Source organism: Antechinus flavipes, chromosome 1 (genome assembly GCF_016432865.1).
Source record: "Antechinus flavipes isolate AdamAnt ecotype Samford, QLD, Australia chromosome 1, AdamAnt_v2, whole genome shotgun sequence".
Lineage (NCBI taxonomy): Eukaryota > Metazoa > Chordata > Mammalia > Dasyuromorphia > Dasyuridae > Antechinus > Antechinus flavipes.
This window is the reverse complement of record NC_067398.1, coordinates 468,020,602-468,164,780: the sequence shown is the minus strand read 5'-3', so window position 1 is coordinate 468,164,780 and position 144,179 is coordinate 468,020,602. Positions and strand designations below refer to the sequence as shown.

General features: G+C 35.0%; 3 protein-coding genes across 3 annotated transcripts; all 3 read right to left on the bottom strand.

The window, feature by feature from the left end:
• Window positions 1-46,739: 46,739 nt before the first annotated feature.
• On the bottom strand, window positions 46,740-71,292 carry LOC127543850 (epidermal retinol dehydrogenase 2-like). Its single transcript, XM_051970171.1, has 7 exons — window positions 71,209-71,292; window positions 63,025-63,371; window positions 59,922-60,053; window positions 58,086-58,185; window positions 55,522-55,666; window positions 51,326-51,451; window positions 46,740-48,265 (listed from the first exon to the last, which is right to left on the bottom strand). Exons 2-7 carry the CDS (start codon window positions 63,343-63,345, stop codon window positions 48,172-48,174), a joined length of 918 nt encoding a protein of 305 aa, XP_051826131.1. The 5' UTR covers window positions 63,346-63,371; window positions 71,209-71,292; the 3' UTR covers window positions 46,740-48,171.
• Window positions 71,293-76,336: 5,044 nt separating this feature from the next.
• On the bottom strand, window positions 76,337-107,113 carry LOC127543848 (short-chain dehydrogenase/reductase family 16C member 6-like). The gene is made up of 7 exons (XM_051970170.1): window positions 107,015-107,113; window positions 103,329-103,675; window positions 85,641-85,772; window positions 84,474-84,573; window positions 82,278-82,422; window positions 79,020-79,145; window positions 76,337-76,706 (listed from the first exon to the last, which is right to left on the bottom strand). The coding sequence occupies exons 2-7, from the start codon at window positions 103,647-103,649 to the stop codon at window positions 76,547-76,549; spliced, it is 984 nt and encodes a 327-aa protein (XP_051826130.1). The 5' UTR covers window positions 103,650-103,675; window positions 107,015-107,113; the 3' UTR covers window positions 76,337-76,546.
• A 23,371-nt stretch (window positions 107,114-130,484) lies between these two features.
• On the bottom strand, window positions 130,485-136,786 carry PENK (proenkephalin). The gene is made up of 4 exons (XM_051970172.1): window positions 136,566-136,786; window positions 136,298-136,399; window positions 135,555-135,695; window positions 130,485-131,465 (listed from the first exon to the last, which is right to left on the bottom strand). The coding sequence occupies exons 3-4, from the start codon at window positions 135,690-135,692 to the stop codon at window positions 130,803-130,805; spliced, it is 801 nt and encodes a 266-aa protein (XP_051826132.1). The 5' UTR covers window positions 135,693-135,695; window positions 136,298-136,399; window positions 136,566-136,786; the 3' UTR covers window positions 130,485-130,802.
• Between the last annotated feature and the right edge of the window lie 7,393 nt (window positions 136,787-144,179).

Below are 144,179 nucleotides of genomic sequence, written 5' to 3'. Positions count from 1 at the left end.
AGCTGTTTATACTTCACTAAGACCTTAAGTAAGTGATTTAGGATGCTGTTTTCTAAATGGTGCTTAGGATGTTCAGCAAAATATATTACCTGTCCCCCTACTCTATTCCCACCATATTTGTAATCTCTTTGCTGATATTTTATTTAAGATTTTGGCATTAATATTGTTCTATAATTTTCTTTATCTGTTTTGATCCTATAGAGTTTAGATAGCAACACCATATTTAAGTCATCAAAGGAATTTGGTAGGATTTCTTTCCCTATTTTTACAAATAGTTTAAATAGTATTGGAACTAATTATTCTTTAAATGTTTGGTAGAATTCATATGTAAATCCATCTGGTCCTAAAGGTTTTTTCTTAGGGAGTTGAAATAGTTTGTTCAATTTCTTTTTCTAAAATAGGACTATTTAAATAGTTTATTTCCTCTTCTGTTAATTTGGGTAATCTATAGTTTTGTAGGTATTGCTCCATTTCATTTAGATTATCAAATTTATTGGCATATAGTTGGGCAAAATAACTCTTAATTATTGCTCTTATTTTAATAGGATTTTGTAAGAAATCAAAATGTATGGTATACTAATGTTGGAATGTCTTAGGACCAATAATTCTAAATCTTTGGCAAATGTAGTTATCCTGAGGTACAAGCAGAATCAAGAGTTTAGCACATCCTAGGTTGTGCTTATTCAGGTCAATTCAATTAACATCAATTAAGCTCCTACAGTATGCATGTTGTAAGTCATTCTGCTGGATGCTGAAGAGAAACAACTAGAGCAGGGAGTTAGGGACAGAAGGTGGGGCTGATTTAATTTATGGTTCTGTATTTGTTTCAAACTTGCTACAGGGCACTTTTTAGTCACTGATCTGTTTTCCACCTGGTTTCCTAGAACTATAATGACTAGAATAGCTAGCATTAATATAGAATTTTTAAGACTGGTGAAGCATTTTACATGTGTCATCTCATTTCATCTTCACAACTATTCTGTGACGTGGTTTCTATTATTCTCCTCATTTATCAGATGAGGAAACAGATTGGGAAAGATTAAGGGACTTTGCCTAGAGTCACACAGCTAATAAATGTCTGAGGCAGGATTTGAATTCAGGGTTTTCCAACTCCTGGTCTAGTTCTCTATCCACTCTGACCCCTTGTCATCTATGAATGAAATAAAACCCAAATAAGTTGAATATTGTCAGTTGCTAGAAAGAATGGAAATTTCTTGATTTTGATTATTTTTTAGTATCATTTATTCTATTCTTTTTTTTTTTAAACCAATTTGTACTTCTCTTAAATTCTTGACCAGGAGTTTTCAGATTCGGTGTTAAGACAGTTTTTAGGGAAAATAGGATGGAATAAAATTGACTGACTAGTGAATATTATTCATGGAAGTAGCTTGGTTTGCTTGTTTGTTTGTTTTTTGCCTGTGAGTAGAACTTGGAGTCATGGTTCTCAGATTGTACCACTTCTACAAAACATTTAGATGAGAAAAAGAACATGGAAGTCATCTATCCTACCTTCTCCCACATATTAAGAAAAAACAAACCATAAATTAAACTTTTGGGTATTGTTTTTGAAGAGATAACAATGGGATCAATCAAGAAAATTTCTCTATAATCTCCTTCATTTTTAGGGGCTAAGATTGCAGTAAAACCTACAGTTGCGCAAAACATCTGCCTAATACTGGGTCTGCCCAATTTTTATTACATAGAGCTCCAGTGAGGAACCCTGGGAAATTCAGTGAGGTGAAGAGAGCTCTGGATTGGAGAAGATTTGTGTCTGAATCTGAACACACACTCAGAGTGATCCAAAAGTTAGTGACATTTTAAACTTGAATAATCTCAGAAATGTGAATGCTACAAACTTGCAAAAGATTTCATTTGAAAATCTAATTATTTAAATTTATTTTCTACTTATATGACTGTGAAACAGTACACTTTTTCATTATGTTTTGTAGTTATAGCATTTCTTGTCTGACATTTTCTCAGACTTCTCAGTAGAAAAATCCTCTTGCTTGACCATCTCAATCACATGGTCTATTTTTTTTATTATAGCTTTTTATTTATAAGACACATGCATGATTTATTTTTCAGCATTGACCCTTGCAAAACCTTCAGTTCCAACTTTTCCCTTCCTTCCCCCCACTCCCTTCCCTAAATGGCAGGTAGACCAATACATGTTAAATATGTTAAAGTATATGTTAACTGCAATATATGTATACATATTTATACAGTTATCTTGCTGCACAAAAAAATTGGATTTAGACATAAGTTAAAAATAACCTGAGAAGGAAAACAAAAATGCAAGCAGACAATAACAGAAGGAGTGGAAATGCTATGTTGTGGTTCACACTCATTTCCCATACATGATCTATTTTCTTATGAGGTTACATCAATACTCTCCTGTTTATGGCAAGACCTCATTCTTTGAATGATCTTAAAGCGAGGATTACAAATTCTTTCCTTTCAATCACTGAAAAGCAGTTGATGAAATTTTATAACATCTCAAAATCAACTAGAGCTCTGCACAGCAGAGGATAGTGATTATGTTGAATTTTTAATAAGAAGTCAATATTTTAAATACTGTAAATAATTAACCTTTCAAATGTTGCTTTGTTAAGTTAGTAGCTTTTGTATTTCTGAAGTTATTCAAGTTTTAAATTGCACTAAGATTTTTGGGTCATACTATATTTCTGTAAAAAAAAAAAAAACCCTTATGTATACAGCTTCACAGTTTTTTCCTTAATACTACTCTCTTTCTTTCTCTCCCTTGTATACTGAAATGTGTGTATTTATTAATGACTAAGTTGACTGTGAAAAAGAAAGGCTTAAAAAAGAAGAAAGTCAATCAGCTGCTTTTTGGTTTCAGTTTCCAAATCTGTAAAATGAGGGATAACTGAATTAGATCATCTTTATGGTCCTCTCCAACTTTAAATTCAGTTTCTCTTAATTTACTGAACTATATTCATTGAAATACTTGAAAGGATTTTATTCTATGATAGTCTTACCAATAAAGCAGCTCCATGGCATGAGCAGGGATTCAGGCTCATTGCAAGGGTATTAATTCATGGCAGAAACAAAAATAAAACTATGGGTAAAAACATGAATACTATAAAAACAAGATCATCAGCCACCTGGAGAATTCTCACATACCACTCTTGGTCTACAGACCACAATTTGAAAAGGAGGCCCTAGTAATCTAAACCAATTATAATGCTTTTGTAACACTTAAAATATGGCTAAAAAGTTACTCACCATGTAGAATCAAGTCCAATTTGAACAATTATTCCTGCTAGAACTCAGTTTCTGGGAATTTTAATTATAGTATTTTGAGATGCTTCATTTATTGCTCCTAGAGGTAATAGAAATGCTCAACTATTTTATTAAGTCATTTACTATCCTATTTTGCAACTGTTAGTCTCTAATTACCTTTGATTTGCTTAGCTGTTCATATTTTCTTCTACTAGTTTAGAATGACAGTTTCTAAAAGAAAAAAAAAAGCTTTCCTGTATCTCACTGTTTTTCTAATATCCTAAATCCCAATATAAATGGTGGTAGAGTGGATAAAATACTGGGCTTAGAGTCCAGAAAACCCTCTGTCAAAATATAGCCTCAGAAATTTTATTACCTGTGTGAGCAAGTCACTAAACCTCTGTTTCTGTGAAACTCAAATCAGATAATATTTGTAATCATTACTTAGTCCTGTATCTGGCACACAGTTGATATTAAATAAAAATATTTATTACCTTCTCAGTTACCTTTATTACATTTTTTTCTTTTTAAGGAAATCTTTGTGTTTTTATTTTTGATTTATTTGTATTCTGCTCCCTTTTGCTCCAAAATTATGTTGCAACAATCATCTTTCTCTTTTCTCTACTAGATATTACAAGTAGTAGGACTGGTTAGAAGGTCTTAGATAGTACCCCAAACCATGCCCACCACTCCTCTTCTATGGTGTCTTAAGTATACATGTAGATGATTTATGGAAATATTTTGCATAACTTCACAAGTGCTTTCTTAATGGGGGTTGGAGGTGGGAATAAGAGAGAGAATCTGAAACTCAAAGTTTTAAAAACAAATGTAAAAAGTTATTTTAAATATAACTAGGGAAAATATTTTTTTAAAAAGAATATATGTAGAATAAGAATTATAAACAGGATACAGTGGTGAGCATTTCATCCAGGTGATGGATTTCAAGGACACAGAGAGTTCTTGCAATCCTTCAGCAGTTTAAAAGCAGAGCTAAGAACCTAGTTTGTAAGAATAATTCAAAATAGGAAGCTACCAGAGTCCAGGCTACTGTGAAGTAATATCCACCTCAACTAAGACGCTATATGTTACTGCCCCGAAACAGTCTATACTACTTCCCTCCAGCACAAAAATTCATAGTTAAGACTCTTGGCGTAGTGTTATAGAGTGGATGAAGTGGGGAGCTAAAAGGAAAGGCACAAGGATTTTTGTGAAGGACCTTTGCCCACTTTAGTTTTGCCTTAAGCAGTCCTGGAGATGAGCTTTGTTGAAAGGGGATTTGCTTGTCATACAACATTTTTTAGATGTTTTCAAAATCCCCTAAATATTCAAATGCTCCACAGGGGCAATTTGATCATGTATTGAACCAGACCCTCCTCCATCTAAATGACTAACTTAACTAAAAAGTTTCCAGTGGTGCTTTAAGCATATTTCTCATTAAAAGTAGTTTTCCCATCACCTGATCTTAGAGTGGTTAGTCTTTTTTAGTAGTGGGCTTTTTGTTGTTGTTTGTTTTCCTCAACTTGAAGTAATTGTGTAATTACTTTTTAAAAAAGTGATTTGGGGAATATTTGTTTTTAATTAACATAGATTCACATGTAATACATATTTGGATTGGGCAACTCTCCAAAAAAAGGGGTGTGATCATAACTACAATACCATGCCATGTTATATCATCATAAAAATGCAGATCAGAGGAAATTTGAAGTATAAGTGAATGCTGACCTTAGCTGGAATAACTTGTTGTTTTCAGCTTCTTCATATGCATAGTTTCTAGGAAGTTATTTGGATACATATGTTTTTCACATCTGTTGACTAAATCTAAGAGCCAAGCTTAAATTATAGCATTTGGGGACATTATGTAAATTTGTGACCCCCTCCTTGAAGGACGTAGGCCCCCATTAAACAATGAATAGATTCATGGAGACTTAGCTACAGTATTTTAATCTATGACAGATTGTTTCAATGTTATTCCTATTAAGAGCTACAAAAGAAGAAGGCTGACTTCTTCAGATCAACAATTAATTATTGTGAAGCCCCTTGGGCTACTCAGATGAGATTTGTCACCATACTGAATCCATTATTAAATGATATTGAAAGGTACTGAGGATGCATACAGCTCTCTGTTGATCTGGAAAACACTATTGTATTTCAGCAGCATAAATGTTTTTTGTTTTTGAATAGGTTACCAGTGCCTTTTCTCCATTCTCCATGTGGCTGAGAATAGCCTTGTCAATAATTTTATGTAGTCATCTAGACTTCTTTGGTTATTGACAACCATAACTATGTGTAGCTACATAACCAATATGAGCTATAATGTTATTAGAGAACTCCTCCTAGACAGCTAAAGATATTAGTCTTCGTTTAATTTTTGTTGTTTGTTTGATTTTAACTATTGTGGATGGGAACATAACTTAGTCATTGACTTTCTTCATCAGTACATAATGTGTTTAACTGATAAGTCTATGGTTGGAGTCCTTTAGAGATTCCTATGAACCCAACTGTTTCTACCTTTATGGGGGTAGGTTTTTTTTTTGTGTGTGTATTGTTCAGTGATAGTCAAATTGAAATTCTCTCTCTCTATGCAAGGCAATAATTCAACTCCATGCTGCCTTCTGGTGGTGTTCTACTTAGCTGCAGTCTTCCTGAATCCAACAACCATACCCATTCTAATGACTCACAGAAATATAGAATGTATTGGAGCTGGGAGCGACCTCTAAAAAACATCTGGTTCAACTACTGCCTTCAGGCATGTAAGGTATTTTTAATCCCTGTTTTGTAGTTTGGGCAACTGAAAGTCAAGGAGGTTAATTGTCCTTAAAGTCACACAATGAGTTAGTAGCAGTCCAAGTTTTTAATAGCATCTTTGGTTCTTCCATGGGATCTTGCTGGGTCTGTTTGTCAAGAGGGATTTGTCCCAGGCAAAACTAAGAGGTGGGTGGATTGCTTTTATTGTCTTCCTTTCAACCTCCCATTCCTTTTAACCCTTCATCCCTTTCTTGTTTCCTACCCTGTCAATACCTGGACTAAGGAGGAAAATAACATCATTCTTTGCATCTCTCTAAAATATTTTCCTTTTAAGCCTGAGATGAAATGTTCCTGTACAAAACAGATGAGCAGATTATGGTATATGAATACATTCAATACTATTGTTTGATAAGAAATGACACAGACATGGGGAGACTTGAATAAATTGACGCAGAGTGAAATGAGTGAATGAGATAGTCATAAGCATTTAAGTATATCAGGTGCTATCTAAATGGGGATATGAAAACAAACAAAGAAAAAAAAACACTAGCCATTGCTCGCACTAAAATTGAAGATTAGAAAAGACTTCTTGAAGTTGAGGATTGATCTGAGACTTGAAGGAAGCCAGAAAGTATAGATGAGGAGAGAGAAATTTCTAGTCATAGAGGAAAGCCAAAGAAAAGTTGGGAGATGAAGCATTATTTATATTTGATCTTGGAGGTATTAGGAAACCACAGGAAAATTTATACAATAGCAATAATATGATAAAGACAAATAAAAATGTAAAGAGTTGCGAATTCTGACCAATGCAATAATGAAGATTCTACCTAGAAAATAGATCATGCTGTATGGCACCCACCTCCTGATAGAGAGGTGATAGACTTGGGGTGCAGAATGAGATGTGTAGTTTTTGGATGTGGTTGATGCATTAATCTGTTTTGCTTGAGTCTGAATAATTGTTTCAAAAGTTTTACTTTTCTTGTTTCTTTTAATCCCTACACCCCTGTGGTAAGGGCAGAGTTGGTGGGAAGGATATAAAATCAATATTTATTTATTGAAAAAAATAATTAAAAGAAATCAATAAAAAGAGACAAATCTTTCCAATTATGGGGGAAGAATATCAATAATATCTTGACATTTTGATGTGCTTATAAATTCTTATTGCAATAGCAATGTGTAATGTGAATCAGATACCCCTAAGAAAATAAGCATAAATAAGCCAAAACAATGAATTTTGGATCAATGACTGGATATTCAACTAAGGATTAGGAGATATCTATTCTCTGTTGCCCTTTAGGTACATCATCTATCAATTTAGTTAAATCATTAGTTAGGTATACATAAATCTGAGAGTTTGGAAAAAACTCATAGGGACAGCTAGGTGATTAATTGAATAGAATACCACTAATCCTGAAGTCAGAAGGATCTGAGTTCAAATTGGGCCTTAGACATTTACTAGTTCTATGATCCTGGGCAGTCACTTACCCTGTTTGCCTCAGTTTCCTCATCTATAAAATGAGTGGGGGAAGGAAATCGCAACCCATTCCAGTATATGTGCCAAGAGAACTCCAGATGTGTCATGAAGTCTCAGACACAACTGAACATCAATGACAAATGGAAGAATATCATAATTAAGCTGAATGATTCCTCTTCCTCCCTATCCTTTGTGCCCCAGTGAAATGCCTCACAATGAATCTCTTTGAAATATCTAAAAGGCTGATATGCAGTTAGGGGAGAAAGACATGGTGAAATAAAAGGAGAAAAGCAAAGGAAAACAAATTAGATAAACTAATTCTTAGTCTTTTCTCTGAGACAAGAGAAATTGGTGGCATCGGGATACCTAAAGGAGGCACCATTTGCTGAGACCTCGGCTTGCTAGGACGGGAAAAAAATAGTGAAGGTCAAATATATAAGCATCCTATTGCATCACTCCATGACATCATGATGTTTATATTTCATTGTAAAGTTGTTTAATTGAAGATTTAAAGTTTAAAAGATTTCAAATAATCAGATAGCAGATTCTGAGAATCATTGATTATAAGACTCTGTTTTGATGGAATCTCAAAAAGTTATATACCTTGATCTTTTCTAGGGGCAGCACATCTAATAGTTGTTTTTTTCCTTAAACTGAGTCAAAATATATTTCTTTTAAATTCTACTCATTGAACATAGTTCTTCCCTTTGAAGCCTTGGAACACAAATCTAATTACTTTTCCACTAGACAATTGTATTTGGAGGGCAACATTTTGTTATTTCAGAATGTTCTTCAGGCTAAATATTTCTAGCTTCTTTAGCCAATCCAGACTTGGAAAGATTTTAGCTTATAAAGGCCAAGGTCTCCCACTACATCTGGGGCCATCGCAGTCATCCTGACCTGTGTCTTGCCACTGGACTCCAATAACTCTGGAGGAGAGAGTGAGGCTGATGACTTTGCACAGGTCTGACTCAATTCACTTGTAAGTCACGACATCATTGATGTCATTGGTACTGTTTGAGAACAAAGGACAAATAACAATCAACTTATTTATGAGATGGCTTCAAGTCACTTCTACTATACTTTTTATTTCTTCTGAACTTAACCAAAGATGAATATAAAAGAATTATATGACCTTTGTAAGATTTTCTGGAAGGCAAAGCCCACACAAAAGCAAGGGCTTGACAAAAAAAAGGTTAATGACAACAACAAAAAGGCTTTTTAGTTATATGAGATAGAAAAAGAATGTCAAAGTTTAGGTTCACTGATTAGTATGGATGGTAGGACAAAGACAGTTAACAGAAAGAATATAAAATTACTTCGTTTTGCTTTTCTTCCTAATTTTTTTTCAATTAAGGAGAACGATTGTTAGATTGTAAAGGATTAAACAAAAATTATTAAAAGGCAATTGGATAAACTTTGGATGGAAAATGCCATTCACACCCAGAGAACTATGGAAACTGAATAAAGAATGCTATTTTTACTTTTTCTTTTCTTCTTTCTTGTGGTTTTTCCTTTTTGTTTTAATTTTTTTATCCCCATATGACTCACATGGAAATATGTTAAAAATGATACACATAACCTAAAAAAAAAGGGAATTGGAATACTACAACTTTTTCCCCTTATCTTCTCAATGGGTAGGGAAAGAGAAAGAAAGAAAGAATTCAGACTAAAAACAAAATTTTAAAGAAGAATTGAAATGCTAGCTAAGTGAATAAATAGTAAAAGTACCTTGCTACATTGAATAAATTTAAGTCACCTGCATTGGATGAATTATATCCTAGGACATTGATATAGATGTGATTATTGAACAATTGTAAATTTTTGAGGATATTTCATCCTAATTATAACTAATGAAAATATTATTCTAGTGTCACCTGTGGAAAGAATACTAAAATTGGAGTCAGGAAGGCTTGAATTCAAATCCTGACACTGACACTCATTTAGTTTTACATTCTTGGGTAAATCACTTAACTTCTGGGCCTCAGTTTTACTATTTGTAAAATGAAGTTGAACTTAGTGACTTTGAGTTCCTTCCAACTTTAAATATATGATCCTATGAACTCTCAATTGCAGATCTACAGTGGTAGAAGTTCTTGCCTTTCAGGAAGCTTCTTATCCCTAGAAGTCATGGGAATGGTGAAAAACAAACAAAATAATTTAATGAACTTGTCAGGCAAAAACAAAAGCAAAACAACTAGGCTAATATATGATCACTTCAGACAGTCAGTCAATTAGCATTTATTGAGTGCCTACTCTGTGCTAGAAACTGTTTAAGTATTGAGGATATAAAGAAAGGCAAGAAGAGCAGACCTTGTCCTCAAGATCTCACACTTTAATGAGTGAGACAACATGCAAAAAACTATATACAAACAAAAATATGCAGTATAAAAGGGAATTTTCAGAGGGAAGGCCCTGAGATTGAGGATTGGGGAAGATTTCTTGTAGAAGGAAAAGTTTTAGCTGAGAGTTATAGAAAGCCAGGAGATAAGGAAGGAGAGAATTCCAGTTATAGAGAACAACCAGTGAAAATGTTTGGGGTTAGGAGATGGAATAGTATGTGTGAGGAACAGCAGGAAAATTTGGATTCATTTCTCTGTCTTTTAATTTAAAGTCTCTTTAAGGCCAGTGGTCAGAGACACAGCCACCTTTATGCAGATATCACTGGATCACAGAGTACATGTAAGGGGATTAAGGAATAAGAAGACTGAAAAGGTAGGATCTGGTCAGGTTATAAAGGATTTTTAAGCCAAACAAAATTGAATTAGAATTGGGAAGTACTCACAAGCTTCCTTACAGCAATCTGTTCAAAATGTTTATCAGGAATCAACATTATATTTATCATTGTACAGTTTAAAAGCTACCTTTTTTTGGTTTGAAAACAGGACATATCCAATTCTGTAATGCCTATTCTGTTTGCTACTGTTCCTTGAGGATCACGAAGAAGATCAACAATGCCATTTGAAGCTATTTGTGAACTCTGGGCATAGGGTTTTATTGCTGTGTCATTTTAGTCATGTCCTTTTTTATGACCCCATTTGAGGTTTTCTTGACAAAGACAATGGATTGGTTTGTTATTTCCTTCTGCAGATCATTTTATAGATGAGGAAACTGAGGCAAGCAGGATTAAATTATTGGCCCAAGGTCACACAGCTAATAAGTATCTGTTGTCAGATTTGAATTTATGAGGATGAATCTTCTTGAGTGGAGATATCATTCCTGACCAGGGTGATTGCCCTCAATATTCTATCCATAGGCTACCTAGCTGCCTACAGGACAAATAATTGTTAAGTTTTGTGTTAGATCACTTTAGATAAAATATGGCCCTTCCTTTTGTGGAATTTACAATCTAGTAGACAGAGACATAAGCAGCTATGAATATACAACATTAGATGATGATCAGTGTCTTAATGAATTGCAAAACAATACTTGGCAAGATTTGAGTGGGGATGTCATTCCTGACCAAGGTAATCAGGTAGGGATTTCTGGGGAAAGTTCCTCTGGAGAAGGGATTTAAAGGATGGGCAATAATTCCACAAGTAACAAAGAGAGAGGAATACATTCCAGGAAGAATATATCTTTTAAATCTACAATATTAGTTTGACTTACCTTCTACATAATCTGTTCTTGAATGGTGTGTACCTTTCAATTATTACATTTGTCATCAATCACAACCTACTGAGTTTGGTAATATCTCTCAGGTCATGTTTGCCACCCTACATTAAAATCTTTAGTTCATCTTGTTTATTACCTTTTCTGGTTGCATTGATGCATAAGCATCTGCATGTCATGCATATCATAATGTAGGAAATCCTAGTGTGGAATCCCAGTGAATCTCAGGCATGCCTTTGGGTCAATTTATATACAGAAAACTTTGGAATGTGCTCCCGGAAACATTAGGAAGATTGGTCATCTTCTAGGTGCCTTAATTAATGAATATTCTTTATGGTAAGCCTGTGTTTACCCCAGAAACCTGGCCAACTCCTGGAGTAAACATAATCTCCCTAAAGGAATAAATGAATATTCTCTTTGATGATTTTCTTGTGATAGAACATCTCTGTACCTATGAGGTAATGTTCTGCCTCTAGGATCATGTGTCAAGTGAGAATATTTAGTGGAATGCCCTCTTTGTTCTCAGCTAGAAAAACCCCTTAGTGGAGAGAGACTTTGAGAACTGTCAAGAGGTCTAAAACTTGCCTTGAGACTGTGGATAGCTGTGACATGGGTTCTTCCAGATATTGGCATTCTAATGTTGGTGATTCCTTGGTAGTGATGGTGTATGTTGTCTGTTTTCTGTTGTCTGTTTATTTCTTATATTGTCTTGGTGATAACCGTATTTATTAATTGTGTATTACTTTTATGCTATAAGTTTCCTCTTTTCTTATATCTTATTTAAATCAAGGTTCTAAGCACTAATAAATTTGTATCTAACCGCTTTAAGACTATGCCTGTTGAATATGAATTCTGAACCTAGATTAATCTTACACATGTATATCACAAATGTAATTTCTGTCTTTCTTTTCATTATTGTCTCAGGAATTACTGAGTTTTTCTGAGGCTATTTGTTGTAAATCATATCGTTTGCCTTCAGCAGTGAAGAAGTTTAGCAGGAAAATTTGGATTCATTTCTCTCTGTCTTTTAATTTAAAGTCCCTTTAATGCCAGTGGTCAAAGACACTACCACCTTTATGCAGATGATGCCCAAATCTCTGGCATGTCAGACCTATAGCTTCAATTTAATTTGATTTAATTCATAAATCATAGGTTTAATTTTAAAGGAACCTTAGAGATTATCTAGCTTAATATCTTTGTTTTTAAAATATTGTAGTTTTTGGTCTTTAAATCACAATAATTTCCTATTCTTTTACATATTGAATCCTTTCTTGTGGAAAAGAAAAACAAGTAAAATGTTAAAAACAGTGACAGTATTTGAAAATATACTATTTTTTTTTCTAGAAGTCTCCTATTTCTGTGACAAAGTAGCTGAACTGTTTTTCATCTATTCCATGGTACCATCATCAGTTTTTTGGTTACTCAAATTTTGCTTTCCGTTTATTGATCTTTTAAATTACATTTTTGTAGTCATTGAAAATATTACTCTCTTGGTTTTGCTTATTTAATTCTGCTTAATACAAATCTGAATTGAAATTCTGCATATCTTTCACTTGATTGTAATGTTTCATTACATCCACATATTACAGTTTCCTGCAGCCATTCTTCAGGCAATGAGCAAGAATTTATTTTCAGTTTTTTGTTGCCATTCAGTTTTGTTTTGCCATGAATATTTTAGCACACTTAGTACATTTGCTTTTGCTTCTGTCTTTAACTTTGGAGTGTATAGTAGCAGGATGATTGGATTAAAAAATATGGACAACTTAGTCATTTTTCTTACATAATTCCAAATTGAAATGCAAAGTAGTTAGGCCTTTTCAAAGCCCCACTGAAATACATTAGTATCTGATACTTAGTATTGTCTTTTTATAACTATTCCAACATTCACTCTCCTCATTTTTTTTTTTTTGGTGAGGCAATTGGGATTAAATGATTTATATAAAATCACACAGATCATAAGTATTAAGTGTTTGAGGCTGAATTTGAACTCAGGTTCTTCTGGGCCAGGGTTAGTGCTCTTATCCACTGTACCATCTAGCTGCCCCAGATTCTTTCAATTTTTTTGTCAGTATTATCAAGTGATAGAGTATGAGGTAAAACCTCAGAGTTATTTCAATTTTTCTTATTAATACTGATTTGGATCATGTTTTCGTATAATTATTTATGATCTGCGGTTCTTTTCTTAATATTTTTTGACCACTCATCTACTAGGAATTCTTCATTTTACTGATAAGCAATCTGAGGTATGAAGAGGTGAAATTATTTGGCTAAAGTTTAACATACACTATGTATAAGAGTTTAGGATAAATCCAGCTTCTTGAATTACAAATCTAATACTTTCTCTACCATATCACTTTGTCTCTCAATTCAACATATAGTATTTGTATTACGTATTTCTTTATACTGGGCACTGGGGGTATGGATGAAAAAATGATATAAGCTTTCTTTAAATAGTTTCAGCTATATTGAGTTATGTAGTATATACAGTTAAGTATAGTACAATGCATAGTGTGCTAAGATCAATGAAAGATGGTCCAGACAAAGAGTTCTAGGAAAAATTTTGTAGCAAAAGAATGTTTTTAATTAGTGGCGATTAAGAAAAATTTCATAAAGTAGGTAACACCTTACCTAAACCTTGAAAGAAGAAAATCATTCAAACCAATTCCAATTGTTTAATGATGAAGAGAGTGATGAAGAGAGCCATCTACATCCAGAGAGAGGACTGTGGGAACTGAATGTGGTTCACAACATAGCATTTTCACTCTTTTTGTTGTTGCTTGCTTGCATTTTATTCTGCTTCTTTTTTTACTGGTTTGATTTGATTTTTAATGTGCAGCATAATAATTGTATAAATATGTAGGCATATATTGGATTTAACATATATTTCTACCATGTTTAAGATATATTGCACTTCTTGCCATTTAAAGGAGGGTGTGGGGGAAGGGAGGAAAAATTGGAACACAATGTTTTGCAAAGGCAAATGCTGAAGAATTGTCCATGCATATGTTTTGAAAAATAGAAAGCTTTAATAAAAAAATAAAAAAGAAACAAGAAAATCATTTCGACAAAAAGAGATAAAAAGAAGGGTTCATTCTAGACAGAGGAGATAGCCTACAGATGGAGGAGGGAAACAGCATATCAAAGTTTAGCGAATAACTAATAATTCAATCTGCCTATAATATATGATACATGAAAGAGACTGATGAGAAGTAAGGCTAAAGCTGTCTAGACCTTACTGTGCTGAGGGATTAATGGGAGGAATAAGAAAAATAATTGTGTTCTCTCTGGATGATTTTCTCTCCATCTTTAGCAATTATGGTTATAGTTATGGCCAGAGCCTTCAGTTTCTTGAATGGGGATGATGGTGGTATTAAGAAATATCAGTAAGTAGCCTCAAAACCAACATTGGTTGGTAGTTTGGGAGGTGTGAGAATTGGTAACATGAATAAAATGGGCAGGCAAGTAGTTATTCTAAGATTAATATACTCAATGTAAGTTCACTTGAGATCAGGATGAACCAATGCATATGGACATTGAGCTCTATAGTAGAACCAGTATATTTGAGACTTGGTTTCAGAGACACTTAAGAGTTGATTTCACAGCATCAAAGAGTTTCAGAGTTGAAAAAGTCCTCAGTGGCCATCCAATCCAACTCATACTTTAAAAAAATAATTTCTTCTACAGAATACTTGACAAGTAGTAATTTTTACTACTGAGGAAATTTCTTCTGATAAAAAGCTTGCATACTTTGTTTCCTCCATGATATTTTTTTCATCATTTCTCTTCTTTCTTTTCCTACTATGGATTCTTGTAATCCACCTGAACTGTAACCATAGCCTCATAATAAACTTTTCTACAATCTCTCCTTTCTTGAATTTATCCTCACACAGAAGTCTAACCTTGTTTTCTATATGCTTGAATGCGGTCACTTATTCCTCTACTCAAAACTTTTCAATAGGTCATAAAAAGGGGGAAAAGACCTATGTGTATGAAAATATTTATAGCAGCTCTTTTTGGGGTGAGAAAAATTAGAACTGAGGGACTATCCATCAAGTAGGAAATGACTGAATAAGCTGTGATATATGAATATAACGGAATTTTAATGTACAATAAGAAATGATCAGGTAGATTTCAGAAAAACCTGCAAAGACATATGAACTGATGCAAAACAAATGAGAAGAATAAGGAGGATATTGTATATAATAACATCAACATTGTGTAATGCTCCACTATGAATGACTTCTCTTGCCTCAGCAGTGCAATGATATAAAAGAATTACAAAAGGCTCATGATAGAAAAAGCTAATGCTATTCAAATAACCAGTAGACTCTGAATATAAATTGAAGCATACAATTTTGAGTGTGAGTGTGTGTGTGTGTGTGTGTGTGTGTGTGTGTGTGTATGTTTTCCCTTTGGTCTATTTTTTTCTGTCACAGTTATATGGAAATTTGTTTTATATGATTGCACATATGTAACTTATACCAAACTATTTACCATCTTAGGAAGAGGGGAGGGAGAAAATTTTGAACTCAAAATTTGTAAAAAATATCTACATATATAATTGGAAAAAAATACTAGTTAAAAAAAAAGACCCTTTCAGTAAAATCTTGTTACTTAGTGAATAAAATTCAAGACATTCAAAAGTGCCCACAATCAGATACCACTTTACCTTTCCAACCTCATTTCATACTACTCTTTGTACACTGTGTTCTTACCAAACTATGCTAATTCAAGTAGTTCGATGGATGAACAACAACAGCAACTTTTATTTGATTAATGCTTCAAGGTATGTTTCCAAGCATTTGCTTAATAACCACCTCAGGAGGCAGATACTTCAATTATCATAATCCTCATTTTAGGAATGATCAAAATGAAACTTCAAGAGATTAAGAGACTTGCTTCACACCTCTTGTAAAGCATCAGAGTTATTTTAGAACCCAGAAAAGCTTCTTTGTTGTCTGCTATACATGGCTTGTTTTCAGTTTTATTTTCTTTCTCATTTTTTTCTTTTTGATCTGATTTTTCTTGTATAGCAAGGTAATTGTATAAAGATGTATACATATATTGTATTTAACCTATATTTTACCATGTTTAATTTAGATTACTTGCCATCTAGGGGAGGGAGTAGGGGGAAGGAGGAGAAAATATGAAACACAAGGCTATGCAAGGGTCATCATTGTCAAATTATCCGTGCATATGTTTTGAAAATAAAAAGCTTTAATTAAAAAAAAAAAAGAATAGAGTTGTCTGTCCCATCCCCAGTTTAAATCAAAACCTAAGCAGAGAATATTCTTTCATTTATGTAGAACTGCAAATGCTTGATAAAGGTTATGCATTTTCAAGGCTATTTTAGGCATTGTAACTGATTGAGACCTCCTTCATCAAGAAAGGAAAAGGGATGTTTTCTAAGCAACAGGGATTTCCTCATCCCTTGTAATGCACTTATCAATCATTCCTTGGCTGGTCTCAGAGTAACAGTAGCCATCCCATAAATCATCCCATGTCTAGAAATAAGCTTGTGTCCTGAGCACTGAAACATATGCTCTGATGGAACAGAAATAAGTGGAATCATGGAATAGGAATGAATCCTTCACAAACTGCTAGAAATGCTTTCCTAATGCATGTCTCAAAACTCTAAATAATTTCTCAAGATTGTATTGAGAGTTGTTAGCATCTACTGAATGGAATTTATCATTATCTTTCTGAATAAATAATTGATATTTATTTTTTAATATTGCACTCAGGATATCTACAATTTTAGGTACCTATTTCTATAAAGATATTAATCCTCTATATTAAAGAAAAAATAATTAAAAGAGCTGCCTTAAGAAAGGGAAAAAAATCCTTTCCATGAAGTTTTGAGTAAGAACCATGGTCACTTTTTCAATACATTTCTTTGGATTCTTGATAAAGACATATATGAAAAGAGACTTCTGGTTGTTCCTTATGTGCCACTAAACCCTATCCATGATACTGTTCTTTGAGCCCTGAGAACTGCCAGTTCAGTAGAGCTTAAAGGGAGAGAAAAATTCTGTTCTCCTCTTTTTCTTCTCTTCTGGGTATGTGGCTTGACCACCAGATAACTGTCCCTTGGAATTATAGGGTGGAGGGAAGGGCTTTGTTCTTCTTTTCTCCATTCTGACAGATGTGATAGTGACTTGTCCATTGCAATGAGAGCGTATACTGATCTTCACAAGAATGACGCAAAACTCTGGTCTCTTCTGCTTTGTGTTTCTTTTTTTTTTTTTTTTTTTTTTTTGATCACAGGTAACCAACAATCTGGAAATGGACCTTTCAGTTTTTGATAACTACAATCAGTATTCAAAAGCCCTGGAATCAATCAAAAGTCTGAGTGATTAGCAGCAAGAGTTTTTTATTTCATTTTTCTTATCAGTTCCATATTTTTCAGACAAAATAATTGCTTACAAGAAAATAAGCTCAATCCATGCCAGGAGATATGAATCTAGAACAAGTTGTCAGGACACAACAGAGCTGAGATAAAAGTAAAACACCTGCTCCGCAATCCCATGAAGTGTTTCCTATTTTAATGTATCAGGTATCAACCTCTTGGAAGGGAATAAAGTTATGGGATAGGTCATACTTCATATTCTAAATATTTGTCAGTAGTTAAGAATACTTTGTGTTTTAAGTATTTATTTTGTGGCAGAGGATATAAATAGCCACTTAACCTGTTCCACTTTGAACAGTCAATACATTTCTAGCAGGAATGCTATTTTTAATAATCCCTTTTGGAGAGAGCCTAGACATGAGACCAATTCAAATTTTTAGTGATTGTAAATAATTAATTTCTAAAACATTTAAGTTATCTAAAACATCAAAAAAATCCATATATGTAGTAATGAAAATAATTGTCTCTAATAACTTCAAATGCATTAGTAATGGGAAAATATGTAATTCCCTTTAAAGAATCTTGTCACTTTGTAGGGGGAGAGAATAGAATACCTCTCAGGAATCTCATTGGTCCTTGGAAGATATCTTTGCTCATGTAGAACTGATGGGACCATTCTGTTTTCTGTGTTAGAGTCTAGAAGTCCAATAATGCTGGATCAAAGTGAACTTACCTCTAATTGAGGAAATAAGACAGATGCAGATTAAAAAAAAATTAGGTAGTCAATGAGTATTTAAAATTATACAAAGATTTTAAGCTATTTTTTTCAGTTAAGAAGCATTTATTTTCTTTTCCTTCTCCACTGAAAAGATAAAAATAAAATTCTTTTTAACTTACAGGTGGTTATGCGAAATGAATTACCATTTTGACCATATGCAAAAATGTATCATTTACTCTGCATATTTGATCTATTGTCTCTATAAAATTTAAAGGTGATTTAAATTCAATTCAAGGATATTCCTGAGAATTAAATTCCTGAGGAAAAATATTTAGCAGTCAGTTTCACATGGTAGCTGAGAGAGAGGAGTCAAGGATGTCACCTAAGTAGTTAGTCTGGGTAACTGGGAGAATGGTTATGCCGTCAACATTAATAGGAAAGTTGAAAAGAAAAAGACAGAGTTTTATTTTTTTTGGTGGGGGAAAGAAAGCAAGTTCATTTTTAGCCATGTTGAATTTAAGATGTATATGAGGTATTTAATTCAAGATCTCAACTAGACAATTGGAAATGTGAGACTGGAGGTCAGAAAAATAGTAGGGCTAAATGACGACTGAAGATTATCTGCATAGAAATAATAATTGAATCCATGGGAGTTGCTGTGGAGAGAGGGGAATAAGAAGCCAACAAGGAAGCTGTAAAAAGATTGCCTTGCTGCAGTGATTACCCAGTTAAGACTATATAGCAGAAATAAATAGTGGATCTAATAAGTATGGTTTTATGATTTTCTCCATCTTTGTTCAATAGCTGGTGAGTTGAGGAGAAGGTAGCAGAAACAGGAAATAATTCAAGGCTAAAGCTTGGCAGGGCAAAAATCTTTGATAAAATTAAAGATTAAGCTACTTACAAGAACAGGACAGTGTAGAGCTGAGCTTAAACACTTAAAGATCAAAGTAGGGAAGGGAGGGCAGTATAACTAATACAGGGATGATAACCTCATAAAGAAATGAGGGATTGAGGGTTTGGAAGTCATGAAAAAGACAAAAAAAGACTTTGGGGTTGCAAGTCAGAGGGAGAGTTGGAATAAGAATAGACTGTTATTAGTCAAAGGAATTCTTATTATTAGATAATTATTATCCAATTGTAAGAATTGTTATTAGATAAAGGCTTCTGAGTTAGTGGGACTTCTAAGCAGGTACAGATAATGTGTTGAATATGATGTAAAATTTCTTTCTCACTTTGAAATTATCCATATTTAGTTGATAAAAACATGAAAAGTTAGAAACTTTGAGAAAACATTTAGAATCTTTGTACTTATAGTGGTGTTCTCTTGGAAGGAGGGAGAGCAAAGGAAACCTTTATCCCAGAACACTTTGATCTGGAGCCTCTGAGGTGTACTTGACTGCTTTGCCTATGGGCTTATATCAGTGACAGAGTTGGAAAGACTGAGTTTGAATATTGCATGTATCATTTAATATTTGTAACCTTTAGGTAGTTCACAATCTCTCAGAATGTTTTCTTATTTAAAGAATGAAAAAATATTTATGTATGTCTCTCAAGTTAGATACTCTAGACATGAGAATAACCACAAATAAGAAATAAAAATGGTAGCTGAGATAGCCATGAATCCACAGGAGACAAAATTCAAGAAAGGAGGCAGCCTATGTCCTCAAATGTTTGTACATCAATACAAAAAAATTAGGCAATAAATTAGAATTACAAGATGTCTTTATGCTGAGAGGAAATTTTGACCTCCTAGATATCACTGACACTTGATGGGGTGAAATATGTTTTGTAATTGTAATATGGTTTGGGATGGATAGATCTTATTCAAAAGAAATGAGAAGTAAGGAGAGGATGAGGTAGGAAGCTACGTATCTTTTTTTTTTTAACTTTTTATTTACAAGATACATGCATGGGTAATTTTTCAGCATTGACAGTTGCAAATCCTTTTGTTCCAATTTTTCCCTCCTTCCCCCCACTCCTTCCCCTAGATGCCAGATTGACCAATACATGTTAAATATGTTAAAGTATAAATTAAATACAATATATGTATACATGTCCAAACAGTTATTTTGCTGTATAAAAAGAGTCGGACTTTGAAATAGTGTACAATTAGCCTGTGAAGGAAATAAAAAATGCAGGCGGACAAAAATAGAGGGATTGGGAATTCTATATAGTGGTTCATAGTCATCTCCCAGAATTCTTTCCCTGAATATAGCTGGTTCAGTTCATTACTGCTCCATTGGAACTGATTTGGTTCATCTCATTGCTGAAGATGGCCACCTCCATCAGAATTGATCATCATATAGTATTGTTGTTGAAGTAAATAATGATCTCCTGGTGTTGGAATCTTTACAAACTGTTACGTCATTAGAATTGATAGAAACAATAATTATCTAATTTAGCATGGTTCAGTATCACTGATCTGATCTTACAAGGAGATGTTTTGGGCCAGAACCTGAAACAAGGTATTAAGTAGAACTAATTGACACAATGCTTGTGTTCACACCAGTACTCATTGGAGTTCACAAGTATGGGAGATTCACAAAGCAAACTTTGTAACTTTGTGAATTCACACCTCCCTTAAGTGTGCCTCCAGAAGGAGGAGTCAACCTTTGGGAGATGATATATAAGAAGCGGACTCAGTGGAGAGTTCAGCTGAATTTAGATTGAGAGGGGAGCATCCAGTGAGTTCTGCACCCTCTCTGAGTGAGGCGTTTTACTTCAGAACATTGACTAGGATCAGAGAGGAGCATGCTGAGAGATTGAGAGCCAGAAGCCCTCTCTCAGAGGCAAAACAGATTCACCTTTGTGCTGGCTGGGCTGAAGGACAAACCTTTGGATTTGGAGACATTCGGAGGGAGCTCTTGGAACCAAGCAGAGCGGTCTCTAAGCTAACTGGACTGTATTGGAGGCAATAAAAGATCTGAACTTTTTTCACCTGGCTGTGTTTTGAGGTGATTATTACTTTCAACTGCAACTAAGGCTGCCTCCAGAAAACCTCCCCAAGAAACCTGCTTTTTCCCAGAGAAAACCATCATTTTTATATTTTAAAAGAAGAAAAACACCACATTCTGGTCCTGCTCATTTCACTCAGCATCAGTTCATGTAAGTCTCTGCAGGCCTTTCTGAAATCATCCTGCTGGTCATTTCTTACAGAACAATAATATTCCATAACATTCATATATCACAATTTATTCAGCCATTCTCCACTTGATGGGCATCCACTCAGTTTCCAGTTTCTGGCCACTACAAAGAGAGCTGCCACAAACATTCTTGCACATTCAGGTTCCTTTCCCTTCTTTAAGATCTCTTTGGGGGGAAGCCACATATCTTAAGAAAGTATACACATGAGTAAATTAAAGAATCAGAGCAAGGAAACACAACAGAGAATATTTTGTTGAAGGTTAAATGAGAGAGAAATGATTTTTTTTATTGAGCCATATTAGGCAGGAACTATTGCTCATTAACAGGAAGCAGCTGAGAAAGATAAGGTGGTCTTGGGCTGCATTAAGAAGTATATTAATTTCCAAAAACAAGACAGCAGATAAAGTATTGTGTTCAGTTCTGCATGATAAAGTAAGGATATAGATAAACAGAAGAATGTCCAGAAGAGGGCGACTAGGGTATTGATGGGCCCTGAATCCTTCACATTGAAGATAAATCCATAAACATCGAGGAAGGAACTCTGTATGTTTAACTGAGGGAAGTCTCAGAGATGACACGATAGTTGTCTTCAAGTTTTTGAAGAATTGTCCTGAGGAGGCAGATTTAGACTCATTCAGTTTGATCTCAGAAGACAGACCAGGAATAAGGGCTGAAAGTTTCAAGAAGACAAACTTAGACTTGTTTTTTGGAAAATCTTTCTAATAATTAACATTGTCCAAAAATTGGATTGGTTCCTCCCAAGGGTTGAGGCCTACAAGCAGAGGCTTCTACATATATACATACATATGCATCGGTACAGCACAGACTTGTAGGTAAAACATATTCCTCTTGTTGGGTATGTTATAGTGGGGGAAAGTTTCATGTATACACCTAGTTATTTAAATATAGTCTCTCATTAGAACGTAAGCCCCTTGAGGGCAGGGACTATTTTTGCCTTTTTTTGGTATCCTCCAGGTTTAGCACAGCGACTAGAACATTGTAAGCATTTAAATATTTATTGACTACTTGAATGGATGGATTGGATTAGTTGGCCTTTGAGATTCCTCTCAACTCTTGAATCCTGTAATTCTGTGAATAATAGTACTTATTTTATTTATGTGACACTACTGTCAGGAAGATTAAATCAGATTTTTATATATATGCATTTTATAAAAATCTGATTTTTCTATTCATAAACATTAATATAATATGTATCGTATATAAACATACATATATTCATAAATGTGTATATATTTATATATACATATATAATACATATTTGCATATATACATATGCATATATGTATAAACATACATGCATACATGTATATGTGTGTATATATATCTCTCTATATATTCACACACAAATTTTGTTGTTCTGTCATTTTTGTCATCTTCAACTCTTTGTGACCCCATTTATTTTTTTCTTTTTGGCAAAGATACTATAATGGTTTGCCATTTTCTTTTCTAGCTCATTTTACAGATGAGGAAACTGAGGTAAACAGGATTAAATGCGCTGGGTCTCACAGCTAGTAAGAATCTGAAACTAGATTTGAATTCAGGAAGATGAATTTTCCTGATTCTGGGCTCAGTGCTATATCTACAGTGTCATGTACCTGTTATTTTTGTAGATGTTTTGTGATTTGCAGATGTTATTTTTTTTTGCAATTTTTGCAGATCTTAAAAATTTATATAAATGTAAGTTATTATGTTTTGAATATGTCCTTAGGGGAGTCATGTGCTGGACTATGCTACAAGCAGAGGTCTTGATCATAAAAAAACAATGCAGGGCTTGAGTATGAAACTGTCAGAAGATCAGAGAAAACTGTGTTCTTGACATCTTCTGTGCACTTTTCTATACCTATATGCAGCATAGATATTTCTGCTCATATCAGAAGTCAAAAATGGTAATAAGCATATGAATTTCAGATCTGCAGGACAGAACTAATGATGAAAGGGGCAAAGTAGGGGGTGTATATTGTATAAAAATAAGAAGTTGTACAAGAAATGCTTTGTAAGCTTTAGAGGGCTACCTATTATTATCTATTAATTATTAAATTTTAAATTATTAAAATAATAATAAACTTCTTTTTATTTCACTAATGAATAACAATAACAGAAGAACAATGAAGTGCTCTAGTAATGTTATATGAAATGGGAATATATACTTCTAGGGAAATCCAGAAACTGGAACAGAGCAGAGGATGAGAGGAGAAACATGATGGAGAAGTTTTGGGTAAAAAATAAAAAGGAAAAAGAAATATAAATGATTTTGGGTTGCTGTTGTTCAATGGTTTCATTCATGTCCTATTTTTTGAGCCAGTTTGGGATTTTCTTGGCAAAGATAATGGAGTAGTTTATCATTTCCTTCTCCAGCTCATTTTACAGAAAGGAGACCGAGGCAAACAAGATTAAATCATAAGTCTTGTTATCAGGTGATCAAAGTGACATCCCAAATTGTGGCCCTCTATGTTGCTTCTTGGATATGATTGAACCCTTATCAGAAATATCCGATGCAAAAAATTTTCTCAATTGATTACTTCCTAGTTGCATTGATTTTGTCTCCACAAGTTTTCCATTTCATATGATTGAAATGAATTCTGTTATCTTTTATTATCACTTCTATTCCTAATTAACTATATTTTCATTTTCCCTTTTCTCTTTACTTCTCTACACAGGCAACAACTTTGTTAAATGCTTTGTTGAAATCTTGAGATAGTGTACATACATGTTGTTTCTGTGAATTTCAAATATAGTACTTCAATGTCTCCAGAACTGGTAATACATAGATGTAATTATATGTAACTCCTCTGTAATTTAATGGATAGTCTTCAAGAGTTTCAGTGGCTGAAAATTCACAATCTTATGACTTCCCTGAGGGAAAGGCTGTAAAGAGATTTACATGGTTATGGAAAGCTCTGTGATGAGCTCATATTTGAAAGGGCCAGGATCAAATGATGCAAGGGCATTTACAGTAGAAGAAAAAGAGTTGCAGTAGGTGTGAGTCAGTTAACTTTGAAAAAAAAAAAACAAACAAAAAAAAAAAAAACAAGGGGAATAGGAGGTGGAGATGATGCAACCTTGCAGGAGAGCTCTAGAATGCAAGATATTATTTGCCTCTCTGGAGTCCATGTTGTGGGAGTAGTTTCAGATGGGGAATTAATACATACAAAAATATGGGAATGGATATATGTTGGTGTCCCTGCCTCAGATCTTTTTCCACCAATTCTCCAATCTCCAATTCATTCATTCTGCAATCTCCAATTAATTCATTCTCCAAACAATTGTCAAATTGAGCTTTCTAAACTACAGATTTTATCCCCTTCAATAGATCCTAGTCTAGTGATTCTCTATTGCCCCAGGACAAAACAAAACTCCCTATTTGACATTAGAAATTCTTCTTAACCTGACCTCTTCCTAACTTTCCTGTCTTGTCACCCTTATTTCTCTTTACTTGCTCTGTAGCCCAGTGACACTAACTTCCTATATTCCTCCTATAAATCACTCCATCCTCTCTATAATTCACTCCATTTTCATTGGCTGATCCCTATATCTCAAATGCTCTCCCTTCCTTGTGTTTTTCTTCTGGCTTCTCTAGATTCCTTCAAGTTCCAGCTAAAGTCTCACTTTTTATGAGAATTATATTATGAGATCTTGAGAGCAGGGACTGATTATTTTTCTTGGAATCCCCAAGAGCTCAGTGCCTGAAACATAGTAATAATTTTAAATGTTTATTGACTCTATGTTTGTATGTTTATGTGTGTGTGTGTGTGTGTGTGTGTGTGTTCACAAATCTTAGTTCTATATAAATTACCTTTTACCAGGACAACAAAGAACATAAAAAGGCTAATGAGAGTTATTCGCTTGATAAGTAGAAAAATCAAATATCTTGGTTTCCAAAAGGATAAGAATGTAAGTTCTGCAAATTGCAAAAAGAATGTAGATTCTTCAAGCAGGTGAGTTTGAAGGAAATTTCAGAAAAAAATTTTCTTTAGAAAGGATTATCAAAGAGATGGTTGTGGAAACCTAAGAAAGAGCAGTAATAATCACTCTGAGTCAGCATGGATTTTTTAAGAACAAGTCATGCTCGTTTCCTGTTTTGACAGGGATGCAAGACTATCAGATTAGGAGATATTAGATACAGTATATCTGGATCTCAATGAAGCATTTGATAAGCATTGCAATGGCATCTTTGTGACACAATACAGAAATGTGTTCTTCCAGATGATAGATTTGGAACTGATTGAATGACTAGATTGATATTTCCCTGATGCCATTTGAAAGATCTCCCTTTTTATTTACCCCCATTCCATTTAACTTTTTTATCCATTATTTCTATGAAAAAATCCATAAAAGAATAGGTGGCAAACTTAACAAAATTGTAGGTGATAGGAAAGTGGGATTTGGAGGAATAGTTAATGAACTGATTTGCATAAATGAGATTCAGAAAGTTTTTGACAGGCTAAAATGATGGGTTAAATATAATAAGATGAAAATTAATAAAAATACATTACATTTAGGTTCAAAAATAAAAATGTGGAAGGATAAGTAGAGAACATGTTATAAGAGCAGTTTATATAAAAAAAGAATTAAGGATTTTGTAGGATTGCAAATTTGTTATGAATTAATATTTCGACTAAGCCAAGAGTGAATCAATCTTGGACAGCATTAAGAAAAGTATAGTATCTAAATAATCTTTCTGTTGTACTAGACCCTGGTCAGACCACATCTGGACTATTCCATTCAATTTTGCATGCCACATTTTAAAGAAAGATATTGACAAAAAAGAAATGTGTTTAAAAGTGAGTGACTAGTTTGGTAAAATAACATGAAATTATAATGTCTGAAGAACTGTTGAAAGACAGGAGGAATTTTTCTTTAGAAGAAAAAGGACATGGGATATCTTCTCCATGTTTAAATATTTGAAGGGCTATCAGGTAGATGAGTGATTAGATTTGCTTCACTTAACTCCACAGAGAAGTAGGATTAGATTTCTGCTCAACAAGAATCACTTTTTAACAATCCAGAAATGAAATGAGCTGCCTAAGAATCATGTGATACTAATAGCCATCAGGTGGAGGCTTGATGACCATGAGTCAGGTATATAGTAGAGAGTTTCTTTCCTTCTTTTTTCTTTTGGTCATTTTGTTTCATTTTCCATTTTTAAAAGCTTTTTATCTTACCAAATACATGCAAAGATAGTTTTCAACATTCACCTTTGCAAAACCTTGTGTTCCAACTTTTTCTCCTTCTCTTCCCTCATCCCCTCCCAAGTAATCCAATATAGGTTAAACATGTGCAATTCTTCTAAACATATTTCCATATTTGTTATGCTGCCAAAGAAAAATCAGATAAAAGGGTAAAAAAAAAAGTACAACAACAACAAAAAATATGAAAATACTATGCTTTGATTCATATTCAGTCTCTATAGTGAGAGATTCTTTTTAAAGGTATAAATTGGGCTAAATGACTTCTGAGTTTACTGTAACCCAGAAGTTCTGTGATTCTAGATTATTCCTGGGCATATTCAAGTGGTACATATAAAGTATGTTTTATATATAATGTATAAAGTATATATATCATATATAGTCTATATTACATAAAGTATACTTTCATATGGCAGAGCTATAGAAGTTAAAGAATTTAAAATTTCTTCTACCTCTTCTAGCCACACAGAAAAACAACAGTCTTTTTTTAAAAAATAAGTTTTATTGATGCCTTTCATTTCTACATTATAGTTACTTTGGGAAATATTCTCCATCCCCGTTCTCTTCAGATTATAGCTTAAAGTTTCCCATTCAACAAAGAAAATCATCTAAGTACAAATATCTAATATGGTGATTTTATTTGACACTGTATACAACATTGTGCCTCTATAATTCAATCCATCTTTCATTCCCTCCCAGAAAGAGGAAGATATATTACATTATCTGTTCTAGGTTTTCTTTTCTTTTTTTTCTTGCATCCCCAGCCTTTAGCATAGTTCCCGCATTTAAGAATAGGAGATAAATATGAGGAATGTTTCTTTCAGATTGCTTGCAATATTATCTCCTTGACTTGGAAGGGCTGGAATTTGGCTATAATATTTCTGGGAGTTTTAATTTTGTTATCACTTTTAGGAGGTGATTGATGGATTCTTTCAATTTCTATTTTATCTCATAGTTCTGGAATATCAAGTTGGTTTTTCCTTGATAGTTTCTTTCTTTCTTTTTTTAATAGTATGTTTTTCCACTCACATTTAAAGATAATTTTTAACATTCATTAAAAAAAATTGAGCTCCAAAGTTTTTTTTTCCTTTCCTTCTTTCCCTCCCCCTTTCCTAAAAAAAGTAAAAATATTAAATAGGTTATACATGTGTTATCATGTAAAACATATTTTCATGTTAATCATGTTGTGAAAGAAGAAAAAGTCAAAAGAAAAAAAGAGGAAAGTGAAAATAGTATGCTTTGATTTGCATTCAGATTTTATCAAGTCTTTCTTTAGATGTGAATAGCATTTTACATAATGAGTTCTTTGTAATTATCTTGGATCATAATATTGTTGAAAAGACTAAACTATTCATAGTTGATCCTTTCACAATGTTGCCATTACTGTATATAAAGTTCTCTTGGTTCCACTCAGTTCAGTTCATCATCATGATGATGTTCCAAGACAGTTCCAATTCATGTAATTATTACTAGATTTTTCTGAAATCTGCCAGATCAACATTTCTTAAAGCACAATAGTATTCCAATCCATTCACATATCACAATTTGTCCAGCCATTCCTCAATGGATGAGTATCCCCTCAGTTTCTAATTCTTTGCCACCATAAAGAGAGTTGATATAAATATTTTCTTACATATGTGATACAGAACTAGTAGAGGTATTACTGGATCAAAGGTATGCATGGTTTGCTCTTCAAATTGCCCTCTCTTATTTTTAAAAATCTCTTTGGGATAAAAACCCAGTATTTCTGAGTCAAATATTATATATGTTTTTATAATTCTCTAGACATAGTTCCAGAATGGTTGAATCAGTTCATAATTCCACTGACAATGGTTGAATCAATTCATATTCATCAATAGTGAATTAATGTTTAAATTTTTTCCACATTTCTCCAAGATTTATCATTTAATTCTTCTGTTATATTAAAAATTTGACAGATGAGTTGGTACCTCAGAGTTATTTTAATTTGCATTTCTCTAACTTAATAATTTCTCAAAAAATAATGTCTAGGTTACATTTTTTCCATCACAGTTTTCAGGTAGTCCAATAATTTTAAAATTATCCTTGATTTATTTTCCATTTGTTTTTCCAATGAGATATTTCACATTTTATTCTATTTTAAATTTTGTTTTATGTCTCATAGAGTCATTAGCTTCCATTTTTCCAATTCTAATTTTAAAGAAATCATTTTTTAAATGAACTTTTATACCTCATTTTCCATTTGACCAATTCTACATTTTAAGGAGTTTATTTTCTAGTGAATTTTTGTGAATCTTTTTCTGTGTGTGTGGTCAATTTTGTTTTTTAGACTTCTTTTCTTCCATTGATTTTTGTACCTCTTACCATTTGGTCTATTTGGCTTTTAAAAATTTTCTTCAATATTCTTTCTGCTTCCTTTCCCAGGTTGTTGACTCTTTCTCCCAGATGATTTTTTTTATAGGGTGAGAAAAAATTTTATATCAAACTAAGTATGTATGATATTCCTTCTTTGAGCCAAATCTGATGGCATTAAGATTCAAACAATGTTCATGACTGTATTAGGCCTTTTGTGCCTCTTCCTGTGATGCAATTTATCCCATTTTACCTTCTTCTTCTTCTTCTTCCAGTACAATTATTTTTTTCACACCCAGTTTCTTTTTTATATTTTCACATCAAAGTGACACCCTCTAAATATACCTCTGATGAAGATACAGTTCTCAAGAGTTACAAGTATCATCTTCCCATATAGGGATATAATAATTTTAACTTTAAAAATTTGTTTTTTCTTCCTTGCTTACATTTTTATGCTTTTCTTGAGTCATATTTGAAGATCAACTTTTCTGTTCAACTCTACTCTTTTTCTTTAGAAATGATGGAAAATCCCTTATTTCGTTGAATGGCCATCTTTTCCCCGAGATATAGAGCTTAATTTTGCAGGATGGTTGATTCTTGATTGTAGACCAAACTCCTTTGCATATCTAGAATGTCATATTCCAGACCCTTCCATCTTTTAATGTAGAAGCTGCAGAGTCCTGGGTAATTCTGAATGTGGTTCCTCGATATTTGAATTATTTCTTTTTAGCTGCTTGCAGTATTTTCTCATTGGTCTGATAATTCTGAAATTTAACTACAATATTCCTTGGAGTTTTCATTTTGCGGTCTCAGTTCAAGAGGTAATTGGTGGATTCTTTCTTTCTTTTTCTTTTTTTGCTGAGGCAGTTGGGGTTAAGTGACTTACTCAGGGTCACACAGGAAGTGTTAAGTGTCTGAGGCCAGATTTGAACTCAGGTCCATCCTGACTTCAGGGCTGGTGCTCTATTCACTGTCCCACCAACCTCTCCCAGTGGGTGGATTCTTTCAATGACCATTTTACCTTCTGGTTCTAAAGACATCAGGGCAGTTTTGCTTAATGATTTAAAGATGTTGTTAGGCTCTTTTTTTTTTTTTTTTTCTTTTGATCATGGCTTTCAGATTATCCAATAATTCTTAGATTGTCTCTCCTAGATCTATTTTCTAGGTCAGTTTTTTCCCAGTAAGGTATTTTGCATTTTCTTCTCTTTTTTTCATTTTAAAAAATTTTTTATTTCACTAATTCCTGATGTCTTATTAAATCATTTGCTTATATTAGTCCAATTCTAATTTTTGCAAATGATTTTCTTCAGCCAGCTTTTTTTACTTCCTTTTGTATTTGGCCAGTTGTACTTTTAAAAATGTTGTTTTGTTCAGTGGATTTTTTTTTCCATTTCACCAGTTCTATTCTTTAAGGAGTTGTTTTCTTTTTCCCATTTTACAAAATTTATTTTTAAGAAGTTGTTTTCTTATATTTTTTCATTTTGTCAAATTTGTTTTTTTATTAGGAGTTGCTTTCTTCAGTCAATTGCTGTACTTCCTTTTCTAAACTGTTGGCTTTCCCCAAAAAACTTTCATAATTCTCCTGCATAGCTCTCATTTCTTTTCCTTATTTTTTTATATGTCTCTTTAAAGATTCTTTTTAAGTTCTTCCAAGATAGCTTTTGGTGCTAATTCATATTCACCTTTGAAACTTCATCTGTAAGGCATTTTGCCATTGTTGTCCTCTTCTGGGTTTGTATTCTATTCTTCCCTGTCTCTTTAGTAGCTCTCTATGGTCAGAGCTTTTTTTTTTTTTGCTCATTTTAAAAAGTTGAGCTCTGCTCCTAGGGCATAGGGGAGATTGTCCCAAACTTTTTTTTCAGGGAGACAGGGACCTTTCACTGAATGTGCTGTGGCTGGTGGTGCGTCAGGATTTTCCACTGCAGCTGGGTGAGCCTGGAGAAATCTCACTTGTTATGCTGTTACCCTGGAGTTCCGAGGCTCACAATTTTTCTTTTGTGGTTGACCGGGGAGTTATCTCACAGTTGATTTACTGGCCTTCTGAACCAAAACCTAATATCTAACACTGCAGTACTTTGACTGAAAGCCTTTTTGCTAGATTCCCCTTGCTAGGCTTCCCTGAGCTGGGTCTGTGCTAGGCCATATTTCCCTTGCCCAATAAGTCCTACCAAAAAATCTTAAGTTGGAAAATTATCACACTCTGAATGTGTGGGTTCTGTCACTCCAAAATTCATTCAGTCTTGATCTAGCACTAATTCTAAGGGAAACTGGGAGAGTTCAAGTGATATCCTGTTTACTCTCCAGCATCTTGGCCCTGCTGATCTTTCCACCCCCCACTATTTCTTTGCATCACTCATTTCTTGTCCCAATCTTTCTTCTATCTTTCTCATTTGATTTTTAAAATTATTTTTAAGCTATTCCATGAGTTCTTTTTGAGGCTGAGACCAATTCACATTTTTCTTTGAAGCTTTGGATATAGCAATATTGACTATGTGATCTTCTTCTGAGTTTGTTTTGATCTTCCTTGTCATCAGAATAACTTTCTATTGGCAGGATTTAAAAAAAAAATTATTATTATTATCCTGTTGTTTGCTAAATTTCCAACCTATTTCGTGATTTTTATTTTTATGTTAAAGTTGGGTTCTGCTTTGGGGTTGGAGGGGCACCATGCCAAGGTTCAGATTTTTTGTGCATTTCTTTTCAGAGCTAGTTCTGGAGTTATATATACATATATCCACCTTCTAAATTGTCTTGGGCTGGGAAATTGTTTCACCCCATCCTTTTGTGGGTTTTGTCGCTCTATGATTTGCTGTGAATCATTATTTAAAGGTATTTGGATAGGAATTTGGGAAAGTTCGAGAGGGTTCTTGCCTTTTCTTCTCCAATTTGGTTCTGGCTTGGCAATTTAAAGTTTTAGAGGATTATCCAGAAACCAAGAGATTAAATGGCTTGCCAGGATGGTACAGCCAGTATGTGTCAAGAGCAGGATTTGAACCTAAGTCTTCCTGGTTCTCAGACCACTTCTCTACTTGCTATACCAGACTGCCTAGAACATACTAGACACTTAATAAATGTATGATGATTGATTGGTTATTCTCTGGGACCATTTCAAGTTCTTTATTCATTCAATGTTTGACTTTATTTTAATGATCTTTTATTTACAATATATCTGTAGTAATTAAGTATATGTTTCTTTTGGTTATTATTCCCTCTGAAGCAGTTCATGCACTTTCCCCCATGTTTCTGTTTGGTTGTGTTGACATGCCAGTGCTGCCCTAGAATCCATCAGAACTGATGTGGCAGGACTGGTGAATATAGGACTGTTTTGAAGAGAATTCAGGAAGAAAGATGCTAGAAAAAGTAAATAAACAGGTTTACAATTCATTTGGCATCTTGTTTTGCTGTGCTGATAAAAATGTACTAAATAATGACTAGTAATAACTAGTAATAACTCTTAACCATTACCCATCTCCTCTAACTCTAAGAAACACTACTTCTCTAACTTTTGAAGTATCTCTCTTCTTTCTCAACATTAAAGAGGAGGGAATCTAATTAGATAGTCATGTTTTACTCCTGTAGTCATAACTATTTGGAGCTGGAATATATCTATATCTATATAGCTATATCTATATGTGTAATAAACTGTACCCACCTACTTTTTTGTTTTCCTCTCTGTTATCATGCTATCTTCTTCCCATTATCTACAAGAAAATGAGTGGCCATTAACCGCTATGTAATTAATGTTATCATTGTGGATAAAATTGATGAAAATGGGTTAGTCCTGGAAAAGTAGGAGATGCATCTATCCCCAAACCAAGATATTTATGAGGAGGTGGCAAATTAATGATTCCCCTCTCCTCTCCTCCCATATCCTCCTCTTCCCTTTTTTTTTTTTATCTCTTCTTCCCTCTTTTCCTTTCCTCCTTTCTCTTCTCTACCTCTCCTCTCTCCTCCCTTCCTCTCTTTTCCTCCTCTCTTACCCCTTCTCTCCTCTTCTCTTCTCCCCTCTTCTCTCCTGTTCCTCTCCTCTCCTCTCTTGTCCTTTCCTTCTGCTGCCCCCCTCCTCTCTTCCTTCCTTTCTTTCTCATCTCCCTTCTCTTCCCCTTCCCTTCTCCTCTTCTCTGCTCTCCTCTTTTTTCTTCTTCATCTTCTCACTTTTTTCTCCTTTTTTCTCCCTCTCCTCTCCTCTCTCTTCCTGCCTCTCCCTGTCTCTGTACCTCTATCTTTCTTTCCCCTTTTCTCTTCCTCCTCTATCCTCCCAATTCATGAATTTATAAACCTTAGTCACTGGATGATTGTATTCATTAGCCATCTGGAAGTTGATTTATAGGAGAGAGTAAAAACAGAGACATTAATAACCTGAAGTGAATTTTAAAATCCTCTGGACTAGATAAATCCCTTGGGGTAGATGGAAGTCTTCACAGAAAGAAATGGGTAATGAGTGGTAGCCTTTCAAGTGAATCACATGACTATTCTTTTGTATTCCTTTATTAGTGTATATATACATATTTTCTCCCTTATACCTACATCTACTCTTTCAGCAGCTTACCAGTGGGTGAGGTTATTTACTGAGTGAGATTCCCCTCAGCACCCACACCCATCATTGGTATTTACATTACAAGTGAAGGCCACCTCCCAAGGAATTTCATTACCCTCCCAAGAGGAGAAAGATCTTAAAGCTCTTTACACATTGGGGGCACCTTAAATCTCTTTTTTAAAAGATGTATTCCTTAATCATAACAGCAAGGCAGCTATTTGCCACAGTGACTTAAATGTTGGATCTGGAATTAGGAAGACCAAAATTCAGATATTGGGTCAGATATTTACTAGCCCTTATTCAATGAACTTTACATCTCTAAGTCTGTTTTCTCATTAGTAAAGTGAAGATAATAATTGTGCCTACTTCACAAGGTTGTCATGATGATCAAATGAGATCCCATGTAAAACACAATTCTATGCTTATAAATACTAGTTATTGTTATATTCCCAATTTCATTCCCAATTCATATGACATGATATTCTATCACATTTATGAAATACAGTCTTTTCTATCATTCCCCAATGGAATGTACACATTTTTTTGATCCCATTTTTAGCTCCCATAAAGAGTGGTAAATAGCGGCTGTTTTGAAAACAGATCACACCAGAAAATAGATTCATTCTTTCTCTATAGCATATGTCTATGCTTTTCCTGGATTTTCTTCTGATGGAACCTATTTCTCAGTTTAAAATCTGAGCATGCAAATCACTGTTTTGTAACACACTTAGCATATAATTAGTCTGCAAGTTATTTATTTTTTTCCTCAATAATATTTTATTTTTCTAATTACATGTAAAAATAATTTTCAGCATTCATTTTGGTAAGATTTTGAGTTCCAAATTTTTTCTCCCTCTCTCCCTCCCTTATTTCACTCATGACAGAAATCAATCTGATATAGGTTACACTGTTGTGCCACAGTTCCCTTTTATTGTCCTGCTTCAGTCCCTGAATAGTTTGATCTCAGTTCCTAATTGTTCTGCTCAATCCTGCAACACCATGCCTCCCTCCTAATCATCATGATTCAGATAAGGAGAAAGACCTTTTATCTTAGACATCATGACCCCAGCCCTTCCCTACTTATCAGAATGTCTGCTACCTCCCCCAACCCCGTCAGAACTGGATTGATAGTCAGTTCCCACTCTCAAGGCTTTGACTTCACACCTGCCTCAGTCTACCCCCTAGTACCTTAGAGTCTTATGTATATATATATACTTCATGGGAAGCACACATTAGTGGCTGGATGCTTTGGATATCAGCCCTGAAGGCAACATGCCCCCAGCACAATCTCTCCCTTTCCAATAAAAGATTAAAAACTCCCTAATCTCGATCTTGCCTCAGTTTCTCTGGCATTACATTTTGGAGGCTTTCCAGTAAGATATGAGAGCAGGATTAGAGATCAGAGACCTTTGGGTCTCCGCCTTGCGCCTTGGGGCAGCTGGGGATCTGGGTTCTTGGTTTGGAGAGCTGGGCCCCTGGATTTTTTTCCAGAGTCTCCAGGAAAGAGCAGTTTTCAGCTACAACCAGGTCCAATGGTGCACACTCCATTTTGGCCATAGGAGAGAGTAAGTCTGGATGTCTTAGGACATAATCTGATCTGTTTATCTATCTGTGGTAGCATCTGTATTCTCAGAATAATAAAAGCCAACGGGCATTAAATTCTGAGAAGGTTATCATTCCAGGATGCTGGATGATCCCCTCTGGTTTGGGTGTCTGATCTTATTCTGAACACCTTTTTGGGCACTCTCTGGTTCTATTTGTTCCATTTGAAAATGTTTCTATTATGGACAATATGCAATTCTTGGACTTACAGTTAATGCTATTTGGGAATTTTAAAGTTCCACCCTCTGACAGTTAGTGGGACAATTAACTGGAATAAAACTGGGTTAATGCTATTTTATCCTGTATGTGCTCAAGGTTGAGTTTTAACTGCTCATGTTATATTGGAGTTATGTCCCTGCATTTTTTCCTCCTGTAACTGATTTCTATGATCAGAACAATGGTCAATAGAAACTATTAAAGCAATTCAATTATGTCATACCTGCTGTTTCCAATCTGGTTATATGTAACCATTATATCCTAAATACTTGGGCATATAATTAAAATTCCCAAATAGCATTAACTATAAGTCCAAGAAATGTCACCTCCAATAACAAATCCTATTAACCAAAGTTTCAGATAAATCCTAAACAGGTATTTATCATGACCTTATATTGATAACAGTAAGAAATTTGTCCCAGTAAGTTCAAGTCTTTCCTATCCAAATAGATATGTTGAACATCTATACAAATCATTTTACTTTAAAAATACCCGATACATAGAAAAAATTTCAAATTGCATATTGTCCATAACAGAAACATTTTCAAAAGGACAAAGGAAAAAAAAAAACAAAACTATTTTCAGAGGCCCTTTAAATAACCTCAGAATGACCCAATACAATGAATTAAAACTTATATAGAATATCCAAATATCACATAAAAGAATCTGAGAGAGTCTTATAAATGTTAAACTTTTAGAAATTGCCCTACCCTAGAAGCTGGAAAATGAATGGATACCCATCAATTGGAGAATAGCTGAGTAAATTGTGGTATATGAATGTTATGGAATATTATTGTTCTGTAAGGAATGACCAGCAGGATGAATACAAAGAGGACTGGAGAGACTTACATGAACTGATGCTAAGTGAAATGAGCAGAACCAGGAGATCATTATATACCTCAACAATGATACTGTTTGAGGATATATTCTGATGGAAGTGGATCTCTTCGAAAAAGAGAGTTAATTCAGATCAAAGATGGACAGAAGCAGCTCCACCCAAAGAAAGAACACTGGGAAATGAATATAAACTGCTTGCATTTTTGTTTTTCTTCCTGGGTTATTTCTACCTTCTGAATCCAATTCTCCCTGTGCAACAAGAAAACTGTTCAGTTCTGAACACGTATATTGTATCCAGGATATACTGTAACCTATTCAACATGTAAAGGACTGCTTGCCATCTAGGGGAGGGGGTGGAGGGAGGGAGGGGAAAAATCGGAACAGAAGTGAATGCAAGGGATAATGCTGTAAAAAAAAAATTACCCTGGCATGGGTTCTATCAATAAAAAGTTATTTAAAAAAAATAGAAATTGCTCTACCAAATTATAGATCACATTTATAGCCATATTCCTTAACCAAGGCAATTATGTATCTAAAGAAACAAATATTCAGCCAATTAATTTAACATCAGGCCTATTTCTTAAAATCATTTGCCAAAGCCAAGCCACTAAAGAAAGTGACTGGAACACACTTAATGGAGGTAGGGGGAAGAGAGAGAAGGGAGGATTCCACATGGCCACCCTTCTATATCAAACTTAATTGGGGGAAGGGGATTTCACGTGGCCTCTCTTCCGCCCTTCCCCTATTCCACATGGCCTTTCTCCTAACTCCTGACCCCTACTCAACATTTTTCCATCTTTCCATTAAAAACTTTCCTCTTTCTTTTCCTACTTAACTCTTCTCTTTCGCTCAGCTACATGCCTTAAACAATCTCCAACAACCTTTCTAACTAGATGTTCCATTGCTAAAGTAGCAGAGAGCAGTAGGGGGGAGAAGGGAGTTTAATCTTCACCTTTGAAGACAAAAGATCCTTTCCTGTTTCTCTCTCCCCTACCTCTTCTTTTTTCCTTCCAAATACCTTCCCAAAACTTTCTTTCTAAAATCAGCCAAATTTCTTAATTATTGTTCTTAAAACTTAACAGAGCTCTTAAATGAACAAACAGACAAGTCACACAGAACACAAATCACACAGATATGGACTGCACAGTTACAACATTAAACAAAGCATTTAACACAGAGAACCAGAGAGTGCCCAAAAAGGAGCTCAGAATAAGATGAGACACCCAAACCAGAGGGGATCAGCCAGCATCCTGGAATTTAATTCCTTCTCAGAATTTAATGCCCATTGGCATTTTATTATTCTGAGAATCCAGATGCTAGCACAGACAGACAGATAAACAGATCAGATTATGTCTGATAGATTATTCTATGATCAGAACAGAGGTCAATAGAAACTATTAAAGCATTTCAATTATGTCATACCTGCTGTTTCCAATCTGGTTATATACCCATAATGAGAGGATGATTAGCACAATGGTCTGTGAGACCTAATTGCTGTTTTTTTATTGGGACTATAGCTGACAGCTGTTTGCCTGTCCTGTGAGATAAGCATCTCTTCACATAGGAAGCTGCTGGCCAATCTATTTTGGCCTCCCCATATCTTGTAGCAGTCCTTGTGGACCAGTCTTTCTATCTCAAACTGTTCTAACCTTTATTTGTTAGATTTGTGTTTTTTTCTAGGTTTTGGTCAAATTAAAGCCATATCTGGGACTTAGATCAGCTTTGATTGTCAGCATGCCATCCTCCTCCCTGGATTGAGCATCTCCACTCATCCTCAGCCTGAAGCAGTTTTTGAATAAGAGACCATTGCCCCTGCTCCTAGTGTACTTTGTTATGTTTGTAGGATTTTTAGAAAACCTTACTGTACTAGTCTCATGTATAGTAATTTTGATTCACTCTTGGGATTTATATGTAGGATGGTTATTTGATAATTCCTTTCCATGAGAAAAAAAGGGAGGAAGAGATAGGAAATTAGGGAAATCGGTGGATTTTTTTCAATACCTGAAAGAATAGGAACCCCTCATTCCTAAAGCCTTCTAGCAGTCTTTTTTTCATTTTTAACTATGCTTTAACTTTGAAACCCCTTATTTTGTTGGAATTGCCCTGGCAGACTCAGTTTTTGGGCCTATTTTTAAGGAAATCTTCAAAATATAGGCACCTTGTGACTGGAAATCTCTCTGATCTATTTCTCCAGATCTGTAAATCCCAGTTCATTAATTAGTATTTCAGCATTCTCAAAGGACATTGCAATTTGGTATCAAGCCTCTAAAAGTTTGGATTTTGCCTGCCTTGATGGTCTAATTGTGCATTCTCTGATAACTCTGCTCAGAAATCTGGATCCTTTATGTTTCCCAGTAGCAGCTCCTCTTCTTCTGAGTGGGGACAGGTGGAGCTACTTCAGGCCCCACTTTTTCCCCCCTTTGAGTCCCTGACAGATTTGGGGTGCTCCTCTTAGGATGGGCAGCAGGACTGTCTTGAGCCCTGCTGCTCTATAAGCAGAGGCTGAGTCAAGTGCACAAATGACTGTAGACCATCTAACTCACAGTGAACTTTCCATCTCAAACTGGATTCTCTGGCTGAGATGCTCCAGAACTGCAGAGGACCTGACATGCTAGCAACAGGGAGCCTTTTTGTCCTTGCCATAAGTCCTTGCATTTTTCTAGTTTTATTTTGGTTTATTTGCTTCAAATAGGATTGGTCAAAATTATGGTGCTAAAACCTTCCAAGTATCTAGAGGAAGGTAATTCAATGATTTGAAAGTTCAGAAGAGGGGGTGTAAAATGTTGTGCCACACTTCCCTTTTAGTGTCCTGACTCAGTGTCCCTAAATTGCCCTGCCTCGGTTTCCCTGAATTGTTTGGCCTCGATTCCTAGTTTGTTCTACTCAATTCTGCAACATCACCTCTCCCTCCTAATCATCATGATCCAGATAAGGAGAAAAACCTTCTATCTTAGACATCAGAACCCCAGCCTTTCCCTACTTATCAGAATGTCCAGTGCCTCCCCTCATCCTGTCATTGTTCTTCTTGATCCCAAATTATCAGAATGTCCTGTGTCTCTTTCCCCCCAGACATCACCCCCCATCAGAACTGGATTGATAGTCCATTCGTGCTCTCAGTGTTCTGACTCTGCCCCTGCCTTGGTTTACTCCCTGGTAGCTTGGAGCCACATGTATATATTCTTCATAGGAAGCACATATTAGTGGCTGGGTGCTTTGAACATCAGCCCTGGGGGCAACATGCCCCCAGCACAATCTCTCCCTTTCCAATAAAAGATTAAAAACTCCCTAATCTCTATTTTGTCTCAGGTTTTTCCACATTACAATACATGTACAATAAAGTATATTTCCATAGCAGTTATGTTGTGAAAGAAAAATCAGAACAAAAGGAAAAAATGAGAAAAGAAATGAGAAAAAAGAAAAAAATATACTTCAATTCACATTTGGTCTCCATAGTTCTTTCTCTGTCTGCAGATAGCATTTTTTATCCCAAGTTTATTGGAATTGTCTTGGATCACTGTGGTGCTGAGAAGAGCTAAATCTATCATAGTTGATTATACAGTGTTATTGTATACAGTGTTCTCTTGGTTCTGCTAACTTTACTTAAGTAAAGATCACAAACAGATGATATCTGATAATATCAGTTCACATAAGCCTTATCAGGCTTTTCTGAAATCAGCTTGATCATCATTTTTTATTGAACGATAATATTCTTTTACTTTCATAAACCACTACTTATTCAGCCATTCCCCAATTAAAGGGCATCTACTCATTTTTCACTTTTTTGGTACCACAAAAAGAACTGCTATAAACATTTTTGCACATGTGGGTCCTTTTCCTTCTTTTATGATCTCTTTGGGATACAGATCCAGTAGAGCCACTGCTGGATCAAAGAATATTCACAGTTTTATAACACTTTGAGAATAGTTACAAATTGCTTATCATAATGGATAAAACAGTTCTCAACTCCACCACCAATGCATTAGTTTCCTAGTTTTCCTACATCCTCTTCAACATTTATCATTATCTTGTCCGGTCATTTTAGCCAATCTGAGGTGGTACCTCAGTTATTTTAATTTTTCATTTCTCTAATCAATAGTGAATTGGAACATTTTTTATATGACTATAGCGTAGTTTTAATTTTTTCATCTGAAAACTGCCTGTCATGAACTTTAAAAAAATATTTTGATAACTATATTTCAATAACTTTCCTTTGTAATCTTGTAATCTTAAAACATTCAGGTAGACAAGGTATTGTCTATAGGCTTCAGTAGAAAAACTAAGGGAGTCCAGGGCATAAATAAGATACAGAATTCCTGAAGCTTCAAGTTTAGGGTCTTCTTGCCCTAGAGAGGAGTAACTTAACAGAATCATTGGAGTTTACTGTGGGTAAGTATCCTCGATCTCCATCTGGCACACCTGGGGCTACAGCGCCTTTCTGGTTTGTGCCTTTGTGCCTTCTAGAAATAGGTACTTGGCAAATGTTTTGGATGACTCAGGCATATGTAGGGCAAAATATGGCTTCATGTATCCCTGAGAAAGAGGAAGGAAGAAGGTAATGTTTTCCTTGTAGATGTGGCTCAAGGCACTGCTGTTTCTATCAATTGTAGCACACTTCCTTAGGGCATAGGGAGACCCTATACTAAACAAAATGAGGAGACACCAAGGGTGTCACTATATAAGGAAGCAGGATACAGTAAACTTAATTCAAGCTCAGGAAAAGCAGAATAGATGAAAAAGGTGACCCTCTAGCTGCAAAAAAAAAAAAAAAAAAAAAAAAAAAAAAAGTTTGTGATTTATTTAGAAATGAAGTTCTCTCTCTTAAGAATTATTAAAACAGGGGTTTTTGCCCCAGGGCTCTATGAACTTGCTTGGGTTTTTTTTTTTTTTAACTTTTTGGGAATAATTGTGTATCAATATGATTGGTTTCCCTTATAACTCCATATATTTTTGTTTTATACATTTGAAATTATTATTCTGAGAAGGCATCACCAAAAATGTCTATGCCACAAAAAAGGGTTAAAACATTTTGTATTAAAACATCATCCTTTCAGCAATACATTTCTTTTTATTTTATTTTATTTTATTTTTTTAAAATAATTTTTTATTGATAGAATGCATGCCAGGGTAATTTTTTACAGCATTATCCCTTGCATTCATTTCTGTTCTGATTTTTCCCCTCCCTTCCTCCACCGCTTCCCCCAGATGGCAAGAGTCCTTTACATGTTGAATGGGTTGCAGTATATCCTAGATACAATATATGTGTGCAGAACTGAACAGTTTTCTTGTCAGCAATACATTTCTTAAGGAAAGAGGTCCATGTGTATTAAAAAAAGGGAGAATCTTATTTTTTGGTCCTTAATTTGTTTCTTCCTTTTTAAAATTTAAATGATAGTCTTATTCTGGGGCTAAAGAAAAAAAGAACACTTTTTTTTCTCTTATGGGTAAAAATTAATAATCTTACAACTGACTTTTCTGTACTAGTTCCATGGTTCCTAAATTTGAAACAAAAGTTTTCTGTTTCACAACTTAAGAGTGGAGCTTTTGTTCTCTTTAAGAACCAGAAGTCTGATTGGATTAAATCTTTATTGAAATGATTGCCTGGGGAAGCTGGAATACCTCTCCTCAAAACAGGTTTCACAATATTAAACAACATTCATGGAAGGAGAAGGCACACACCCCGAACTCACCCACACTGTACATGTCCCTGCAAACTCATTTGTGTTTATTTAGCAAAGTTTCTCAAAAGAATTCAGCCTCTGCATTAAGGTTAATGAATTAGTCATCCTCATTACTGGCCAGAGCATTTCACTGTGCAAGATCTTATGAGTAACATACAGTAGTATGTAAAACATCCAGTAAGTATAACAAAATGTGGCCATTTAATGCACATTGTAGGATATGACTCAGGTTTGGCGATTCCCCATATTCACTAGGCCTTTCCCCAATTACACTATGTTAAACAAACAAAATCCAGAAAAAACACAGAAACTGTATTTTAAGAGCTCTGTTTTTACTTCTAAACAACATAATGAAACAGCACCTTCTAACAAGGACTTAATAACTTTATTAGTTTAAAATGAATATCACAGGATCATAGGTCTAAAGCTGGAAAGGACCTTTGGGGTCATTTTACAGATGAGGAAAATGGAGGATCAGAGAGATTTTTAAAAATTGCCTAAGTGAACTCAGGTGGCAAAAGTGACATTAAATTAGGGGCTCCTAGATCCCAAATCCACTGTCAGAGCACATTTTTCTTTCTACTATACTTCTCTCTCCCCAGTCTCTCTCCCTCTCCCTACCTCTCTCTCTAATCATCATTTACTCTTTCTGTCCCTTTTCATGAGAAAATAACTTCAATAATCATAATCACAACCATCACCACCATTACCCTAACAAAACAACAACAAACTAGTACAACAATAAATATTCCTTCTTCCCATTCATCCTCTTTTTTCCCCCTTCCTCTTTCTCCTTCTTCCAACTCCAAAATACCTGGGATTGTAACAAGGGTGAATTTAATTTTAATTCAATGGTTGGCAATTAAATCAGTAATAAAATACTAATCTCCTCACCAATTAATCATCACTCACAGACATTCTTTCTTTTAGATCATTAATAATGAAAAATAATGTTGTACAAATTTAAAAATGTATAAGCTCTTTGAGGGACTGACTGCCTTTGCTTTTATATTTGTATCTCAAGGATTTAGCTTAGTGCTTGGCACATAGGAGGCCAGTATGGTATGGTAACTTTTATTATTCTTTATGAGAACAATTAGTTAGTTATATGTTGTATTCCTCTAGAAGAATGTAAGATACCTGAAGAGGCTCTCTTTTGTATATTTTGTTTCCTTGTGCCTAGAACAGTGTTTGGCACAAAACGAGCTAAATAAATCCTCACTGATTGAGTAATGGGTGACTAGAAGGATGTGACCTCAATAGAAATAGGAAAGTTTGGAAAAGGAATTTTAGGGAGGGAATAATAAATTTCCTTTATGCAAACATAAATGTTGTGTTTGCAATCTATGGAGTGTCCATTTGGACATGTCCAGCTGGTTTCTAGCTGGTAATGTAGGACTGCATTATCCTGGGCAAGTCACTTGATGTCTAATCACCTGTTTTTTTCAACTGTAAAACAAGGATAATAATAGCTTCTACTTTTCAAAGTTGTTGAAAAGGTCAAATGATATATTTGCAAGGAGCTTAGCACAGTGCCTAGAATATAATGGGTGCTTAATAAATGTGTGCTTCCTCTTAAGCCAGTGGTAGTTGATGAAATTACCAAAATAGGGGACATATAGAAAGATCCATGATTTAATTTTTGAGGATATGCCCAACTATGGGGTAGGACATAGGTGTTCCTCTTTAGAATGTGTTGAAAGGGACCATGGAAATTTTCCAATTCAATTTCCAACCTGATGCAGGCTCTCTGCCTACAAAAATCTATCTGACCACTTTTCCGGTACCTCCAGTTATGAAGAACTCAATATCTTTTTCCCTCTCAATAGTATTTTATTTTTCCAATTATATGTAAAGATAGTTTTCAACATTCTTTTTGTAAAATTTTGTGTCCCAAATCTTTTTCTCCCTCCTTTCCTTACCTCTATCTTCCCTAAGACATCAAGCAATCTGATATAGGTTATACATTTCCATATTTGTCATGTTGTGAAAGAAAAATCAGAACAAAAGATAAAAATCACAACAAAGAAAAGCAAAACCAAACAAAAGGTAAAAATAGTATGCGTTGATCTGCCTTCAATCTCTGTAATTTTCCCTCTTGATGTGGATGGCATTTTTTTATCCCAAGTCTATTGGAATTATTTGGGATGCCACTTTTACTACCCAAGTAACAAATAACAATCTCTTTGATCTTCCATTTTCCTCATTGCTGAGAACTAAGGCTCTCATAGTTGACAATCCCATAATCTTGCTGTTTTATCTTAAAAGACAGGACATTCCTTTTTATTTTTTAATAAAATTCTTTCTATGGATTCCATAGAATCTACAGATTCTATGGAATATGCCACCTGTCTCCTTCAATCTCCATCCATTTGTCTTCATTCTGTCCTCTGTAGCTGCCCAAAGGTTATTAGCCTTTGCCTCCTAAATCTGCGCTTCTCCTGGTTCAACATAATAACTGCCTTTGAATATTCCCCATATGACTTTTTTTTTTCAGATATCTCAACATTCTTGTCATCATTCTCTGTCTTTTCTTCAATTGGCTAATTTCCCTCTTAAATTGTACATAATTCTTCAAGCAAAATCTGAAGTTATTGGTTCTTTCACTCTGAAAATATTGGAAGGGCAGGAAGGGACTTCAAAAATTAGGGACTTTCAGCTACAGAGGCTAAAACAACTTAATAGACCCAATGACACCCTGATTTAGAACTGGAAGGGATTTTAGAGACCATAAAGTTCAAATGCTTACTTTTGTTGATAAGGAAACTGAGGCATGGAGCATTTTAGTGACTTACTGAGGGTGACAAAACTATTGTCTAAGGTAAGATCTAAACCTAGTCTTCAAGTACAATTCCCTATATACTCTATTAGCCATTAGAGAATCTGATAGATAGGAACTGGTCTCCTAGAAGTGATTCTCACAGCAGTGACATCACAGAACCATTTAGATATTATCAGTAAGACCCGGTCCAATACTTAGCACAATGTTTTGAAGAACCATGAAGAATTGTTGTCATCATTTCAGTCATGTCCAACTTTTTGTGATCCCATTTGGGAGTGATTTGCCATTTCCTTCTCCAGCAAATTTTAGACTAAAAGGAAACTGAGGCAAACAGGGTTAAATGACTTGCCCAGAGTCATGTGGCTAGTGTTTGAAACTAGATTTTAATTCAGGAACATGACTCACCCACTTAGCTGTGCATGATAGATCATAATCTTCCACAAAATATTCCTCCAGAATATTCTGTCAAAAACAGAATAGTAGACTGGAAGGATCACTTCTTTTACCCAGGATGGCAGCATTTATGAGCCAAGAAATAAGGCTAAATTATCTTTCATATGCAATTATTATTCACTCCCCCCTCCCTGCTACTAATTTTTTAAAGAGGACTACTTTTTTTTTTTTTTTTTAAAGAATGCAAGTTTGGGAATAAATATCCATCTTCTTTTCCTTCTCTAATGATTGGGACAAATTAGCTCAGCTTAGGGAAATCCTTTTCTATTATTTGGCTGGAAATGCCCAGAAAATGCTGGAAAAGACTTAAACTGCCTGTCTATTTGCTGTACTCAGATTTATCTACAGCATGTATGCTTATAGAATTCCCATTCTGTGGGAAAGGAAATTATCATTTTCAAAGAACTTTTTGCTGTCCCTTATCATTCCTCTGCTTTTCTGTCCTTCTGATACATGGTCTTCACTCTCTCAGGCTCTAACTCTCTGCAACTTTTGTCCATCCACACTCTCTCCAATTTTCAGAATGAGGTCCTCTCAGTGCCAGATAGCATGCTGGTGCTAGACTCTGGGGAAATGAAAAGCGGATTGCTGACAAGTTTTCCATGTGGTTTTTTTGGGGGCCTGTCTTTGACGTGGAAAAAATAAAAAACCAAACCAAACATATCATTTCTCTTCAGTTTCTCACCTACAATCAATAATACTATATCAGGAAGAAAGTATCTTGCTTTTTCTGTCACCACTGGATGGTGTGGTCCTGGAAGGAAAGGACAATGTCTGCTGATGATACATACTTAGGAACTAGAAAAGGTGTTACTTAAGTAGGAAGTTTTACTCTTGACTCCCATTGCCTTATTCCCTTCTGGGAAGTGTGGTGTATGTGTATAAGTGTTATCCCTTCTCATTTTGAATGAGCCCGTGGATGGAAAATGCAAAACATAAGCCAAGTTCATTTGATAGTCAGTGGCACTAAATTACCTCAATATTTATGATTTGGTCAATCTTTCTATGTGACATGTGGTCTTTCACTTTTGAATATGAGCTTTCTAAAGTAGGATCTGAATTTGTTTAGACAATTTTATAGGCACTGTGAAGCTGCAATTGAATTGTGCGATTTTGTTACAGCAATTCTAATTAGAAATAATTGTTGTAAGCTGTGCTATGATGTAGTGGATGCCTACTATGTTCCCTAGCCTTTTGTTAGCTTCCATTTCTTTAGTTTCTGCCTTCATTCCTTAACTAAATAAATAGGTCCTAAGAGTAGCATAATAAATGACTGTAATATAGGAGTGATATTATGGTTTGTTTTTAATTAAGTTTGCAACTGAAGAAATTGGAACATTAGTCAGCCCACCCCCACATTATTTTTTGGAAAGGGCAACTGATTTTTGTTGTTGTTGTTGTTTTACACTATAATATTGTTTGTTCTGGGCAGCTGGATGGTGCAGTAGACAGAATCATGGTGGTCCATGGAGTCAGGAAGACTCATATTCCTGACTTTAAATCTATCTTCAGACTCTTATTAGCAGTGTGATCCTGGGCAAGTCACTTAATTCTATTTGCCTGTTTCCTCTTTTACAAAATGAGTTGGAGAAGGAAATGGCAAATCACTCCAGTATCTTTGCCAAGAAAATCCCAATGGAGTCTTGAAGAGTTAGACATGATTGAAAATGACCTTGTCTCTCTAGCATCTAGCTTAATACTTGGCAAAAATAAGGCACTTAGAAAACGTTTCTTGAGTGAATGACTGAAGGTTTCTTATGAAATAAAACACTTTTTTATGTTTTTGGCACAAAAGAGACCCCTCCCTATTTTGTATTGTATATTACCTTTATTTTCTCAGATTCTCAACAGTTATTAATCAAGATCTCAAGTTACACAATGAACACAATGAAGAGGAGATGATAGACAGAGAAAAATACAAGTAAATGAAGATAAAGGTTAGTTATACAAGTTGCAAAAGACTAAGGCTTAACAAATCACAGGCAGGGAACAATTTACTTCCTAATCATCCAAATACTTCCATACCACTGATGGAGGACCATTGATTTTCAAATCTTAGCATTTTACTAAGGATCTTCTAGGATATTCTTTATTTCTTTCTACCAAAAATATCAGGGCAGGGGAAAGGAATGGAAGGAACTTAAAATAGGTCTTCCATAGTTTGTCTTGAAGATGCCATCAATAAATAGCTGAGTTGTAAAGTTTTCCTAATGGTAAAGAGTTTTGTAGAGATGAAGAGCAGTTTCAAACTGGCATAAAAATACAATCAATTGGATAGCATAACACTATTGAAGATTATGTATACAAATTTTTTTATTATCTGTAAAAATTTTAGTAAATTTTAAATTACAAACACTAGATTGATCTAGTAGCTTAAATACTAAACTAAATGCCACAGAATAATTTGGGATCATTTTAAAATAGTAAAAAAGAAACTATTCTGAAACTGCCCTATAGAAAGGCCTGAAACTTATTGTGAGGTCTATTTCTGGGGTGGGAGGTAGTTTCTCTAAACGAATGAAAGGTATTTTTGCCTAAGAGACCTTTCTAAAATTATGCAAATGTATATAATGTGAGGTAGCTTTGAATAGGTTGGACATATCTGAAATTTAGCTGTCCCATTTGGTACCTCAGGTGACTAGGTTATAGTGATGAGCAAATAGATGGTATCCTTGTGTTACTGTTTTAGGAGGAGAAAATGAAAGACCATCTTTCTCTGTTTCAAAAAGTACTAGGTTAAGCATGCTGAAAAAGAAAAAGTGGTTAGGGGAGCAAGCATGGTGTCACTTATATAAATACATTTTGGATCTTAGCTAACCCCACTGTAGCCAGATGCAGCCTGGTTCATATGGAATCCTCCTTCAAGTCACTCAAACATTGGGGTGAGGGAAAGAATCACTAAGAATAGACTATCTGATATCTATCTGATATCCTCTTTCTCTCCTTCCTCCCCAAAACAGAGTACAAGTGGCATATCAAGATTGGGCTTAGATCTTTGAAAAGAAGAATATCAACCCATTCCTAGAATAGAAAAAAATCTCATATAGCATACACATATATTTCAGGATGGGTAGGGAGTAGAATGATTAGGTAAAATTAAGTATTAGCCTAAGTAGTACATGTGTATTTCATAAGTGTTCAGAAATTGTGTCAAATAGCATTAGTCATTTATTCATTGAAATAATAAATATTTGGCAGCACTGGATTTGAATTACTTATATCTTCTTTAGAGTTTGGTTTTCAGTCCTTCTTTACTCGTCCTTGGAACTTATTCATTACATCAAAGATTTTCATGTATTCACACACAGCCAATCCTGACTTGGTTGGTAAAAAGCTAAAAGGGATATATAAAGAAAAAATTTCTTGTTATACCTCAACATGATACTTTTAATCAAATCAGATGAATATAAATGCCATTTTCTGAACTCCTACTTTGCTTTAATTCAGGCACATACATATTGTGAAATTTCTCTCTGGGGAGCTTCTTAGAACTGGTCTTCTCACATATCTCAGATCTACCAGGGATTTCTGGATTAGTAGGTCAGGCCATCAGGCAGATAATGGTACAGTAGATAGAGTGCTGGACTTGAAATGAATCAAAATCCATCCTCAGACACTTATTAGTTTTATGACCCTGGGCAAGTCACTTATCTCTGTTTGCCTCAGTTTCCTTGTCTGTAAAAACATGTTGGAAAAGGAAATGGCAAAACATTCCAGTATCTTTGCCAAGACAACACTAAATGGGGCCATGAAGAGTTGGGCATGATTGAAACTACTCAACAAGAACAAAAATAACAAGCCAAGCCAGTCATTGTGTTATAAGTCAGAGGCTGTATTACAATATAGTTCATAGAGTTCTACACTTGAAGTCAGGAGTCCCACCTTTGACACTCATTAAAGATGTGATCATGCACAAGATGTAAAGATCTCTCAGAAATTCATTTTCCTTCTCTGTAAGATGAGGCAATAATATGAGTAAATATTTACTTCATAAGGCCGTGTGCTTCTTAGGAGTTTCAAATGAATTAATGCATGTGAAACACTTTGTGAAATTAAAAGCAACTATTACTAATTCTAATATTATTATTACAAAATCTCAGTATACCACACCATTCATTAAGCTGTTTTAATGAGACCTGTATCTTTATGTTTGTGCCTTGAATCCCTCTTTTCACTCTCACTATGCATGACTACACCATCTGGTGGTCACAGGGAATGGAGCTACAGGTTATTTTTTCAAAGCACAACTTGCTTTAAGGTCAATAGATATATTTTAAATATACTCACAGAGAGGTACATCTAAAAGGAAAAGAAAAAAAAAGACACCAATTCTATTTTCCTTATACAACTTTTAAAGAAAAATTTGGTTTATCTAAATTATTACCAATAAAAATTCTTCTAAATTCTAAGAAGGCAAGAAAAATCATTGAACTACTTGGTCAGTATAAATAACTCCTTTCACAAACACAAATAGAAAGGAAACTAATTAAGGAAAGAGTGCAGGGCAGAAAGACTCCTTTCTTTTCCTCTCACTTCCCTCTTTCCCTCCATGTTTCCATTCTCTCCTTTCCTTTCGCCCCCTTTTTCTTTTAGTTTTTTTTTTGTATAAAATGACTAATATGGAAATGTGTTACATGATTATACACATATAATTTATATTAAATTGCTTACCATGTCAGTGAGGAGGAAGGAGAGAGAGAGGACAGAATTTGGAACTCAAAACTTTAAAAAAAGTGTTAAAATTGTCTTTATAAGTATTTGGGGCAAACAAATTAAAAAGAAGAATAGGTCAAACCAAGAATGGATGTTTCATATGGTAGAAAGAACAATGACTTAGAGAAAGTTTCAGGTCTACTAGTCACAAGCTGTATAACCATTGGCAAGCCATAATAGCTCAAAAATTCAGTTTTAGCATCTCTAAAATGGAGATGGATAAAACTGATCTATCCAGTGTAAGTCATTGTTTTTGGGAACAAAGGGAAATGCTTATAAGATGTTTTATGAACCAAAATACTTCAGATAGGATATATTACTACTATCATTATTATTATGGTAGCTGGCTTTCTCAGCAATATGTAACATTTGAAGGTACAGAGACAGAAACAATCAATTGTAATTCCCTTCAAAAAGAACTCCAAAGATGGTAGTTGTTCAACTTCTACATGTTTGTAGAACAACTGTTTAGACTATTGCTACTGTGTATTTGATGGTTCTACAAAAACAAAAATTGAGGGCAAAAAATTAAGGAAACAGTAATATAGGAAAACTTCTGAATTTGAAATTATAAAAGCTGAGTTTGAATCCCCACTATACTACTTACAACCTGGCTGACTTTGGCCAAGTTAATTAAACTATATGGCCTCAGTTTCCTCATTATGAAATAGGTATATTGAAAAAAGATGACTTATTAAATCCCTTCTATGCTTCAGTCTATGATCTTATGTACTTTTATTCTTAATACTAGAAATAATAAAAATAATAAAATTCATTTCATTAATAGACTTTATTGACATCCTTTAAGGTTCAGCTTTTTAAACTGTGGTTTGCAATCCCATATGGAATCTCATAACTGAATGTGGTTACAAAATTCAGTAAATATGTGACTTGTATACTTATTTTATATGCCTATATACCTGGGGTCATGTAAAGATTTCTTAGGCAAAAAGAGGTCATGAGTGAAAAAAGTTTAAGAAGCCCTAGGTTTAAGGAAAGTGCCAAACTGTAGTTGTTAGTCCTTCAATAGACAAATCTAAGGAGGAAAGGAATGAGTACAAGTCTTTTAGCTTTCTAGATGCCTTAAAAGGTAATTATATTTGAAGAAGAGAAACTTATCTGTTTAGAATTTCAAGTTCTTAATCATTTTTTCCTTTACATGTCATTCTCTAAGTATCTATGCTATTATTTATCTCAGAAATCCTAGAGAACATAGCTCCTTTTAAGGCAGATGCTCTTGAGAAAATTTAAGGGATACTTAATAATTTACTCAGGACCCAATATCTAATTTGCATTTTAACTTGTCTGTCGTCATTGTTTGACAGAAAATGACTCCTTTGGAAACTTCATTGCTGTGTGTCAATGGATCAATCACCTTTTATCATTTAACCCTTAGTCTACCTCCATGATACTGAAACACTGAGCAGCTATGGAAGAGAAAGTTCCAGCTACCATCCTGGAGGAAATGGATTGTTATTGCACAAACCCCTTGCCCATAGGCAAAACCTCTTGTGCTTAATACAAAAAATATTAATAATAAAAAGCATTGCATTAGTGGATCTTATTGACAAGCCCTAATATTTGGTAACTCTTATTACCAGTACAATGCAAACATGAAGTGGGCAAGTGATATATTAGCAGAATTAAAGATATAAAAAGAGGAAAACAGAGATAGGCTTACCTTTTTAAAAATAATATAAAGTATAAAAATCGTGGTAAAAACAGGTAAACTTGTTCTTCTAGAATTGCATTAATTATCTTATTGACTACATAGTCTGGCTCTAGAATTGGCAACAGTAAAGGATTTCTGGAAAACAGAAACAACAATTTAGTCTAACACAAGAATCACTAATGATAGTTTAGAGACAAACTGCTTTTTATGTTAGATTAAGAAAAGAATCCTTGTTAATAAACTAACAATAACAACAGCAATAATAAAAACTAGCATTTATATAGTGCTTGCTATGTTCCAGGTACTGTGCTAAGTGCTTTACAAATATTATCTCATTTGATTCTTAGAACAACAATAGTTAAGTGATTTAGCCAACATCACTTAATATTTGCTCCAAGTCTCTCCCCTTTTAAATTTATCTTTTATACAGTTGCCACGGTGATATCCCTAAAACTCTGATCTGACCATATCACTCCCCTATTCGTTAATGTCAAGTAGTTCTCTATTGCTCCTAGGATCAAATATAAACTTCTGTTTGGTATTTAAAGAGTTCAATTTAATTTTAAATGACCATTTAAAGATTATAATCTCACTCCAAATTACATTCCTAAGCTTATAATATATAACTTCTTTCTATAGCTGTTAAAGTCTAGTCAAAATGATCTTTTCATTCTCACAACTTGACACTCAGTATTTATTGTTGCTATTTAATTGTTTTTAGTTGTGTTTAAATCTTCATGATTCCATTTAGGATTTGTCACTTCATTCTCCAGATCGTTTTACAGATGAAGAATGAAGACAAACAGGATTAAATGACTTTCCCGGGATCACACAGCTGTGTACCTTAGGCCAGATTTGAACTCAGGAAGATGAGTCTTTCTCCATACCTATTACTTAGTCCTTTCCCCTGCCTAGAACCTATTTTCTTCTTATTGCTATTTTTTAGAATCCCTAATTACTTTCAAATTTCAGATTAAGTGCTATCTCCTAAAAGATGCCTTGCTAGATACCACTCCTCCAGCTGCTAGAAACTTTCCCCCAAATTAACTTGCATTTATTTTGTATATGTATATATTATCTTCCTGATAAAGTATAAACCTCTTGAGAGAAGGCACTTGGAATAATATTTGGCATATAGTAAATACTTTGTAAATGTTTGTTAGTAAATGGATGTCCCCATTTCTTCCATTTCTTTGTTTATTCTCAACAAAAAATATGATAAAGCAGAATTTGAAATGGAAAAATAAAAATTCTAGGTCAATAGCCAGATCTTGGGAAATTAGAAAATAAAAACAGAATTAAGTCAGTAAACCAGATTCTTTAACTCAGAGATGGCTAAAATTATTAACTGAAAGAGGTGCCTAGTACTTTTATGGACCTGACAATTGAATATTTATGTTATTCTTATCAAGTTCATTTAATAAGCATTTACGAACACAAATTATACATGCCAACAACTGGCTAAATGCTGGATATGCAGGGACAAAATAAAAGAGTTTAATTCTATTGGGGGAGGGAGGAAATAACATGTACAAAGACGAGCAAATGCAAAATATTATCAATAGTTATTGTTGTCAGGCCTATACTTTAGAAATATCACTGCAGCAGCTATCTGGAGGATGGGTTAGAGAAAGCAGAGACCAGAAAGGGAAACCAATTAAGGAGTGACTGTAATCATCTCAGGGATCATCAATGAAAATCTGAAGTAAAGTGGTAGCTTTAAATTAAGGAGATAGTGATGGAAGATGTGAAAATGGAACTGCAAAGACTTGGTAAGTGGCTTGATGATCTATAGAAACAGAGGAAATGAGTAATTAGGGATCATTCTGAGTTTGTAGGCTAAGGTAACAGGAAGAATGGTGGTGTACTTGACTGAAATAGAAATGGTATAAATTAGAGGAAGAATGAAGGAATAAAAAATAGTGATTTATGTTGAGTTTGAGATGCCTTTAAGGTATCTAGTTCAAAATAGGCAGTTAGTGATATAAGACTAGACTTTGGGACAGATATTCACACTGAATATATAGACCTGGAAACATCTGCAGAAAGATGATAATTGAACTACATAGGAGAGAATGGCATCTCTAAGTGAGAGGGTGAAGAGAGAGAAAAGTATTCTTGTGGGTGGGAGTAAAAAGTAAAAGGTAGGGTGGAATACTGAGATGGAAATAAGGGGATGGAATTCTATGAAAGTTCAATGAAAATATGAACTGAAATATTTGTAACAGGTCTTTCTGCAGTGGCAAAGAACTAGAAACTAAGGACATGTCTCTAAATTGGGAAATGTCTGAACAAATTATGGCATATGAGTGTTATGGAATATTATTGTGCCACAAGACATGATGAAAAGAATGGTTTCAGACAAATCTGGGAATTGTAGAAGAATGAAGTGAGCAGAACCAGTAGAACAATTTATATAGCAACAGTAATAGTAAAGAAAAAAACAAAACCTTTAAAGCAATTGGGAACTGATCAATGATTCCAGAAGATAGATTATGAAACATGCTAACGACCTCCTGATAGAGATGTGATAGTACAGAAGAAGATTTTTTTTCTCCATGGACAATATAAGAATTTGTTTTGCTTGGCTATATATACTGTTCTAAATGTTTTTCTTTTTTTTTTCGTGTGTGTGTGTGTGTGTGTGTGTGTGTGTGTGTGTGTGTGTGTGTCTGTGTATTGGGACACTGTTGGAGTGGGAAGTAGAAAAAAGAAATAAAAAAAATAAAGTACATTAAAAATTTTTTTTTGAGTACAGAAAAAAAAGAAAGTAAATGAAGTTACAAGAATTACAGAAGTCCCAATGGATAGTTGATAGTTGAAAGCTTCTTCTCTAAGGTTTAAACATTAAATTTCATAGATAGTCATAATCTTAGAGATGGAAGGAACTGATAGGTCCATTGTAGCTTCTTACTCTATGCATGAGTCATTTCTGTAATATCCTCGACAGATCTTCCTCTAGTTGTAATATCCTCGACAGATCTTCCTCTAGTTGCCCTTTGAAAACTTGCAGTGAGGGAATTCACAATCTCACAGGGCAGCCATTTCCATTATTGGAAAGTTTTAATAGCTAGAGAATTCTTTTTCATATTGAGCTTAAATCACTTTATGACTTCCACACATTCACTAGTATTGCCCTCTGGAACTTTGCAGAATATGTAATTTGTTTTATTTTGATATGACAGTACTTCAAAGATAGATGTCATGTCTCCTTTGACATTGTTTCAAGGCTAATCTTCTCTAGTGCCTTCAATGGATCTTCATCTCTAGAGGAGAAAAAGCTCTCTGGCTTTGGATTCAGAGGATCTGGGTTCCAAACTCATTTCCTTTGCTTATTACTTGTATGATACTGGGCAAGTCACCTCTCTTTGTGCTTTATTTTCCTCATCTACAAAATAAGAAAGTTGGACTAGATGACTTTGAAGGTCTCTTTCTGCTCTAGATCCATGATATTATGATCCTAATTATAGTATATAGATTAATTCCAATTTATTGAAGTCCATCATAAAATATAGCACCTAGAATTTTGCACAATAACTAGTGCACAGAGAGGCAGCCTTAAAGTCAGGAAGACCTAAATTCAAAACATTGATTTCTGAAATATACTTGTTTTATGGCTCTGTGTATGTCCCTTGATGGCTTAATGTCTCAATGTACTTTTTAAGACCATAACTTGTAAAAACCATTGTCAATTGGCATTAACAGAGGGACTTTCCTGCTTGGAACCTCCTATATTAATGACATTCAGGACAAAATAAAAATACAAATAGAAGTCAGTGCAGAGTATCATAGAAATACTGCCTTTCTTTTTCTAGAAGTTAACACATTAGTTTTTTTTTGGCAGGCTACTTGACTCATAGTGAACATTAAGATTAAAAGGAAGGAAAGAAAGAAGGAAGGGAGGGAGGAAGGAAGGAAGGAAAGGAAGAAGGAAAATGGAAGGAAGGAGGAAAGGAAAGAAGGGAGAAAGGGAGGGAGAAAAGAAAATGGGACAAAAGTCAAATTCCCTTCAGGTTTTTCCATGCCATTAAGTATCTCAAAGCATCTCTAAGCCATCACTAAACATATATAAAACCAGAATTAGTAAAGGAGAAAAGAGAGGCTAAGAATGAAGGAGAAACATTTCTAGGCCAATGCTCCTCATTCATAAAATTAAGAACTGATAACATTTTATTACACATTTCCTTTAAAATGAAAATACTTACCCAGTAGAACAACCTTCAAACATTCCAGTTTTTATAAAAAATGGGCAAACAATGGTTGTTTTAATCCCAGTGTTTCCTTGGGCAAATGTTTCTAAAAACATGGATTCAGCAAATCCAAAGGCTGCAAATTTACTTGCACAATATTCTGTGAAAAGAAAACCCAACACAAATGTACTTAGAAGAACATTTTAAATGTATAAAATAAAAGCTCACTTTAAATGTTAAATACTCTTGGCTTGACTTGGCTTGATGACCTTCTAAAATGTTTTGTAAGAGATAGAAATTGGACCTGTGATTTCATAGATATAAAGAACTTCCAGGTGAATGAAGTCCTTCTACCACTGTTGTCAAGCATCTCCTCTACAATACATAAACTTAGAGTTACCTAGAGCTGCTGCTGTTGTTTGATCTTAATTTGTGAAGAGCAACAATGACATCATGAGGTAGCTGCCTTGAACATGAATTGGATTTAAGTGAGGCAGAGTTGAACAAAGTCTTCAACTTTATTCTCTCTTCCAGAGTCATTGAAGTATAGTGGCAAGACAAAAGTCAAGATGCAATAGATGACCATGATGTATTCACATGGTTGGGGATAGACATTCCCCTAACTCACTGATGGGTTTGAGGCCTGTCAGTTACCCTCAACGTAGTTCAACCTGTCTGCCAAGAGGATTTTACTCTTGCACATTTAATAGTTTCTTGGGACTACAAGTGAGAGTTGAGTGAAGGTGGCTACCAAAAGTGGATGAACAATCCCCAAAAGGGGCCTTACACCAGAAAAGTCACTTCCCCAGAGTAGCAAAGGCAGTCTCTAGTAGGGGCAAGATTTAAACCTTCCTGGCTCTTAGTCACCTTGTTGTTTACAAGCCATAGCATCTCTCATTTCTTTTGCAGAATGGATTATCCACGATGCTCCAACATTCTTTCCTATTGTCATGTTTCCCTTTGTTATAAATATGTGAAATATCAATTCAATTGATGGGACAGATTACAAAGAGAACAGCTAAGGTAGTTTTCATAGCTTTTCAAAATGCTGCACTTCTAGAGTGACAAGGGAATGGTTTTGCTTATAGAATATAGCAGAAGAGATGTGAATAGATGGATTGGTGCAAAAGGATTATCAGCAACTGGAGTTTAGCCAGAGAAGAGATATGTGATAAGAGAGAGGATGAAGAGCAGCTAGCAGGAAAGTAGTGGGAGATGGTCATTGAATGCTTGTTTAAAATAGTGACATTTTTGGTAGTGTGGAAGAGTTGAAAAAATCTCATTATGACTGTACTAGAATAAAACAATACAGGAATGCATTATAGGTGATGGAATTATAGTTCTACAGGTATTAAGTTATTTGATAATTTATCATTGGTATAGCTACAGAATCAATAATAGTTTACTGAAACTTGTGCACAATGATATGGTATATTTGGAAGGGTGCCTTAGTGATAGGAGGGATCCTTTCTCCTTTATTCTTCTTCCTCTTACGTCAGAGGATCAGGCCCATGGACCTGTATGTAGATTTTAAGGAATCACTTAACTTGGTTGATAACTCCATTTTAATATAATTGCTTTCTTTTGTAATCCCATGCATATTATTTCATGCATTTAAAAACATTTTTATGAGAAGGGATCCACAGGATTTACCAGATGGCTAATGGGGTCTATGGCACACACAAGGCTAAGAACCTCTGCTTTTTCAGGTAGGCCTGAAGCAGAGACATACTTCTTTGAGGCTCCTGGAAGATTTGGTACACATTCATAATAGAGCAGTGATTATTAGGCTACTCGAGATAGGGGATTCCTGTCATCCTTATTACAATAAGGGACCACTGAAATTTTAGATTAATATTTATTCTATGATATAAATACAGTTTAATATTCAAGAGCTCATTTGTTTATTTCTTGTGAGGTTATGTGTTAATTTATTTAAGGGAAGGGAGAAAGGAAGATATTATGGTTCCGATAAACTTATATAGCTCATTAAACAAACAAAACAAAACATATTTCCCAACAGATCTTCACATATACAGTCTGTTAATAGTTATAAACAGATCTCTGGAGACTGATAAGAAACTGACAGAATCTCAGTCTGAAAGGCCACCCTAAAGCTTTGTAATTCAAGCTGTTCTTGAACAAGATTCACTTTTGCCATACATTTGACAAGTAGTTATCTGGCTTTTGCTTGAAAACCTTTAGTGAAGAGTACTCAGTGCCATTTTTGGATGGTTATAATCATTAGGAAATTTCACATTGGGAAAACAAAAGCAGTGTAGATTATATATTGGTTTCTTGTCAAGGGAATCATGTGAGAGGATAAAGATTAATCTAAGTTATACATTTCAATTTTGTACAAACATATCTAATGGTATTTGCCAGTTGAAAGCTTGAAGAACTAGGAATAGATTTCTAATTCCCATTTTGCCATTAATTACATTTCTTAATTTGCTTTCCTTGTGAAATTAGGTCAATATTTACACAAGGCTATTATGCAACTAAGTTAAAGTTTGTAAAAGACACTGCAAGACAAAATATTACTTAATATTGGTTGTTTAAATCTATATAATACTTACCTGATAACCTACTTACACCAACTAATCCAGCTGAACTTGAAATGCACACCAAGTGCCCATGGTTATTAGCAATCATACTAGGAAGGAAGGCTTTGTAAGTCTGTGAGGCAAGATAAAATAAAATATCATAAATGTTTAAACATAGTATTCCTTTTCCTTTAGTTGGTTATATTTCTATTATGCTAAAAATGAAAAAAAGTATCAAAAGATGTTCCTGAATTTACAAAGTATAGATCAAATTACAGTCTTTTCCATAGAAGAATTTATCATTAAGAACAACTAGAAAACAAGTATGCTTATGGATTCACATAAGCATGTATTAAAAATACATAATATATGTACATATGTATAAACACACAAATGGATCACCCCATTAGCAAACTGAGAAAAGAGAATTTAACAAAAGTACAGAGAAAAAAATTTGTTTAAGACCTAAAAATGAGAAATGCTACCTATTTTTAAATCAAATTGAAGATATCATATCCAGAAATAATTGAGCTAATGATATAGATATATGAACTTTAACAATAAGTTTTCATTTTTAGTTCAGCAAGTTAATGCACTGAAAAAAAATTAATCTGTTCTCTATACTTGGGCAGGCTCAGTCTGCAAATAAGTTAGTTTCCCTCATAAAGCTATCACACAAATAATTTGGATGTTTAAATTATAATAAAGTGACATTTCAAACTGGTTACATAGTGAGAGGGTTTTCTGGCAGGGATTGCCTGAATTGAGTCTTAACGACAATAAGATGATATGGTTTAGGAAATGATATAAAGAGGGCAACTTTAAAATGAAATCTTAGAAGAGAAGGAATCTTAAAAAAGGAATCTTAGAGATCATTTAGTCTAAACTTCTTATTGTTATAGATGAGGAAACTGAGGTTGAAAAAGGTTATATAATTTGCCTAAAATCATGGTATATTTTATGATTGTTTCTTGACTCCAGAGTTCTTTCTATGATACTTATCTGTTGTACTATAGTATTATCCAGATGAACAGAGACTTGAAAGATGGGAAGAAGTGGGGGAACCAGAAAAAAAATCTCAGATAATATGGGAAAACCCTGTGAAAACTATAAAGTGCCATGCAGATATGATTTATTATTCTTATTGGTTAAGGGTTTATAAAATACTAGATTCATATTCTCTCTCTGTCTCTGTGTCTCTTTCTGTCACTCTGTCTTTGTCTCTCTGTCTCACTCCCCCTTTTCTCTTTAATCTCATTTGAGCTTTAGAACAATCTTGTAAAGTAAGCAGTGTTATTATTTTACTGATGAGAAAATTGAGGATGAATGTGGTTAAATAAGTTGTCCAGAGTCATGCAGTTAAGAAGAGTCTGAGGTCATCCTGATCTAAGACCAAAGCTATCACCCAGCTTTATAAAGGATAGGACAATTACCTTTGACTGGATCCAAGTCCTACCTCTGACACACTCTGATTATATAGCCCCAATTAAATGACTTACTCTCCCACTGCCCCAGTGGGTTTTACAAATTGTAAAACATAGGTTAGTAAAGCATTTGGAGTAACAGAATAATATTTTGTCACTACAAGTTCTCTATACCAGTGAAATCATAGTTCTGGTTAAAAAAAAAAAAACATTAAAAAAAAAAACTCAAAGAGGTTTAAATGGTACCTGAGATGAGGTAATTCTATAGTTTAGAACCAATCCTTAATTTGAAAAGTTATGCCATCTTCAAAAAGTTTTGAAGCTATTTCCAAATGCCAGAAAACAAATCATTATTTGTTTAAAAGAGCCTGACTAATCTAATTTACAAAAGGGAGCTTGAATACTAAGATAATTTTGTAAAAAGTGAGAACATGAAGAAAATCACCCAGATATGTGCTTTAGAGTTCACGTCAAATGATCTTTCCACACATTCATCTGGAATCTCAAGAAAATCTTTTCCTGTTACAACTCCAGCATTATTAATAAGAATGGTGACATCACCAACTTCTTTTTTAACCTGGAGAGGAGAAAACAGAAAGAAGCAATTTGTTATAAAATGAGTTTCATTTTCTTAGTCTTTTATGATTTCATTATCTAGTGAAGTAGAATAGAATTGAATGCCCTCCACTCAATTCTTATTTTGATGTTTTATCATGGATTTGAGGTGACTCTGGTTTTTAAAGGTTATTATCTGGAGCATGAACTCTCTGGCAGATCCTTCTAAACCTGAAAAGTCCTGAGTATAGGCCCCATAGTGGATAAGAGACATGCTGTCTAAGAACTAGTTTAGTTGAATCCAGAGTCTCAGTATCAAGAGAGTGGCTACTAGCAGATGAATTTTTCTGTTTATAGTAACTCATGAAAACATTTACTATGGCATTGGAGATGGAATTCATAGTTTCACAAGGTCTTAGAACTTGATCTGGGAGGATTCTCAGAAGCTATCTAATCTAATCCCTTCATTTTAGAGCAAATTGAAGCCTAAGATGTCTTAAGGTCACATGTAGTAATCATCAGAAACTGAATATGAACTCATCTTCTGATTCCATAACTACTTTTCTCTTCACTGAACCATGCTAGAAGCCTACATTGGTAGAAGGAGTAATCATATAGGTAAAATCATAGATCTTTGAAATATTACTTAGAAAAGAGTCTGTTTAAAAAAAAAACCGTGAAAGATCTCTCTCTACTTTTGTGCTGCAGGAATTTTGTAGTACTCAAATACAAGAGGTAGCAACCCAGGACAAAAAAGGAATCCATTGAAGAGATATTTTAAGTAATCTTTGAGGAATTGGTGGGGAATGGTTAAAATTTTAGAAAATGGGACAAGGGAAAATATTCTTACTTTCCAGAAAGAAATAAATGATCAATTCTAAAAAGTAGATCAATGCACAACCTTCACAATCATCTCGATAAAAATTTTAGACTTGAAAATCAGATTTATGATTCATAAGCACACAGAAAGGGAATCAATCATCACTAACTATATTGGCTTCTCTATGAAGAAATCGTTCCAAACTAACCTAAATTCCTTTTTGGTATATTAACTATATTGAGAGAAGAGGGAAAAGCTTATGGATATAAAATAATTGGATTTTAGAAAGGAACATAATTATAAAATTCTTCTAGATAATAGTTTAGGTAAATTTGTAACTAGTTAAACGATCATTTTAAAAGAGTTTTGATTAATGAACTGATGTTAGCCTGGAGGCAAATCTCTAGTGCTTGGTCACAGGGCTTTATTGTGTTCACCATTTTTATGAATAACTTGGATGAAGAAAAAGAAGACATGATTATCAAATGAGCATGATAAAGATGGCAGAGAAATTTATGTTAGAATGTAAAAAGCTCTCAACTGGCTAAAATTATAAGGTCCTATATATAGGACAACATAATCAATTGCCCAGGGAGAGCATGGCGATGGGAGGAAGAGACATGTTTAAATAGACAATTGATGTAAAAATATAGCTGATTTTTTCCTAGGTTCCAAAGAAGAAACGAATGTGTGTTTAAAAAAAATAAAAAGAACTGTGTTATATTTAATCTAAGCAAAGCATCAATATAATTTTGAATACATAAAGTAAAATAAGAAATATTACAAAAACCCCAAACCTTACAACTTATGCCAGGTCTGTAATACATCTGAATAGTGGTAGTATTTATATGTGAATCAAGAATATATAGGTTATCATCAATAGTGTCATACATCCATTGTTCAAACCTCTGATTTCCAGTATGACCAAAAGTCTAGGAGACACACAAAGCAGAAACAGCTAAATTTTTAAGGACAGTTGGAAAAAATGTTGCCGATAAAATTCAAGTGCCTTGCAGATAGATGTTTAATCCTGATCTATATTTAGTTAGTCAAAGAACCTGCATTAAGCACTATATATGTGTTAGGTACTGTACTGAGCTCTATAGTTAAATTTGACTATATATAATATAAAACTAACCATTTGAATTAAAGACAAAACTTAAATAGCAATGGGACCAATTAGCTACTTGGTTTCTTCTCACTGGAAATGGAAGTAGCAAAAAAGTCCAGCATAGGATTGGAAAGAAGAGATCTTGCACAGCTGGAATTATGTCCTGTTAGCTTCTTTTCTTTTCACTATAACTGAGCACCCATGTGATTAGTAAAATAACATTTCACCCAGCTTTGCTCTTTGAATTATAACTGGGTATACAGGAGGAAGGTATAGGGTGATGATAAATGGAACTATGAGAAAGGAAGAGAGCAAAGTGCTTTCCTAATTATGGCCCTGGTCTACAGGGATATTCTCCTTTCCTGTAAATGACTTGTCTAGAAATAAAATTGGTTTAGGAGATTTTTGACTAAAAGAATTATTCAGATTTGATGAAAGATATTAACACCCATGTGGTAACAAAACAATTTAAATAATTTTAGAAACTAAAGGCAGAAGGATAATAAATATGAATTAGCTATAAGTTGAGGACATCGCTTGTATCATTCGTTATCTAACTGTATACCCATCACCTCATACAATTATCCTTTCTACATATTCAGGGTTAGAGGTGTAACACCCCCATAATCTGAAAAATCCTAGTAAATTTTTTGTTATTTCTTTCATACCAGAGAAGTCTGAATTATTATGCTATTAAAAGATAAAAGATGTTTATATTATATAATACTCTACATATATTTTATGCATTTCTGAATTTCTAAATCTTTTCCATGTTGTCTGCTGGCTTTTGCATGTTGTTTGCAACTTCTGCAAAATTCCCCAAAACTTCCCATTTAATTTCTTATGCTGACCTGAGATATAACATGATGGAGGAAAGTCTTATGTGGAAGGGATGACTATATAAGTGCCTCACATATAATAAACACTTAATGTTTGCCAAAATAGATGACTACATTATAGAGAACTATCTAAATGCAAATTTTGAGTAAATCATTAACTCAAAGGCTGGGTGGTTGATAGAATTTTATTAGATAAAGAAACTGATCAATATACGGTACTTACCTGATCTGCCACTCGGTAGATATCTTGCCTTTCACCACAATTACAGGTATATGTATACACTTTTGATGCACCAGTTTTTTTGGCCAATTCACAAGTTTCTTGGTTGCTTTCTGAGTTGATATCCCAGAGAACGAGGATAACTTTAAGACGGGCAAATCTTAAGGCTAATAATCGTCCAATTCCACTTCCAGCTCCTGTTATAAGGACTATTTCACCTTCAACATTTTTCTTTGGCCTTGGAACTATGAAGTAAAACAAAGCCTCCAAAAAGCCACATGTAAATTTGCCACAAAAAGTGAGCAGATCCACCATGGCTTTCATTTTAGAAGAGATATTTCAGCAAATACCTACAAAGAGAGATGAATTTACTGGGCATCATATTTTAGGAAAGCCATTGATTGATAAACTGGAACTGAGTGTGACATTTTGGAAAAGACATTGACAGAGTGGGCACATTGTAAAGTTTCCAAAGGAGAGTGGCCAGAATGATGAAGGATTAGGAAATTATGCTATTTATATAGTCGGTGAAGTAACTAGTGATATTTATCTAGAAGAAGAGAAGCCCTGAGGTAACCTGTAATTATTAATGCTGGGCCTGGAGTTAGGAAGAGGCATCTTCCTGAGCTCAAATCTGGCCTCAGCCATTAGCTGTGTCATCTTGAGAAGTCATTTAACTCTATGTGCCCCTCTTTCCTCATGTGTAGGCTGGATAAGTAAATGGCAAACCATTTCAGTATCTATCCCAAGAAAACCCCAAATTGGGTCACAGAATTGGATATGACTGAACAACATCAGGAGGGATTCTTACTTAGGTATTGAAAAACTGCTGAGGTCCTTTTCCAAATCAGAAATTTGAGGATTCATGATGGAAATGAAGAGCAGAAGCACATGAACCACTGAGAAATTAATTAAGTTTAATTGGTCAACCTCTCTGAACAAAATTATGTCTGACTTTTACCCTCTTTGTAGCTAATGACAATAACTAAGTCTTTAGTTTTAGTCTTTCTTGGAGAATATGGTCCAATAGAAATATATTAAAAAGTACTCTTGGAGATGGGGTAGGAACAATTGAGGTTTAGAATTGTTGCAGGGCTGGGGCTAGGCATAGGTTAAGGGGAGAAACGGTCATTATGTATCATTAAAGCATTGAGAGTGCTTTAATATTGTCCCAACTTTCTTTGGAGTTGGGCATATTATTATAAAGTGGCAAATTTGAGGAATAAGGAAAGTAGCTCAAAGGGAAAACAATGTCATGTAACAAAAATTTACATAAAACTTATTTAACACCATACATTTAATATTTATAAATGAGCATAGTAAATTTGTTTCAGAATGGAGCAGGTTATTCAGAAAAAAAGTTGATAGATATTTTTGCTGAAGTCAAAAGGACTGAGCTGGTATGCTTCACTAAGTTGTACATTCTCCTTTCTTCTGTCCCCTTTTAAAAGCAGAGCTGAAATAGATTTTCAAGATCTCTATAGCTTTTTGCATTAATTTTATACATACAATGAGGCTACTAATTCACAGTATAAACTTTATAAAGGGACTTCACTTCAATGATGCACTATATCTATAACCTACTCATATCTCCAGAAAAGTGTGGAATGTAGAAATTTGTAATCTCCAGAAAATATGTGAAAATTCCCAAGCTTAAAAAAAATTTTCTCTTTGAGTTTGAGTTGGATCAGTCAGATTTGAGTAAGGCATTCCTATGTTCTAGGTGAGAAAGTTGCTCACTCTAGGGAGAATTATAGGAGGCACTTAATCTTCTGTGTACACAGATGACTTGATTTAGCACAAACTAATGACCTATATGCCATGGTGTAAAATTATTTTGGTATTAAAATATGTAAAATTATTTTCTTAAAGAATTAAAAAGTGTTACTCATTAGTTTCCCCCAACTCACATAGAATATACTTTTGGAGATTGCTTTCTTTTTCTTTCTTTAGTCCTGAGTATGGTCACTACCCATTTAAAATTAACCTTTATCTAGCACATGATTGTTTACTCAAGTGCTGATTTCCATATATACCATATGAGCTATTTTCATCCACATAAATATAGTTTGTTACTAGGTTTTAAACTATCTTTTTTATTTTTCAGTGCCTAATACAATACTTTGTACATAGTTCTTGCTAAAGGGGAGTTGAATGAATCATCAAATATTCCTTTCAATATTAGCAAAAATTTTAAATAATCAGAAACTTAATATTTTGCCTTTCAGGATGTTTCAGGCTTACTTATTTTTTGTGCTTCCACTCACTCAATCAATAAACATTTAATAAATGTCTATTATGTGCCAGGCACTGTGCTAAACACTTTTAAGGAGACTGAGGTTCAGAGACTTTAAGTAAGTTTCACAGTGTCACACCAATGTATCTGAACTCAAGTGTCTGCACTCAGGCCATACTGACTCCAAATCTCTATCCACTACTCCATGGCTTCTAGGTAGGACATTCACAAGAGGTTATTACCAGTTATCAGGAAACATAAGTAGTTTTGATTTTTTGTCAAAACTTTAGCCCAACATTTCCGGATGATTTCTTTACAATATATTCAGCTTGGGTTAACTATCAAAATTTCTGTCTGACCTTAGATATTCTATCACCTTTCTAATATTTATGCCTTTATGGGGATTTACTTTTCTATCCTTTAAACTTAGCATCCTCTCTTCCTTTATCTCCAGTGCTATACCTTTCTTCTACTTTTGTTTTTTACTTGTTTATTGTTTCATTGTTCATTTCTGTTTCTTTCTTAGATTATTTTCTAATAAAAAGGACCTCATTATGAAGTCTTATAAATACCTGCCCCTGTCAACAGGAATTTAATTTCTCAAACTCTATTTTTCAGCCACAATCTTTTCTTCAGTAATTTGAGGGATCTTCCATTCTTTCCTTCTTTTCTTTTTCCCACTCTAAAAGAGCACAGAAAGAATTTGCCAATGAAATTTGAGAGAAATTTCAATTACCTGGGACCCAACTAATTGGGATCCACAAATAACACATTTGTCATAGGATAGTCTTGAGAATGAGTGAAAAAAAAATCAAGTTCAGAGTATGAATCTTCCATTTCCTCCATTTAGAACTTACATGTGACTAGTGATTTACAGGTTGTCTCACCCATAAGAATGTAGAATCTTTGATAGATGGGACTTTCTGTCTTTGCATTTCTAGCCATAGTGTCTAGTTCATGCTAAGTGCTTAGTGATCATTTGCTTCCTGATTGAATATTTTTGGCAAGGAGAGGAAAGAAGAAGAAAGGAAAGGACAGGAGAAAAAGGAGAGTATGGAAATAGTGGAAGAACAGCACATAGAAATCAAGGGAGAAAAGAAGATAAGAGACAAAAGAGGAGTCACCTAACTAATATACTTATTCATAATAACAGACGGTAATGACTTGCCTAAAGTCAAATAGCCAGGCAATGCTGAGGTTTGAAGCAAATGTTGACTCTAAGAGTAGATACATTCTACTAACGCAGGAATGTGTGCTATTACCAATTGGGGAATGTATTGCCAATAAGAACTAATATGAAATAATTTCAATAAAAGAATAAGTTTCAATGAGGAAGAAAATTAAATTGATAAGAATACTATATTGCTTCAGGATTCTGGATGTAGAATGAATAATGTCTAAGTGTGTAGGTGTATATTCCAAAGAGGCAAATTTAGGTTTTCAAAATTATTTTTAAAATTCCTAACAATTGAAGATACTCAAAAGTATAATAGACTCCCTCTAAAAGTCCCTCTAGATGGACCATCTATCAAAAGTGATATAGAAAGAATGCCTGTAGTAGCCTTCTGAAATTCCTTCAGATCCTGTGATAGACAAACAAAATTCCAAGGAACATCTTCTACCAACATAAGGGAAAAACAACTTATTTAAAGAATTTTGGTATCTTAGAGCCTATAGGAATGCTGCTGCTAATGACATTAAACTTCTTTCCCTCCCCCTTTAACACCAAACAAGAACAGGTTCAGGTATACTTTTTAGAATTTCCCTTATTTGTACGTGCCTGAAAGTAACATAATTGCATTTCTTAAAATTAAAAACAAAACAATTCCTTTACATTGAATTGAGTGGTTTTTACTGTATATGAAATATGTTTTCTGTATAAACTAAAATAAAATGTGAAAATGTAATAATTCAATAAAGAATGTCTCTCGAGTGAGGTATGCTCAAAAATGTATTTTAAGATGAGAAAAAGTCAATTATTGAAAGAATCACAGAATAATCAAGATTTAATGCAAGTACATTATCAAGTCATATTTTCCTTTTTTTTTTTTCTGAAGGGGTATCACATTTTCTTAGGAGCAGGGTAATGGTAAATTACTGAATAGTAATTTAAGTTTTTACAAATGTTTTTTGACAAGGCTATACACCTATAATTAATGCAAGTCAAATTAACATGAAATTGTAGGGGCTAATTTGGACAGGTAAATGACTCAAAAATAGGAAACCCAAAACTATAGAGAATGATACTTTTGAGAATGAGTAAATGTAAAACAATAGAGGTTCTTTATAGATCTTTTGGTATTAGTAATATTAATCACTCTATAAATCATCTAGAAGAAACAAAAGTATAGGCTATAATTGCTTTTTTCCCCTAAAGAACTAGTCTTTGGGAATAAATTTCAGGAAGATTTCACAAGACAGCATGAAACAAGTCAGAGAACCTTCTGTGAAAGTAATAAAATTGATTTAGACTAAAATAATCTATCATTGAATTTGCATATTATATGGCAGGCTTTGAGAATTAAATCAGATATAATGCAAGAAAGGGATTTAACTACTATTAATAATGATTAATTGTTGCTTCAAAAGAGGGCAAAATGGTGGAATGGATAAAGGGTTAGCTAGCTTTCAAATTTTATCTCAGACACATACTTGCTATTTGTCTACTCTCTATATATCATTTAACCTCCCATTACTTCCAGGAAACCCTGGAAATATATAAATGCATGCTATGACATGTCCTGGTGGAGACAGTTCCCACGCCATAGTGCCTTGTACACATGAAATCAGAAGTTACAGGTCAAAAGATGTTTAGCTCCAAATTGGTAACTAAACTTTATTACCACAATGTAGTTTGCAGAAAATTATACTGTTTTTTTTTTTTTAATAGGATGTTCACTTCTTGTTGCAGTGTCTTCATGTATTACTATGAAGTAGTTGATGAGTTAGAACACAAAAATGAAAGGATCCATGTTACATTTTCATAGTAGAATTTCATATAGCAAGAACTTAATAAATGTTTGTTGACTGACTGCTATTAGTTTTACAAACTTCCACACATTTTCAGATGCTTTTCTAATCCCTGGTTGAGATGTACTGGGAATTGTTTAGTCTTTTCAATCATGCCTAATTCTTTGTGAGCCTATTTGGCTCACAGAGATATTGGAATGGTTTGCCATTTTTTTTCTTCCAGCTCATTTTATAGATGAGGAAACTGAGACAAATAGGATTAAGTGATTTGCCAAGCTTACACAGCTAGTACACATCTGAGGCCAGATTTGAACTCAGGAAAATGAGATGGCCAGGCATTCCATCCACTGTTCCACCTAGCTACCATTGAATTAGCAATTACTAGTATAGAGATCTTCAAATGTTGCTTCCACGAGGCTGGGATGGCTAAAGTGTCCTGGGGAACGAAGGGTGATTTTTGGGCATCCAGAAGGCAATAGATAGAAATAGCCTCTAATATAAGAAGTAGGTAGAAGGAGAACAGTGGGACTCACTTATTTCGTCACTATTTTCAGGAAATCTTGATTATTGTCTTTGTGTATCTGAGTGGGATGTAGCAATATACTTGGGAAGCTTGAAAAGAAAGAGAGTAGAGTTCATTGCTATCATCTCAGCATCTTTAAGATCTGTTCATCTGGGTGTAGGCAAATTAGAGATACAATCCTGTCTCTCAGTCTTTTGCTCAAGAAGCTTCAGGGTTCCTTATTGCTTACAGGATAAATGAGAAACTCCTCTGGTTTGGTTAGGAACTGCTCTGTTAGGTGTTTAAAGTCTTTTACAACCTGGATCCAACCTATCTTTCCAGCACACATTATTCCCATTCATGCACACACAAAACTGCCTTACTGTTTCTTATACTCTCTATCTCTTGTCTCCGGCCCTTTTCCTTGTTAGTGTCCCAAGCTTGAGATTCATTGTTGCACTTTTGCCTCTTAGAATCCCTAGCTTCCTTCAAGATTCAGTTTAAGTGATACATTCATCAGTGGTTCTCAAAGTCTGGTCCAGAGCATCCTGAGGAATCTCTGAAATCCTTTCAGAGAGTCTACAAATTCATAATTTGTTTTTATTTTTAATGTTATCAATATTCATAACTATAACCCACATAAACAAAAATTCTTTGGACAGATCCTCAATCATTTTTAATAGGATAGAGATATTGAGAACAAAAATTTGAGGACCACTATACATGAAGCCTTTCATGGGCACTTTGATTTTTTTTATCTACTTATATATACATATATTTACTCTCCTGAATTGATGCTCCTCAAGGGCAAGGTCTGATTTTGAATTTACAGAGACTAGCATCTAGTAGGTGCTCAACAAATGCTTGTTGTTGAGTCTCCAAATATGACCTAGCATATCCTAATTCTGTGTTTTTTGCAAACTCTTCTGCATGTTTGGAATGTTCTCCCTCCAAACTTTGCCTCTTAAGATTCCTATCTTCTTCTAAGACAGTTCAATGCTTTTTTCTAGAAGTGTTTTTCATTTCCTCCCAGTTATCAGTGTAATCTCTTCCTTACTAATATATACTGTACTCCTCCAATAAAATACAAGCTACTTCGGGGTGGGGATTGTCCTGATTTTGTCTTTATAATCACAGAACCTAGCAAACTAGTGTGATGCAGATGTGGTACAAAGTATGGGTTTAATACTTAATTTTCTTTCTTTTTGTCCCACAATATTCTTTAATTTTTTTATATATTTATATTCCCCCCAATTATATGATGGCATCTAAGTGCAGATTGGGGCAACACTTTTTGAATAAATCCTCTCATTTTACAAAAGGAACACAGGCCCCAAAATTGACTTCCTTAAAACTAGATCTCAGCTATTTGTCCATTGAAATTTCACCTTTATCAAGTTACTCTCCATCCCCATTCGTTACTCTGTATGCTCTGGTTAGGAATAGAACAGGGTTCTTTGCCAAATTTTCAACTATTTTGCTATCATAATTAGTGGATGATTTACAATCCCTCAAAGCACCTTTGTAGAAAGCCATAAGAGAATGGAATAGTAGATGGGGACACAAAGAAAGGAAGAAAAAGGGGGAGATCTGAAGAAGGGAGAAGTAAGAAGGGAGGGAAAATAAATGCTTGTTAAATGAAAAAGAAAACAAACAAGAAAAGAAATTAAAAAAGAAAAGAAAATTCAGGCTCCAAGCCACACATTCTGTGAGTGAAGGAGATATTAGGTATGTAGGTAGGGGATAGAGAAGAAAATTTGGGGAAACAAAGAACTCATTTCAAAGATAGTATTTTCAACTCATTCTGCCCATCTGCAGCACAGGGAGATTTTTTTTTTTCTTTAAGGTCATCTTAGTTGGGAAATCTTTCTCTGCAAAATTCCTTTGTTGCCTCCACCTAGACTAAACTGTAGGGAAAGTAGTATAAGCTTTCAAAATTAAAGAAGATATACAAGGGAGGTGTATGTGTGTGTAGCACTGAAGTTTAAAGACTAGCATCTCCACATTACTGAAGTTTATTTCTCGTCACTTATTTAGCTACATCTCCCTGACACACTCACTAAATTAACTCCTGGTTATTTCTGCTTTCACTCAAAATGCTTAGGTGACATTTTCAGCAAACAGCGATTCTGAAACCGGCATAACTAGCAAAACTAAAAGTTTGGAGGACTGGGAAACTCCCATACTGTCTTTAATCCAAGAAGCTTTGAGAATCTAATCGAAGATCCCTGAAGTGAAAAACTTCAGATTTGTAGAAGAAAAAGCAGAATAAGAATTTCCCCCTTCTGTTCTTTCCCTTCCCCTTCTCGATTTCTTCCTTGCATATGATCAAAGAGTTCTTCCCCCAGTCCAGAAACCCCAAATTAGCCGAATAGAGGCATTAAGATCATTAGTCTACAAATACACCGCACACAATTCAAGAGAAGCTAATCTCGGCTGCTCATTACCTTCTCCACCACATCCACTTAATGCTACTTACTTGCAGCTCTTGGAAGTTCTGGACGCACTGTTCCCGAAGCCCTCCCAGTGGAAGCAAAAGCTCAGACTGTATACACCCCAAGCTGTGACGCCCTGCGCTTGCGCTTTAGCTTTGGAACGTTGCCCAGGAATCGGCGCCCTAAAGTTGTTGGTCTTGGATTTAGGAACTATTGGTCATGTGAGTTCCCCAGGCTGGGCTAGCAGTAGAGGGCGCGCACCGTCTGAACTGCCAAAAACTTCTTTTTAGCATCCCCTGCGTCCCCATCTCTCTCCCTCTTCCTTCTTCTTGCTCTCTCTCCCCCCTCACCCCAAGGAGCTTTGAAAACAAGCAATTTGGTTCTTTGGGTGGGGCAGACAACTCAATGGGAAGGTAGAACTGGGCAGGTTTGGGTCACATCCAGCCAGCACAAGGGAGTCTCCTTCAAGTCTCTTCGCCCCCTTCTCCTCCCTTTCCTTCCCCCCTTCCTCCCCCCCCCCCCCTTTCCATCCGCCCGTAAAATATCGTTCAAAACAGACAAAGCTTAGACGTGTATGGAGAAAATCCTCAGCTCTGCGTTATCACCTGTGGGGCCACGCAGTGCCCCTAAGAGCCACTGGGTGGCACTGGCAGGCCTAAGGCTTTAGTAGAAGAGGAGAAGAGAAAAAAGAAACCAGGACCAGAAGAAGAAAGGAAGACAGGGGAGAGGAGAGAGAAAATAAAGTGGTATCCGTGGCGAGTGTGATGGAAGATCAGCTATAAGGGTCCCAGGATTTACTCGAATTGCTAACACTTGATGTTTCTGAATTAGAGAAGGAAACGGGAGTGATTGTTGCAAACATTAACCTATGGTTTGAATTAGACTTATTTTGGAGACCTTACACTTCAAGAGAAACACTGACATTTAAACACCTACGAGAGATGAATGAGTTTCTGTGTGGGCAAGAATGGGGACATTAACATGGCTATACTTTAGATCTCATCATCTATAGGAATTACGCCACCTTTAAAAAAGTACCGGATTGAAATTTCACTCTCCAACTACATTGTATCATTGCATGTTTCTTCTTGTCATTCACTAAGCCTACTCTTTTAATATTTCATCGATGGTTTAAAAAATAACTGTCTTTTAACAGAATCCCAGAAAGGGAGTGACTTGTCTAAGAGCATACAAATAATTAGTGATTTAGAACCAAGATTTAGAGCCAGAATCTTAATCCAGACCATTGAACTCTTATAATCCTCTCAGTCTCTTCACTGAACCATACTTTTCTTTCATTGGTAAGGAAGTTAGACTATGCGATAATTATGTCTTGAATACTTCATGAAGGAAAAAAAAAACCCTGAAGTCTCTGGATTTACAAAAATATATATCTTAAAAATTCATCAACAGTCTGAAAACCAAGTCGTCTCCACTCTCCTCCCCCCCCCCCCCATATCCTCTTTGTCCAGGTGTTTTTAAAAAGCAGGCTGACATTCCTCTAAACAGAATCACCCTCCGTATGCATGAAATAATTTGAGATATTTTATTTCTGAGTGTTTTTTCCTGAAAAAGTTGATATAATGTGACTTTATAAATGCTGTAGCAATCTTTGAGTCCTGTAAGAAAGTCTTGGGTGATATTAAAGGAAGAGTACTTTCTTTTTCCCATGCTGATTTGTTTGTGAAAATTTTTTAAAACCTTCCTTGCTTCCTTCCTTTCTTCCTTCCTTCCTTCCTTCCTTCCTTCCTTCCTTCCTTCCTTCCTTCCTTCCTTCCTTCCTTCCTTCCTTCCTTCCTTCCTTCCTTTCTTCTTTCCTTTCTTCCTAAGTTTTGATGTATCTTTCTTTTCATCCTTTCTTTTTTGCCTGTTTTACTTTTTATTTCTCCAGTTACATGTAAACGATTTTTTTTACGTTTGTTTTTTTAAAAATTTGAGATCTAGATTCTCTCTCTTCCTCCCCATATCCTCCCCATTGAGAAGGCCCATCTGAAGTTATGCAAAACATTTCCATAAAAGGCATGCTGGAAAAGAAAACATAGCTCTCCCCTACCTCCTTTAAAAAAAAAAAAAAAAAACCTTCAAGGAAAAAAAAAAGAAAGTTAAAAAAATATGCTTCAGTCTGCATTCAGATACAACCAGTTCTTTCTCAGTGTCTATGTTTTGCATTTTTTATCATAAATCCTTTAGAATAGTGTTAGATCATTGTATTGCTGAGAATAGCTGTCATTCACAGCTGAACACTCCATAACTTTACTATTACTATGTACACAGTACATTTCACTTTGCTTGAGTTCATGGAGGACTTTCCAGGATTTTCTGATAGCATTCTGCTCATTATTATTATTTTTTTATAGAACAATAATATTTCTTCATAATAGCATTTGGTATATGTCTTTCTTTGACTTCTCTCATTCTTTATATTAAAAAGCCAATTGACTTTTGTTTTCCTTCATGAAAAGAGGAAATTGTATCTATAATGTACATATGATTTTTTAGATTTTTGCATATTATGATGTAATATGTAACATGTAGTATTTGTAATGTATTACATGCTATATTAATTTTTACATATTATATATTTATTTTTAAATGTAAATTTTCTTTTTATTATGAACTTAAAAAGTAGACATTAAAATATGTAATCCTTAATAAATTTTAATATTATCTTTACCTGTGCACTTTCTTTATCTCTTCTGTATCCTTCAGCTGCCAAAGCAAACACCTGAGTTCTTATTCTTGATCTATATTTTTCAGCATTCACTGTCTTTATCTATTCTCATCTTTGTATTAAAATCATCAGAACTCAAAATATATGTAAATTTAATTTGAAGTATCTAATTAACTTCCTCATAGGATTTCTCTATTTCATTTCTAGCAGCAAATGATAGAGCTTGAGTTGTGATTATTTTTAGTAGTCTTGCAAATATGGAAATCACCAGTTGCATTAGGAAATAACCAAAGTCTCATGAAATAATGATTGCTATTATCTTTGAAAACACAATAAAACCAACTCCTTTATTTATCTCACCAAGGAAATCCTTCCATTTAGCTGTAAGTCTCTTTTTGTCTTTTGATTTATAGAGAGAAAATCAAGATTAATATAATTAATGTATTTTTAACTGGACAAAGATTTCACATTTACAGTGCCAAAAGCTCAATTGATATTTATAAATGATTTAAAATTTGTGCAATTTTAGTAACCTCTATCTTTTTTCCCTACCAATCTGCCACCATTTCTATAGAATAGAAAGGAAATTCTTAAGATATGCAGATATGTAGTTAAAGCAAGAGCAATAGACCAAAAGTGGTCAAAAGGTATGATCAAATACTTCTCAAAAAAGAATTGCTAAAAAAAAAAAAAGTAATTGCTTCCTATTAGCAATCATATAAAATAACACTCCAGTTGTTAATAACAAAAAAGAAGTGCAAAGGAAAAAAGGGGGGGTTCCATTTCACACCTATTATATGTTATCATTAATTGTTTAATTGAGTGTTTTTTTGAGAATCAACCTAAATTCAGAGATTAACCAATTGATGATGGATTCTTTGCCAGTGGTGAAACAAAGAACAATACTAAATGGTCCCTGCAAAGGGCTATTTACTTAAAAAATTCAGACCTTGTCTACCAGCATCAGTCAGGTATAAGGTAGAACATCAATTTGTTTTGATTTTCATTTCTTATTATTAATAATTGCAACATTCTTTTATAAGATTGCAAATAGTTAACATTTTTGGGGGAACTCTTTGTCCATAACTTTTTGCCACTTTTTGTCTAAGTCATTTATTTTAGTTCCTTCCATATCTTAGATATAAAGCCCTTTGAAGAAATTTGATGCAAAAACATTTTACCTTCCTATTCTATTTCTAGTTCCTATTCCTTTTCTAGTTGCATTAGTTTTGTTCATGAAAAAAAAATTTCTCAATTTCATGTAATCAAGATGATCTATTCAAGTTTTAAGATCACCTTGAATTACTTGTTTTTAAAATTATTATTTATATCATTAAATACTTCCAATTACATATAAACTTTAAAAATTAAATATACACCTGTGTGTATTTAAATTCTAAGTTCTCTGTGTATTCCATCTTCAAGATTAGTCAGTTTGATTTGTCTAGAATTTATGTGTTCTTTTAACATTGTTATCTTTGGCTTCTTTTATACTAACATTTTCTTCCATAAATATTTTTTGTCAAAATATATAACTTCTCATTGTTAAGAAGATTATCTATCATGAATTTATTATTTTTAATTCTCTAATTGTGATTTTACATTTTATGTTGAGAATTGTAATTTCTGACCTACTTTTTTATGACTTTGATTTTCTTTTCAAATATTCTACTACTATTTTGTTATTTTGTATTCTGTAATATTTTGTATTCTCACAGGATTCTGATTTTCATTAGGCATCAAGTCACTTCCCTTTGTATTATATTTGTGAAGAGAACTTTATATTTCTTGTTTTGTTTTTTAATTATTCTTCCAGCTGGTTTAGTGTCCTTTCTCCTTATCTGTTGGCATAACTTTTCCTGTTTTTTTCTTGATATTTTTGATATTTTCAACTTAAAAACATTTCACTAATAATTTCACTTTTATGATCCCACTTTTTTTTTTCCTGGTGAGTAGGTCCCTGAGGCTGCCTCATTCTCCTGTCATTAGAAGATGTAATCTTTGCTAGTCAGGGTTTATGTCTTGAAAAGACTGACTCCTTTTAAACACGTACTCCACTTTTCCTTTAGGTCCAGTTTAGTCACCCATGCTGACACCCTTTCTGGTTTCTCCCTCCTTTCTCATCCTTTCCTTCAGGTGACTGGGCAGAATCAATCCCTTCTGCTACTTATTGGGTGGATGGAAGAAGATTAGTGTTAGTACAGTCACTTCAGCCTTTGGGGGTTCTTCCTCTAGGGTCAGGCCTTAAACAAGTTTAGGAAATGTCACCTGATATGCTACAGGGAGGCTAGTGGGGGAGGAGCATTGAATATTCTAAGTATTAGAATTACTTTAAGAATTAGAATAGGTTAAATATTAGAATTCTCTGGCATTAATTAATAAAGAATTTTACTTTATTAGGAATTCTATCTAGAATAGTTTAAAATTATGACATAATTTGTTTGCTTTTGTGGCATCTCCTTCCTTTTTCCATGTCTTGTGTTAAAAAAAATGAAAGTGAATGAAAATAATTAAAACTTTTTATTTTACTTTTTAGGATTTAACATAATTCACTAAGATAATGGAAGTGTAGTTAGGTACTTAGGCTATAGCACGGGAAGCAATAAGACATATAATGAAATTCTGAATACCTATAGGAATGAACATAGAAACTTCTGGGAATAAAGTAGGCACCTTCGAAATAGCCAATAGCTCTCTGGCAGAATTATTCTTCATTGTTTCCTGTATTCTTTATCCTGTTGCATTTGAGTTATTGGTGAATCATTGCCACAGTTTGAATTTTCTCTCTCTTTTCTACCTTGGAAAGTATCCATAGAATTGAAAACTCCAAGAAAATCACCGAGTGCCAGACTCATTTTTGCAGATATCATTCTAAAGAAAACAAAGAAATAATATTGTTTACAACAGCAATTAAGAGTTCCCTACTATTCTTGTGAGAAAAATATATTAAATCTATTAACTATTAATCACAGTTGTAGGTAACAATCTGGATTATAATAAAATTATAGATCTGGACCTTGAATGGATCTCAGAGGCCATTTTACATATGAACAAATTGAGATTTAGGAAGGCCAGTGAATTATTCAGTCTTACACAGGTGAAGTCAGGTCCTCTGATTGCAGAGAGAGTGTGCTTTTTCACCAAACTCAACCACTTGGCAAATCTTACAAAATATGCTTATACGAGGTCATTAGGTGCCACCATCGTGTACAAAGTGCCAGACCTGGAGTAAGGAAGATTTATCTGACTCAGATACTTAATAGCTTTGTGACTTGGAGCAAGTCATTTACCCCCTCCCCCCCCCTTTTTTTTTCAGTTTCCTCATCTTTCAAATGAGCTAAAGAAGGAAAATACTACTCCAGTATTTGCCAAGAAAAATCCAAATGGAATTGTGAAGAGTTGGACATGACTGGCCATAGGCTATCCCTATGAGATTTAAACTCTAACAGATCCTACTGATCCTTTCAATTGTTCACATTAAGCCTTTTGTATAGGCTTATTGATGGACAATTAATGCAGTCTGAGGACCAACCTAGCTAGTCTGAGAGGGACCTATCATTAAAGCAGAGGTCATCGGGAAATGAATTGTTATCTCCATGGAAACTCATTAAATCCCCTACTAAGATACTGAAGAATAGTAGATACACTGATAAAATCACAGATCCTTGAAGAAAAGGCCTAAGAATTGGTTTTTTCATTAGGGATGACTATAAAAGAATATATTTATGTGATGAAAGGAAAGTTAATAGGGATATATAGAGACAGGGAATTGCAATTAAAAGAACCTTGGACTTAGTTCTAGGAAATATAGGCTTGAGACCAGGTACCAATACTGACAAACTATGTGATTATAGACAAAAGATATTTAGCCACGTTGAACTTAATTTCCCCACCTCTAAAATGGGTATAAAAATATTGTGAAACTTCTTAACTTAGACTTATTATGAAAAAGGAGTTTTGAAAACTAGCCTAAAATACCATGTAAATATGTTAACTTGATTATTTCTCATGGCGAAAAAAGTAAGGCAGATAGATGGCCCAACAGAGTGATAGAGTTGGAATTGGGAAGATTTGAGTTTCTATCCTGCCTTAGATGTTTACCAAGTGTTTGACTCTGGGGAAATGAATTAACCTGTCAGTTTCCTCAGTTGTAAAATGTAGGTACTTGAGGGCTTCTAAAAGTCTTTAAGTCCCAAATCTATCATCCTATGAAATCACTTATGTCACAAAAATAAATAGGCAGAATTGTAATTGTAAAAGAAAGTTTGTCCATCAACTATCTTTTATAGTTTTTCAGCAAAATATTGAGGGTTTTTGTCCTTAAATATTCCTATCATAACTTTACTTCAGTTAAATTACCTAAATAATTCAATGAAAATCAACATTTTTAAAAGATGACATTTTATATTTAATTCACTCTAGATGAGCATAAGAAAGCATATGAGAAAAACGGATCAACAACTCTAAATAAAAACAAGTTAATAAATATATTTATTCATTATTTTCTGTCATAAAATGCTTTTCATATATCACATCATTTAATTCTCAAGGTTTCTTTGTAAGAAAGGTAGTACAGCTATTATTGCCATTTTATTGATGAGAAAACTGAGTTATTGAGCTAACTCCTGGTGGGACTGGGGTTGAAATCTACCTCCTTTTGCCTTCTAATTCCAGTGTTCTTTCCACTATGTCTCATTGTTTCATAAAGGTATTATAAATTTTTATTACATTGCAAAATGTATTCATTTAATATAGTTTTCTCCATAAAATAGGAAGCTACTTTCTAAGTAATATTTAAAGGAATTTGATTTTATTGATGTGAATTCCCCTTCTACTAATACAAACTGAAATTCCCTCTATACTGTATAGTACATATTTTCATGAGTTGCTACAGCCAAAATAAAACAACCCAAACCCAAACCCCCAAATCCTAGTAATCTAGTGGCCAGCTTTCTGATGGCAAGCTTTTTTTGTGTGTTTAGTCAGGTTTATTCACATTTTTTGGGACCTATCAGACTTTGGAATTGGCTGGTATAGTTTTTGAGAACTCAAGGTCCTGTTCATATCACCACAAGCCCTTGGAGCAGGACTTAAGTAGAAGGTTTCCCAGGTTAAAAGTAGTAGTTATTTGTTGACATGTAACCAGGGATATAGAAAGTTTAAAAAAAATGCACACTAACTTACTGTTTCAACACCAATGCAATGACTGCTATTTTGGGGGTTATCAGATAAACCTGATCTTCCAGAATAGCTTTTATGATTTTACTGGCTATGTATTCGGGCTCCAGAATAGGCAATATGGTTGGATACCTGTAAAACAGCACAAAACAACACAAAATATAAAAAAACCCACCATAACCATTTTCTTGATGATTATCAGACTCATTGGTTATTTCAGACATGCTAATAAATGTACTGCTTTAAATAGTCATGCACATTGAAACAAGAGGAAAGTAGAAGCCAATTTACTTCCTCCTTTACCTCTACCAGTGTTGGGCTCATTTTCATGTCTTATTTTCGTATAACACATTTCCTGACTTGGCTTTATGGTTTCTGATTATAAAGATGTTGAGGTCAATGGGAGAAACATTTCCCTATTGGTTGTGTTACAGTTTCCTCTTTGCCCAGCAAACAGCCTCAATAAATACTCCTTTCTGAAAGCATAAAAGTAATGTTCAAGAGAGAAAGGTCTCTCTGGGGACCCATGTAAAGCATGACTTCATTTCAGATAGTGCATTCACAAAGCACTGGAAGTACTGAGAAGAACTAACATGATAATGAAATGACTTCAATCAAATCAGGAGAACTTGAATCCTGGTGAGAATGTAAATAAAGTGCCACAAAAGTACCAAAGCAGTTTCTTCCTTACGTTTCTTTATTACTTGTCTCCTTCTACTCTGATTATCTTTCAACCACTTGCTATTATCTCAGCATCTATCACTAATTTTCTATCATGTCATCAATATTTCAAGTATTCTGGTTTCCTTAAGAGGGAGGGTGGAAGAAGGGAAAGAAAGAGACACACAGAGAGAAACAGAGAGACAGAAAGAAATACACCCAGAGGGAGACAGACAGAGACAGAAACACACAGAGATGGAGAGACACAGAGAGGGACAGAGAAAGAGAGGGAGGGCGACGGAAGGAGGAAAAGAAGGAGTGAAAGAGAGAGAGACACACACACACAGAGATGAACCCTGGAAATTTAATAAGGCTGGTTCTTAGTAGAAATTAAGCATGTCATTTCTTGAAGCCTCTCAGCTCGAAATATCTCTTTTAAAACAAAAATTGAAAAATGTATTACTTAAAACTGAATAAATTCTGGACAAGTGAGAAACTTAATGAAAAATCTTGTTCCCATGTGCATTTCTTGCTTCTCTGGGTCTGCCTCTTCTTTCCAGAAATTCTTCTTCAAACACATTTGTGTGTGTGTGTGTGTGTGTGTGTGTGTGTGTGTGTGTTTTCCTAAATTCACTGAAGGCATCATTCCTCCTTTCATTTGATGTCTTTATTTCTTTGTAGGCTGCCCTCCTTACTTGCTGAACTTTCTCTATTATGTCCCAGATACTGCTTGATTCCGGAAGTTTGAACACACCCCTGAACTTTTCACACTGTATTTACTAATTGCCTCTGTAACCTTTCCCTAGGATTGACTGATTCCTCCCAAAACCTTCATTTCAAAAGGGATATTTTGGCTAGCCTTGTCATCCTGTTTCTTCAGGCTATGCCCCTTATTTTTAGACCTTCTCTACTATGCTCCTGTGAGTACCTCTTCATTCTTTCTTTCTCTCCCCAATTTGAGCCTTAACAGTTTTTATATGAATTCCCTCCCCACTTTAGAATCAAAATTCCTGAAGCCTGTTTTTTTCCATTTATTCTTGTGTAATATGACCATTTTGATGGTCCTTATCTAGTTACTCTCAAATTTATCAATCACCTTTTGAAAATATTACACCTAGAATTGAACATATCATTCCATATGTGGTTTGACTAGGACAAAATAAAGTTCAGTGGCTTCCTATTGCTTCTAGAGTCAAATACAAACTTTTCTCTTTTGCTTTTGTAGTCCTTTATATCCTGGCTTCAAACTATTTTTCTGGCTTTGGAGTGAGAGAAATGATTATTAATAACCAATGATTAAGGGAGATCCAGAATTCCCCTTTCTTTCTAAAGTCCTCATTTAATATCAATTTCTGATGGACACTGATAATAAAATGAAATACTTTATTATATCTGAGATATTTTCAGTATGATTTCAATCTGACTTCACCCACATGAGCTTCTTTCCCCCATCATTCCTACCCCCAGACAGTGTAGAAAAGCTGTAATACACTTTATAGTCTAAGGCTACTTATCTGAATTGCAGCAGCTGATCTTGCTCCCAGTACCAGCCCCTGAAGTATGGGATTCACAGAGCAACTTACACTTATTATCACACTATCTGTCATTGCCTTTATGCTTCTTCATATGCACTCAACTATCTTATAAAAATATTCATTTCTTTTGAGAGATGAATATTTGCTGCTCAACACTATTAAAAACTATTGCTTTTAATGCCCCCAAATTTAAATGTTCTATTTGGAATTTTAAATTCCAGGTAATGTCTAAGTATAAAATTCAGGACACATTTTTTAAAAAAGTCACAAGATTATTAGCATATTATGAATGGGAATTTCTTACTTTCTATCTCTATTTATTAATATTGCCTCACTGATACCTATACCTAAGCCCTACTCTGATAGGTCATTGTGTCACTAAAGTGACTCAGTCCTCAAGTACTATTCCAGGAGAGGGCTATTTCTGACAAGTCCTCATGGAATACAAAGGCTTCTAGTATGGACTTGGTGACAGAATACAGATGAATTATCTAAAGAGGAATTAGGTTCGTATCCCACCTCTCCCATGTAGTGTCTGTGTCACTTTGGACAAAATGAGTTTCTCAGTTTAGAAACAAGTGGGTTGGACTCTATAACCCTCAAGGTCCTTTCTAGTTTCCAGTATATGATTCTATAATCAATCCTAAGGTAGCTGAGCCTGGAAAAGTGCATCTGCAGAAGGTTGGCTAATAGATGGCATTTTTTCCAGTTGTAATTCATGAAGGATAAGGCATGGAGTAGTTGGAATGATAGGAGTACCCATTCTGTTAAAATTATGGATACCTGAAGCATTAAAGAAGTCTAGATGTTTATTTTTTATCAAGAATCCTAGAGCTGGAAGAAACCTTGAAGATCATTTGGTTCAACCTTTTTTATTTCGCAGATGAAGAAACATATCTATAGAGGTGCATTGATGTGCTGAGGGTTACTCAGCTAATTACTGAACAATAGGGACTCTAATTCAGGCTATCTATTCACCCAGTTCTCTTTAGAGTGCACCAGCTTGCCTTTGTTTTGGTAGTATCTGGAATATGTAAAGACTCTTATGAAAATAAAATCATTTTCTTACTTGCTTAAACAACCACTAAACATTCCAGTTTTGATGAAATATGGGCAGACAATAGTTGTTTTAATTCCATGTTTCTTTAAATGTCTCAATTCAAAGTAAATGGATTCTGCAAATCCAAATGATGCAAATTTACTTGCTGAATAATCTGAAATATAGAAGAGAAGACAACAATATTATTGATAGAATTTAAAAATTATTTCCCAGAAGCTTTTTTTTTAACTCAAAGATTACTTTAGGGAGTGGATCTTCTTTAAGTGTATTACATAACAACCATGGAATGAAGAATCACAGAATTTCAGAGTTGGGAGGAACCTCAAAGATCCTTTCCTACAAGTCATATAAGTATTCTTCCCTCCTCTACAATAACCCCAGCAAGTGGCTTTCCAATTTCTTCTTCAAGATTTCCTGGAATTTGAAATCCACTATCTCCGAAGTATTCTTATTTCAATTTCAGATATTTCTAACTGTTTAAAAGTTTCTTTTGTATCAAACTGAAAGCTGCTTCTCAGTACTTTCACCCATTCCTCCTAGTTCTGTCTTCTGAAGCCAAGAAGAATCCAAGAACTTCTTAATAAGATGTTTCATAGACATCTTAAATTCAGCATGCCCCAAACTGAGGCTGCTTTTTCTCCAAATCCTTCTCTCTTCCTAACTTTCCTGTTATTGTCAAAAATGCCACCACTTTCCCAGTCATCCAGGCTCATAATTTAGGCACCATTCTATACTCTTCACTTTTTTTCCCTCTTTGTTCTTACTCTTACATCTAATTCATTGCTAAATTCTGTCAATTGTGTCTTCATAATATCTGTCTTATATGCCTCCTTTTTTCCTTCTAATACTAACACAGCTTTAGTCCAGGTCTTAATCATTTCATTACAGGACTATCTGCAAAAGCTTTCTCTTTGGTCTCCCTAATCCCCACTCTAATCATTCAGCGTTCTATTCAGTAACTCCCTATTATCTCCAAAATCTGTCTCTTTCTTTTTCTCTGTCTCTCTCCGTCTGTCTCTCAGTCCGTCTCTCATTTCCACAGTAATGCATAAGGATGGAATAGTCAAGCCATAGGTCCAGGTCTTAATCATTTCATTACAGGACTAGCTGCAAAAGCTTTCTCTTTGGTCTCTCTGCCTAGTCTCTCCCCACTACTCCAATCATTCAGCTACCAAATTGATCTTCTAAGATCATGAGTCTGATTATATAACTCTCCTATTCAATAACTCCCTATTCCTTCCAGAATAAAATATAAATCTCTTTCTTTTTCTCTCTTGGTACGTCTGTCTGTGTCTGTGTCTCTCTTTCTGTCTCTCTGATTTGATGTCTCTCTCTCCCTCTTCTTCTCTCACTTTTTTTGTTTTACTTTTGTCTCTGTCCTCTTTCTGTTTCTGTCTCTCTCTGTTTCTGTGTCTGTGTTTGAATCTCTGTAGCTGCGTCTGTGTCTGTGTCTGTCTGTCTCTCTTGAAACCTTTCATAACCTGGTCTTTTCTACTGTTCCATTTAAAAAAAATATTTTACTTCTTCCTATCTCCTATTCTTTGCCCATGACGTAGTCTACAGATTTGCAATTCAGTGACATTGGCCTCCTTGCTGCTTTTCAAACAAGATACTCCGAACTTTAGACATTTTCACTGACTGTCCCCTGCCTTGAATTCTCTCATCTCTATTTCCTGGCTTCCCTACTTTCCTTTAAATCCCAGGTAAGATCTTTCTACAAGAAACCTTTTCCAATTACCTTTAATGTTAGTAGTGCCTTCTCTCTGTTCATTACCTCCAATTTGAACTGGCAACCTTGTTTGTACCAGTTCTGAACCTTCTTCCCTAATTCACATCACAATTTCTTACCTTCTGTTCTCTCTGAAAAGTACCATTAATCCATAATAGAATATATACTTTCAAATTTATTTATTTGTCCTTATCCCTCTAGAAACTTCCAATATAAGGGGAATATTAAAAGCCAAATAACCAAACCTTTCCCTAAATTTTGAGAAAAAAATTTTTTTTATAAAAGCAAGTGTGTAAATTTAATCTTTTCTTTTTAAGCAATCCCATGTTAACAAAACGGAAGACAGAGAAGGCTTAATCTATATTGAATGGAGACTAATTAAAATTCATTAAAGAGATTTTCTCATAAATTTAGACAGGACTCAAACTACAGGGTACATTTCACCCTGGATCAAGTCAAAAACACAAAATATTTACCTGCTAGTCCATTCATGCCAACTAGTCCAGCTGCACTTGAAATACAGACCAGGTGACCATGATTATTAGCTATCATGCTAGGAAGGAAGGCTCTGTAAGTCTAAGAGACATAAATAGACAAACCCAACATTTTATGAATATTTCATTGATATTATTGAATTCCCATTGTGTGTTAAGATCAATGCTAGGTACCATGGCAGATACTAAGAAATGTAAGTTGTGGACCTTTCCCTCAAAAAAATTTTCAGTTTAGTCAAATGTTCATTAAATAAGTGCATCAATAATAATAAAAAATGAAGTTTTTACTAATTGAATCAATGGAACATTTGTATTTTTAGAAAGTGACTTAATTTTCTAATGTGCTAACACATATCTTTTCATTTGGAATTCAGGTACTCTTCTGACATTTAATTCTACTCCTGGGCTCCCCAAATCTGACCAAAGACACCATAAAAATAGATAGCTATGTAGGCAAAATGAAGGAAAGCACACTTGAGCAAGGTAACTTTCAGGGGGAAAAAATGACTTGGCCATTTGATCAAATGATTTGGAATAGTTGCATATAAAATATTTTTTTAGCTATTTTAAAGCAGTTTATTCATTCTTTCATTTAAAATTATGGTCATATCTTTTCACTTTGCAAATAGAGTATTTATTCTTTGTTTTCATTATTTCTATTCCATATAAAAGAGTATTATGTGTATAATTTAGATATATGTTCATTATATATGCACATATATATATGCATTATCTCTTTTGTGCTATCACTAACTTACTGCTAGCATCTATTTCCTTATCATTTAATAAAATCTTTGAGATATTTTCTATCTTTCATACAATAACTGTTATAAAATAGATATATCTCTTTTTGCCAGGGAATTTCTAGCTAGTCTAAGAAAATTTATAACTTAATTACAGGGATTTGGGAAAAGGGATCATGTTTGGGACTAGACCAGAAGAGTTTTGAACTGGGAAGATGAAATAAAGTCTTTAGGAGTCAAATGAAATTGAATAAGGATGTGGCCAAACCAGATCACTAGTAACTGGTCTGTCAATCTAACTAATTGTAACCTTATTAGATTTTTCATGAATGGATATAAATAGATATTTGGAGAAATGCAATCAACTATACAATCTTTACATTTAAAAAGGAAATATGAAATTTACCCAGATATGAGAAAAGAAGTTTACAAGAAAAGATTTTTCCACATGTTCATCTGTGGTCTCAAGGAATCGTTTTCCTGTTACAATTCCAGCATTGTTGATGAGGATGGTAACATCACCAACTTCTTTTTTAACCTAAATAGGAGAAAATCCCAAATAATTTATATAAACTGTAGCCTTTCAATTTTGTTGTTTCAAGATTTTATCATCTTGCTACACAGTTTCCATAATCTCAGGATTAGCATGCAGAATTCATGGTCTTTCTCCCAAGACTTTCTCCCCCAAGACTCCCTTCTAAGTTCCCTGACATACCATCCTGCTATGAGTCATCTCTCCAACTCACAATTGTAAGGCAAATGTCCTAAGGCTGAGTTGAGTTACCCCTAGAATCAAGGTACTTAATGGGTCTGTGCTCTTATAGAGTTAGCTCACAAATTCTCAGTAATTTACTTACTTTCCTAGGTAACCAGCAAATATTCATGGCAAAGGAGTTAAGTGATCTGATGTTGTGAGATCAATAAGAATCAAAGAATCTCAATGTAAATCTAGGACACATTCTCTTGCAACTTGAATACAGCATCAGTTAGAAGAGAGAATTCACCTAAAGTATATATCTAGGCTGCCATAGGTTTTGTGACTAGAATCTTTCTCTTTTGGACTTTTCCATTATTATGCCTCTGAACCAAATACCTTCTTTTCTACCTTCTCCCCACTTCCAGTTTTCTTTTGTCAGGGACTCATTTCTTTTTTGTACATCTATCCTTAATACTTAGCACAGAACATGTAGCATAGTAGGTATTTAATAAATGTTTATTGACTGACTGACTTCATCAATTACATGCAAGAAAATGAATTAACCAGGAGTCTCCTAATCAATATTTGGCAATATTACAAATCTTCCAGACCCCAGGTTTGTAATCTTAATGTTATACCAATTCTTTACTCTTCCTACCCCATATGTTTAAACAACTGGTAAGGCTTGCTATGTCTACCCACAGATGTTCTATAATATATTATTTCTTTTCTTTATTTGTATAGCTACCATTTTAGTTCAAGTACACCCAGACTACTGAAATAACTTATTTTTTAATTCATAATTTTATTTCTAAATCTTAACATAGTGTGCCCTTAATGGATGTACAATGAATAATAAGATTGAATTGAATTACAATTGAATTGAATACTTATAGTAGCTGAGAATGTTACCAATGTTCTGACAAGTACAATGACTTCTTAATTTATCTGCTTGCCTTAAGTCCCTTGTTTACTTCAATCTGTTCTCCATAGAACTGCCAAAGTGATTTACATTAATGCAGGTCAGAGTCAATCCTACTTGCCTGGTCAATAAAATCAAAATCTCTATTGTCTCTAGGATATAATATGAACTCTCCTTTCAGCCTTTTAAAGCTCTTCATATTATGGCTCCAATCTCTCTTTCCAACTTCAATATACATTATTCATCTTCTTTTACTCGTAGGCCCATCTGAATTGGCATCTTTTTTTCTCAAACATGATACTCGATATCCTATTTTGTTGTTTTTAAGTCATTTTAGTTATGTATAACTCCTTATGACCCCATTTGGGGGTTTCTTGGCAAAAATACTAGAATGATTTGCCATGTTCTTCTCCAGCTCATTTTAGAAATGAAGAAATGGGGACAAACAGGGTTAAATAACTTGTCTTGAGTCACACAGAAAGTAGTATCTAAGGCTGGATTTGAAAGCACATCCTCCTGAATCCAGGGTCAGTGCTCTATCCATTGTGCCACAGCTACCCTGGGCAGGGTTTATTTTTATTGTATTTTTTAAAAATTCTAAGTGCTTAGCACAGTTTTTGGATGGTAATGAGAGCTTAATAAATTCTTATTGATTGATTGATTCCCCCAACTGCTAGTGCCCTAGCTTCCTAAATACATTTGTTTATTTTATAATTTTTCTGTATATATTTATTTTGTGTGTACATATATATTTCTTAGCTTACTCAAAAGAAAGGAGGTGTTAATATGTTGTTGTTGGGTTTTTTTTTTTTTTTGTTTTTTTTTTTTTTGGTCTTTTTATCTTTTGATACAAAGTATTGCTGGTATTTGTATCTCTAGCCCATAATATCAATGCCTGACATAGATGTTCATTAATTAGTTCAATTAGAACATGAAGATGCCATTGTCTATTTTAAATGTAGCAGTTTAGTAATTTGTAATTATACCTTTAGGAGAAATTATATTATGTATTAAGCTAAACTATTTCTTATATGTTAGTTTAACAAGCTAGGGGGTCACCGTGAATAGATCACCAGAATTGGAGTCAGAAAGGCTAATTTTCCTGAGTTTAAATGACACTGTTTGACCCTGGGCAAGTCACTTAATCCTGCTTGCCTCAGTTTCCTCATCTGTAAAATGACCCGGAGAAGAAAATGGCAAACCACTCCAGTATCTTTGCCAAGAAAATTCCAAATGGGGTCATGAAAAGTTGTACATAACTGAAAAATGCCTGAACAACAAATGAAGGAAATCCGGGTTTAAATCCTGTCTCTGATAACCTAATGATTGATTTTGTCAGACTACTTACCTTCTCAATGTCCTAGGAAACTCTTGAATTAAAAATTGCAGGGCATGGACAGATCTGCGTAAAGTCATTTTCCTCACTGGGAGTTCCCTATACCAGTGAAATAGTCACTGGTCTAATATAAACAAAACACACATGCACACACACACACACAAACACACACGCACATACACACACACATATACAAAACCAATATTATATAACTAAATTGTTAGTAAATCAAATCAAAATGACCTACTTCTGTTTTTCCTTAGAAAATGAATTAACAAGACAATTATTATTTCATAAAATAACACACCCAACATTTGTTCATATGATTTGCATTTCTTCATATGACTATAAATTACTTTGATTTACTCATTGAAAACTGCCTATTTGTATCTTTTGATCATTTCTCAATTGGGGAATGAATAATATTCTTATAGATCTGACAGAATTCTTTATATATTGGAGATACGAGACATTTTTCTGAGAAATTGTCTATAAAACTCTGCCCACCCCCACTTTCTGCTTTTCTTCTGGTTTTGGCTACATTTATTTTATTTGTACAACCCCTTTTTAATTTAATGTAATGGATATATACATCATATGTATATATACACATATATAATATACTTAATTATTGTTATACCTAATTTTGTTATCTCTTATTTATTCATAAATTGATCACCTATCCAAACTATTATTTTTCATCACTAAGGCTCCTAGAGGTATTGCTAAAGGCCATCAGCATACAGACAATCCTTTGTATCTATCAGGAACTCTGTCACTATGTGACACTCATCATCTGCCTCTTTTAGTCTCAGATTATAGGATTCTATTGTCTTGTAAATTCTTATTGTGCTTTTTTTAGGTCAATCTGCTGTTAAGCTATTAGAATGTGAGAGCAGGAAGGAACCCTGGATGTCATCCAGTTTTAGGGTTATTATTTTGGAGTCAATGAACTTTCATTTAAAAAAAATATATTTTGGTGACTACTTCCTGTTAAGTCTGGGCTAGCTCCCTGGAGGCCTCAGGATCAGCTAGAGCCAGGATAAGTAAAAATCCTTTGTCTTTAGGGGGAGAAGCAGGAAGTTTAGCCAAAGATCTCTTCTTGATTCTGAAGTCCAGAATCTCTATCTTTCTCCTCTTCATCCTGCCGCCAAGTGAGTCTGGCTTGTCTCACCCACCCTCTAATCCTTGCCTACAATTATCTTAATCTCAGACATTGACCAGCACCAATAGTGAGAAGGGCCATTTTCCCAAACATATGCTAATAGAGTCATTGTCTTATATTGAATAGGTAATTAGCCTTAAGTGCTTGATGGTCTGATTCAAGCACGACTTTTTTTAAAGTTTCAGCCCTTTACAACTTCAATTTAATAGGTTTTCATTGTAATCCTATGTATTTTATTTTATGCATTTTAAAACCATTATTTGAGGAGCCCAGAGACTTCATTAGCCTGACCAAAAAAAAAAAGATTGAAAAACATTACCAAACTATCTGCTGATATTTCCCCATTGTAAATCTTACCTAATGTGTAGGGAAATATAGCCATAACTTGTGACTCACAGGGAAAATAAAATGAAAAGAACCAGCTTGTTTTATGAGATAGCATAGAGCTTAGTTAGAGGCATTTTTCCAGCTGCCTGTCAAGAAAGAAGATCTGGGATTTAAGAGTAATAAAATTGTATGGGGTTGTATAGCTCAGATATAAAAATTGCCATACTGATATACAATTATTATTATGGATAAAAATACCTTATTTGGGAGGTAACTTTGGATTAGATGACATCTAAATTTCCCTTCTAATCCTAATGATTTATGACTGTGTTACCCTATAAATGTTAAGAGTTGTTCATTGTTCATTTTCAAAGAGGACCAAAATGACATCACTAGTGTGTCAGACCAATACAAATAAAATGCTTTGACACAGGTCAGACATAAATAGTCTCTGTGAACATTTGGGGAAGTTTCTCTAATTCTGTCCATCTCAAGGTCTCAAGAACTTTAGAATCAATTGTATGAAGTAGGAGATGCTGGCATAGGACCACGAAGCATTGGTGTACCCTCATCAGAGAAGTACTGTGCTGTATGAACAAATCAGAGTTGAATTAGTTCAGAAGAAATGTTAAAAGTTAGACTTATGGGGCAGCTTGGTGGTGCAGTGGATATAGCACTAGCCCCTAAGTCAGGAGGACTTGAGTTCAAATTTGACCTCAGACACTAAACACTTCCTAGCTGTGTGACCCTGGGCAAGTCACTTAACTCCAACTGCCTCAGCAAAAAAAAAAAAAAAAAATTATATTTAGTTGAGAGTGAAAGCAAACCTAATTATGCTAACTCTGAGACTTGGTTGACTGCAAAATTTCTTTACTGTAATTTAGTAAGTGACCAGAAGTTTCTTCAGGATTATGTACAATTCATAAATTTGTACATATCCCCCTTCAGAATACCACTTTTTAGAATTTAATAGCTTCTGATTATTATCTCAAGGACATTAAATAATGCCCTCTTTGTTAATCTTAAAAGTATTATATAACTTTATAATTGGGTTATGGTTATTAATTATGATTATTATTGGGCAGCTAGATGATTGCCCAATAGAGTACTGGGCCTGGAGTCAGGATGATCGAGTTCAGGTCCAGCCTCAGATATTTACTAGTTATGTGACCTTGGGCAAGTCTGTTTGCCACAGTTTCCTCATCTGTAAAATGAGCTGAAGAAGAAAATGGCAAACAATTCCAGTATCTTTGCCAAGAAAATCCCAAATGGGGTCATGAAGAATTGGACATGACTGAAAATAACTGAACAATAAATGATTATTATTATTGATGATGGGTTTTGGACTAGACTTGTGATTTCATCAGTATGGGAAATTCTCAAGAAGGCAATCTCTTCCAGTGTAAGTTAATATATGCCCTGGAGTTTTTTAACCTGAGACTTGCTTGAAGCCTTAAAAAACAGTGATTTACAAATGGCCACAAAGTCTGAATATGTCAAAAGCAGGATTTGAATCCAAGCCTTCCTTCTGCTAGGCCCAGCTAGCTAACTCTTATACACTTTGATTATTGTATTGTTATTATTATTATGATAATGTCAGTAATTTCTTAGATTGAGATGTCTTTGGTTTCCAGGTTTATTGTGATTTGAAGGGATTTGATGTAAGGAAGAAAGATAGTGGATGAAAATGACAAATATTTTGATTTCAGAAGGATGGTAGATTTTAGGTTATCCACCAAAGGTTTACCTGTGGGGTGGAGGGCAAGAAGAAAAGATAGTAGGAGAGTGTTTGGTCCTGACATTTGCATTTTTTGTCATAAGTTCCTAAAATAGAGAGAAATTCCCATGAGAGAAAAAATGTGAGAGAATATATAGAAATTTTATTAAAAGGAAAAAGGAATACAGCAAGTTTGTTTGACAGAGTCAAAGAACCTGAGTTTGAATCTGATCATTACTACTTATTAATTATTTTTATGACCTTCGGCAAATTATTTAATCTGTATTAAATATCATTTTCTACTTCTGTAAGATGTAAATAATGCTTATACTATAGACCTTACAGGATAGTTTTTCAGAATCAAATATAACAGTGGGAAGGAAGAGAATAATCATTTACGTAATACCTACTTTGTAGGTACTATGTACCAGGCACTGTGTTAATCATGCTAAGCTAATATTTCACAAAAGAGGTAAGTGCTATTTATATTCCCATTCTTTAGTTAAATAAACTGAGGCAAACAAAGGATAAGTAATCTGTTATGTTAGGGTAACATAGCCATTTAGTGTCTGAAGCCAGATTTGAATGTAAGTCTTTCTCACTCCAGGCCTGCTGTTCTATCAACTACCTCTAAGTGCTTTGTAATCATAAAATATTTTAGAAAATAACCTATTATACATAACCACATTAATTTGTTGCTCATTAGATTTGACAAATAGCTATTTTTCTTGCTCAAACATAGGATATTCATTCTTCTAGGACTTTAAGTCACCTCTCACCCCCAGAATTTTGCTATTCCACATTAAAGAATGTCTTCTCTGGTCCCTCCCCAAGTCCAAAATTACAACACAATGACTCTATTTCTAGTCATTGAAATCTAATGACAAGATAAAAGTCAGGATGATTGGCAATGACCTGGAATACAGTGAATGACTTTTAATGTCTTTGATGACATTACATTCTACAAAGCCAGTTTCAGCTGCTTTCATGGCCACTGTGACAAATTGTTCCTATCTACTCATTCCTTCAAGGAAAATTTTCAAATGCGTAGGGTAGACACTACCCTAACTTACCAATAAGAGGCCTGTTGATTACATTCAACCTGGTTTAGCCCTTCTGCTGAGATGATTTTACCAGGTTGTAGCCACTTGGAGCCACAAGCCAGAATTGGGTGGAAGGTGGACATCAAAGTTGGATGAGCAGCCTTAAAAAAGGGCTCATCCAACTCTCACACAAATACCCCAGCCTCAGGTAGTGTGGACACAAAAGAGACATCAAAAAGAGAAGCTTGATATTTTAGACTGCATTAAGAAAAGCAAAGCATAAGAGGATGATAATCCTGCTATATGATATCCTTGCTAAACCATGTCTACATCATGGTGTTTAGTTTTAGTTTCCACATTTTAGGATAGACCATGATCAGCTGGAGAGTGTCTGGAGGAGGGAAACTATGGATGGTCCACCTTAAGTGAAGATCAGTTGAATAAACAAAGAATATTTAACTTAGAAAAGAGGAGACCTATTGAGGAAGGATTATCAATGAAAAGGAGTTTAGAATTGTTATATTTGGTTGTAAAGGATAGAAGCAGGAGTGATAAGTGTAAGCTGAAAAAAAGAAAATGGATATAAAGAAGAACTTCATAACAATTAGAGCTTTCCCGAAGTTCTTTGCCTTTGGAGGGAGTGGTCTTTCCTTTCACTTGAGATATCCACATGACAGAGTGTGAAACTGGGTTTCATTTTGATCTGTAAAATTAACACTGTGAAATTCTGTCCCCTTTGATTCCTGGCCTCCCAGACTCCATAAAGTCTGAGAGAGAACATATCGCCCCAGAAAAGTTAAACATCGTTATTCAATTGGAAATCTTGGTCAAAAGCACTCCATTGATTTTTTGGGGGTGTCACTTCTTCAGAAAATTCCAGACTCTTGAAAAAGATCTTGGTCTGATAATCAGGTCAAACTGCCCCCCCCCCCACTTCCCGCCAAGATCTGCTCATAAAGTAGGTTTCTGTTCACTCACTTCTTTGCAGAATGTCCAAAGCAAGAATATGCCTCATCCCTTGGTATAGCTGTCTGTCAGGACCCCTGCCTTCTGTGAAGACATTCTCTTCTTGTAGAAAAACCTTTTGTTATTTCTCTGCCACTGAGGAAGTCAATCTTCTAGCAAAGCTGACCTCTGCAGTGCCAATAAAACTTCCTTTTTGCCATTAATATTTCGGGTTCATGAATTCTTTCATGAAGGACCTACACCAACCAAAAGAGGATTCCCACAATTCTCTGCCACTAGAACTCCATCATTTGCTTCCCTGACCAACCGGGAAACCCCCAAAACCTGGACGAGGTAAAGCCTTTTCTTGTTGTTTTATTCTATGGCTAGACACTCAAATACCTGGGAAGATTTAAGCCATCAGGGCTCCAGGCTCAAGCAGTATTCTCTCAGGGACGCTTGGTTGAGAATACCTGCATCCTCTGACAAAAAGGTCGCCTTACTCAGGGAGCATTTTGTTATCTCTCCATCTCTAGAGACATCTAGAGATGGACAAGGAGCTATAGAATCTGGGAAACTAAGGCTTTTTTTTTTTTTGGCAAAATAGGACAAACACCTCTGCTTCTATGAATACTTCCTTGGGCAGATACAAATACAGCTTGAAAGATCTCAAAACTGGAAAGCTTAAACTAAAACAGCAGAGTAAGATGCTGCTTAAACTTGCTGGAAGGAAATTAAACTCCCTCCTTCCATCCTCTCTAGGGACAAAGGAGCCTCCCTTTGCATCTCTATATAGCCCTTATCAGGAAGATACTAAAACCTGAACTAGATCCTGAGCCTTTCCAGCCCCCACTCCTCAAAACATGGAGTGGGACCCCCCTTTTTTTCCCTATCCTCTGCCCTCTGGCAGAAACAGCTAATTCTCTGGGAGATGCACTCAGAGCAGAGGTGCCTCTTTCAATGTCAAATCTCTCCTGGACTGAGGAGACACCTGGCCACCTTGGCCAGCTTTTTGAGGGGTCCAAGGCCAACACCCTCCTTGATCTGCCCTGGGAAGATATTAATGTTAAACAATCTGCCCCAGAGATATGAAGGAAACTGCAGAAGCCAGATTTGGTCCCTCAAATTTCTCCCTTAAAAACAGCTGTTGGAGTCTTTAATGACAGGAATCAGGCTTTAGCTGAGGAGAGAGACCACGGAATTAAAGTGAGATCTGGAGACAAGTCCCTACTCTTGGCTGTTTCCTGAACTACGAAGATTCGTACTTTAAACTCCCCAGTCTTTGCCCTGAGTTTGAACAGGAGGAGCACTGGAGGAGAGATTGCCCACAGGAGCCATCCCTTCCATGCCCTGCCCTACGGTAGGAGTTTGGGGCTTGGTCAAGTTTCTTCTCGCTCCAGTCCCAACATGACTTCCACAGCAGAACCCTTGCTATCCCAAGATAGAGTAGCCATTGAATTTCTTTCTGCTTCACTCTCGCTCTGGCACCGCTCCCCCCATAGAGAGTGGGGATTGCAGAGGAACTCAGGACCTGTCTTGAGATCTCTCCTCTGTCTTCCCAGCTTGGTAACCTGCCATTTAAATGCTCTTTTATCCATTTTTCTCTTCCCAGACCTCCAGAGAAAATTTTCACAAATGAACTTTTTTTTAATTTTTATTTTGAGAAGCTTGCTGGCAGTTTTATCTTAATTTGCAGTTGGGACAGTCAGGACCATGCCCTCCCAGAAATAGAGCTGCTAGCCCTTTCAAAAAGCATGCTTATCCCGTACATTTTAAAACTGGACTCGGTTTCCCTGGTATGATCATTCTGCCTTAGAGCAGTGGCTGTCAAGATCTTTATCATTGAAGAAGCCTCACAACTAACTTTGGGACAGCCAATTACCTGTTTTAACTCCCCAGCGGGTCCAGAATATTTTAGAAGCCAAAGGGCATCAGTGGATTGGTGGGAGACCTTATAGATATCAGAGCCTCCTACCTGACATGATTCTCTTAACCCTGCCACCCTGCCCCCTGAAAATGGGGATACAAAGGCAAGTTATTCTGTGGTGACTCTCACTGGCTAACCCATTGCCTCCTGGGATCTCTGCCCTAACCAGAGCTTTGGAACCTGAGAAAGGAATGAGAGTGAACACTTATACTGACTCCAAATATGCTTTTCATATTTTGCATGCTCATGGGACTATCTGGACAGAAAGAGGTCTGTTGACATCAAAGAATTCTCCTGTTACACATGCAGGAGAAATCCTGCAGCTGTTGCAAGCTGTGACGAAATCCCTCAACTCCCTGATTTTTATACCCCTTCCTATAGTTCATAGGAAAAACCCCCTACAGAAGAAAAGGGGTACAACCTTTCTCATTCTAGCTGGTTTCACCAGGCCTGCCCAATTTGTGCCCAAGTGAATCCTGAGGGATATTAAACCTCCCCCTCTCCTGAAGCTGGTTCCCACATCCCCAGGTGGAGAGTGGCAAATAGACTTTACGTCCCCTTGCAGGCGGTTCCAAACTGCTTTTGGTTTTAACACTTTTCTCCACAGAACTGAAAAAGCCCTGAAGGCATCAAAGCACTTGCTAAACCTGCCTAAGCTCCTTGCAGAGAGACAAACAGCCCAGTTTTTACTTCTCAGGCTTCAAACTGCAAATTTTCAACTGTCCTCTAGCCTGCAGACCATGGGGACGACTGACTGGGAGATACAATTAATTAGATGCCCTACTGCTGTTTTTAGATTTCACACCTCCCCTCCTGGCTTGAACACAGTCCCCTCTCCCCCCTTAGCACCCCTCCCTCCCTCCCCCTTGTCCCCCAACCTCTATGACCCTTGTCAGCTTGAAGTAGCTACATAAGTCTGAGATCTTTGCCATTCATCCTAAATGAATTCGGGGGTAACTGCTTGAGGGGGTGCTGATGGGGGAATGAAAAGGTGTTCCCTTTAAATCTGTAAAATTAACACTGAAATTCTGTCTCCTTTAATTCCTGGTCTCCCAGACTCCATAGAGTCTGAGAGATAGCATATTTCCCCAGATAAGTTAAACATTGTTATTCAATTGGAAATCTTGGTCTAAAGCACTCCATTGATCTTTTGGGGGAAATTCCAGATTCTTGAAAAAAGATCTTGGTCTGATAATCAGGTCAAACTGCCCCTAGCTCCCCCCCCCCCAGATCTGCTCATAAAGTAGGTTTCTGTTCACTCACTTCTTGGCAGAATGTCCAAAGCAAGACTGTGCCTCATCCCTTGGCATAGCGGCCTCTCAGGACCCCTGCCCTCTGTGAAGACATTCTCTTCTCAGTGAAAAACTGTTATTTCTCTACCACTGAGGAAGTCAGTCTCTTAGCAAAGCTGACCTCTGCAGAGCCAATAAAACTTCCTTTTTGCCATTAATATTTCAGATTCATGAATTCTTTCATGAAGGACCTACACCAACCAAAAGAGTATCCCCCAACTTTCTGACTGCCACTAAAACCCCATCACAAGTAAATCCTGAATGATCATTTTTGGGATATGCTAGGAAGGATTTATTTTATTATTATTATTATTATTATTAGCAATGGGTTGGACAAGATGGTCTCTTCTGAGGTCTCTTCTGACTCTGAAATTCTGAAATTATGTGATTCTCTGAATCAGGAATTTATTTCATTTAAAACAGTATTTTTTTAAATAAAGAAAAACACCATTTTGTAGTAACAAATTTGCCAGGCCCATTTTTCACTAAATTGAAGGCAGTGCACTGCCATCCCTTTCAATGCCTTCCTGAAGCTCAAAGGTGTGATAGAAGGTTACCATCAACTCTGAGACATTAAGATTGTTACCAATTTTTTCATCTTTGGATGTTTAGCCCTGGGTTCTCTTTAATAGGTACAAATCCTAGGTTCTGTTTGTGAGGTGCTTTTTGCTTCTGTGAATCTGGGCTTATATATTTCCTTTTGTCCTTCTATAATTAGAGTGTATATATGTGAATTGAGAAATTAAGAAAATGAGAATTAAGTAGATATTTTTCAGTGTGGGTCTGTTGCAATAAAGGTTAATGGAAAATATACTAGATTCTTCATGAGATGGGCCATAGTAGTTCACAATCCATAGGCTGACTACCCGATTGAGAGTCATTACACAATTTTAAAGGTATCTCTCATCCATTTGGGAGATTATTATTCATTATTTAGTCTGTCAGTTTTCTGGTTTTGGATGACTCATTCTTCTACTCAAGGGTATTACCTAGAAATACAATTCAACCTAGTTTATCATTTACTGCCCATAGGATATTTTGTCCTGGGCAACATTCAACTCATTTCATTAGCTATATATAACTAAGAGTAATTTGGGGGACTGCTTGGGCTGCTTGAGGGGGGAAATGATAGGGGTGAACCCATAAACTGTCCAAACTCTGCTCTGAAAGAGGCCCAAGGGGAAAATGAAATTGAGATCTTTTGGGGGGGCCAGGAAACTGGATCCCCTTCAGGGAGTTCCCAGATCCTGGGAAAAGCCTTCAAACTCCCAGTTAAGTGATTTTTATTCAATTGGATATCTCTGTCTGATGGTCCTCCATTGATTAGCCCAGACAGCTCCCAGCTCCAGGCCAACATTTACCCATATAACCAGGGGTCTGGTAACCCACCTTTGCCAAATTTCTAATCTGGAATTTTGCCCATTAAGAAAGTTTCCTTCTTAGTGAACAATAAAAATCCCTTCTGCCACACAGATTTCGGGTTTGCAGATTCTTTTGCATTGTTCCTGCCCCGACCAGAGGGGATTCCCCACCCCAATTCTCGCACTTTTTCTCTACCATTAACCTCATCATTTGCACCTCATCATTTTGGTTCCCTGATCAGGAATCCCTAAGAATCTGGACAAGGTAAAGCCTTTTCTTGTTGTCTATTTTGTAGCTAGGATATTCAAATACCTGGAAAGATACAATGCTTGAGCAAAATTCTCTCAGTAACCTTTGAATGGGAAATCCTGCATTCTCTGACAGAAGACCCCTTAATCAGGAAGCATTTTGTCATCTCTCCATCTCTAGAGATGTTTACAGAAGGATGAGGAGCTATAGAATTGGGAAAATTAAGGCTTGGGGCAAAATGGGACAGAACACCTCTGTTTCTAAGGATCCTTACCTAGGAAAAAAAAAAAAAAGCAAAAAAAAAAAAAAAACTGGCTTGAAAGATCTCAAGACTGGAAAGCTTAAATTAAAACAGCATTGTAGAATGCTGCTTAAATTTGCTGGCAGAAAATCGAACTTTCTTCTTCCTGCTCCTCTAGGGATGAGAGCCTTTCTCTGCACCCCTATGCAGTCCTTATCAGGAGGCTTCTAAATCCCTTTCAGAACAGCACTTTATGTCTGGCAATATCTCTTTAACTCTATCTCCCTCACCTGAAGCAGATCCTGAGACTTCCAGTCTTTTTTCTCCTAACCTCTGCCCCTTGGGAGAAGCAGCAGACTCTCAGGGAGAGACTCAGAGCAGAGGTGCCTCTTTCAATGTCAAATCTCTCCCAGACCGAGGAGAAAACTGGCCATTACTCTGAAGACCCCACCCAGCTTTTTGAGGAGTCCAAAGCCAATGCCCTCCTTGATCTGTCCTGGAGAGATGTTGATATTGAACAATCTGCCCCAGATTTGGGCCCTCAAATTTCTCCCACCCCACTGTTAGAAGCAGCTGTTGGAGTCTTCAATGATAGGGATAAAACTGCAGCTGGGGAGAGAGGCGGCTGAATGGAAATCAAAATTTGGAGAAAAGTCCCTACTCTTGGCTGCTGACGTTGCCAGGAATCACAAGGTGTCATACTTTAGGTGTCATGGACTCTTTCCGTGGAGACACCTCAGTCCTTGTCCTGAGTTCGAGCAGGAGGAGCATTGGAGGAGAGACTGCTTACAGAGATGAGCTGCCCCCTCCAATGCCCTGCCCTCCAGTAGGAGTATGGGTCTTGGTCAAGCTCCACCTTGATCCACCATGACAGCCCAACACCTGGTGGCTGGTAAAACCACTGAATTTCTTTTTGCTATGGGAGGGGCTTCTCCTTCACTCTTGCTAGGGCACTCTGGTCTCACCTGTCCCTCCCCCCATAGAGTGGGGATTGCAGGGGAAATTTAGGCCTTAAGACCTCTCCTGCTTCACCAGCTTGGTGACTTGTTATTTAAATGCTCGTTTGTTATTATTCCCTCCTATCCTGCTCCCTTATTGGGATGTGATTTAATGGTGAAATTGGGGACCCAATTTTCTCTTCTCAGACCTCCAGATGGTCTTTTTGTACTGCTCCCAAAGCTCTCCTATATTTCCTCTGAAATCTGGGGGAAAATGGATTTCTCTGTTCTGGCCAAGTCAAGATTAAGAGATTTCTTAAGCACAAACTTTAAACTAGAGAGTTAAGAGATTTGGAGTTCTTAACTGCAGTCTTATCTTGATCTGCAGTTTCCACAGTCAGGGTCATGCCTTGGGTGATCCCAGACTGGTCATCTATTTCTTAAGGGAGCTGGAGCTGTTGTACATGGATGATATTTTAATCTGCACTACCACCATAGAGGAGTCCCTAAAACGCCATGAAAACTCTAAATTTCCTAGCCTTGAGGGACCCTGTAGCCCCTAAAGTACCTAAAGTACACATTGCCTGCCAGTCTGTCAAATATTTAGGCCACAATCTTACCCCTACTTCTCCCTTTCTAACGGAAAAAAGAAAACAGATCATTTTAGGCCTTCTAGATCCTGCCTCAAAGAAACAACTACACATGTTCCTGGGCACAGATGGGTTGAGCTTTCTTGAAAATGGGGAAAGAAAGGTGGGTTATTCTGTGGTGACTCAATGGTACCCTAGAAGCCCAGAAGGCTGAACTCATTGCCCTCATCCCTAGCTTTGGAACTGGGGAAGGGAATGAGAATGAAGATCTATACTGTCTCCAAATATGCTTTTCATATTTTGCATGCTCATGGGGCTATATGGAAAAAGGGGAGGGGTGTCTTTTGACAACAAAAACCTCTTCCATTTAACATGCGGGAGAAATTCTATAGCTATTGCAAGCTGTCCACAAATCCAGGGAGGTTTCAGTCACATTTTATAAAGGACATCAGAAGGGAGATTCACTTTAGGCCAAGGGAAATAAGTTTGCAGATTCAGCTGCTAAAGATGCTTCCCATTTACTCCTAACCATGGCTTCTTATACCCCTTCCTATAGTTCACAGGAAAAAACCCTTGTGGAAGAAAGGAGGTACATTCTTTCTCTTTCTGACTGGTTTCAAACACCCTCAAACTAAGTCTTGATTCCAAAGGCAAGTCAGTGGGAACTAATCTTTGGTCTCCATCAGTTACACACCTGGCAAGAAATGCTCTTCACTCCCTGGTGAACTGCATTTTCACTGGTCACAAGCTGGGAGAAACAATCAGACAGGTTTGCCAGGCCTGCCCAGTTTGTTCCCGAGTGAATCCTCTCCTGAAACCTGTTCAGAGAAGGGGCACACACCCAGGGGAAGATTGGCAAATAGACTCTAAGCACACGCCTCTTTGTGGGGTGTTTCAAACCGCTTTCGGTTTTGTTGACACCTTTACTAACTGGGTAAAAGTTTTTTCCTGCAGGACTGAGAAGGCTCTGGATGCATCAAGGTTCTTGCTAAGCCTGCCTAGCTCCCTGCAGAAAGACAAATAATCCAGTTTTTACTTCTCAGGTATTTCAGAGTACTCCTGTGAGTATTCTGGAGAAAGAAGGGTGAAAATGTCTGAGTCCTTCTTTCTCTCTCACTCTTCTAACCTAATTTTTCTCACTCCATGGATGAGAACTTTGCTCCTAGATTTTCTCTCCTACTTTTCTTGATTGTCATTTCATGGCCCTTGCCAGCAGTTAAGCTGGCATTCTATGGCCCCTGCCAATAGTTAACTTCTTCTCAGCCTTTCAGCTACGGAGCTCCGTAGGCAGTGAGGGCGTTCAGCATTGTTGGGCCGGCCATCAGCATCCTTAAGGCATCTCACAGATGGGACCTGATGCATTTTTTGCAAAGGCCCCATTCCTAAACGTCCATCTCCACCCTGGAGGACATCCCACTTTTAATCTGCTCCTGAGATTTGTTTCCTCTAGGCTCAAGCTTCTAACTACTCTTTTATCCTGAAGATAACTCCACACTCCACATCTCCTAGCCTGAGCTGCTGCATCTTCACTTCTCACACCTCCCCTTCTGACCTGAAGCCCCAATGAACTTAGGGACAGCTCTACGACCCCTGTCAGCTTGAAGCAATCACTGATGATGAGACTTCATCCTGTTACCCCAAATGAATTTGGACAGAATGCTTGGACTGTTTGAGGGGGAAAATAATGGGGGTGAGCCCTGAAACTGTCCCAACTTTCCTCTGAAAGAGGCCCAAGGGGGGAATTCAACTGAGATTTTTGGGGGGCCAGGAAACTGAATCCCCTTTGTTCCCAGACCCTAGGAAAAGCCTTCAAACTCCCAGTTAAGTGATTTCATTCAATTGGAGATCTCTGTCTGATGGTTCTTTATTGATTAGCCCAGACAGCTCCTAGCCCCAGGCCAACGTTTACCCATATAATCAGAAGTCTATTAACCCACCTTTGCCAAATTCCTAATCAGAATTTTGCCTGCTAAGAAAGTTTCCTTCTTAGTGAACAATAAAAATCCCTTCTGCCACACAGATTTCAGGTTCTTTTTCATTGTACCTGCCCCAACCACAGGGGGTTCCCCACCCCAATTCTCACATCTCTTCACTACCACTAACCTCATCAAAATCATTCTGGAGAACAATTTGAAACTATACACCATTTGTATACCCTTTGGCCCAGCAATATCACTACAAAATCTATAGCCCAAAGGGATCAAAGAAAAGGGAAAAGAATCCATATGTAAAAAAATATTTACAACTCTTTTTTGTGATTACAAAAAATTCACAATTGAGGGAATGTCTGTCATTTGGAGAATAACTGAACAAATTATGGCATATGATTGTGATGGAATACTATTGTGCTATAAGAAATGACAAGCAGGCTGGTTTCAGAAAAACTTGGAAAGACTAATATGAACTGATGTAAAGTGAAATGATCATGATCCAAAAAACTTTGCAAAAAACCCAGCGATATTGTCACAGTGATCAGTTGTGAAAGACTTAAATGCTCTGATTAGTACAATGAGCTGAGACAATTCTAAAAGGCCCACGATGAAAAATGCTACTGTGGAAAGAATGCTTTATTATATTGTTTGGGAAACATTCATTACTATACTATTTAAATCTAAATGAAGATCACACTCAAAATGTCATCTTGATCTAAGTATTACTCTAGGAATATTGGTGATGGCTAAGGTAATTTTGAGTTCCCCCATATCTTGAATCTATCCAAAACATTCATGTAATTCATACGTGACTCATATATGATACCTCTGTCAGATAATTTGTGTGTGACTTGTGTACTGAGATACTTGACAAGATTCTACATCATGTAAACCTTCCAGAATCTGGGAGAGGAAGTCAACCTTTCTTTCTGGCCCTCTCCTTTACCAAATGACCTAATAAATTCCTTTTTTGAAATATGTCAGATTTTTTGGCTTGTTCTTTTGAACATTACACATTTCCAGAGAGAGATCTGGTGAAGGCTGATTACAGATTGAAGCAAACTTTTCTCAATTTCTTGTTATTTATTTATTTTAACATGGCTAATATGGAAATAAGTTTTGAATGATTTCATATGTATAATCTATGTTATGTTTCTTGTTTTCTTAATGAGTTGAGGAGGAATAGGAAGAAGGAGGAGATTTATAACTCAACGTTTAAAAAAAGAATGTTAAAAATGTGTATTTTTAAAAAATTATAAAAACCCCAATAATGTCCAAGGAGCTGGTACAAATTTTCCCCAACCTGAAAAAAGCCTAGATGATTTTTGATAACTCTTTCTCCTCTTTCCAAGCAATACAATCATATGATCAGATATGGTGATTTAGTGGGTAAGAGGTACAATAGGTCTTACCTGCTCTGCAACTTTGTAGATTTCCTGTTTTTTGCTGCAATCACATATGTAGCCATAAACTCTTGCAGAACTGTGTTCTTTAGCTAGCCTACATGTTTCAGCAAGATTTTCTTGATTAATGTCCCAGAGAACTACAATTGCTCCAAGACGGACAAATTTTAAGGCCAATAACCTTCCTAGGCCACTTCCAGCTCCAGTTATTAGCACAATTTCACCAGCAACATTCTTTTTAGGTTTTGGAATAATATGGAAGATTACAGATTCAACAAAGTAATAGAAAAATTTCCCCAAAAATCTGGCTATGTCAGCTAAGTCTTCCATGTCAGCTGTTTGAAGAAAGGTGTTTCCTAATAATTAGAAAGGCAAAAGTCAGTATGCATTATTAGAGCAAAAGAAGTTACAAAATGGGCATATGAGATGAGTCTTTAATTTGATGATTATTTTAATTGGATCAAGAAAACATAATCACTTGATATTACTTCACAGGGTTAGTGTGAGTTGCTTAAGATTAATTTTGCTTGTATTTTGAAATCACACAAATAGTAATAATAATTCTATCTTAATTTACACAGGACTTTAGGATTTAAAAAGTACTTCCATCTCATTTAATTCTCATAATAACTCTAGGAGATAGGCAGGGCAAGTATTATTCATCCATTTTATAAATGAAAAATTAAAGACTCATAAAAACAGTCAAAGATGTGAGATTATCAGTAAATTGCAGAACTCTAGAATATGGGCCTTTTCCCTTTTTAGTCCAGTGCTTTTCCTATTCTTTTATAGTGCCTGTGATCATTATATAAAAGAAGAATTCTTAACCTGGGGTCTGTAGAGCTTCTGTGCATAAATTTCAGGAGGTCCTTGAGCTGGGTGAGAAAAATAATTATCCCTTCCACATCATGACTTTCCTCATTTCAGTTTTGATATATTTCAGGTCAGTATAAGAAATTAAAAGAAATTTTTTTTTTGGTGGGGAGGAGGGTATGGAAACTGTAGACAACACTAGAACCCAAAGCCTATGACTAAAAACTCAAATTTTACAATAAGTAAATATTTACTGTAAATACTACATAAAAGGAAAAGAAAAAAATCAGATTGCTTCTTTAGTACATTCTCCCTATGGAGAATCAAAAATTTTTACATGAATTTGTTTCAGATTTTGAGTGCTGCTTTCCTAAACTTGGCAATGTGGAAGGGATAACTATACCCTCTATATTTGAGGCCTTTTCCTCTGATTGAATGACTTATCAGAACCTTTCTTTAAAGAAAAGTCATATCTAACTCTTTGATATTTTCAGAATTTTCTCTACTATGCCTCTTTGTTGGGTAATTGTTGTTAGTATCTCTCCCACCTCCTTTTCAGCTTCCTTTTATTTGTTGTCTTTCCCTTTTAGGATATAAGCTCTTTCCCATTTTTCTACTTGTAATTGTAGCACCTAGCACAGTGACTAGAACATAATAAATCCTTAATAAATACGTGTTGACTATTGACTGATTGACTGATACTACTTGAAAGATCTGAAAAACACCTACCTGTCCCGAAGTTTCTCATACACTAACCTTTTGTGGCATTGTCTTTATTTCTGACCTAGTTTGAAAGTCTCACGATTAGTCATTCCTCTGGGTCAGACAACATATGAATATCTAACTTCCTTCCATGATCAACAGAGAGAACACCAAATGAAGCAATAGAGGGAAGTTCTACATACCTGTTAGCTACTAATATGGTGATCCACTGACTCCATGACAAGCATTACTACTTCAAGCTACTGAAGGTGTCAATGACTCCAGAGGAAAAATGGCTTAGGGACATGTAAAAATTAATGTAATTTCCAAAAATTTTAGACTTAAAATTAAATAGCATCTAGGGTTCTAGGAGAATCTAGGTAGATGTCTATATGAGTAATTTGGCTCAACAAAATTTCATTATTATGAATTTTATCAAAATTTGGAAAGTAGAACCACTACTTTGCTTATTCTTCCCTCTCTTCCCTCTCCCTTTTAATTAGTGCTGTCTTCACTTGCAATTTTAAAAGGAGTTGTGATTCATGGGACTTTATGCTTCTGGAAGAAGAGATTGTAGCATGTTGAGTTGAGATTTGGAAGGAAGACAGAGCTATTTATTAAGTACCTTCTATGTATCTGGCACTGTGATCAGTGCTTCACAAATGGTTCCTTATTTCATTCTCACAACAGCTCTGGGAGGTAGATGCAATTATTATCCCCATTTAACAGTTGAGGAACTGAGACAGATGAAGTCTTTTGTTCAGGATCACATATCCAATAAGTTTGTGAGACCAGATTTGAATTTAGGCGTTTCTGACTTTAGGACAAGCACATTATCCTATGTGCCATCCAGCCTCCCTAGTCCAACACTTCCCTTTTTACAAATCAGGAAATTGAGGCCGAGAGAGAGTGTAACAGATTTGTCCAAAGTTACACTGGTAGTAAGTAGCAGAGCTGGGATTCGAACTCAGGAACCATGATTACAAGTTCAGCAGAAAGGATCAACACCTTTTGCATTGTGTGGAAGGAAGTTTGCTTTCAGGTGCACAATTTAGTATTTTGATGAAAAAAGAATAAGAATCTCAGATCCTTTGTGTATATATATATATATATATATATATATAATATATATATATATATATATATATATTATATATATATATATATATATATATATATATATATATATATATATATATATATATACTTCATTGACTGCAATGAGATTAAATTATTCTTTGAGACACATACACACAGAATAAGTTTGAAATCCCATTGATAAATTAATGATAAATTATTACTTGAGTTAATGGAAAGAGCTACTTTAGCTGCTGAAAGCATGCAAATTTAAAAGTTCTCAGGAAACCTCCTTTTATAAACTTTCAAGTAATATATGTAAAAATTAATATGTAATAAATGTGTCATATATACATATAAATATATAATATTTTAATCTTGAAAATGATATATGCACACTGAGTTTGCCAATAAAAAGTTGTGGGGGTTTTTTGGAATAGAATGCTGCTTTACGCTTAACTGGCTTAACTCTTAGTCTTGGTCTAAGTGGACTCTTGAGTCATGGTCAGATAGAAAAGGTGGACCCATTGGTCAATCAGGTAGGTACTGTGTAGTGTTCTAGGTTTAAGAACTGCTGTGAAGAATGAGTGACTGTTTTCTTGCACTTTGCATTTGAGCAACAGGTATGATACAAATATTTTTTACTTATGCAAGCAGGAATATAAACTTTCTGGGACAAACAGCATAGTGGAAGGAAGAATATAGATCTGAAAAGTTAATCTTATTCCAACCACTTATAGGTCTAGACATACTCTACACATACCTTTAAAATACATAAATATTGCTTATGATAAGCACCCTCCTATCCTCTATTATGTATATGAACCTTCTTTACCTACAATGAATGGGTTATTACCTTCAGCCTCTGGTTAAAAACAAACAAAAACAAATCGTGGTGACAGAAAATAAGATGTTCTGAGGATCATGAATTAGCAGGAGCTCTTTTCAATACACCAAAGTGTCCCAATACCCTGTTTTGGAAGCTACTCTTTGTCACATTTGAATTCCCATGACACATTCCAGTGAAGGCTGCTCTTGAAGGTTCAAACCCAGGGTATTTCTCTCTCTCCCCATCCTGCCCTTGGCCAAAGCACCCATCTTACCAATAACTCTTTTTGGTGTGGCGCAGCAGTCACTCAGTGAAGTCCACGATTTTTGCAGCACAATCTCTGTTAACTGGTACCTCCTTAAAGAGTTTTGGGCAGCTGTGAGCCTTCAGTGGAATGTGCTTGGAAGCACAATTTATTTTAGCAGTAGGTTTCCCCTCCTCCTTTTTCTTCCATGTGACTACCCCCTAAGGGAGTGGCCTTGATGTGGGAGTTACATTGAATATCCAGGTGTTACCTATGAATACATTCCTATTCAGCCAAATATGAAGGACTTCTTATCTGTTCTTGCTCCATTTCCTAAATGGATCCAGAGGGGGAAAAAGGATTAATTAAACGCACATTCTTAAATTAAAGAACATTTTTAATCTCATAAGTAAACAGAGCATTTATTAAGCACATAATTTGTGTCAGGTACTATGCTAAATACTGGGGTTGCAAATATAAGCAAAAGAGACAGTTCCTACTCTCAAGGAGCTTATATTCTAATTGGAAAAGATACTACATAAAACAGAGCTGGAGTAAATTTACCCCAGTAAATGATGATACTGTAATTATCACTATCACAGATTTCTTTCTTTTCTATTTTGAGCAGTAGATTGTCTTCTAAATCCAAGTGGAAAATTGTGTGGTCATGTTTCTCAGTCAGCTAAACCTTCTTACATTCAGGGAATGTCCTTTATGACTTTCCAAAGTGCTTTTCACATAGGGAGATTAAAAAAAAATGCAAATAAAAGTCAAGGCCTTCCTATTTTTTCTTTGTGTACACTGTGTCCTCTTAGAAGATTACTCTAAGTGAAGAGTCTAGATTTCAAGTTCTCTGAAGACAATGTTCATATTTCATTCATTTTTTTGCACGTTTCTTTCAGTGTCTTACTTGTACTAAATTCAAATCCTGTTTCTTACCTTGTCTGCTTACTTCTAATCTTGAGCAAGTCAATAAACATTTTCTTTATTTGTGAAATGAAGGGTTAGACTAGTTAGTCTCTGACATCCCTTAGATTTATGATCATGTGAAAATGATTGAAATATGATGCATCAACAAGTATAGGGTGGTTTTTGGTTTGTTTTTTATTTTTGTTTTGTTTTTATTTAAAAGGCTGTGGTCACCCAAAGACACAGTTTCTGGGATAAGAATGCATTATTTGACAAAAATTGCTGGGAAAATTGGAAATCAGTATGGCAGAAACTAAGCATTGACCCACACTTAACACCATACACCAAGATAAGGTCAAAATGGGTTCATGACCGAGGCATAAAGAATGAGATTACAAATAAATTGGAAGAGCATAGGATAGTTTACCTTGCAGACCTGTGGAAGAGGGAGGAATTTATGACCAAAGAAGAATTAGAGATCACTATTGACCACAAAATAGAAACTTTTGATTATATCAAATTTAAAAGTTTTTGTACAAACAAAACAAATGCAGACAAGATTAGAAGGGAAACAATAAACTGGGGAAACATTTTTACAATCAAAGGTTCTGCTAAAGGCCTCATTTCCAAAATATATAGAGAATTGACTCTAATCTATAAGAAATCAAACCATTCTCCAGTTGATAAATGGTCAAAGGATATGAACAGACAATTCTCAGATGCAGAAATTGAAACTATTTATAGACATATGAAAATATGCTCCAAATCATTATTAATCAGAGAAATGCAAATTAAGACAACTCTGAGATACCACTACACACCTGTCAGATTGGCTAGAATGACAGGGAAAGATAATGTGGAATGTTGGAGGGGATGTGGGAAAACAGGAACACTGATACATTGTTGGTGGAATTGTGAACATATCCAGCCATTCTGGAGAGCAATTTGGAACTATGCTCAAAAAGTTATCAAACTGTGCATACCCTTTGATCCAGCAGTGTTTCTATTGGGCTTATACCCCAAAGAGATACTAAAGAAGGGAAAGGGACCTGTATGTACCAAAATGTTTGTGGCAGCCCTGTTTGTAGTGGCTAGAAGCTGGAAAATGAAAGGATGCCCATCAATTGGAGAAGGGTTGAGTAAATTGTGGTATATGAATGTTATGGAATATTATTGTTCTGTAAGGAATGACCAGCAGGATGAATACAGAGGGGACTGGCGAGACTTACATGAACTGATGCTAAGTGAAATGAGCAGAACCAGGAGATCATTATATACCTCAACAATGAGACTGTTTGAGGATGTATTCTGATGAAAGTGGATCTCTTCAATAAAAGAGAGGTTTAATTGATCAAAGATGGACAGAAACAGCTATACCCAAAGAAAGAACACTGGGAAATGAATATAAACTGCTTGCATTTTTGTTTTTCTTCCCGGGTTATTTATACCTTCTGAATTCAATTCTCCCTGTACAACAAGAAAACTGTTCGGTTCTGTACACATATATTGTATCTAGGATATACTGTAACCTATTCAACATGTAAAGGACTGCTTGCCATTTGGGGGAGGGGGTAGAGGGAGGGAGGGGAAAAATCGGAACAGAAGTGAGTGCAAGGGATAATGCTGTAAAAAATTACCCTGGCATGCGTTCTATCAATAAAAAGTTATTTAAAAAAAAGGCTGTGATCCTTATTTTTCATTTGCTATATCTTCATGGAACATGCTGAAGTTCCAAAAGTCTGAAATCTTCATTCAAAGATAATTTTTGGAATAAAAGGTCTCTCAATTTTCATCTTGCCATAAGTTTCTTGGTTATTGAAGCATGTGCTTAAGTTTCATCCCATTGCAAACTCATTTGTCTTTCAAGGGGTCCTCTGTAATGCTTAGGAGGCTCTAAAAATATGTAGGGGTGGCTACAGCTGGAAGTTGGTGAAATTGGTATATAAACTTAGTGAAATAGAGAGTGGAGCAGTGTAGAATAATATTGCAATCCTAGAGTCTGAGACCCTTTTAATATTGAAGTGCACACCCACTTGATGGCTTAATATCATAAAATCATGAAAGAATTTTTTTTGTGGAAAAAAAAGAGGTAATCAAAATAAAGAACTTTAAGTGAGCAACCAGCATTTTTGAAGATGAATATAAATTCTCATCCTCTTATAGATACAAATATAAATAGTTCTCTAATAGAAGTCTCCAAAAATTTCTTGTCTTTCAAGGCTCCATAGGATAGCCACAATTCCCTTGTTTTTCAGACCAAATGAAAGTTAGTATCCATATTTTTGGTTTCTTCTTCTCAGTACAAAATGGGTTTCTAGTTGTCTTCTCTTTTTGTTGCTACATTTCCCACTCTCCAATTCTCCTTTCTTTTTCTCTTCTATTCTCCACAAGTTTCTATTCCTACCAATTTCAATTCATGCTTTCAGGCAAGATTATCAACAATTTTGTAAGGAGAAGGGTAAAAGTTTCTGATCACAATAAGATCATGCTCCTTTCTTATCTAACAGCTGAGGAAACTGAGACACAAAAATTTATTGACTTGAGTCACACAGATCACTTGAATCCAAATCCAGTGCTCTTTCCAATATACCTTGATAGAGTCATTAGTTATACTGCAGGTGCTCTCGGATAAGGATAAAGAATATTCTTAACTCCATTTTTTTCACCTAAACTTGTCCTGAAAATTATTGAATCTTTTTTGATAGTTTCAGGCTTACAGAGTGATGTTCAATGGTTCAATGGTAAAATTCTATACCTCTAATTAATAGGCATTTGAAAATAATAGGTATAGGGGCAGCTAGATGGTGCAGTAGATAGAGCACTAGCCCTGAAGTCAGGAAGACCTGAGTTCAAATTTGGCCTCAGACAGTTAACATTTCCCAGCTGTGTAACCCTGAGAAAGTCACTTAACCCCAACTGCCTGAAGAGAAAAATAATAATAGGTATAACTGCTATTGATACTGAGCAGAGGACAAGATGGAAAACGACTTACCAAACTTTTATAGAAAATGTTTCACCATCAAAGATAATGGAAAACCCACACTTGAACTTTAACATTACATACTCTGATGAGAAGGAATGAAGATAGAAAAGGAATACCTAGAAAAGGAATAACAATAGTACTGAAGAGAAGAAAATAGAATGAACTCCTGAACTTAAAAGAATAAACATAGAGGAGGACTATACTCCCATGATTATGAGGGGACTCAAAAACTGATTTTCAAAATATGTGAAAGAGAAGGTACCAAAGCTGGAAAATTTTTTTGACTTTTTATTTGTTCCCATATAAACAGACCTATATGCTTACTTTCCTATTTATCTGAAATATTTATTACAATAATCTATGTAGGGAATTAGAAGGGGCTTGTGGACTTTAATAAGTAATATTTCACAATAGTTCACATTTTAACCACTGTACAGTTGACTTAAAGGTATAGTGAACATAAGTTCCTATTGTGTTTATAGTTTGCTTGTTAGACAGAAAAAAAAATTGATTTGATAACACAATATACTGCCTAAAGATCTCTCTATAATAAGGTCCATCCAACAAAGATACCAAAATTATACTAATTTTTGAAAGCTATGACAAGAGAGAAGCTTATATGGTATCCTTCTTTTCTTTAATATCAGGTGAAGCAAAAAACTGACTCATGAAAGGTGATTGTCATTTGCATGGAAGAATTCCAGGCCAGAATACAAATTTAAGAGGGGTTCCTTCTTGATAATGAAGTCCTCCAAAAGTTCCTATAGGCAGATTAATTCATTGTGCTGGTTGCAGCAAAAGTTAAACGAGATCCACAGTCTGTCAAACTGGATACAATCTCACCCTATCTTAAGTGAATGAAAAATATCTTCCTTGCATAGACAATCCAAATGGACAATGCTTTGGGTGCAGCATTAAATGTGAGTAAAGTAAGCAAGAATGCTTTTTAGGAAATCTCAAGATTTTTTTTTAATGATCCAAACTTCTTCATGAAATGAAGACCTATGTTTTTAGTATTAATATTCCATAAGCATTCTTATATGGTGTCATCTCACAAAAAATCCCTTTATCTTTAAAGAATTAAGTATTGCTTGGAGGGCAATGGATTAAGTGAATGTGAGAAGACTGCAACACATTACAAACAATAAATAATTAAGGATAACTGGGATGAAATATATAATCAAATTGAAATGTAGGAGTGAAAAAACACTGGTTAATATGTGACAAAGGTGAAGGAACCAAAGGATACCCTTGTGCTCCATTTTTCATGATGTCAACAGATAGCATGGAAGATCTTCAACATTATGATTGGGCCCTCTGCAGTGAAACTACAGGAACACAGAAGCAAAATTCCTACAGAATGGACAAAAATGAATGTTTGTGACTTGTATTCTTGGAGGGAATAATTGCATTGTTGATTTCATAGACCCATTTGAGTATGAACATAGCCTTTTAAGGTTTGCAAAAATTATGTTAGTCTCACAATGACCTTATAAGGAGGGTATTATTATTATTATTATTGCCCTTATTTTATAAAGAAACTGAGGGTCAGAGAGGTTAAAGTGACTTTCTTGTATTCACAATGCTACAGCTGAAGAAATTGAAATGGAGTTCATCTGATTCCTTGCTTAGAATGCTACTATTTTACTTTGTCTTTTTCAATAGCATAGGAATGATGAATAGAAACATCACTTGTGGGATATTGGTAGTCACTTTGAATTTTAATCTAAGGAAAATGAACTTGACTTCTCATTATTGTTAGAGTCACTTCTGGGAAGCATTGGAGATGGTAATATCTGAACTCTAATTGCTCATATTTACTGATTGTCTATGTAACTGGAATATTTTATGAAGAGAAAGCACTGTGACTGAAGTTGGTAGTTAACACTATTAGCCAGGCTAGGGTTACATAACTGGTAAATATTTGAAGCAAGATTTAAATTCAGCTTTCTGACTCAAGTCCAACACTCTTACCTACTGAGCCCCAAGCTGAATATGAAAGATTTAAGGATTCAGAATGAGATAAGATCTGCTCACATTCATTCTTCTGGTCTTTTTGTTTTCTAGATATTTTTTAATCATCAGATATTTGGTACAAAGATGGAATTCAGTTGCCCTAAATGGTTTTGTTTGTGCCTGTAGGCTAATTTGCGTGTTTGGTTTATAATGTGGTTTAAGTGAAGCCTTACTCCTTTGCACTTTTGTGAGTGGAGTTTCTAGGGTAATTCAAGGGGTTATAGATTTAAAATTAATTCTAATTAATCCTAATTAGAATCTACTTGATTCTAATCCTAAATCAGAAAGTTTTCAGGGATCAGGGCTTAAGGCTTATTTAAACTTTGTTTAAAGTCTTTCATGAATAAAACCAATCTTTTGATTCATTGAGCATATTTTCAGAAAGATGAGTGTGTATATAAACTTCTCCCTACTCTACATGGTCTTTGGCATGCTGCAATTTTATGTGTATGTGATACTTTAGATTATGCAATCTGAATTGGCTTGTATCTAAAAAAAACATAGCAAGGGCAGGGTAAAGAAAACCAAAATTTTCACCCAAGCTAGATTTTATTAAAAAGAAGAAAATGATAACAAGGACTTAGGGAAATTCAGAGTCCTATGGGAATGAGAGTGAACTTGGCCGGATGAGATTGTTGTGGGTAGTGCATGCTTAATGAGTTAACCCTAAAGGCAGAGTTTTCTTCCAATTTTGAACATAGGTTGTATGATGAGGGAAGGAAACATGTCAAGAAACACCATGCAACGGGAGGACCAAAAAGTCTGCTAATTTCATCATCCCCAATCAGTTGAGGTGAGGAAAGAGGGTAATACAACCAGTAAGTATTGAAGTGAGATTTGAATTCAGTAAGATGAGTCTTTTTTGACTCCAAAGCCAGCAATCATAATAGTAACAAAACTGCCTGGCTAATCTAAGCTTTCTGCAAACTTGTTTTCTTTTACTGATTCTTATAGTTTTTCCAATATCTTCCTCCATAACAGTTTATAAATGACTTTATATATAAAAACAATATTTTTCTTGACTGTCAAAGCTCTTATCAACTAGAAGGTTGAATGCCTGCTGATTAAGGGTTTTTCTAGACTTCTTTGGACTTCTCACTGTGGTGACTGGTTTACATGCTTATACTTCTTTTGGAGGTAGTAACAGACTCTTTGTCTATTTGTTTATCCTTTCCCCAGTTGTTAGCAGCAATACATTGGAGCTGCTTCAGTTGTGTTTCATAGGTCCTTCTTATTTATAATTTTTTTTCTAATTTAGTATTGATTTTGATTTCTGCTTGAACATGTCAGCAGTCTGAGCATGGAAACGATTTTCATATAGATTACCAATAGCTTTCTGTCTCTTAAAATATAACCAATTTCATTTTTTGGTGTTATTCACTGTTTACTATGTGTAGTGAATCCCAATTTTATTCTTGTTGGAAATATTCAGGATTTATAGTAGAAAGGCTCCTTTATACTTTGCCTTGATAATTTAAAAGTGCCTGATTAAATGACTATCTTAATATGATCTTTTCACTTCTTACATCATCATAGATATAGGCTCTGGATTGGAAATGGCAGATTTGTTCTTTAACGTTCATTTACCCTTGGGAGTCTAGCTTCTTAGAAATGCTCCTAAATATTCCACTTATGACAATTTTTTTTTGCAAATAACTACAATGAATATTGCCAGTGTTCCTGCTTAGGATGAAAAATGAACTTGATAAAGAATTAGAGAGTATATTGAAAACAGACTGAGATTGCTCTGGATCAAATATATGACAATATAATTTTTAATAAAATAAACTACACAGGTCAGGATGGAGTAATGTTGACAGTTGGTTCAACTGATAGGGAAAAACACTTAGAATCATAGTGAATCTTCTGAATATGACTAGGTCCTGTTGAGTTTGTTAAAAAGCAATGAATATTTTGTGTTGTAATATTCTGCTTGGGGAAGAATTTATCAGAATTCTGTGATGAAGTTTACTCTATGCTCTTAAAAATAAAATATTTCAGAGAAACTCAACAGTCTGGAGATGAAAAAATGATTAAAAGAATATATAACTTGTCTTATGAAGAAAGATTAGTGGTGTTTATCCTAGATGCAGTAAAGATAAAGGGTAATGGCAACTATATTCAAGGATATGAATAATGATTATGAAGCAGATTAGTTTTTTATCTCCATATAGATCTGAAGAAGAGAAAATGTAGTTAAATCATATGGAATGAAATGATTATATATGAGGAAGGAACTTTTTGCCTGCAATGTTGAGTCATCCTGGGATTTATCCTTGCTGAATTTTCTTCCAATAGATCTTTAAAAACCGAGTAAATGGACTATAGACTCTGATTTATCTGAAGGCAGAAGGCTGAGTTAGACAATCTCTTGCAGGCTCTGTGAGACTTAAAATAAAAGAGGTTTTATTTTGGAAAGAATGGATATTGGTGACCTAAGACGGAAAGTATTAAATCATGGAATTTTTGTCTTTATATGAAAACTTTCTGATGCAATAGATGCTTAAGGTGTAATATGCGTTTCTCCCTACCTTTTCTGTAGTTCTATCCATCAATTATATATGTTCATATTTCAATAAGCATTCTAGGTTTCATTTAAGAGAGACTGATCTAATCTAGGACTAACAGATACCAATTTTATGAGACATATGGTCAGAAGCCTTTATAGATTTTAGTTTGCTATGTCATCCATTAATTGATTATCCAAGAGTATTTGGAAGCTAGTTGGGTTAGTAATTGAGTGTATGAATTAGTGGTTTACATCTAGTTTTATGAGATGTTTCTCATAAAGAAGTGAAACTCCTTTCACTCTTCTTTAACCCTCACATGTCATATTTTCTTCATCTCTTTTGGTATTTTACCATCACATTGCTCATTTTTTATTTTTTTAAAGCAGGGCTTTTAATTAAAACTGTCAGATCACTATGTGGACTTCTTCACATGATTTCTTTTCTACAACCAGCACATTCTTGCATAATTTTCAGATATAAAAAAATCTATTTTCTGTGGTTATTGAAAGAATTTGTTACTTGATATATGACTTAATAATACTGGATGTTGCAATGTTTCAAACTTTTCTTGTCATTGTACCTACCATTTAAAATGGATATCTTTCAAAAATTATTTTCATTTCTAATTATGTATTTTTCTTTTTGCCTACTCATAAAATTATTCATTATGAAAAAGTAGTGAAAGAAAAAAAGTTATTCTGCAAAACTAACCAACACATTAGCCCAGTCTTGCAATATATGCAATCCCATATCTATAGTTCCTTATCTCTACAAAAGTATGTACATTTTTTATCTTGTCTTTGGGGCCAAAGATAGTCATTATAATTATATAGTCTTTGTTTTCTTTTTGTTGTTAATATTATTGTTGTCAATAAACACTTATTAAGCCATTATTATTTGCTACTTGATATTGTGCTAAGTGCCAGGGATCTTAGCACAATATCAAGTAGCAAATAATAATGGCTTAATAAGGACAAGAACATGGTGGAACTTGTTCTCAAGGAGTGCATATTCAAATGGATTCCACTATTTGCAAGATGCAAACAATCATGTAGATACCATATATAAACAGAATTGATGGAAGGTTGTATGCAAAGAGCTAAGTGTACTTGAAACAAGTAGTTTTACAACAAGGTGTTAGCTCAGTGGAATTAAGATAAAATCTCAAAACAAGAACTTCAAAACCCACAGGAATCATTGGATTCCCTGAGATTAAAAATAGTTGATAAAACTGTTGCAGGACTTCAAAACTTGCAGGAATCATTGGATTCCCCAACACATGAAATAATGGACAATAGATTGGTTTTGGACTATCTTTTGGCTACTGAAGGGGGAATATGTGGTTGTTGTTTACATACCCTCTTTTTAGGACTTCTGGAAATCTTTTACAATACCATGCTGATTCATATTGTTTGTTATAGCACTGCTTGCATGTACATTTCATTTTTGTTACACCACACTGAGCCTGTGCCAACTGTGACTAGAGCCATCACTATTATATTACTATGTGCTTGTGTAATACCTCCCATGCTGATGGATTTATGTTTCAAGTGAGACCCTTCAGAAACCCACTAACAATATCTGGCTTGACATCCTGTTTCCCTTTGGTGTTTTCACTTCCCTTCCTTAGATGGCAGGGAGGATGTGACCACCTATGTTCTAAAACAAAAGAAAGTGGGAGATGTAGAGGACCAAGTGTACAAGGTGTTAATTCAATGGAATTAAGATAATGATTCTCTAGTTTACATGTATTTAGTACTTAGCATAGTTCTACAAGTTGACACCTATTCTACAAGATTAACATCTATGATGATGTACTTTTAATAGAGTATATAAGATCTAAGAGATCTGGGAAGGAAGACAGACTCAGAGATAGAGAAGACAGAGGACTGGAGGCTAGACTAGAAAAGACTTGAAGACAGAGATTCTTGTGGTGGCTGGTCTGTTCTCTTTCATTTCTCCACTGAGACCAAGACCCATCTGAAGGTCCCCCACTAAGCTAGCCTGGCCCCAGGCGAAGGAGACAGACTGTGAAGGAAGACAGGCTAGCCACTACCAAGGTCTCTGTCTTCAAGATTCCTCGACTCCTTCTCTAGGTCTGACTGACCTCTTAAATACTCTATTACAATTAAATCAATTCATCACACTGAGTATAAGCCAATCATTATATCAATAAGGAACCATTATTTGTGTAAGAGTAAATCAATCATACTGAACTAGAGAACTATTAATCACCATGCTAAACTAGATAACCATTGTATTATCAATTCCACTGAGTTAAGGCCTTGTAAGAATCCTTGCCTCAAGTATATTTCTCCAGAGTTCTGGTCCATTACAGAAGGTAATCTCAGAGGCTACAAAGCACCAGAGGCTGAAGGACCAGGAAAGGCTTCCTGCAGAATGTGGGATTGATGCTGAGATTTGAAGGAGGACAAGGATAAAAGGATTCAGAGGTGAGGAGACAAAATATTCCAGGCTTGGGAAACAGTCAGTAAAAAGGCATAGAATTAGGAGATAAAAGTATGATGTTTATGAAACAACAAGGTCAAGGTAGCTGTTTCAAAGAATTCATGGAGGGAAGTAAGAAGATTGGAGGATTTCTGAAACAGTTGGGCCAATTCTAAGGAATAGAGAGAAGGTAGTGAAACTTTATGCTTATTTGGTTTTTAAGGAATACCTATCCTTAAAACCAAATAAACAAAAAGTTTCATTACCTCCTCTCATTTTTCAGAGGCAATGGAGAGAGTCAATAAATAGCCATAAATACCTATAAAGAATCAAGAAGCAGAAAAGAACTATACCAAATTTCTCATACTAAATTCCATGACTAATCTTGTTCCTGGATGAAAGTAAGAGATGTAGTACAAGCTTGGATTTAAGGTCACTTTAGTTGAAATTCCTAAATCCCTTTATTAATCAAATGTAATCCAATCCCAGGTAAATCATTTAAGCCACAGTTTGAGCCACAGTTTTCTAATTTGCAAAAGTGGAATATTTTTGCACGAATTACTTCATAGTTGTAAAGAAGGAAGTTTTTTTTAACAAGTGTTGTATGTTCTTTATTTTGAAACAAATATACTAGGACCCATGGATATAAATAAATATTCTTCCCCTAAAAGGAATTATTATTGGTATGTGGGTCCACATTGTACTGATGCTACTCTCATTCTAAATATTTATGGAACTCCTACTCTGGATATTCCTCACTGTGTAAAATCTTGGTGGAGTTCATTTTGTAAAAAAAAAAAAACAAAACAAAACAACATAAACAACAAATGTTATTTGGAGGATATATTAGTGAATTAGGAAGATTAAACTGGATAAAATTTTTTGAGGGGGTGATAAGAATGAACTACAAATGGGCTCCAATAATAAATTATATTCAGATAGCATTTTAGACTTTGCAAAACACGATATGAATATATATGAATACATATGTGTGTACATATACATGTGTAGATATATGTATATGTTCATATATCCAGAGTAGGAGTTCTGTAAATATTTAGAATGAGAGCAGCATCAATATAATATGGGTCCACTTACTAATAATAATTCCTTTTAAGGAAAAAACACATATGTGCATGTACATATACATGTATCTATGTGTATATGTATATGTACATATATATATATACATATATATTTCTCATTTAGAAAGTATGACAGCTGCTAATCTAATCAGGTTTACAAATGGAGAAGGGAGTAATCTCTATTCCTCTCTGTTTGATTTTTATATTTGGTTTCCTTGATACTATTCTATATTGCTATATCCATCATTAGCTTATTTCTCTCTTCCATGCATCTTTAATATTGTCCTCTCTGCTAGATTTTTCACATGCCTTAATAATGTATTCTGGTTTTCACAATTCTAAAAAAAAGCTTTCCCTTGATCCTTCTATCCTCTTCTAACTACTTTCTTTCCTTCCTGTTCATGGAATCATATATTGCTAGATTTGGAATAAGCAAGCTAGGGCTTTAGTTCCAGTATGGCTACTTAGTATCTGTATCATTCTGACTTTAATTGAAATTAAGTTGCACTCAGAGAAACATAGGTGGATCCAAGTTTTAGAGGAAAGAGAAAAGAGGTAAGGTGATTAGATTTAATTTTCAGATCTTTGTTGATAATTGAACTCCTGAATTCCTGCTTGAGAATCAACCAGAGAAACTTCTGTTTCTATTTGTACTCAGCAGGAAAGTGCTAATTGCAAATCAAGGCAACTGGGCATCATATTGCAAAAAAAACAAAAAAAAAAACAAACAAACAAAAAAAAAAAAAACAACCTATCCTGACCTAAAAGTTTCTCTATAATGTTCTTACTCCAATACTTTCACTTCATCTTTTCCCAGCTTCCCTTTGTGTGTTAAATTCCTCCATTAGAATATAAGTTTCTTGAAGGTAAGAACTGTATTATAGTCAACAGTAAATGTTTAACACCTGGCTCTCCTCCTCCTCTCCATATATGCCAAATGCACTTTTAAATTGAATCTGCATTATTAACATTTTCTTCATAATTTTCTTAACAAATAAAATAAGTCTTGACTTGCAGTATTTGTCAGTTTCTTAGGTATAAAATGGTCCCCCTGAACATTTAACAGTCAGCTTTTTTCTGCCAATATGATCTGGCCCCAGCATATTCCTAGGACTGTCTTTGAGTCTGACACATAAACTTGTTAACTTGACCCAACACAGGTCCCTTTCATATACCTACACAAGAGATCAGGACATAGAGAAAGAATGTGCAAAGAAGACAGAGAAGGATTGATTTAATAATTCATCTAATGATTGATCTCTTTTAAGAAGGAAAACTGTAATACTCTCATATTAGGAAAATCCAGGCAAGAGGGTGTATCCAAGAGTAATGGATTCTCAATCGTCTCAAACACATGAAAAGGTCATGAATGAAGAAGACTGAAAAAAGACTCTTGCATTTATCAAAATGAAGTCATTAATGGCTATGGATAAAGTATTTTCAGTTGACTGGTGAACACAAAAGCCAGATAGTAAGAAGTTGAGAATTAAGTGAAATCTAAAGAAAAAAAGCTATATATATATAATTAATTTATATACACATACACACACACACACACACACACACACACACACACACACATATATAATTAATTTATATATATATATATATATATATATATATATATATATATATATATATATATATATATATATATAGTGTGTGTGTGTGTGTTTTTCCCCCTAGAAATTTTACTGTGAAAGGGAGAAGAGATATAGGAAAATAGTTCAGGGGATCAGAAAACCAATTGAAGAGTTTTAAGGATAGGGGTATATTTGTAAATAGTAAAAAGAACCTAATTTATAAGGAGGGATTGAAAGTTGTGAGCAAGGGGGAATGATTGAGAGGGTGAGCTTCTGGAAATGGGATGAGATGGCATCAAGGGCATAAACAGTGGTATTTGCACTGGAAAGGAGAAGAGATACCTTATTTCCTGAGCCTGGAGCAAATCTAGAGATGACTTGGGATAATTCTGAGAAGATAATTGAAATGTGGAATAGGGGATGAGAGGGAATTCCTGACAGTTTTAGTTTTACATTTTCCCAGGAAAATATGAGGTGAAATCTTCTGTTGGGAATGTGGCTTAAAGAAAGGTTTGGAGAAAGGCAATAAAAGATGAGTAAGAATATTGGCATTAAACAATTTTATCCCAGTTGAGACTGGATATTATCAATTTGTAGCAGAACTAATGTTTAGGAAGCCTTAGCAAAAAAAATTTAGGAATGGGCATTGTATTTCACGAAATGTTTTTTTTTTTTTTTCTGCATCCCTTAAGATAAAATTTCTATTTGGTTATTGATGTAGTCAATTATGCTAATAATTTTCCTAATATTGAACCAACCCTGCATTTCTGGTATAAATCCCAATTGTTAGAATCCTAGTGTTAACTCACTAGAGTTGATAGAAATACACATTAGAGCTCACACCTTTAAGAGAGTTTCACATTAGAGCTCACACATTAGAGTTCACAAGTTTGGGAGATTCACTAGTCAGAAACCCACAATTCCACTCTCTCAGAGGAGGAATCAACCTTTGGGTTCACACCTTTAAGAGATCATATATAAGGAGCTGCTGGAGTCGGAAGTAAGTCAGTTGCTGGGGATTCAGAAGAGGAGAGGCTGAGGCTGACAGAGGCAGAAGCAAAGGACTAGCAACAAGAGCTCTTGGAACCAAGGAAAACTAACTCGGCTATTTTGGAAGAAACAATAAAGAACTACTTTAACTTTAACACCTGGCTGCATTTGGAGTGATTATTACACTGTACCGAAACTAAGATTGCCTCCAGAAAACCTCCCCAAGAAAACTGCTCCCAAAGAGAAGCATTATATTATAAAAAAGAAGACAACACCACAATTGGTCATAGTGTATTATCCTGGTGATAAATTGCTGTAATCCCCTTGTTAATGCTAATTAAGATTTTTGCATCAATATTAATTAGTGAAATTGTTCTATAATTTATTTTCTCTGTTTTGATCTTTCTGGTTTAGGTATCACCATCAAATCTGTGTCATAAAAGGAATTTAATAGGATGCCTTCTCTTTTCTAAATAGTTTGTATAGTATTGGAATTAATTATCCTTTAAATGCTTGGAAGAATTCACTTGTAAATCCATCTGGCCCTGGACACTTTTTTAGGGAGTTCATTAATAGCTTGTTTAAAATTTTCTTTTTCTAAAATGGGATTATTTAAGTAATTAATGTCCTCATCTGTTAATCTGGGCAATCTATATTTTTATAAGTATTCATCCATTTCACTTAGATTATTAGATTTATTAACATACAATTGGACAAAATAGCTCCTAATTATTGCTTTACTTTTCTCTTTATTGGTAAGCATCCTTTTCATTTTTGATACTGGTAATTTGGTTTTCTCCTTTCCTTTTTCTAATCAAATTAACCAAAGATTTATCTATTTTTTGATAAAAATCAACTCTTAGTTTCATTTATTAGTGCAATAATATTCTTTCTTTCAATTTTATTAATCTATTTTTATTTTCATAATTTCAAATTTGGTATTTAATTGGGGTTTTTAATTTTTTTTTTAGCATTTTTAGTTTCATGCTCAATTCATTGATCTTCTCTTTTCTCTATTTTATTCATGTAAGCATTTAGAGAGAGAAAATTTCCCCTAAGAAGTGTTTTGGCTGTATCCCATAAATTTCAGTATGTTGTCTAATGTCTAATTATTGTCATTCTCTTGAATGAAATCATTGATTATTTCTATAATTTGTTGTTTCACACACTCATTCTCTAGAGTTAGCTAATTTAGTTTCCAATTGATTTTTAGTCTATTTTTCCATGGACCTTTTTAACATATAATTTTTATTGCATCATACTCTGAAAAGAATGTGTTTACTATTTTTGCCTTTCTACATTTTATTGTGGTTTTTATGATCTAATACATGGTCAATTTTGGTGTAGGTGCCATGTACCACTGAGAAAAAGGTATATTCCTTTTTATTCCCATTCAAATTTCTCTAAAGATCTATGATCTCTAACTTTCTTGAAATTCTATTCACTTTCTTATCTTCTTTCTTGTTTATTTTGTGGTTAGATTTATCCCCCACTAGTAAAATTTTGTTGTCTATTTCTACTTGCTACTCTTTTAACTTCTCCTCTAGGAGTCTGGATGCTATATTACTTGGTGCATTTATATCTAGTATTAATACCACCTACTTATCTATGGTACCCTTTAGCAAAATGTGGTTTCCTTCTTTATCTCTTTTAATTAAAACTGTTCTTCTTCTTCTTCTTTTTCTTTTTTCTTTTCTTTTTTTTTTTTTTTTTTGATCTGAGATCAGGATTACTACTTTTTTAAAACTTCAGCTTAAGCTTCTGTATATATCTCTCTATTTCAAATGTTTTTCTTGTAAACAAAATATTGAAGGATTCTGATCTTTAATCCACTCTGCTATCCACTTCTGTCTTATAGTAAAATTCATCAATATTCACATTCCCAGTTAAAATTACTAACTCTGTATTTCTCACCATGATATTTTCCCCAAGTTATACTTTTCTCTCTCTTTTCACCCTTGCTTCTAACCACCTCCTTCCTCAATCTGCCCTCCTTTTTTCAACCCTTACCCCCTTTCTTATCTCTTCTTCCTTCAAATTCTGCCCCTCCTTTCTATTAGCCTCTTCTTTCCTTTCTCTTTCCACTACTACTTCCCTATAGGATGAGACAAGTTTCAATATCAAACTAAGTATGTATGACATTCCTTCTCTGAGCCAAATCCATTGAGATTAAGGTTCAAACAATGTTCATCTTCCTCCCTTGTTTCCCTCATTTGTAATAGGTCTTTTGTCCCTTTTCATGTGATATAATTTACCCCATTTTACCTCCCCTTTCCTCTTTTCTCAATACGATCCCTTTTCTACTTCTAGTTTCTGTTTTGTATCATCACATTAAAGTGAACTTATACCTACACCTTCTAAATACACCCCTGAAAAAGACAGTTCTCAAGAGTTACTTGTATCATCTTCCCATGTGGGGAACATTTTAACCTTTAAAAATCTTGGTTTTTTCCCTCCCCTTTTTATCTTCTTATACTTCTTTTGAATCTTGTATTTGAAGATCAAATTTCTGTTCAGCTCTGGTCTTTTCATTGAAAATCCCCTATTTCAGTGAATATCCATCTTTTCCCCCTGAAAGATATTGATTAGTCTTTCTGGGTAGTTGATTCTTGGTTGTTTTTGCTTTCCAGAATATCTATTCCAGGCCCTTCAATTCTTTAATGTGGAAGCTTCTAGGTCCTGGGTAATCTTGATTGTGGTTCCTTGGTACTTGAATTGTTTCTGACTGCTTGCAGTATTTTCTCCTTGATATGATGATTCTGGAATTTAACTGCAATATTTCTTGAAATTTTCAATTTGGTGTCTCTTTCAGGTGATTAATGGGTTCTTTCAATGATTATTTTAACCATCTGGTTATAGAATATTAGGGTAGCTTTCCATAACGATTTCTTGAAAAATATTGTCCAGCATGGCTCTTTTCAACAGTGAGGTAATTCAAGTCAGTTCCAATGGTTTTGTGACGAAGATAGCCATCTATAGCCAGAGGGAGAAGACTGTGGGGACTGAGTGTGGATCACAACATAGTATTTTCATATTTTTTTGGTTGTTTGCTTGCATTTTGTTTTTTCTCATTTTCCCCTTTTTTGAACTGACTTTTGTGCAGCATGATGCTTATCAAAATATATATATATAGAAGGATTGTATATATTTAACATCTATTGGATTATTTGCCATCTAGGGAAGGGCTGGAGGGAAAAAATTGGAGCACAAGGGTTTGTAAGGGTGAATGTTGAAAATTATCTATGTATATGTTTTGAAAATTAAAAAGCTTTAGTAAAAAAAATAGAAAGATGTTGTCCAGGCTTTTTTTTTTCATAGTGGATTTAAAGTAATTAAATAATTTATACATTGTCTCTCCTGAGTCTGTTTTCCAAGTCAGTTTTTATTTTTTTTATCCAGTGAGATATTTTACATTTTCTTCTATATTTTTCACTTTTTTGGTTTTGTTTGATTCTTGATATTTCATTGAGTCATTCACTTCCATTTGTCCAATTCTAATTTTTCCTGAATTATTTTTGTCATTTAGTTTTTTTAAAACCTCCTTTTGCATTCAGCCAATTGTACTTCATCCCAATTCTTAAGCCTATTTCCTAAAGGGCTACTTTCCAGGACACTATATAGGTTTTTAGAACCAGCTACCTTAGATTGTTCCTTTCCTATGGTTCACAGTATATTGCTCCTTTGATGAAGGACTCACCCAATTTTACCAAAAGGGAAATTGGAGCACTCCAATTGGAGCATCTCCAGTCCTGATCTATATGTGGCTAGTGGACTCAGATAGCTCTGGAGAAGAAAGTGAGACTGGTGACCTTGCATAGCCCCTTTTCACTTAAATCCAATACACTTGCATGTCATGGCACTTAGTCCCTGATGTTATGGTCCTCTTCAAGAATGAAGGATAAAAAACAACAACATATTCTTTTTTTCATTCTTTTGATTTTATTTTATTACTTCTTTGTGAATTAGAATGCCATTAGTTTCCTTTGCCTAATTCTAGTTATCAAGAAATTATTTTCTTTCCTAAATTTTTGGTTCTGTTTCAAGTTGGTTGACTTCTTTTCATATTTTTCTTGGATTGTTTTTATTCTTCTTTCTAATTTTTTCCTTGATCTCTCTTATTTGATTTTTAAAATCATTTTAAAATTCTACTAAGAAATCTTTTTGGGCTTGGAATCATTTGACATGTAGCATTGAAAAAGGAGTGGCTACTAGTTTATTTTTTTTTCCCTGTGGCATAAATATGATTTTGGTATCTATATTAGTGAGTCAAAATAATCATTACCATAATAAATTATATATAGTTTTATTATGTCCCAGGCCCTGTATTAGATGCTTTATAAGTATTATCTTATTTGATCCTTATAATAGTTCTAGGAGATATATGCTTATTATTATCCTCAGTTGAGGAAACTGAAGCAAACAGATTAAATGCTTTAGGTCACATAGCTTTAAGTGTCTAAGGAAATTCAAATTAGGTCTTCCTGATTCCAATCAAATAACCAATCAATCATTAAATATTATAAAAGGTGGCAAAAGAGAATCTCTGCCCTCAAAGAGCACTCTATCTATTCTTCCACATAACACAGAAAAAAAGGAAAATGTCATGGCAATATCCTCAATGAACACTGATACAAAAATTTTAAATAAAATATAAGCAGAAATTATAGCAACATATCAGAAAGATTATATGGTATTATTAGGCACAATTTTCCCCCAGGACTACAGAATTGGTTTAATATTAGGAAAACTATAAATTAAATTACATGTTAATAACCAAAACAACAAAAATGTGATTACGTTAATAGATACAGAAAAAGCTCTTAACAAAATATGATACTTATGTCTGTTAACTACTGTTAACAATACTAGAAAAGAGGAATGAATGGACCCTTCCTTAAAATGATAGCTAACATAGATCTCAAACCAAGAGCCAATATTATATGCATTGAATATAAATGGGAATTCTTTCCAAAAAATTCAAGGGGTATAATGAGCCTGTTCATTGTGAGTACTTCTATCTGACATAGTACTACTAAGCATGCTCATTTTAGCAATATGAGGAGAAAAATAAATCTATAGAATAAACAAAGATAAAGAAGAAATATTAGTCATCACTTTTTTAGATATTGTTCTTAGAAAGCCCAGGGTCAAATAATATTAATTGGAATAATGACATTGGAAAAGTTGTAAAATGCATTATAAATCCATACAAACAATTAGTATTTCTGCATAATAGCAATAAAACTCATCTAAAAGGGATAGAGAAATTCCCTTTAAAATAATGACAGATTGTGTAAAAATACTTGAGAATCTGCTAAAAGCATTTGACATACTGTTGTGACAACTGTGACTGAATCTAACAATTCTGGAATGCAATTTGGAATTATGTACAAAAAGTTACTGAACAGTTTTGATTCTGCTATACCATAACTATGTCTACATCCCCAAAGAGATTGAAGAAAAAGGTAAAGGTCTATATGTACAGAAAAATTGTATTATTTTTTTTCTGTGGTGGTTAAAAAAGGAAACTAAAAGGATACTTATCACTTGGAGATTCACTGAACATATTGTGTTTTAATAAATGTAATTATTATGTTGTAAGAAATGAAGAAAAAGTCTGTTTCAAAATCCTTCAAAGAAGAATTTGTATAAACTGATGCTGAATGAAATGAGCAGAATCAGAAGGGCGATTTATACTATAACATTAACATAACCCCTCCTCCCCCCAAAATATTGTGACTTAAGAACTTTGGTCATTTCAGTAATGAAGGATGATTCCAGAGGACTGATAAAGAGCTTTGCCCCACTCATGATAATGTCATATATAGTGTGAACATGATCAATGTGGGAATATATTTTGTTTGACTGGGAAATGCAAAAATGTTTGTTGAAAAATTGCTTATCATAGTGTCTAGTATGTAGTAGATGGACTCCCTCTTTATCTCCTATATGTGATACAGAGATTCCCTTCCTTCCTTCCTTCTTTCCTCTCTCCCTATCTTCCTCCCTCCTTCTCTTTCCTTTCCTCCCTTCTTTACTCTCCCTCCCTCTTTCTCTCCCTCTCTCCCTTCTTTCCTTCCTTCCTTCTCTTTCCCTTCCTTCCTTTCCTTCTTCCTATCCCATCCTTCCTCCCCACTTTCCTTCCTTCCTTCTTTTCTATCTCCCTTCCTTCCTCTCTTCTTCCCTTCCCTTTCTCCCTTCCCTTTCCTTCCTTCCTTCCTCCTTTCCTCCCTCCTTCCTTCCTCCTTCCTTCTCTTTCTCTTTCTTCCCCTCTTCCCATCCTTCCTTCCATTCCCTTCTCTTCCTTCCTCCTTCCCTTTTCCTTCCCTCCCTCCCTCCTTCCCTCCCTCCCTTCCTTCCTCCCTCCTTCCTTCTTTCCTTCCTTCCATTCTTCCCTTCCTTCCTTCCTTCCTTTCCCTTCCCTCCTTCTTTCCTTCTTTTCTTCCTTCCTTCCTTCTTTCCTTCTTTTCTTCCTTCCTTCCTTCTTTCCTTCTTTTCTTCCTTCCTTCTTTCTTTTCTTTCTTCCTTCCTTCCTTCTTTCCTTCCTTCCTTCCTTCTTTCCTTCCTTCCTTCCTTCTTTCCTTCCTTCCTTCCTTCCTTCCTTCCTTCCTTCCTTCCTTCCTTCCTTCCTTCCTTTCTTCCTTCCTTTCTTCCTTCCTTCCTTCCTTCCTTCCTTCCTTCCTTCCTTCCTTCCTTCCTTCCTTCCTTCCTTCCTTCCTTCCTTTTTCTCTTCTTTTCATGAATTTGTTGGTAATAGAAAGAAATGCTGATGGTTTATAGGGATTTATTTTCTATCCTAAAATTTTTGCAGAAGTTGTTAATTATTTCATCTGGGTTTTAGTTGATCCTTTAGAATTTTCTAAGGACACTATATCTTTTTCAAAGAGGGACAGTTTTGTTTCTTCTGCATGAAGCATTTGACAAGTTTATCATAATATCCTTCTGGACAATGTGGAGAAATATGGACTCCAAAATAATATAACTTCATGAATTAGGATAGATAGGATAATTATTATGCTATTAATATAAACATCAAGTAAGGATTCTTATAGGATTCTAAATTCCCGATCTAAATAATTGATAATAATTGTGTGTTCAAGCTATTATCAATTATTTAGATCAGGAATTTTTTACCTTTTTAAAATTTTATGGCCCCCTTAAACTCAAGAAAACTCATGAACTCCTTCTTAGAATAATATTATTAAGTGGATAAAATAAAATGCAGAAGATTTCAAAGGGAACCAAGTATATTAAACACAGTTACAAAATAGATATTTAAAACAAGACAATTGGCCCTTTGGTTGTGATCCTTTGGCTTAGAAAAAGTCATAGATAACAAATTTTTCAGATTTGTGGATAACCCCAAACTGAGACAGTTAACACATCAAATGGTAGAGGTGAAATATAAAAAGTGCTTGGCAGATTAAAACAATAGGCTAAATATAATAAAATTGAATTTAACCCTTTTTATTTCAAATAAAAAAAAAGTGGGAAGTGGGAGGGATATACAATGGAGGACAGAGGCATTGAAAGACCACCTTATCTTGAACTAGGATTTTGACCTAAAATTTTAAATCTCACTTCTAATACTTAACTAGGTGTGTGAACATGGGCAAGTCACTTAATTTCACTAACCCTCAGTTTCCTCATCCATAGAAGTGAGGCTAATAATACCTATAGCAGTTTAACTTACAGCAAGATCAAATGAGATGAGGACTTTAAAATGCCATGGAAATTTCAGCTACTTTTATCTAAAGTACATTTTTTAAATAGGGAGGTAGTAGTTTAATAGTGAATAAAGGCTGGCCTCTGTGTTAGGAAGATCTGGATTTACATCCTGCCTCTGACACATATTGGCTGTGTGATACTGGGCAAATAATATAAATTATCAGTTCCAGTAACTCTCCAAGAAGATGAGCAGATAAAAACAAAACATTTGAATCATCCATTCCCCTTAGGGGAAAAACAAAACAAAACTTAAAATTCCTATTTTTAAAAAATCTATGTATTTCAATTCTAGGCAAGTCCATTTTCTGGGAGCTATATTTATTTTTGTAATAAATTGTAAATTTTAGAGTGAAAACTCAAATCCATAAGTAGCTGTATAGGAAATATACTTTTCAAATTTCTCCAGAGCACATACATGTTTTTCCCCAGATTTGTATAAATGGTTGATTCTTATAGAGATATGTAGACATCTGTATTCAATGTTGGTGGTTTATTTAACAATATCACCTAGGAGTATGCAGCCATAAGTCAGAGACCATGCCTTCTGTCCTTTTTTAACCCTCAAAGGACCTAGCACAAAGCTTTATATGCAACAGGTACTTCATGAATACTTAATTGTTTAATGATTTAACACCAATTGCCATCAACATGAATGTAAAAGTACTTGAAAGCAAGGTAGATGGAAGGGCAGTGTAATGTTTGAGGGACAACATTAGATTTGGTGCAGGAGACCTATGTTCTAGAGTTGGCACTAGTGAACTCTACAATCTTAGATGAATCACTTAACCTTTTTGGCCCCCCATTTCTTCATCTTTAAAATGAGAAAGATATGCTAAATAACCTCAAAGGGTCCTTTTTAGTCTTAACAGTGTGCATTAAATATAAAATATTTACAGCTGATTTTAAATGCAGAAGATTCGAGATCTTGGTATATGCAAGGTCAGACCTGGAGTTAACAGGGCTTTGTATTCTTTTAATGCAATTCATTTTCAGAAATGAGAACAACAATAAGATCATTTTCATTCCCATATTTTTTTTACTTAACAGAGGCATTAATTGTATCAAATTAAGTGGGAAACCATTTTCTTTCTTTCTTTTTTTCCCCAGCTCCCTGTTGAAAGGTAGACGAATGGTCTAGGTTGCCCATAACTGATCTGTTTACTGATTTATAGTGTGGGTTTCACTATGGGATGATGAAAACTTCAGGGTAGTTGAACATAATGTGGAAAACAGACACTTCCAAGCACATTATGCAGTTGGCATGAGGAATTTATTCTATCTATGTACAAGTAAGCATTTATAGATATTTTGGTTAAAGTAAAGGACAAGTGAACAAAAACAGTATTAGCTTGAGAACTACCAGCATAGCTTAAATTGTACCAGAACAGAAATTACAGACATTTGAAAGAATACCAAAACTTAAATAACAGATTGAAGGGTGTATTGTTAACAAAACAGTAAAAAACTGTACAGTGCAAGCAACACCTTACAATAAAATATGATCAATGAAGCAGTCTTTCCAAAGGAAAACTGGGAAGGGCATTTTGAAACTTATGGGAAAAGGTATTAAAATCTCATAAATCCTCCATATCTCTTCTCCATTTCTGGAATTTCTTTGGAATAACTTTCTCCCTCTTCATCTGAAGGAAGGGAATCAGCAAAGCGCTTAAGAAATCCACCATATCTTTTCTGGTAATCCAGCCACCATTCAGGCCTTCCAACTCTTCTCATAAAGCCCCCATATCTTTTCTGTAGCTCTTTTGCTTCATCTTCCAGTTCTGGACTTCTCTTGTAGCTTCTCATGAAGCCCCCATACCTCTTGCTCATTTCCTCTTCATTCTCATTACCTTCTCGGTAGTGCCCTGCTTCAGAGATGTCCCCTGTTCCCAGCAGCTCTTTTAGCAACAGGTCTGATGAATTGGCCAATGCATCATCATCAGAATCTTTCTTCATGAAGCCTCCATATCGCTTGGCAAGGACCTCTCCTCCATTCATCTCATCTTCTGGCTCCACTCGATAAATCTCATCCATTTTCTTCATGAATCCTCCATATCTTTTCATGAAGCCCCCATACTTTTTGGATAGAAGATGACTCTCATCTTGTTTGCTTTCTCCTTGGTTGTTGGTACTTTCCTGAGAAAGATCCGTCTTGGTCAGTTGTAGAAGCTCCTTACAGGTGTCCCAGGCTTTGGCAGATGGCAATTTCCCTTCACATTCTAATGTGCAAGCCTGTGAAAAAATGATTTATCCAATGGTAAGATATTGCTTGGATTTTGCTACACATATCTTCTATTTACATCAGTTCTAATTCTTAGGAGTTTACTTAGGTCAGATTGAAATTTTTGTGTTTATTGATATTAGTCCTTGTTGCAGAAAAATGTTCCCATAATAAAGTAATTTATATTTTTTAAAGGATAGGGACAGAGATGAGACCTATCACTTCATTGGATTGGATAACTATCAATAAATATAGACATTTTCTTTACAACATATGTCCTTTGAAAGTTGTCCAATGCACTGAGGGGTTAAGTGATAAGGATTACAGTGTCATGTATATCAAAGATAGGACTTAAAATAAGGTATTCTTTGAATTACCAGTCTCTTTTAAGAAGTTAGCAAATTCCTCTTTATTTTACCTTTTTTATTATAAATGACTAGAATTCAAAAGTAGTTGTGGAAAAGTCTTAAAATTTAAAACTAAGCTTGATAATACTATGGGATAACAATGTTAAATTGAAATAAAAAATTTTTACTTTAGCCTTATCTACTGTTTTTTAAATTTTTGTGCTGAATTTTGGCTTTGAAACCTCACATTATTAAAATATTATAAATATGCAAGCTTGAAGTTCTCTCTTTTCATAAACACTTAGTTACAGCAAAATTGAAAGTCTTTTTCAATGGGTAACATGTTACTCAATAAAAAAGAAATGAATCTGCATACCATTTTTCTCTTAATTCATTATGCAATAATTAAATTCTAACCAATGTAAGACCTAGGAGGAATGATATTATTAAGTTCTCCTCAAAAGTTGACTGCTCAGAGTGTGTAAACTGTTCTAAGAGATCATCTCAATGATGTGTTTTTGATATAGGTCCAAGTCACCAATGTTAAGGGTATATATATATATATATATTTAAAAATAAGTGATTTCTATTTTTATGAATATATTCTCATAAATTAAATGCCTGTTTTCCATTTATTGATCAGCTATTAAGAGTGGGTATTCAATTAAAATTTGGTGAATTAAAATCTTACAAAAATAAAGGATCATTGAGTTAAAGGTAGAAGAGTCCCTAAAGGACATCAAGTCTAGCCTCTTATTTTGCAAATTACAAAATGGAGGCCAAGGGAAGAGAAATGACTTACCTAATGCCACACATAGTAGGTATCAAAGCTTCTATTTTTTGAGGTAAGAGCTAATACTCTTTACACAATACTATGCTGCTTCCAAAAGACATGATCCTGAGACTGAGTCCCATTAATTGAAGTGATTTGGGATTTGGAGTCAGAAAAGCTGAATCAATACTTTTGCTTTGATTTTGTGCAAGTAAATTCTCTCTTGGTCATAGCTTCCTCATCTGCAAAATGAGGAGGCTGAGGAGAAAGACCTCTAAGGTCTCCTCTGGCTCTAAATTTTAGTTTCATATTCTAATTTTTAAAATAAGTTTTTTGGAGAAAAACAGGTTAAGAAGGAGGAAAGTGATGTAGTTAGTAAAAAAAGTACACTCAGAGTATTTTGTAACATTTTAACCTTCTTTCTCAAAACAAATATATAATAGTTGTTTTAGCTAAAAAAGGCTATCCACTTTTAAAAGAATTACCTAGTTAACAGTACTTGAATACTTTAATAGTAATTAAAATATTGTGCTCTTTCTTCTAGATTGGAAAAAATCATGTCTCCTTAAATCCCTGCTTTTTCTCATAGAAAACAGGTTCATGTAGGGATGATGACATTCTTTTTTTGTTCACTACCTTGTATCCTCTATTAACTCTCTTAAGGATTTCTCCACAAATACATGGTATTGATTAACAATTAAAAATTTCACAGTGATTTTTTCATAGGAGCTTCTCTTTCTACTAATGCAATTCTAGTGATATTAATTAGATTAGAATAAATCTAATTCTGACTCAAAATCCAAATTAGCTAGCCATTCAAAATGCTTTCCTAGGAGACTATATTAGTTGTTGAGCAGTCCATCTGTGTTTTGCAAAGGACTCATAAGAAAGAATTCTAAACAACATCTAGGTAAAAATGTTATCATTTCATTTATAGTACTAAGGAATATTTTGGAAAATGCTGTTTTACTTTCAAATTAGTTCTTGAAAGATTTAGAGAGAAAAGGGAGAAAAGATCCACAACCACTCATGGTGATGAGATTTGGGGATAATTTAATATTTCCACAAGAGAAAATGAAAAGATTGTAGTATTTTGGGAATTAGGTGAGGGAAAAGATTAAAGAAGAAAAATAATTCTACAAGCAATAATAATCTTCCAAGTTACTTTAAATATAACGAACAGGATATCTTAATCTTTATCTTAATTTTAGCTCATTAAGCAAAAAAATTAGAAATTCCCTTATCATTGAGACAATACATGTGGGGATAGGATAATGTATGCCTTAGTATTAACATATGCAGATTGTCCCATTGTACAATTGTGAAAGTTGAGTGCCAGAGCATGACTAAAGATGGGAGAGCTGTATAATCAGAAACACAAGATACATTTCTGTAGAATTAATACGGGACTCTTTCCCCTCTACTTGTAGCTTTTGAAATGATTCTATTCTATACTTAGTTTCTAAGTACAATCAACCTAAAATGAAAAAAGAATGAAGAAAGAATGATAAAAGAAAGAATTATATTTTGTCATTATCATACAAATCTCTAGGATATAGTTTCATTTGATAATTATTTTATCATTTAACAACTTACATGCAAAGTACTGAGTTAGACACTGGGGAAAATGCCAAGATAAATAAGACAAGAGCTAGTTTAAAATACAGAAAATAGGTAAATATTCAACAATATATAAACATTTTATAATAATTCAATATCTGCATAGAACATGTAAAGTAGAACTAGATTATTTTGTACAAGAAAATCTGCCTCTACTCTGCAAAATGTTGATAAGTAAGTTGAATTTTTTGGATTACTGCAAATACCAGAGAGTACTGGAGGAGGAGTCCTTATTCTTCCATGGAAACTAAACCTTTACCATTGCTTTAGGAAGAGGTTTAGAAAAATAATTTAAATATCAAGCCCCCATGCAGAATATAAAATTCTCAGGGAACCTGATTCTTTGTTTTCAGCCACTTGTTCTGAATTGGTCTTTCTTCACCCACCTACACCTTGCCCCTCTTACTGTTTTCCAATACTGTCTTCAGCTATTCCCTAATACCTTCTATTGAGTAAAGTATAGTCTAATAATTATTACAAGATGCAAAGGTGAAATCACAATTGTCTTTCTGGCATTCTCTCAATTCTTCTCCTCTACACTACAAACTTCTTGTCTTTCTTCTTTTTCCTCTATTTCTCCCTTTAGCAGAGGCTGATACTATTAAGTCTTTGAGTGAAACTTAATCTTGAGCCAGAAGGGATTTTTAAAGTCGTTTAGGCAAATCGTGCCATTTTATAAATGAGGAAAATGAAGCTCAGAGAGGAAAATGACCACTCAAAGATCCACAGTCATGGCAGAATTGAAATCTGGTCTGTCTCAAAATTGAGTGCTCTTTCTCCTACAATTACATTGTCTAAAAAACAGTGCTTCTATTTATCCTTTAGTTGAAAAATTTTGGAGATTGGCCTAACATTAAAGTCTGATGGAATGAGGTGAAAAGATATATAAGCAAGGAGTTGGCACTGTGGGGACAAAGCTCTTGGGACAGCAGTGAGTTTGGTGCTCTCCGAGGTACTGAAAAAAAAAAACTGCCTGAGGAATTTTTTTTAAAGTGGACAAATCTAGTCGCTCTAGAAACCCAATTGTTAAAACTCACAAAAAACCACACCAACCACGGACTCAAGACGAAAACAAAACATAATAGTTCCTGCCAACTGCCCATTCTTCTTCGCCTCTCTCGCCCCCACCCCCACCCCATCACCTCCCTTTCCCCAAAGCCAAAATTCTGAGCCAGATTTTCCGCGGAATACAGAGTAAGCTTAACTCTGGAATTTATTCTACAGTTCCTTCAGATGTAACAAGGAGAGTCTACATTTTGGTGACGGAAAGGTGGCTTATTACTCATTCTGCAATTAGGTAAAACAGAAACAAAATATAAGAAGATTCCCCCCTTTTTTCTCCTATCCCAATCTGCGCTCACCAATGGATTGATGTCCGCATGTTGTCCCAGACGGAAGGTGCAAGAGGTGCAATCCTTGCTGCATTCTGCCCTGATGGTCAGGAAGAGGCCAGGGCTGAGAGCCAGAAGCAAACTGCAGAGCTTCAGGAACAGCGCCATGGGCTGAAAAGAGAGTGGAATGCGCAGCTCAGTCACTGTCTAACCGTTATTATTATTATTATTTTTTGCTATCGTTAAGGAAAACATTTTTTCTCCCCGATCCACGAATTCATCCTCAGATTACTCACATTCCCTACTTCTGGAAGATCCATACACAGGAGCAGCAGACAGCACACTCCAACGAGTAAATAACCTTTTCTTATGAACTCTATCAGAAAAAGACCCTGGGCAAAGGGAAAAGGCTTCCGTCTGTACCTGCTTTCGGCTGACTAGGAAGTGAAACACCACGGTGGGATCTTTATTGAGACCACCAAGATAGATTGGGTTTTGTCCTTTCTTTCATCTGCGATCCTAAGAATCTTACCTTCCTCGGGACAGATTTTCTCCCCTAGAATGCTGTGAATACAGGGAGCTCGCCAAAGTATGAAATGGAGTGGCCAGGCTCAATACCAAGACAAAACATATCAACAGAAGATTTAATACAAATTCAGTCGCAAAAAGGAAAAATAGAGGAAGATAATTAAGAAAACAAAAGAGGAAAAGAGTAGAAAATAGGTCCCCCAAATCCACTAGGAAAATCCCGTATTTTAGCAAAGTTTACTTACATAGATGCTTTTTTTCAATCGAGTGTGGGCTAGCTGAAGTGCTTTGGTTTGCTCTCCAAGTATTTATAGCGGAGCAGAGCAATTTGCCTCCCAGGAGAATGTCTAGAAGAAAGAATACGGGGGAGGGTGAGAAGAGTGGAGGGGAAGAACAACACATGAGAAAAGCAATAGTCTACGGTTTGCCCTATCACAGCTCCTGGCGAATTTACTGCAGTCCCTAGATTAGAAAGTAAGGAGTTGCAGGAGAGCTTATGATGTCTTTACTTACCGTCTTCAGCGGATTACTGAAGTAGATGGACTGAAGGGCTGGCGAGCTCTCCACCTGAGGCAGTGTGGTACGAAGTGGATGGAGTCACTTTATAATTTGTCAAAAAAAGGAAAAACTCAAGCGTCCCCCAATCGCCTACAGGCTCCAGCTGACGCAGGACCTACGAAATCCCACCTCGGACGCATTTGCTATCTTATTAACTATCATCACTAAGAAGGAGCTGAGCCAGACAATGTGGGATTGGATAGAATTCATATCCTTCTTTCCAGTGGGATTGGGAGGCTAGAGTGGGCTTGTTACTCACACATGGTAATTTGCTGGATATTTTCTACACATTAACCCTAAATCCTTTGGGAAAATTTTACTCTCAAAGCATTTTATTGGGGGGAGGTGGGGATGCAGAAGGGGGATGATGGCCCATGCATCTTCCCATCATTCATCTGAGGTTCCAGAGTTCAATGGGAGTGAAATGGAAAAAATTTTCATCAGAGGCATTTCTTAAATTTTTTTGGAAATGGTATGTGTAAACAGCAGTGCTATATCAGACCTGTCTTCTCTCTAAAACATTCTCCCAGGGTCATAGTTTCAAGGAATACTAAGGATCTTCATACTAATCCTGAATCATTTCCCATTCAGAAACTAGTACAGACTATTTTTTTTCTCCAAAATTAAAGCTTGTCTTAAACTAAAGCAAATTCTAACAGACTCCACTTATAAACCTCAAAACAGGTAATGTGAAATTGGTACTCAGTCATTTTGCAGAATTGACTTGTGAATAATTGTATGACAAACACTTGTAACCCCACTGGTGGTAGGAGTTCAAAGTAAGCATGATAAGGTCAGGGGCCTCACATCCATACTCTTTTTGCAGATAAAACCTAAAAGAGGTTTAATTCAGTAGGAGACAGCAGGGGTGATCTAAAGAGAACTTATATCCTGGAAGGTTTGGAAGCGGAAGAATCCCTCCCCTCCTTTTTTAAACTTTAACAGCAATAAGAAAATCTCAAAAGTCCTGGAAAAGCTTTGTTAAAAAAAAAAAAAAACCCAAAACAAAACCTTAATATTTGAGCAGATGGGACAAAGATGTGAAAATTTTTGATACAGTCAAACTCTATTCAAATCTAAGGGATATTTATTGCTTTTGATATTTTGCCACTACCACCACCAGGAAGGATCTAGGTCAGACAAGCAGAAAGGAAGAAATCAGGGAAAAGGTGAAGGCTTTATCTGAAGCTCCTCTGTTGGTCTCGGGAAAGTGCGAGCTCTGCTAGTTCTAGTTCTGCATCTTCTAATTTTGGTCACTAGAGGGCAGCGCGCTCCTGCACAGGTTTCAGAGAGCCAGGTGGCCCGGACTTCCTAGCCAAGGAGAGGATGCTGGTCAAGGATTACGGGGTGCGAGTCTGGGAGTCTGAGAGAAGGAATACAGGTTAAATCATAACTGCTCCATCACCCTGCTCTCTACTAGGATTCAAGTAAAAACAGAGCTTTTCCCTGACATTAGAAAACTAGGAAAAATCACAGATATTATCTTGTAGAAGCCTCTTTAACTATATGTATTTCATGCAAGAAAAGGCATAATTCCAGTGGAACTTTTTATATTCTTTACATGTGGAAATTATTATATTGTCTCCAGTTACTATACTCTCCAGGCCTGTGCAATCTTGAGAGTGGAAACAAATGCTTTCTTTAATTCACATTTTCTCACCAGTTGTTTATGCCAAAAAGGGGTATAGAAAGAATACACCATAGAGTTATAGTACACATACCTTTATCTGAGCACTTAACTTATTCGTGGTCATGGAGTGATAATAACTGGGGTGTGAAAATGAAAGGGATGATCTTATTTGCTAGGTTATTTCTTAGTAACAGTGTACACCAAAGCATAAATGTCCTAAATTGCTCACTAGAGATCAAAAGGAATCAGAGAAGCATGAAATCATAGAAGTTCTTAGCTTGAAGGGAATATGGAGTCCATCTACATATGAAGATCCCTTATATCTAGGAGGATAGAATCACAAATTTAGAACTAGAAGGGATCTTTGAATTCAACCAGCTTAAACTTCTCATTTTTACAGGTTGGGAAACTGAGGTCCACATAAATTTATCTTATGTGTAGTTTGTTTGTACATTGTTGTTTGCATGTCATCTCCTCTACCTTGATTGCGAGCTTCTTGAAAGCAAGTATTTTATTTTTTGCCTTTTTTGCATAGTCATTCTGAACAATGCCTGACACATAGTAGGCATTTAAGACATGTTTGCATTTTTACCTCATATCCCCTTAGAAAACTTTCTGGGAATCAACTATAGGATTGTGTTTTAGTGTTGGAATAGATCTTAACATCCATCAAGTCCAAATCTTCCTTCCTTTTGTAGATTAAAAGTCTGTGGGAGATTAAATAACTTTCCTAGGCTCCCACAACTACTAAATGTTTGCAGAAGGATCTGAACTCATGTGTTTCTCACTCCAAGACTATTGTTCTATAGACTTTTCTACTTATTTGCCTTTAAAGAGGGGCTGGGGGTGGGGAGGGAAGAAAAAAGGAGGAAGACAAGGAATGAGGAGGATGAGAGGATATAGAAACATCTATTACCAGTCTTTCCATGGAAATAAAGTTTACTAAAGTACAGAGACTAATTTCCCTACCATTTTTTTCTCTGAATTGTGAGGGATGTAGAAGACTCTTACCCAAAATGATTACTCAGAGATCACTCAGTAGAAGGCAGAAAAGTTGTTTATTGAAAACCTCCGGAGGATGAGCCGTCCCATCGCAAGATAAGAAAGAGAAAGCTTGCGGTAGGAGGGCTAAAGAAGTAGTAAAGTACATAGCTTTTATACAAGAAATTACATCACAAGTAAGAGAGCATTGAGAAGGGGAGGGGGAGGCATCTAATTGGTTGTTGCTATTTGGGGAGATTGGAATGGAAGGTTTCTGTTTCCCTGAAATCTCCTGATTTCTGGGAAACAGAAAGTCAGGCCTTCAGGCTTAATCAAGCAGATAGTGGTCCAGCTAATAGACTAAATATCGATAAATGTCAAATACCAATAAATGTCATCAGATCAGGTTAAGTAAATATGTTTCTAGCTGGCCAAGGCTCAAGTAGATATGAGACTGCACATATTATACAGGTCATAGGGGAGACACAGAAATAATAAAATACAGAAAAAGAATTCATACATTCCTGTAAGTTCTTCACCTTATCTATTCCCCACAGAATGGAGGTAGAAGTTATGGAAAGTAATGATTTAATGTTGCAGCAAGGCATTTCCTAATTCCTTTTATGTAGTTTCCTCAGATCTTTGGCTTTATTCCGGGATTAGCTGCTTGAGTCTATTGGGCCTATTAGGAGATGTAAACTCATTTGTGTTGGTCCATTTGATATAGAAAAATATTACTCATGCTTAGAAAGGGTCAGGGACATTATTGTTACCTTATCTTCTATCTCTGAAATTCAGGAACCCTTGGAAGTACTCATAACTGAGTAACCAGTTCATGTTTTTTACAGACCCTTGAGTTCAAAAACTTTTGGGGAAAGAATACTATAATTGTCTTCCATGTTTTATGAGTATAAAACATGGCTTAAATGTACTGAAATCTCTCTGATTTCTATCCTATGTCATCTTCTCACTTCCCCTTTATAAAATATAGGAGGTAGAAAATTTTGTCTATGTCTATAACAAAGATAAGACAGCGTGAAGAATGGATTTATTTGGTTTCTACAGTATAAAAATTAAATTGGAGATATGAAACAAATTAAAAAATTGAAAACCACCAGCATTCGGGGATGTAGGTAATCTTTCCCAAAAGAATATAAGAATGTAAACTCCTTAGGGACAGGGACTGGGTTTTGTAATCAGGGACAGTGGCCTAAGATTTAAAAATAATCTTTTGTTCTTTGCCCCTAGTTTTCTTTGGTTAATCAGTTAATCTTCCCCTTTTGGAAAGGAAGCTCCTTAGGGGTAGGGGTTGGATTGAGTGGGAAATACACTACTCAGTTAAACATTTGATAGCTTCAGGCTTTCTTACTTTTTTTTTTTTTTTTTTTTTTTTTTTTAAAGAAACTGTGCTTTAGAAACCCTAGTCCACTGGGAAAGAGGCCAGGGGGTTGGAGAAGGGAGTATAGTTGTAGAATAAAAAAGGAAATGCACTTTCCCTGGATATATGTCTTTGAAACCACACTTTGTCTATCAGAGACTGTGTAACTTTTCTCATGAGAAAGAAACACATTTTTTCTTACACTCATACTCGGATTTCTGATTGTTTTAGTGGACTACTGTCCCACAAAGCAGTGTCAAAATACTGTTTTTTTTTGCATGGAAAGTACCCTTCCATTAGAGAAAGTCTAAAGGTTGCCAAGCTCCTGCTGATCTGCATTGGTAGTCAATAAACATTTTTGAAACAAATATGTTCCAGGTATTGTACTAAGTATTGGGGAGCCAAAAGAAATGAAAGCCTGTTCTCTAGGAGTTTATAGAATAATAGAAATGGGCTGCCTCCTAATTTGGAGATAAAGATAGAACTTGTGTACAGAAAGTCGCCCCCCATCCCAAATTTTTTTCTTTTAAGGTCAATATTGGGGTTCTTAAGTAATATATCTTTACATATACAAGATGTGTGACAATAATATAAAAAACTTAATTTTCAAATAGACATATCTGAACTTCTAAGAGAGAATGTAATAAGAGCACTGGGCTTGAAGTTAAGGAGCCTTGAATTCAAATCCAGACTCAGAAACTTAATAAGTGACCATGAACAAGTCACTTAGCCTCTATTTTCCTCAGTTTCCTCAAATATAAAATGAGGATAATAAAAGCACTGTCCTCACAGGATTGTTATGAGGATCAAATGAGGTAGTATTTCTAAAGACACAAGTCAGACTTATGATGCCAGGGACAATACAAATGAGAATAGTTTTTCAAGGCTAAATTTTGTAGGTAAAAAATGTTACTTTTATAAAATTGAAAATGAATTAATAGGATTAAATATATAATTTTCAATCAAGTTTGAGGATTTATACACAAAGAGACCCATAAAAGGCATGTACTACTGAAATATATGATTGATTCAGAGTATGTGGTAAGAAGGGAATGAGAAGGAAAGAAAGGATTATATAAACTACATATCATGACATGTATATTATATGTGTATACTCTCTTTCTCTACACACACACACACACACACACACACACACACACACACACACACAAACACACACTCCTATTAGCCAGGTGATAGGTTCTAATTCTAAGAGATGACTATATAAGGAAATTTGGTCTTTTGAAAATCCTGAGAACTGATTAGACATTTGGTAATTTACAGAAATAGCTGCAAATGAAAGCAGTCTGAAAATTTCTTTAAATCTTAAAATCACAATATGATGAAAAATCAAATTAATTAAATATTTAAAGCATAATAGTTTACACTACAAACTTTGAGGAATCTGATACTGGGGAATTACTTAGCCTGGATTCCTGGAATGTTGAGGGAGAATATCATCTGCCTGTTTGATTTGATGATTGAGGGTCAAATAACATAAATAGCCAAATTGCAAAGAAAAATGTGTGGGATAGCTGTGACCCCAACTCAAATTAAAATCAGAGACTCCCAAGATAGAAAAGCAAAAAAAAAAAAAAAAAAAAAAAAAAAGGATTTATTATTATCTCATGATGTCCCAACAGACAAGGTGTTAGTAGAGAACCAGTTTATACTCTAAATATGGCAATCTATTCCAGAAATAAAAGAATACTATTAAATAACAAACTCTTTACCCATCAAGTGCTTAAATGCTAATTAAGAGGTGGAGGAAACAGGAGCGGAAATGTTCATCCAAGACAATAAAACACCTACAGCTTTTTAGTTAGAGCTCAATGTGTTATTGCAAATTCTTAAGTCACAATTAGGACATAGGTCAAAGCCACATCCTTGTGAGAAGTCTTCACTCACTTTATCCATTTCATTCCCTCCTCTTTATTTATTAACCTTTGAAGACCTCTCACACCATTCTTGATACATATCCTCAACCATTTTGTTCTCAATTTCCTATCTCTCTGGACCTGGTTTGTCTTTTTCTCTCTACTGGGGTCCATCCTTGTCTTTTAATACTCCAAGTCTAACTGGACCTCTCCCTCCAGATTGTCAATCTTTACTACCCAAATTATGTCAAGTTCCTGAGACCCATCCTCTGTGGAATTCCCTGTCATGTCCTTGAGGTTAAATTTTTCTTATAAAACCTACTTGTGGGCCATGGCTGCTACCTTCCTTTGGGTCAGCCCACTAAGCATTCTGCTTTGTGGTGTCTTTTTTCCCTTCCCCCATGCCATATGGTAGATCCCCTAATTCCACTATGCTTCCCAACTCCAATCTCTTTACAGATAATTAATTCATTTAGGGTGCTAAGTCCCCTTCGGGATTTAGCCTGCCAGCTAAAGGCATGTCCTAACCTTGTAGGATACTCCCTTTTATTGGGTAATTGTGAATTCCACTGAAGAATTTGTCTTTCATATGCTCTCTATTATTTCATATTTACCATTTTGTCTGCAACCTATTTCCCCAAATAAATCTACCTTCTGCCAAAGAGAATGGCCACTACAAACTCCTCACATGACTGAACCCCAACTCTTGGTGCCTGCCATCATTTCGTAACAAACCCCATATCATAGATCACATTAGTAAGGTCTACATCTGGAATGGGACATAGGTCAATTTTCTTGTGTCTTTGGCAATTTCCTTCACTATCTGTCCATTATTATCAATTTTCACATAGCAAAAAATTTGATTTCCCACAAACTCTACCTTCTCCAGCCGACAAACTGGGGAATACCAATCTATGCTGGAGTACTGCTTATTTAGTTTGAGTGGTCTGGTCTGCTAACAAATCCAGTGCCTTTGTCATCTAGTTGGCAATTATTTCGACCATGACCTGGAGTCTAATGAGTCTATTGAGCATGTAAATTGGGGTTCTGTACCCCCAATTTCCATCTGGTGCCATCTATCACCCCAACCATTTGTGTCTTCAGTAATTAGAGTAGGTAATTCTTTCACAAATAAAGATGCCTATCAGGAAAGTCAGCAACAACAAAAATGCTAAAAGAAACAGGCAGACATATGCACCTAACAACAGATAGATGACTAAGCTCAATACTCACTTACCTACTTATTTAGGATATAATGACCACATATTTTCAGAAATGAAACTGTAAGATCTTACATACTTGAATTGTGCTCATAGTTTCTAGGGAACACTTGCCCTAATTAGAGAAATTTTCTGTAAAACTAAAAAGCAGGGACATGATTATAATAGTATCAAAACTGGTCCTTCAGGTTTAAGCCTGAGAGCACATACATGACAGGACAAAGCATCCTTAGTTAATTGTATGCAATAACAATTCTACTTTATAACCAGACACAATAACAATCAAGAGGGTTCTTATTCAAAGGAACACCACTAGGAAACTGAGTCAGAAGGATTCCACCTTAAGCAGAGGCCAGGTTGTCCTCCAATCTCTTGTCCAGATACTAACTTCCATGTATAACAATTCAGGAATGCATTCCTCTGAGTAGCTTGTGACATATTCCTTTCAGATAGTGGATTACCGACTTGATAATCCACCAGACA

Bases quoted from the DNA above. Each gene is read 5' to 3' on its own strand.
- LOC127543850 (XM_051970171.1), bottom strand. From the start codon at position 63,345: ATGAAAGCCATGGTGGATCTGCTCACTTTTTGTGGCAAATTTACATGT. The intron at 58,186-59,921 runs GTGATTTTCTTC...CTTGCCTCACAG, and splicing joins ACTCTAAAGCACATATCTGG to ACTTACAAAGCCTTCCTTCC. The intron at 48,266-51,325 runs GTAAGCCTATCT...TATCCCTTTTAG, and splicing joins TTTATATTATTTTTAAAAAG to CTTTTTACCAACCAAGTCAG.
- LOC127543848 (XM_051970170.1), bottom strand. From the start codon at position 103,649: ATGGAAGACTTAGCTGACATAGCCAGATTTTTGGGGAAATTTTTCTAT. The intron at 84,574-85,640 runs GTAAATTTCATA...TATGTCTCTTAG, and splicing joins ACTTCTTTTCTCATATCTGG to ACTTACAGAGCCTTCCTTCC. The intron at 76,707-79,019 runs GTAAGTTAGTGT...TGTTTTCTTTAG, and splicing joins ATTGCATTGGTGTTGAAACA to AATGATATCTGCAAAAATGA.
- PENK (XM_051970172.1), bottom strand. From the start codon at position 135,692: ATGGCGCTGTTCCTGAAGCTCTGCAGTTTGCTTCTGGCTCTCAGCCCT. The intron at 131,466-135,554 runs GTGAGCGCAGAT...ATTTTTTCACAG, and splicing joins ATGCGGACATCAATCCATTG to GCTTGCACATTAGAATGTGA.